Source organism: Amblyraja radiata, chromosome 2 (genome assembly GCF_010909765.2).
Source record: "Amblyraja radiata isolate CabotCenter1 chromosome 2, sAmbRad1.1.pri, whole genome shotgun sequence".
NCBI lineage: Eukaryota > Metazoa > Chordata > Chondrichthyes > Rajiformes > Rajidae > Amblyraja > Amblyraja radiata.
Window position 1 is genome coordinate 39,436,718 of NC_045957.1, and position 144,179 is coordinate 39,580,896.

The 144,179-nt window shown below is 43.3% G+C and overlaps 1 protein-coding gene across 3 annotated transcripts; it reads right to left on the bottom strand.

Annotated features, from left to right (window-relative positions):
- Positions 1-14,624: 14,624 nt before the first annotated feature.
- Positions 14,625-113,822, bottom strand: kif5b (kinesin family member 5B). 3 transcript variants are annotated; one of them, XM_033045376.1, is made up of 28 exons: positions 113,355-113,762; positions 77,702-77,789; positions 73,479-73,552; positions 72,182-72,286; positions 70,490-70,538; positions 66,891-66,946; positions 66,710-66,797; positions 63,487-63,611; positions 61,763-61,867; positions 60,890-61,035; positions 57,805-57,953; positions 56,834-57,006; positions 55,220-55,288; positions 54,005-54,211; positions 53,545-53,688; positions 46,000-46,185; positions 42,642-42,759; positions 40,970-41,031; positions 40,751-40,860; positions 39,678-39,779; positions 38,467-38,527; positions 38,284-38,355; positions 31,892-31,996; positions 26,167-26,383; positions 25,362-25,500; positions 21,362-21,429; positions 18,326-18,353; positions 14,625-17,316 (listed from the first exon to the last, which is right to left on the bottom strand). In XM_033045376.1, exons 1-28 carry the CDS (start codon positions 113,478-113,480, stop codon positions 17,310-17,312), a joined length of 2,979 nt encoding a protein of 992 aa, XP_032901267.1. In that variant the 5' UTR covers positions 113,481-113,762; the 3' UTR covers positions 14,625-17,309. The 3 variants fall into 3 exon arrangements, with proteins under 3 accessions (XP_032901267.1, XP_032901286.1, XP_032901277.1); XM_033045386.1 differs by lacking the exon at positions 18,326-18,353 and having other exon boundaries at positions 14,859-17,316; positions 113,355-113,822; XM_033045395.1 differs by lacking the exons at positions 18,326-18,353; positions 21,362-21,429 and having other exon boundaries at positions 14,853-17,316; positions 113,355-113,775.
- Between the last annotated feature and the right edge of the window lie 30,357 nt (positions 113,823-144,179).

Consider the following 144,179-nt stretch of genomic DNA (forward strand, 5'->3'; position numbering starts at 1 on the left):
CATTTTCACTGATATCATTATGAATTTCTAACTCCTGTAAGAACCATTCAGAAAAAACGTTGATAGTAAAATCTGGTTTACAAAGAAAGCTCTTACAAAGGAAGGCAAAAATGCTGGAGAAACTCAGTGGGCGAGGCAGCATCTACGGAGCGAAGGAATCGGTAAGGTTTCGGGTCGAAACCCTTCTTTACACTCTTACAAACACATTTTTGCAATATAAAATAAAGTATTGTATTCTAGGGAACACACCAAAAAGAATTCTGGAATTTTGGAACAGTGATGAGTAATAAATTTGCAAAATTACACTGTCATTGTAAAGCTATTTTGAATTTAAAATAAGTGATACAACCAATCGATTGTTGCAACATTTAGAACAAAATGCGCGATGGTAACAAACTTATCTGAAATTAGAATGTGTAGGTCAGAACTAAATAGCTTTAATGGAGTAAGCAAGATATAATTGAACTCTAGGAATATTGCAATTTACTGAAAGTAGAGGTAGGGGGTAATAAACTGGAGGCGAGAAAAAGCCAGAACAAATCAGAGGCGGCAACAGATGACCTCAGGAAGGGTGGGTGGATCTGCATAATGACCCACTGTTTGGCTGTGGAGGGTGTGATAACAAGAGAGATACAAGGATGCAAACAGTGGAATTGGTACGACCACTAGGGTGGGGAAGGGGGGGAGAGCGAGGAGGAGAGGAAATGCAGAAGTTACTTGAAATTAGATAAATCAACGTTCATACCACTGGATTGTAAGCTGCCCAAACAAAATATGCGTACCTCCAAATTGTGTGTGGCCTCACTCTGACCATGGAGGAGGCCCAGGACCAGAAAGGTCAATATGGGAAGGGGAGTTAGCAACTGGGAGATCACGTTGACCAAGGCACACTGTGCATAAATGATCAGCGCAACGATCGCCAAGTCTACGCTTGGTCTCGCCGATATACAGGAGCAAGCCCGCACCGGGAACACTGGATACAGTAGATAAGGTGGGAGGAGGTGCAAATAAACCTCTGCCTCACCTGAAAGGGCTGACGGGGCTGTCCTTGTATGGAATCGACGAAGAAGGTATGTGTTGCATCTCCTGCTGTAGCAGGGGAAAGTCCGTGGGGAGAGGGTGGTTTGGGTGGGAAAGGATAACTGAACTAGGGAGTTGCGGAGGAAACGGGAGCAGGGTATATGTATTCATGAAGCAGATAGATTTATTGCAGTCAAATCATACTGCACATGAGTACAATCAAGCTATACACAAGCACAACCGGTAGTGCAAAAAGGAAAATAGCAGAGGGCAGAATATAGTGTTACAGCATTGTAGACTTACAATTACAGAGAAGTTGTCAATTAAATAAAAGCAGCGCAAAGTCTGCAATGAGGTTGGTTGGAGGCATATGGGAGGACCATTCATTTGTCTGATAATGGCAGGGAAGAAGCTGATCCTGACTCTGGTGGTACTGTTGTAAAGCTGTAAAGCTTTTGTGTCTTCTGCCCAACAGGAGAGAGGAGAAGAGAAATGACCCGGGATGAAAATGCTCCTTATTTGGCTGCTTTCCCGAGGCAGTGAAGTGTAGAGTGAGTTGATGGGGTGGGGCTGCCGATCTGTGTGATGGATTGGGCTGCATGCACAACTCTGCAATTTCTTGCGGTCCTGTGCAGAGCTGTTGCCAAACCAAGCTGCAATGGGATGCTTTCAACGGCGCATCTGTAGAAGTTGTTCATCGACGAAGACGTCATCGGGTGGCAGCCTCGCCAGCAATCTGTTCGTCCTTTCACCCTTTTTGTTATTTTTAGTCTGTTTAAAAGTATGTTCCTGGAGGTTTCTTAGTCTTTTTTATGTGGGGGAGGTGGGGAGGGGAAGGGGGAAACCGTTTCCCAGTCACTTCCTGGTCGGGATGCGTCTATTCTCTGAGTCGCATCTCCGCCCCCTCCTCGCGGCCTACCATCTGGATTGGCGCGGCCTTTCCTGCCGGTGACCGGCCAGAGCTCCAGCGGCGGCGCAGCACTGAATTACCACCGCAGTGTGGGCGATGCCTTACCGACGATTGGCGTGTTGAGGCTCCGGAGTGTTGGGCCAGCCGACTTGAACATCGTGGAGCTGTGGTTTGCGGGGCATCCAGCCGCGGGTGGCGCTGACTTTTAACATCGCGGAGACTGGGATCTTTGCCGAGGATCGCCAGTGCTGGAGCTCCGTCCAGTTCGGCCTGTGGACTTCGGAAGTGGTCGATTGGGAAACTCCAAGCCGCTGAAAGTGTTCTTCCGTTCCGACGCCGGAGCTTCGATCAACCCGGCGAGAGGGCCTGAAACATCAGGCCGCCCGTAGCCACGTCTGCTGAATGCCCTTAGGCCCCGACCACGGGTGAACAAAGAGGAAGAGGACTGAACTTTATTGCCTTCCCTCACAGTGGGAAACGTTGATTCTGCTGTGTGGGGATGTTCATGTTAAATTCTATCGTGTATTGTGTTATTTTTATTCGTATGGCTGTATGGTAACTCAAATCTCACTGTACCGATTGGTGCATGTGACAATAAATGTCTCTTGAACTCTTGAGGTTAAGAGTCGTTGGAGTCATGCCAAACTTCCTTCTATAGTCTGCTGAGAAAGTAGAGGCGTTGGTGGGCTTTCTTGGCCGTAGCTTCAAAGTAGTTGGTCCAGGGCAAATTGTTGGTGATATTTACGCCTAGGAACTTGAAGCTCTCAACCATCTCCACTTTGCCACTTTCTATTGGTGCTGAGTGGGGTGTGTAAACCAATAACTACCTCCTTTGTCTTGCTGATATTGAGGGAGAGGTTGTTGTCTTAACATCATGTTACTAAGCTCTCTACCTCCTTCCTGTATACCATTTGTCATTATTTGTTACACAGCCGATTACAGTGGTGGCATCTGCAAACTTGGAACTGGAGTTAGAGTAAAATTTAGCCGCATAGTTATGAGTCTATAGTGTGTATAGTAAGGGACTGACAATAGACAATAGGCCCTTCGAGCCAGCACCGCCATTCACTGTGATCATGGCTGATCATCCACAATCAGTACCCCGTTCCTGCCTTCTCCCCATATCCCTGAGAACCCATCCTTGCAGAGCTTGCATCCTTGCAGATAACATCCTTGTTAGCAAGACAGCTACTAGAAGACACAGGATTAAATTTACTGTATTTCCTCAATTTAACATGTTTGTACAACAAGGTGCGCTTATTATAGAAATATAATATAAATATCTTTGCAGTTCCTTTGCAAGGGCTGCACCTAACTTTCATTTGTTAATCATCTCTTGCTGGAAAATCACCTCTATATATTTGTTCAAAGTACAGTTTTGCATAAGAAAGGGTGTGTCGGGCATTCTTCAAATGCTGCAGTGCTATATTACAAAGAAATGTTTACAATGAAGGTGTGTGGTTGGATATAGACTACACAATGCTTAATAGGAGAGAGTATAGCACAGCTTCAGTGTTACACATGTGTGCCACATTGAAATACTTAATACTAACTAGCAATGGAGATTATAGAGACTGCAGAGTTTACAGCACAAAAAAATGTACTTTAGCCCAATTTGTCCAGTTTGACCATGTTGCCGAACTTATCTAATCTCATTTGCCTGTGCTTGGCCCAAATCCCTCCTAATCTTTCCTTTCTGTGTACTTGTCCAAGTGTCATTTACATGTCATAATTGTACGCACCTTTACCACTTCCTCTGGCAGCCTATTCCATATGCATTTTGAATTTGGTAATGTATTGTACCAGGTAAGTAATCCTTATGAATCTATAAATTCATTATCATGCATTAATCTTATTACATGGCATATTATCTCCTGCTTTATACTTTCTCCAGAATGGTTACCTTTGGGGCCGATACACTACTCTTATCACTGTTTTTTCCTCCCTAGTTGTTTCTTACCTATGCTCAGTGAAATGACTTTCGGGTCTCAGGAAATGGGACTCAGGAAATGAGGCACTTGCCGTAGGGAATCTAGCCTCTGACCACCTCTTGTAGCCACAGTATTTATGTGGCTGGTCCAGCTGAGTGTTTGGTCAATGGTGACCATAGCATATTGATGGTGGGAGGCTCGGCAATGACAATGGCATTGTATGGCAGGGATATGTGACGAGACTCTCTCTTGTTGGAGATGGACAGAACCTGGTACTTCTGCACTACTTGTCGACCCATACTAAATGTTATCTAGGCCTTGCTGCATGCAGATATGAACTGGTTCATATCCTGACGAATTGCATACAAAATAGTATGTTACACAATCGTCAGGAAACATCCCCCTTCTGACCTCAGAGGAGTAAACGAGTCATTGATGAAGATGTTTAAGAAGGAACTGCAGATGCTGGAAAATCAAAGGTAGACAAAAGTGCTGGAGAAACTCAGCGGGTGCGGCAGCATCTATGGAGCGAAGGAAATAGGCAATGTTTTGGGCCGAAACCCTTCATGAAGGAAATAGGCAACGTTTCCGGCCGAAGCCCTTGATGAAGATGATAGGTTGGTCCGGGAGACTGCCAAGGGGAACTCCTATTGTAAAATCCTGGATAGTGATGATTGATCTTCAATGATGCCAAACATCTTCAAGGTTAATTCCAACCTTCCCTTTGTACTTCCCTTTGACTCCTGTTTTGTCATTTCGGTTTGACTCCTTGCTCCGTAGTCCAGGTGTTTAGATGACATCTTCATTAACATCACCAGAGTACTTTGTCTGTTCTTAATATTGCTCTTCTATACGCACTTATCCAAACAGTCGATGCCACTCGGTCAAATGTTGCCTTTATGTCAACTGCAGTAATCCAGCTAAAATTTTATATTTCTGCTGAAAACTCTTCTCTTTTATTGGAGACCCAAAAGACTACAGATAATGGAATTTGGAGCAAAAAAAAAAAAACCCAAACTACTGGAGAAACAATGCGTCAAGCTAGAGTCAGTTATTAAAGATGGGATAGCAGCACATTTGGAAAGTGGTGAAATCATTGGACAAAGTCAGCATGGATTTACAAAAGGTAAATCATGTCTGACGAATCTTATAGAATTTTTCGAGGATGTAACTAGTAGCGTGGATAGGGGAGAACCAGTGGATGTGGTGTATCTGGACTTCCAGAAGGCTTTCGACAAGGTCCCACATAAGAGATTAGTTTACAAACTTAAAGCACACGGCATTGGGGGTTCAGTATTGATGTGGATAGAGAACTGGCTGGCAAACAGGAAGCAAAGAGTAGGAGTAAACGGGTCCTTTTCACAATGGCAGGCAGTGACTAGTGGGGTACCGCAAGGCTCAGTGCTGGGACCCCAGCTATTTACAATATATATTAATGATCTGGATGAGGGAATTGAAGGCAATATCTCCAAGTTTGCGGATGACACTAAGCTGGGGGGCAGTGTTAGCTGTGAGGAGGATGCTAGGAGACTGCAAGGTGACTTGGGCTGGGTGAGTGGGCAAATGTTTGGCAGATGCAGTATAATGTGGATAAATGTGAGGTTATCCATTTTGGTGGCAAAAACAGGAAAGCAGACTATTATCTAAATGGTGGCCGACTAGGAAAAGGGGAGATGCAGCGAGACCTGGGTGTCATGGTACACCAGTCATTGAAAGTGGGCATGCAGGTGCAGCAGGCAGTGAAGAAAGCGAATGGTATGTTAGCTTTCATAGCAAAAGGATTTGAGTATAGGAGCAGGGAGGTTCTACTGCAGTTGTACAGGGTCTTGGTGAGACCACACCTGGAGTATTGCGTACAGTTTTGGTCTCCAAATCTGAGGAAGGACATTATTGCCATAGGAGTGCAGAGAAGGTTCACCAGACTGATTCCTGGGATGTCAGGACTGTCTTATGAAGAAAGACTGGATAGACTTGGTTTATACTCTCTAGAATTTAGGAGATTGAGAGGGGATCTTATAGAAACTTACAAAATTCTTAAGGGGTTGGACAGGCTAGATGCAGGAAGATTGCTCCCGATGTTGGGGAAGTCCAGGACAAGGGGTCACAGCTTAAGGATAAGGGGGAAATCCTTTAAAACCGAGATGAGAAGAACTTTTTTCACACAGAGAGTGGTGAATCTCTGGAACTCCCTGCCACAGAGGGTAGTCGAGGCCAGTTCATTGGCTATATTTAAGAGGGAGTTAGATGTGGCCCTTGTGGCTAAGGGGATCAGAGGGTATGGAGAGAAGGCAGGTACGGGATACTGAGTTGGATGATCAGCCATGATCATATTGAATGGCGGTGCAGGCTCGAAGGGCCGAATGGCCTACTCCTGCACCTAATTTCTATGTTTCTATCTGTGGAGGGAAATGGACAGATGATGTTTCGGGCCAAGATTGATTCCGGGGAAGGGTCTTACCCAAAACCTCAACTGTCCATTTTCCTCCACACATGTTTGTTGGACCCACTGAGTTCCTACTGCAGTTTGCTTTTTACTTTCTCCCTTTTATTATCTGGTTTGCTTGTTAAGCCTTTTTAATTGTTTGTTTCTGCCTCCCCTTCCATTCCACCCAGCGCAATCATTACTCTATTTAAGTTTTGTGATCTCTCTCTTTTGCTGCAATACACATATGCCAGGTGAAGAGTTCAACATGACTCCCTTTGTGGGTGCGAGTTGTATAAATATTTGCTTTGCTTGTCTTGCTATTTCTCTGGTTTTAATAGCAGTAATGGTTTATATCAGAGAATGATGAAAGCGGAATGGGATAATTACCACCATGGCAGTAAACCAAATCTTTGAAGATATCTTGCAGCCGTAAATAAGTCGCCGTTCAATTTCAATACATTACAATTTTTAACCTGAATATTTAACATAGTGCAAGTGTCTCCTTGCCTTAATGAATGTTCCTCAAAATAATTGAACACAAAATCGTAGTAATTTATGGTACAGAGGAAAGCCATTGACCATTCATGTTCATAAGCAGCAGAAATGGAAATGATATAGTCATTTGTTTAGTCATCGGATAACAGCCCTGATTATAGTGAAGATATAGTGTATATTGTGGGGTGTCAACAAACTTGTACATGTGTATTGAAAGTAGTAATGTGCAGAACATACTTGCTTTTATTATTAGAAATGTTTTATTTTTATTTTTATTTATTAGTAGTGTACATTACAGTGATATAAGCCAAAAAATAACATAATACATTTCCTGTACCACTTCGTATTTTAAACTTTAAAAAGAAGAAAGTAAAGAGAGTTAGATAGAATAGTGAGTGCGTGAAAGAGTGATCAAGAGAGACGCCTAGAAACGTAAAACTCGAAAAAGAGGTAAGGAGAATGCCAAAGAAAAAGAAAGGAAGAAAAAGAGAGCTAAAGATATATAAAAGTGAAAGAAAGAAAGAACAAAGATAAAAGGGATGTACCTACTTCTTATTTTTACTCCCCCTTCACCAGGTCCTGAAACCATTTATTTTCAAAGTTATGTTGCACCTTATACTTGTAGTAAGTCGACAAATGGAGACCAAATCATTTGGAAATGGTCTGGTTTACCTGCTAGGAGGAGTCTCATATTTTCCAGGTGTAACATTTCGGACATATTTGAAATCCTATTATTAGAAATGTTAAACAACATTGCAAAATTTTACATTAGCTCAGAAATGGTGCAGGATAAAAATTGAAAATAGCAGTTTTCAAGCTTCATTTCATTTATTGGATCTATAAAGTCGCTTTCACATTTGACTACTCGGAGAAGTGTTTATGGAACAGCAATGTCAGGAACAGACTAAAAGTACACTGGTTATGTTACTGAATATGTGCTCTCGAGACCTGGACGGTGTTGAGCATGAAACGACCTCATAAACTCTTCCTCATTAAATTCATTGTTTACCTCTGCATTGTTTTATGTCATCTACAAATATATAAATGCTCAATTAATGAAATAGTTGAATTGCATTGTTGCCAGCAATTGAATTCACTCCCTTTAATGCTCTTCACTGGTCATGAAAATGTAATGTATCCAACATGATGCAAACGTTATGGTTCCATGTGATCTCATTTTACAGTTCACTAGCATTCTTAATGTTTGCTTTCTTGTTAGAACAGATTTTTAATAAAACGGATAACATCATGAGAATTGCCATCCAGGAAATGAACAACTCAGTCTTTTTGTGATTGCCAAGAACAACAACTTGCATAGTGCCTTTAATTTGGTAAACAGTTCTACTAGACAATTATCAAACAGAATCATGACAGATAATATAAAGCCCCATGATCTAAAACTCTATAGGTTTATAGGAGAATAACGGAAGAGAATAAGGAAGCAAAAGGACTTTAAGAAAGATTTGATTTTGAAGCAGGCTGCGATTGCCACAGAAGGCTGCAGAGGACGTCAATGGATATTTTAAGGCAGAGATAGACAGATTCTTGATTAGTACAGGTGTCAGAGGTTATGGGGAGGGCAGGAGAATGGGGTTAAGCGGAACAGATAGATCAGCCATGATTGAATGGTGGAGTAGACTTGATGGGCCAAATGGCTTAATTCTTCTATCATTATGAACACAATTACTTGAAGGTTTAAAAAAAAGGATAGAAACAGGAGAATATGGAGACCTACAAATCCGTAACTATCACAAGACATGTCGAGCTAGTTCAGAAGCCCTCACAACTCCTCCATGCCAAAGAATAGCCCACACTTTATTCAGTCAAGTGTGCCAGATGCATGGCCTGGTAATGTATATAAAACCCCCGAAACAGTGGCCAATAACGCAAACCTACAATGGTTCATTAGCCAACTTGGATTTAATATGTAAAACATAAATATCTTCTTCAATAATAACTGGTCCTTTGCCCCACTGCCTGCAAAAATCTGTGATATGCTCTTCCCAGAGCTAGGATGGCATGGAACCACCAACATCATCTCCACAAACTCATTCACAGTCATTCATGGACAAGCAAAGTTATGACCGTGTCCTCTTCCAAATCAACATCCCTCACACTGAGTGTGTCGGCAGGAACTGCAGATGCTAGTTTATACTAAAGATAGACACAAAGTGCTGGAGTAACTCAGCAGGTCAGGCAGCATCTATGGAGAAAGGGATCAATATCTTCATCATCGCCCCAATGTCATCAAACTGAATTTCATCATCATCACCACTCACCAGGCCCAAAGGTATTAGTCTCATTGATTTTGGGTCGGAACCTTACTTAAGACTGAAAGGTAGAGAAGCCCAGAACAATACAGGGCCGGCAACAGATAACCTCAGGAAGGGTGGAGTCCTTAATGGCCCATTGTTGGCTGGGGAAGATGCACTAACGGCAGGGATATAAGGATGCGAGTCTAACTAGTAGGACGACTAGGGTGAGGGAGGGGAGGTTAGGAATGCAGTTGTTACTTGAAATTAGAGAAATCAATGTTCATAGTGCTGTGTTGTAGGCTGCCCAAGCAAAATATACAGTGCTTTTCTGCCAATTTGTGTTTGGCCTCACTCTGACAATGCAGGAGGCCCAGGACAGAAAGGTCAGTGTGAAGGGAAGAATGGGAAGAAGAGTTAAAGCGCCTGACAACCAGGAAATCGTGTAGGGCAGGGTGGAAGTTAGTGAAATACTAATACTGAGGCCTGGATTACACACAGTAGCCGATGCTGTTCAAGCCACATCGCTCACATGCCCGACAACGCTCAGGAAACACAAACCTATCACTCACCGGGCTTTGCCCCACACCCACCACTCTTTTCCAGCTTTCTTAGACTTAGACTTAGATCCTTTATTTGTCATTCAGACCTTTCGGTCAGAACGAAATGTAGTTGCCTGCAGCCATACATGTAATAATAAACAACAAAACACACAATAAACACAAATTAACATCTACCACAGTGAATTCACCAGGCACCTCCTCACTGTGATGGAGGCAAAAATCTTAGGGTAACTGTCTCTTCCCTCCTCTTCTCCCTCTGCGATGAGGCGATACCCCACCGGGCGATGGTAAGTCAGTCCCGCGGCTCACCGAGCTCCGCGAACGGGCCGGTTCAAGCTCCGCGGCCCGGGGTGGTCGAAGGTGCCACCCTCCAGTCCAGCGGACGCAGCTGTTGCCGCGGGAGCTCCGGAAATCAGGCACCAGCCTGTGACCTGCGAGCTCCCGACGACATCGTCCACTGGCCCGCGGCCGAGCACCCGGATTCAGGTCGCCGCCGCCAGAACGCCGCCTCAGCTACCGGAGCACCGTCTCAGCCCCGCGCCGGGCCGCCTCAGCTACCGGAGCACCGTCTCAGCCCCGCGCCTTCGCCACAGCTACCGGAGCACCGCCTCAGCCCCGCGCCGTCCCAGCCCCAAGCCGGGCCGCCCTCACGGGAGCGCCGTCCCAGCCTCGAGTCGTACCGCTGCCACCGGAGCGTCTCAGCCCCGCGCCGGGCCGCCCTCACCAGAGCGCCGAGTCATGCCGCTGCCACCGGAGCGTCTCAGCCAGCACCGTCCCAGCCCCGCGCTGGGCCACCGTCACCGGAGCGCCGAGTCGTGCCGCTGCCACTGGAGCGCCCGAACACCGCCTCAGCTCGAAGACGGCCAGCCTCGCGTTGGTGAGTCCTGGCTGGCTCTACCTCCGGAGCCTCGAGGTCGGTCGCAGGTTGGAGGCCACCAGCTCCGCCATTAGGCCTCAGCGCAGACGGAGGCAGAGAAGGGGGATACGACAAGAAAAAGTCGCATTCCCCCGAAGGGAGAGACAGAAGGCCCTGTTTCAGCCTCTCCACCCCCCCCCGACACATAACACAACCTAATAACCAAAAATTTAACTAAACAAGACAAAAAAATACACAAAAAAGTAAAAACAGACGGACTGCAGGCGAGCCGCAGCCATTCAACTCCCTCCTATTACAAACAGTGTGAAGATGGTTCCTGACACAAAACATCATCTGTCCATTCCCTCCACAGATTCTACCTGACCTGCTGAGTTTCTCCAGCAATTTGTGTTTTGAAGAGGAAATTATATTATTGGCTTCTGTTTTTCCTTGGAAATGGGGGGAAAAAAGGGCAGGGGGAGGAGGCATAAAAAGTGGTGTAGGGTATAAGTGGCAATGGGAGAACAAATTCAAGTGGTTATTTGGCCTACGTCTGCTTCTATTTATGTTACCAATCATGGCAATTGTTGCCAATGGCAACAAGCGCTTCAGACATATTTGGATTGTGGATAGATCTAACCTGAAGATTCTGGCAATCTGTAATCCCCATTTGACGTTATCAATGCACATTGCACGACTTTTATCCTGTAACCAAATTTATCTTTTAATGAATTTGCACGAACTTTAATCTGCAGGACCAAATCATACTGAAATGTCATGGCTCATTTTCATTGATCAATCCAGGTTGAGGTAATAAACAAATTGTCTGATATCCAAATTTTTTCAGTTACAGGCACTCCAGGATTCCTTCACTTCACTTACCAGTTAAAAGACGGGCGTTTTAACTGATACTAGTCTGGGCATGTACAGTGCCCTCCATTATGTTTGGGACAAAGACCCATCATTTATTTATTTGCATCTGTAAACCACATGTGATGTTTTCTTTTACAAATCTCAAATTGTGGAGTACAGAGGCAAATAAATAAATGATGGGTCTGTCTCAAAATGTACAGAGGGCACTGTATATTCCAGTTGTGCCTCTGATCAAAGTCAATTTCTTGTGTAATCCACGATGTACATATTCTAGTTAGCAAAATGGGTTTGCTGATATAATGTTGAATATCAGTGCATATGTTGCTTTGAATGCAATAACTCTATAGACTGAATGGGGGAAATTATAGACCCAAAAGCAGAAATAATGGATAAGTTGGAGAAAGAATTGACTTTGTGCTTCCAGTTTCAAAATTTATAGGCAAGAAAAATTTCCTTCATGCATGCCATTGCCCTCATCTGACACCACCGTTGTTGGATGAATTACAGATGGTGATGAGTCAGAGTATAGAAGTGAGATCGATCGATTGACCAAATGGTCCCAGCCCAACAACCTGACTCTCAAGAAGGGTCTGAAGAAGGGTCTCGACCCGAAACGTCGCCTTTTCCTTCTCGCTATAGATCCTTCTCTCTATCGATACAGTCCATCATCGGCTCTGACCTTACTTCCATCAAGGGGATTTATCGCAGTCGCTGCCTCAAAAAGGCTGGCAGAATCATCAAAGACCCACACCATCCTGGCCACACACTCATCTACCTGCTACCTTCAGGTAGAAGGTACAGGAGCCTGAAGATTGCAACAACCAGGTTCAGGAATAGCTACTTCCCCACAGCCATCAGGCTATTAAGCCTGGCTTGGACAAAATTTTGATTATTAATAACCCATTATCTGTTATTTGCACTTTATCATTTTATTTATTCATGTGTATATATATTTATATTATGGTATATGGACACACTGATCTGTTTTGTAGTAAATGCCTATGTGCTGAAACAAAGCAAGAATTTCATTGTCCTATCAGAGACACATGACAATAAACTCACTTGAACTTGAACTTGAACCGCTGAGTTCCTCCAGCATTTTTGTCAACCTGGCTCTCAATATCAGTAAGACCAATGAACTGATTGGGAACATTGGAAGAGGAAGGATGAGGACCCACAATCCTGTTTGTATGGTGGAGTCAAAAACTTCAAATTCCTGGGCATGCATATTTCCGAAGATCTTTCACACCGGTGCAATTATAAAGAAACCGCATCACTGCCTTTACTTCCCAAGAAGAATACAGAGATTCGGTATGTCACGGAGGATTCTCTTGAGCTTCTACAGGTGTACAGTAGAGAGCATATTGACTGGTTACATCACGGCCTGGTTCAGCCACTTGAACGCCCAGGAGCGAAGAAGACTGCAAAAAGTTGTGACCACTGCCCAGTCCATCACGGGCTCTGACCTCCCGACAATCGAAGAGATTTACCGGAGTCGTTGCCTCAAAAAGGCAGCCAGCATCATCAGAGACCCACACCACCCTGGCCACACTCTTATTTCACCACTGCCATTGGGAAGAAGGCACAGGAGCCTGAAAACTGTAACGTCCAGGTTCAGGAACAGCTACTTCCCTTCGGCTATTAAACACCACAACCTCAAATAAGCTTTGAACTACATAGATTATTATTGCATTATTATTAATATTTGTTTTTTTGTGTGTACATATGGGTGCAGGTGTATGTTTATATATTTATATGATCTATATATATTTACATACATATATATACACACACACATATATATATATGTGTATATACATTTGTGTGTATATATGTGTGTGTGTGTATATATATATATATATATATATATATATATATACATGTGTGTGTGTGTGTGTATATATGTGTACATGTGTGTGTGTGTGTGTATTTGTATGTATATATACACACAATGAACGTTTTTTTTCTCTCGTTATTATGTTGTTTACAGCGTATTATGTTTACATATTCTGTTGTGCTGCTGCAAGTAAGAATTTTATTGTTCTATCTGGGACATCTGACAATAAAACACTATTGCCTCTTGATGGAGGTGAGAGATTGCAACCTTCCCGTGGTCCACCCCGTTTCAACGAATGCAATCAACCTGGCGTGCACAAATAGAAGATCAAACAGACAAGTTGTCTTACAACTTTAGGCTGTGCATGCCTTACGAAAGAAGAAGAAGAAGCCTCTTGATGTATACGCAACTATTAAAAGTGCTACCAACAAATAAGCTGTGGATGTACATTTTTTGGGAACTGTGGGCCAGGCAAAAGGTGGAAAATGAACAAGGGGAGAGTTCATAAGTGATAGGAGCAGAGTTAGGCCATTTGGCCCATTAAGTCTACTCTGTCATTCAATCACAGCTGACCTATCTCTCCCTCCTAACCACATTCTTCTGCATTGTCCCCATAACCCCCCACCCAAGTACTAATCAAGAATCTGTCTATCTCTGCCTTTAAAATGTCTATTGATGGCCTCCACAGCCTTCTGTGACAATGAATTCCACAGATTCACCACCCTCTGACTAAAGAAATTCCTCGTCTCCTTCCTAAAGGAACGTCTTTTTATTCCGAGGCTAGACTGTCTCACTAGTGGAAACATCCTCTCCACATCCACTCTATCCAGGCCTTTCACTATTCGTAAGTTTTAATGAGGTCGCCCCTCATCCTTATAAACTCAAGAGGGTGGGGGGTGCTAAATTCAATTCTATTCAAAAGCCAGATCGAAAACCTCTCGCACAACATTGAATAGCGCTACCATCAAGTATGCTGTGGATGTTCATTTTTTGGGCGCTGTGGGCCAGGCAGAGGTGATGGAAAATGAAGGAGGGGAGAGGGTGGGGGAAGCCAAAATACAATTCTATTCAAAAGCCCAGATTGAAAACCTCTCGCACAGCATGCTGAATAAATTCTATGCTTTTTTACAACCATTTGTTATGCTAAATTTGTTTTAAGTGGAGGACATGTTCATACTCTAAATATAAATTGCATCGTGCTATCAGTGTTATCACAAGGGCACCAGCTACTGTTGGTATTTTAATTTGCAAACAGCTGAGCTCCACTCTGGTTGGAATTTTCATTACCTGACCTTACCATTTCCTATATACCTTCAATTCTCTTCACACGGTTGGCCAAAATTATGTTGTTTGCATCAGTCTTGCGGTACTTGATCAACAATTAGCTTTGCATTTTATATCTAAAGTAGGGAAAGGTTGAATTGAAGAAAATATTTAAAATAAAAATCACTGGTTCATTGAATTCCCAGACAAAAGTCATATTTATTTAAACACAAATACATTTACAGCATGCAGTCAGTCAAAACTAAATGATGGCTTAACCAAAACAGAATTTTATGTGCCTTCTGCTGTCCGACTTATTCTGCACCATATTCCACAGGCGGATACCTTAGTGTCATCTCATGTCAAATTTAGAACTATTACAGTAATTTCTTCAGCATTGTTTAAATAATGCAAATAATTTAGTTGATCACCATGAATAAATAGTAGGTTTTTATTCAAATGGTTTGAAAGCATAAACTCGATTATTTCTACAAGATGTGAGGAACAAGCTTACAATAAGCACTTGAAGAGTACGCTGCAATGCAACCAGGACAGCAAGGCATTTACTATTCAACAAATAATACATTTGTTTTCAAGACACAACTCACAGGCCTGTCCAGATGACTTGCAATGGCAATTTTGATACATATGTCACAAATTAGAACTGCACAAAGATTGCAATATCAAAAAAAAAAATTGGTCCTTAAACTAGTATTATCCCTCATGCAGTGACTGCACCTACCGTTAAGTGAGAGCACAGATTTCCCCTCCTGAACCGAAAGCCATACATATAAATCTCCAAAATCAAGATGGTTATTGCATTAATGAGAAACTTACAAAAACAGTATTACATTTTGTCTTGGACAACTAGCTTAGTTTTTATTAAGGTTTAAATACCTTAATACCCCCCAAAAAAAGAGAAAGCCACAAGGTGAAAAAAAAATCGTAACATTTGAGGATGTTTATTTCAGTCCTATGAATGAATACAGCATTTGTAGAGAATTTTGTCCAGATACACTGACTGGCTGATCAGCATTTAAAATGTCAGGAACCTTTGGTTTAATCTTGAAACATAAAGGCCCTAGATACAAACTGACCTTCACTGGTACCTGAAACATGGTTGTACTATGTTTATCTCACGGTTGCTTTACCGACTGATTTGTTGGTCAGCTTCCAGCAACTGCAAAGTTTAATACAATAAGGAGCTGGAAAATTGAGACAGAAATACTGTAATCAAATTAATAAATGTGATTTTATAAATTTAGTGTCTAGGTTTAGTTATTTAAGCTGTACTATCTGCCAAACATCCATTTACCTGAAGAGTGCATTTTTCTTTGCATACCAATTAATTTATTCAAAAATCCAATAAACAAAGCCATTAACAGTGACACAACGCGTAATATATTGAGCTCAGGACAAATAGCTTTCTGCCTTTAGTTACATGCAATGTGACACATCCCAATTGAATTGGCAACAAAGACCAATGTATTAATGAAGCTCCAAATATCATCTTTTGAAGGTACATAACAACAACGCTTATACCCATTTGAGAAGTCCTGGAGTACACTTCAGTAAGGCTGTGTTCAACAGCTTGTATTGCTTTCTCATTTATTCCAAGAATTGATTCTCAGTTATCCAATTTCATACATTAAATTGTTCCTTCCCTTTAGACTTGGGTTAATAACCAGCATTTTATTCCGCATATTTGTAGAATCTATATTACTTATGGATACCATTTTATTTTTTAAGGACCGAGATAGTTTAAACACAAGCATTTAATGTATTAATTTACCTATAAAGAACCAATGATGATAAAATGGTACTGCAAATTTGCACAGATTTCCCATTTGTGACTCCTTTCCACAGGCTGCACTAAACAGAGTCTAGTGATCCAGAGCACGAACCAAGTATTGAAAAAAATTAATAGATGACAGCAAAATGTTCAAGGCTTGAAAAGAAATTAACATTTCAAATTTAAAAAATATTATTTGCACTTCAACTAAAACCAATTGTACAACCAGAACAAGTGCAATTTCTTAACTCAAATGCTCTTTTTAATGTTGTTTCATTATACGGTAAGCCCAATAGTGAAACACTGACCCTTAGTCAAGCATTCAAAAATAAATCCCAAAGAATCTGGACAGGACATGCAGCTGCACATTCTTCCATCTTCAGATAAAATGCCTTTTAACTTTCTTTGTTCATTTATGGTCAGCAATATGCTTTCAGCATAGTTTAATCTGCTCTTCCCAAACTTTAGTCAGACAATGCGATATTTTCATGTTAAACAATCTCATCAAAACATTCCAGTATTTTATTAGCAGCTTTTTCTGAACTACCCTAGCTCTCTGCTCTAACCACAGTCATAAATGCACCTTCAGTATGCAAATTGTACTACTCTTCATCTTAAACCAAGATAAAAATCCCATTTCAAGAAAACTTCAAGTACTATCTTAGTTTACACAAGGGCTATAGCTGGGTTCCTCCAAATCATTTTACCCCCATTGTAAAACAAGCTTATCAAATCTACTTGGCGACATTGTTTCACAAATCCTAAAACAATGAAATATACACAAATTAGGCTTCAATTTTCTGCTAAGGTTTTCCTGCAACAACGTACATTCAACTTGGCACAGTGCAGACTAAATTTAAGACATGAATGACAATGTACTGTGCAATGAAGCTACACATTAAATCACATGTAGTATTTGCAAGATGCCGACATTGCACTTTTATTTTGCAAGGATGTAGCTGTACAGGCCAGTTTTTTTGTTTTATTCTTCCAAAAATATTCCTGTGAAAAGTCTAAGTTGTAGAGTTCACACTGCCTTGGAATGATGGGGTTGTTGGATGATATCTGTTGCGCTTTGATTATGTTGTTTCTTTAGCAGCTGCAAAACAAAATTAAATAGTCAAATAGTAAACACTTATTAAAGGCTTATTAAAAACAATTTCTTGAGAGATATCTGTACAGGGCGGCAATGCTTTTATTAATATCGCCTATAACATATACAACACTTTGTAGTAAATAGACAAGAGCAGCACATGAGAAAAGCAGAAATCACCATTAAAATGGAACCAGCAGTTCTTCCTTTAAGATGGAGTAATTTAACACTGCTAAAATAGATTATATGGACATTATTGTGTTGACATTGTGAATGAAGCTGTGACCAAATTGGTTGCTGTGTTTCCCAAATTCGAAAAGTGTTCCCCTTTCATAGAAAATGTTCTTATCTTTTTCCCCCATGTAGATCATGAAAGCAAAACTTTCTCCCCAGCAAAAATGAAAATAGGGCAGTATATCCGGAGACATCCGTTTAACCCTGGCCTTAATAGTTAAGATCAATTCTACTTCAGTGTTGCACCACAAAAAATGTGTGTGAAGTAAGTATTGATTAAGTTTAAGCCCAGTCAGAACACTCAATTAAAAAAAATGTAACACTCATTACTACGATGATGGTTTTCTATGAAAAATTCACATAATTAGAGATGTGAACCATGCCTGTCTTTCCCAAAGGTTATTATCCAGCACATTGCTGCGGTTTCTTATGCAGATATAAAAGGTACTTGTACCAAAATAGTAACAGTACAAATGTTACGATGGTGCATGCTGGAATCAAACATAGCAAGAAAAATCATAACTAGATTTCTAGAGAAATTACAAAGCTCAGACTTGTTGCAAACTACCTGAAGGATGACAAATGGGATAAGAAAGGGATGACTCATACGTACAACTATGCAGTTCCATAGAGCTACTGAATGCATAACAAGTCACAGGAAAAGTCAGAGGGATTTCTGCTTAAATTAATTCCAATCTACAAAGGTTCAATGGGGAAGTATAGGAGTGGGAAAAGCATGGGAAGGGAATTAACTACCAACACAAATCAAAAAAATATTCACCTATTATCATTTATATCTCGCGGGTCATCTGCATGAGCCATGAATACACAGAAAAGAGAAATGCAACAGCAATGTCAATGATGTGCACATCTTTTGGAATATTTTACTGAGTAAGTAGTAAGAAAAAGCTTTATGACCACCTTTCAAAAAATGCATTTGCTACAGGAGTGCCGCTAAGAAATCCTGTTCATAGCTGTTGATAGGGATACCAAGGTGAAGCAGATAGAGAAGCATTATTCCCCTCTAAAGTACGGGTCAATAATTAACAATACTAGTATATACCTAAACCCATGTTTTCATCTAGGATTTTAATTAAAATAATGTATTAAGATGTCTGATATAATAGCCAAATGTTTGTACTTGGGCAAAATCAAGTAGTTCAGTATTTGATCTAAAAATCTTTTAGAAAGCTTGAACTTGTTACACAGTTGTGCCGGGACACTCCGGGAGGGCAAAGGGGCCCGAGGCACTCCTGGAGGACAGGCCCCAGTTGCCCACCGCGATCAGATGACGGAGGAAGACTCTCCCCATGGGGCACCGCGGCCTACGGAGAAACCTGCGGTCCAGCGAGTGGTTGAGACAAGATGGTCGGGCCGGAGCCCTGAGGACGAGGGTGGGAGCGACGGTGGAGCCTGGTCGGGCCGAGGTGGATGGGCCACGTCGCCAAGTACCAAGGGGGGGACGAAGAAGGGATGAGTACTTTTTGCTACTTTGTCGGCATCTCATTTGTGTACTTTGTATGCAAAAACAAAGAACTTCACTGGACCCAGCTAGGTACGAGTGACAATAAAATATCATCATATCATCATCAGCTAACATGCAACACAGCAATGTTTACCTATAGACGCAAACACATCCTCAAATTGTATGCAGAAATGTTAAATCTTTGTTCACTGCAACAATTAATCCACAAGTTTATCTGCAGATGCCAGGTAAATAAAGATGGTGTGGGAAAAATTATAATTCTCAAACTATATGAAACTCCAAACCATTTCGAAAAGCAATGAAAACTGTTCTGAATGGTCGGCCATGTGCATTAACATTTATTTCCAGAGATGCTGCTTGACACATGTTGAGTGCTTCCAGTATCTTCGGTTTTCATTCCAAATACAATCTGTATAATCGTTCTGAACTCTACCTTCTGCAGGTACATATTTTAAATCCCCAATCTCTCCTTAACATATTGCTCTGCACTCGGATGACCTACCTTTAACAGGCATACTGTTCGAGGCATACCGTGGCCCTATCCCCAAACTCTACCTCCGCTACATCGCCGACTGCATTGGTGCAACCTCCTGCACCCATACAGAACTCACTGACTTCATCCATTTCACCACTAACTTCCATCCAGCACTGGACCATTTCCGACATCTCCCTACCGGTTCTAGACCTCACCATCTCCATCGCAGGTAACAGACTATTAATAATAATAATAATACATTTTATTTATTGGGCGCCTTTCAGACATCTCAAGGACACCTTACATAGATTAACAGGAAATATAAACATATAATCAGAATAAAATAAATAATAAAGACATCACAGAAACACAAATTAAAAACAGAATTCAGTCCAAAAACAAAAAATCAAAAACACAATGTCAAAAGAGAGCAGCGGCAGCTAAAGCGCGCCAGCGTCCACTCTCTCTTCACGGCAGCCATCTTGGACAAAGACTAACAGGATTACGTACAGACAAAAAAATCATCCCCCCACAATGGATACCACTGTGGGGGAAGGCACAATGTCCAGTCCCCAATCCTAAGTTCACCCCAAAGTCAGGCCTATTGAGGCCACCGCAATTGCCTCTACGGAGGCCCGATGTTCCTGGCCGTTCTCACCGGGTGGTCTTGCCCCGGCGTCGGGAGAGTCCTCTCAGCGGCTGGGCCACCTGGAACGGCCGCTTCCCAGCAGGAGACCGCGGCTTCCGAAGCCGACAAGGCCGCGCCGGTTTGGAGCTCCCAGGCTCCCGATGTTGAAGTCGGCGCCGCCCGCTCCGCTCCGCAGACCCGCAGCCCGGAGGTGCTGAACACGGCGGTCACAGCTCACCGGAGCTCCAGCGCGTCGATCCAGCGCGGCGACCCAGGCAAGGCATTGTCCGCTCCGCTCCGCGATAGCGCTCCAGCGCTGTGCCGCCACCGAGGCCGAGGTTGACTATTGACCGACATCTACTACAAACCCACTGACTCCCATGGCTATCTGGACTACTCTTCTTCCAACCCTGTTTCCTGTAAGGACTCTATCCCCTACTCCCAATTCCTCCGTCTACGCCGTATCTGCATCCAGGATGAGGTGTTCCAAACCAGGGCATCGGAGATGTCCTCATTCTTTAGGGAACGGGGGTTTTCCTCTTCGACTATAGATGAGGCTCTCACCAGGGCCTCTTCTATATCCCGTAACTCCGCTCTCACTCCCCATCCCCCCCACTCATAAAAAGGGCAGAGTCCCCCTTGTCCTCACCTTCCACCCTACCAGCCTTCACATACAACAGTCTGAAGAAGGGTCTCGACCTGAAACGTCGCCTACTTCCTTCGCTCCATAGATGCTGCCTCACCTGCTGAGTTTCTCCAGCATTTTTGTCTACCTTCGATTTTCGTAGGCTTGGCGATCGCTTCGCACAACACCTCCACGCAGTTCGCAATAACCAACCTGATCTGTCGGTGACTCAGCACTTCAACTCCCCCTCCCATTCCGAATCCGACCTTTCTGTCCTGGGCCTCCTCCATGGCCAGAGTGAGACCCACCGCAAATTGGAGGAGCAGCACCTCACAATTTGCGTGGGTAGTTTATACCCCAGAGGTATGAACATCGACTTCTCCAATTTCAGGTAGTCCTTGCTTTCTCCCTCTTTCCCCTCCCCTTACCAGCTCCCCCACAACTTCTGCCTCTTCCTTTCTTCTTCTCGCCGCCCCCCGCCTCCCCCTCCGCCCACCTCCACATCAGTCTGAAGAAGGGTCTCGACCCGAAACGTCACCTATTCCTCCCCTCCATCGATGCTGCCTCACCCGCTGAGTTTCTCCAGCAGTTTTGTCTACCTACCTTTAACAGACGTAGGCAAGAACCCAATATCTCCAATTTCAGCATTATTAGGCACCCCTCCAGGGACACTAAAACAAAGCAAGTTCTCGTTTAGTATAATTCCAGACCTCAAACAAATTCTGCAGGATTACGTTTTGGATGAAGGGTCTAACACTACAATATTAAGTTTCCATTTAGCTACCCAAGTTTTGTAATTAGAAATGGACACAATTTACAAGCATATTGCCAAGTTAGAAGAGATTCCAAGCCGCGCAGACTGAAGTGACTTCAAGCACATTCCTACTCTCTGGACTTATTCCCATCTCTGCTCAAGTGGATACAGTTAGGCATCATTCTACACCACTTCCCCTTTGACGACCTCAATGTTCTTCCTGAGGTAACCACAAGTTTCCCAAAATGGACCTCATTTTGCAATGTGATCAGAATATATTACATCTGAAACGGCAGCTACCCCTGCAATACTAATATTTAACATTTTCTGCTCTTTAACGTTCATAAAGATGATTTTGTAATGGAATCCAAATAGGAAAATTACCATCCCTAAAGCATCTGGAAATACATTTTAGACATGCATGACAGAATAACATTATACTTGTAATTGTTAGATCCGACATCCATCCAGTCAAAGCTAGCTGTAGTTTACTTAGAGCAGCCTCTCTAGACTATTTTGCCACTGCATACCATCCAGGGAACTCAACAGAAAATACTTCTCATCTTAGAACAGAGAACAGCACAGCACAGGATTGGACCCTTTGCCCACAATGTTTGTGCTGAACATGATGCCTGAACTGGTCTTATCTGCCTGCACGTGATCCATATCTCTCTATGTTCCTTGAACTTCCATGTGCTGATCTAAATGCCCCTTAAAAGCCACTATCACATCTGCCTCCACCACCATCCCTGGCAATGCATTCCAGGTCCTCACTATCCTCTGTGCAATAAACTTGCCCCGCGCATCTCCGTTAAATTCCCCTCCCCTCTCCCCTTACAGCTATGCCATCTTGTGTGGGACATTTGCACATTGTGAAAAAGGTTCTGACTGTCTACCCTATCTATGCCTCTCAATTTTATATACTTCTATTCAGCCTCCCCTCAATCCCTGACGTTCCAGACAAAACAATCCAAGTCTATCCAACCTCTCCCTGTAGCTGAAACTCTCTAATCCAGGCAGCATTTTGGTAAACTTCCTCGGCACCCTCTCCAAAGCATCTACATTTTTCCTGTAATGGAGTGATCAGAATTGCATGCAAAATTTCAAATGCGGCTTCACCAAAGTCCTATAGAGCTACATTAAGACATCCCGACTCTTGTATTCAATCCCCCTAGCAATGAAGGCAAGCATACCATATATATTCTTTACCACCCAATCTACATGTGTTACCATCTTTAGTGAGCTGTGAACTTGGTATCCAAGATCCTTCTGCACATCAATGCTGTTAACGGTCTTGCTATTAACTGTATTCTCTCTGCATTGTAGATCTACATCGGTGGGACCAAGCGTAGGCTTGGCGATCGCTTCGCCGAACACCTCCACTCGGTCCGCATTAACCAACCTGATCTCCCGGTGGCTCAGCACTTCAACTCCCCCTGCCATTCCGAATCTGACCTTTCTGTCCTGGGCCTCCTCCATTGCCACAGTGAGCACCACCGGTAATTGGAGGAGCAGCACCTCATATTCCACTTGGGCAGTCTGCATCCTGGTGGCCTGAACATTGACTTCTCCAATTTCCAGTGGCCTTTGCTGTCTCCCCCCTTTCTCAGCTCTCCCTCAGCCCTCTGGCTCCTCCTCTTCCTTTCTTCTTCCTGCCCCCCCCCCACCCTGCATCAGTTTGAAGAAGGGTTTCGGTCAGAAACGTTGCCTATTTCCTTCGCTCCATTGATGCTGCCGTGCCCGCTGAGTTCCTCCAGCAATTTTGTCTACCTTCGATTTTCCAGCACCTGCAGTTCCTTCATGATCAAAACTGTATTCTCTCTCCTTACATTCAACTTCCGGTAGCATCCTCAATATCTGAGGACCTTCTCTATAGCCTAGATATCTCTTTGAACTATTTGAAACAGTCCACAATAATTCAGTTGAGGACTGAACAAGCAGATTCAGTCAATGGACCGCAGAATACCCATCCTCTGTCCATTGCACAATGAAATGTTGCCATCCTTCCTTTCAATTTTACAGTGCCCTCCATAATGTTTGGGACAAAGACCCATCATTTATTTATTTGCTTCTGTACCCCACAATTTGAGATTTGTAATAGAAAAAAAATCACATGTGGTTAAAGTGGACATTGTCAGATTTTACTAAAGGCCATTTTTATACATTTTGGTTTCACCATGTGGAAATTACAGCAGTGTTTATACATAGTCCCCCCAGTTCAGGGCACCACAATGTTTGGGACACAGCACTGTCATGTAAATTAAAGTGAAACCAAAATGTATAAAAATGGCCTTTAATAAAATCTGCACTTTATGTGCACTTTAACCACGTGATTTTTACTATTACAAATCTCAAATTGTGGAGTACAGAGGCAAATAAATAAATGATGGATCTTTGTCCCACACATTATGGAGGGCATTGTGCATGGGCCTTTGCTATGCCTGCCTTATTGTTGGTTACATCAACCAGTTGTTGTTCCAAATATACACTAGCATCATCCCCCAACTTTTTCTCCGCCACATTGACGACTGCATTAGGGCTGCCTCCTGCACCCGTGCAGAACTCATTGATTTCATTAACTTTACCACTAATTTTCCACCCTGCCCTCAAATTCACTTGGACTATCTCTGGCACCTCTCTCCATTTCTTGATCTCTCTGTTTCCATCATAGGAGACAGACTATCGACTGACGTCCATTACAAACCTACCGACCCCAGTTATCTGGACTACACTTCCTCCCACCCAGCCCATTACAAAGGCACTATCCACTACTCTCAATGCCTCCATCTCCACCGCATCTGCTCCCTTGGTCTTTTAATAAACGTGATTCCCCCCCTGCTGTCATAGATGGATCCCTCACCTCGATTCTCCTACTATGGGCAAGAGGCTCTGTGTACCTACCTGATCTGTTCCTCTCGTGATTTTGTACACCTCCAAGATCACCTCACATCCTCCTGCACTCCAAGGAATATTGTCCTAGCCTGCTCAACCTCTTCCTATAGATCAGGCCCTTGAGCCCTGGCACCATTCACAGGAGATACAACTGTCCCTGTACCTCCTTCCCTCAGAGCCATCAGGAACCATAGCAGTCCTTCCAGATGAGACAGCAGTTCACATACACCTCCTTTAATCTCATCTACTGTATCAGGTATTGCCAATAACATCAGTGAGACCAAGTGTAGACTTGGTGACCGTTTCACCGGACACTTATGGTGAAGGCCTACTAAGGACCGCTGACCATTCTAGCTCCTCCCATTCCCACACTGACCTTGTTGTCCTCGCCTCCTCCATTGCCAAATTGAGGCCACACGCAAACTGGATGAAGACCACCTCATATTTCGCTTGGGCAGCTTGCAGCCCAACGGTATGAAGACTGAATTCTCCAATTTCAGGTAACGACATAACCCTCCCCATCTCCTTTCATCCCCCATATAAACTCCTCCCCCCATGCCCCACCTGGACAGCTATTTCTGCACTCTCCTTCCACCTACATTCCTTCCTAGAGCTTCATAAATTTGCATCTCATCAATCCTTTTGTCTCCACACACACACACACACTGAAGTGGCCCAACCTCGAACATCATCTCCTAAGATTCTGTCTGGCCTGCTGAGTTACTCCAGCACTCTGCGTCTTACTCAAGCAATATTTCCACAATATACATACATTGAAGTCAGTTTATATAATCAGTTACTCCAGATTGTTGTCTCTCTCTTTGGAATGAACCAGCATCTGCAGTTCATTTTTACTTTATGATCAGTTTTGCCTTCAATAGCACTGAAACATATTGGATTCTGTCAAATCAGTTACCTCATCAGAACCCACGCACAAGTTTTTCATGAGATACGTACAACTTATCTGATTTTACACCTCCACCACCTCCACGTACAGCGACCGCTTGACTGTTCTGGAAGAATCCACCGCCCCCACGAATTGCACTTGGATGAGTTGGTGATGCCATTGGGGGTTGACCAGGACGAATGGGCTTAGCTAAATTAAAAAAAACAAAGTATTAACTACTTAAATCTTAGTTCATAAATGATAGTAGAATAAGGCGATTCGGCCGATCGAGTCTACTCCGCCATTTAATCATGGTTGATCTATCTCTCCCTCCTAACCGTATTCTCCTGCCATCTCCCCATAACCTCTGACACCCGTTGACGACCAAAATATAATTTTGTACTTAACTTGCTATAAACTCTCTTCCCAATCCAGTCGGCCCGCTGTCTGCTCCCATCCCTCTCCTTTCATTCCTGTAGCCCTGCAACTTGTTCTCTCTCCCATGCCAGTCAACCACCCTTTGATTATTTTGCTGCTTACCTAACTAAGGGATATATTACAGCGGCTAATTTATCTAACAAAAAAGCCTTTGGACTGTGGAGGAAACTAGTAGTTACTGCCTTACAGCACCAGACACCTGGGTTCGATCCCGACTACAGGTGCCGTCTGTACGGATACTCGCATATATAGATCATATGTACACATACATAAAAAACAAACACTAATAGTGCAATAATAGTCTATGTAGTGCAGAGCTTATTTGAGGTTGTAGTGTTCACTAGCCTAATGGCAGTTGGGAAGAAGCTGTTCCTGAACATTACAGTTTTCAGGCACCTGGAATGGCACTTCTACACGAGTGTAATATATCTAACGTACCAATCTGTGCGGAGTGCACTCTCCTTGCCATGTTCTTTGCTCGCACAGCTTCCTTGATGCGATCCACTTCCTGCTGGTAGCGTTTACGATCTCGAGCTGCATTCTCCTTCGCTTCCTTCAATGCGGACTCCAAAGCCTTGACCCTTTCAGCTGTAGCTCGGAGGCGTTTCTCCAGTTTTGGAAGCTCACACCGAAGGTCTGCATTGTCTCGTACCAACTAAAGTTAAATATAACAACTTAATATTACAAATGAAAAAACATGATCAGACTGCATCAAGACCGCAGCAAATTGCAATGTAAATGCAATGAATTGCACAATACCAACCTTCATCAAAAAGGTCGCAACAAATAACAAATTGACTGAAGTCATCGGATATGGGGAGAAGGCAGGAACGGGGTACTGATTGGGGATGATCAGCCATGATCACATTGAATGGCGGTGCTGGCTCAAAGGGCCGAATGGCCTACTCCTGCTCTTATTGTCTATTGAATTTAGACTTTCAATTAATGTATAAACAATTTAGAACTGCAAGAACCCTTTGAGTCTGTAGAAGATATTTAATGGCAAATTCCAGTGTCAATAGCATTCCACAAGATTATTCCTTGACTAAGTTGTTTCATTAATCACAAATAATAGAAAATTAATCGGACTTGAGGGCCTTTTCCCTAGTAGCAATCTACATAGAAACATAGAAAATAGGTGCAGGAGTAGGCCATTCGGCCCTTCGAGCCAGCACCGCCATTCAATATGATCATGGCTGATCATCCAACTCAGTGTCCTGTACCTGCCTTCTCTCCATACCCCCCGATCCCTTTAGCCACAAGGGCCACATCTAACTCCCTCTTAAATATAGCCAATGAACTGGCCTCAACTACATTCTGTGGCAGAGAATTCCAGAGATTCACCACTCTCTGTAAAAAATGTTTTTCTCATCTCAGTCCTAAAAGGTTTCCCCTTTATCCTTAAACTGTGACCCCTTGTTCTGGACTTCCCCAACATCGGGAACAATCTTCCTGCATCTAGCCTGTCCAACCCCTTAAGAATTTTGTAAGTTTCTATAAGATTCCCCCTCAATCTTCTAAATTCTAGCGAGTACAAGCCGAGTCTATCCAGTCTCTTGCGATCCAGCGCCAACAATATTTTCCCAGTCTACCTGCAAATTGAAATCCACCATGTAACATTTGCCTTGCTTACATGTCATTTCTATTTCCCGATGTCAATTGTGGTCTACATGCTGACTACTATTTGGAGGCCTGTATATAACTCCCATCAGGGTCTATTTACCCTTGCATTTTCTAAACTCTACCTACAAGGATTCCGCATCTTCTCATCCTATGTTGTTTTTTTTTACTAAGGATTGGATTTCATCCTTTACCAACAAAGCCACCCCACCCCTCCGCCCATCTGTCTTCTTTTTCGATAGGATATGTATCTTTTTGTGTTCAGCTCCCAGCTCGGACCCTCTTTTAGCCACGACGCTGGTGCCCACAACGTCATATCTGCCAGTTTCTCACTGTGCTATAAAGTCATCCACCTTGTTTTGTATACTGTGTGCATTAGGATACAACACCTTCAGTTCTGTATTCACCACCCCTGTTTTCAAATTGGCCCCAATGGTGCCAGATGTTAGCTCTTATCCCTTTCATGTCCTATTTCTTATTCTGGCACTAAAGTAGGTAAAGTGACACTTGGTGGTATCGTAGATGGAGAAACTGGTTATCAAAAATTACAGCAGGATCTTGATCAGTTGGGCATGTGGGATGAGGAAGGAATAATTATTGCCATTTAGTGCGAGGTGTTTTTTGGGAAGCCATCTTCACAGTGACACGGTGGGCCAAAGGGCCTGTTTCCACGGGTTCTCTCTCAACTGGACACTGCTGGAAAATGATGCTGGATAATGATGCTGGATAAGTAGAAATGGGAAAAAAATATAATGGATGAACGGTATATGTTATTGCGTCGGTCTTCACAGAGGAAGACACCAGCAGCATGCCAGAAATTGAAGAGAGTCAGGGGGCAAAAAAGTAGCTGTAGAGTTTGTGGAGGTATTGGTACTATCTTTCAAGAATCACTAGATTCAGGGATGGTTCCAGAGGACTGGAAAATCACAAGTGTAACTCAACTATTTAAGAAGGGGGTGAGGCAAAAGACAGGGAATTATAGGCCTGTTATGCTGACTTCAGGGGTTCGTAGATTTTTAGTCTATTATTATCAAGGATGAGGCTTCGGGGACTTGGAAGCGCCTGATAAAATAGGCTTATCAGCATGAATTTGTTAAAGGGAAATCTTGCTGACAAATAAGTTGTAACTGTGAGGAAGTAACAAGCAGGATAGACAAAGAAGTATGTAGGAAGGAACTGCACATGCTGGTTCTGCAGTTGCTTCCTGCACAAAGACAAAGAAGAGTCAGTGCATGTTTACTTAGATTTTCAGAAGGCCTTTGATAAGATGCCACATGTGAGGCTGCGAAACAAGATAGGAGCCATGACAATAGAGGCAAGGTACTAGCATGGATAGACAATTGGCTGACTGGCAAAAATCAAAGATTGGGAATAGAAAGGGGCTTTTCTGGTTGGCTGCCGATGACTAGTGGTGTTCTGCCGGGTCGAAGTTGTGTCCGATACTTTTCATGTTCTATGTCAATGATCTGGATGATGGAATTGATGGGCTGTTGCCATATTTGCGGATGATTCAAATGTAAAGTTGGAAAGTTACTAGAGTATTCTGAGGGATAGGTTATACGGGCATTTGGATTGGCAAGGGCTGATTAGGGATAATCAGCATGGTTTTGTACATGGGAGGTCGAGTCTCACAAATCTGATTGATTTTTTTGAAGACCTGACCAAAAAGGTCGATGAGGGTAGAGCTGTAGATGTTGTGCACAAGGTTTTCAGTAAGGCGTTCGACAAGGTTCCCCATGGTAGGCTGCTCTGGAAGGATAGATCGTATGGGAATCAAGGAGAAATAGCTGAATGGATAGTAAATTGGCTCCATGGAAGGAAGCAGAAGGTGATGGTGGAAGGTTGCTTCTCAGACTGGAAGCCTGTGACTAGTGGTGTGCCTCAGGGTTCGGTACTGGGCCCGTTACTATTTGTCATCTACATCAATTATTTGAATGAGAACATACAGGGCAAGATTATCAAGTTTGCTGATGATACAAAAGTGAGTGGTTTTGCAGATAGTGAAGATGGTTGTGAAAGATTGCAGAAGGATCTGGATCGATTGGCCAGGTGGGCGGAGGAATGGTTGATGGAATTTAATACAGAGAAGTGTGAGGTGTTGCATTTTGGGACGTCGAACAAGGGCAGGACCTACACAGTAAATGGTAGGCATCTGGGGAATGTTGTAGAGCAGAGGGATCTAGAAGTGCAGGTGCATGGTTCCTTGAAGGTCAAGTTGCAGGTAGATAAAGTGGTCAAAAAGGCTTTTGGCATTTTGGCCTTCATCAGTCAAAATCATGAGAGGAGTAAATCGGGTAGGTGCACAGAGTCTCTTGCCCAGAGTAGGGGAATCGAGGACCAGGTGACATAGGTTCAAGGTGAAGGGGAAAAGATTTAATAGGAATCCGAGGGGTAGCTTTTTCATACAAAGGGTGGTGGATGTATGGAACAGGTTGACAGAGGAAGTAGTTGAGGCTTGGACTATCCCAACGTTTAAGAAACATGGATAGGACAGGTTTGGAGGGATATGGACCAAGCTCAGGAAAGTGGGACTAGTGTAGCTGGGACATTGTTGGCTGGTGTGTGCAAGTTGGGCCGAAGGGCATGTTTCCACACTGGATCACTCTATGACTCTTAATCCTCAGAATACTCTCCAGTAAATTGCCTACCAGATGTTTTAAGCTCACTGGTCTTTAGTTCCTAGGCTTGTCCTTGCAGCTCTTCTTAAATCAAGGCACAAAATTTGCTACACTCCAGTCTTCCAGCACCTCACCCATGTCTAATGATGATTCTTATCTCTCTGTCAGGTTGCCTAGAATTTCTCCTCCCTGGCTTCTCACAGTGTCCTAGGATATATCTGATAATGCTCTGGAGATCTATCTACCTTCATTTGCCTTGGGATGTCCAGAATTTTCTCGATCGTAATACAGACTGTCCTGAAACTATTTCCATTAACTGTCCCGGGTACCCCAGTTTTCATCTCTTTCTCCATGTTAAAAACAGGAGAAATACTCATCGAGAACCTTGCCCACCTGTTGCAGTTCCACACAGAGATTACTGCTTTGGTTTCAGGGGGCCCTTTTCCTTTCTCTTAATGTACTCATAAAATGTCTTTCAAAGGTATCAAAGGTATTTTATTAGTCACATTCACATACACCTGGGTGTTGTGAAGTGAAATGCTTTTTGCCATTTTGCAGCACATAAAAAAAGAATACAGACATAACATCAATGAGAGTCTTAAACACATACATCCCCCCACAATGGCTCCCACCATGAGGGAAGGCACAAAGTCCAGTCCCCAACCCCAGTTCACCCATAGTCGGGCCCATTGAGGCCTCCACAGTTGCCTCTACAGAGGCCCGATGTTCCTGGCCGTCCCAGAGTCCTCCCAGCGGCCTGGGAACCCTTTGGATTCACCTTCATCTTATCTATCAGAACTATATCCTACCCCCATTTTTACCCACCTGATCTCTTTCCTATGAGCCTCAGTCCTCCAAACATGCCTTGAGGGGGGATACCCTTGATCCAAGCTAACTAAACCAGGCCTTACCTTTTACTGTCCTGACCAGAGCCTCAATTTCACATCATCCAGGCTACCATACACCCACCTGCCTTGCCCTTCACTCTAACAGAACCATCCATGCCCTGAACTCTCACCATCATCCTTTTGTAACATTAACCCCCTCCCCCTTCTTGCTCTCCTGAGTGTGCTCCTCAGTGGCTGAAACTGCTCCAGGGATTCCTGCTGCCTCTACCTGCCTCCTCCTTTTTCCTGATAAAAGCCTCAATTTCTCTCATCATTCAGGCTTCCTTCAGGCATCATTCAGGCTTCTACCTGCCTTGACCTTCATTAACATGGACCACGCATGACCTGAACACGTCATCACATTAAAAAAAAAAAAAAATCCCACTTTCTGGATGTTCCTTTGACCACAAATAACCTACTCCAATCAACTTTAGTAAGCTCCTGCCTAATACCATCAAAGTTGGCCTTGCCTAAATTCAGATTCTTAACTTGTGGGCCCACCTCGTCTTTATCCATAACTATTTTAAAGCTAATGGAACAGTCATCACTGGTCCCAAAACTTTCCTGTACACATTTGACATTGTCTAAACCCTTGGCACTATGACAGTCCCAGTCTATATTGGGAACGTTAAGATCATCCTGCAATGACAACCTTTTCAGTCTCACTGCTGCCTACAATCTCCTGGCATATTTGTTATTCTAATTTCCATTTACTATTTGGGTGCCTATAGTGCACTCCCAACAAGGTGATCATGCCCTTTCTATTTCTCAGCTTCACCCATATAGCCTCACTGGACGAACCATAGGGCTACATACACTCAAGAAAACTTTGGGAACAATATTTAAATCCTTTTTTAAATGGGCATTTCACGTTGACAACAGATCTTGGGAGTTCTCACTTCATCCATCATTGCAGCCTGAGTTTTAAAAGATAATCCTTTATAAACCTCCAATTTGGCACAGCCCAAATGGAACTGATCACCAAATTAATTACAAAAGTAGATAGGTGGATGAGGAACTTTAATGCTTTTGACGCACCTGTTTGTGAACCTTGGTGAGCTGTTCAAGGTTGTTTTCAAGAAAGGAGATCTTTTGCTTCTGTGCAGCGCTCCCACCAGTATCGTCAGAATCCATTTCAGCACTCTGGAGATTCAAAATATTTTAAAACAATAATATAATGATTTACAACATCAGGTAATTAAAACATTTTGCACACAAAAACTTTTATCACAGGAAAATAGTTTCAATGAATTATACCACAAAACACGATCAACAAACTCAACATAACTGAAGCTGAATTAGCATTAATCATTAAGCCAACTATGAAACTATTATAATGGGATTAGCCTCAGAGGCTTGTTGGGTCACATTAGAATTGAACCTCAGTAACCAATGGTGTAGATAGCAGATCGAATGGAACTACAATGGGCACAACTTTCCATGACTGTGCAGTGAATGCATCTCACTTCATCAGCAATTACTTCCATCAGCATTATATAACTACGTGGAGCATTGCACAAAGCCCCATGGTTCAAACATTATACACCCCATAGGGCCCTGTTCACTTATCATTTTCTCCCAGAATATTATTCTAATTTCCACCCTCCCCCGTACCCCCAAACGCCTCTGCCCTAATGTGCTCATCTAGATTATCCATGCCAACTACTATTTGAGTTTCACAACTTCAACACTCCTTTGGATAAAGGCGTTATTTCATTCTCAAATAAAAAAATCTTTCATAAGCTCCTGCATTAAGTTCTCTTATCAAACTATTAATTTTAAGTCCTGTATTTGGTCATACCTCAATCTTCTTGCTTCAAATAAAAGAGCCTAATCTTTTCACAAAGGGTGGCGACTTTCTGGAAATCCCCTGGGTGGCAAGATCATTGGGGGGTATTTAAAGAGGAATTTGATAATTTTTTGAAAGACCAGGGAATTAAGTGGCACAGAAGATGAGAAAAGGCCTGGAAGCAGTTCAGTCATGATAATATTGAACGCAGAAGAGCAAGCTTGGAGAGCCAAATTGCCCGCTTCTACAATCATTTTATGTTCCTTCGGTCAATCTGGTACTTTAATTCTATGATAGTTCTACATTGGGTTTTAAGTGCCCCTAAAACTGAATCAAATAGTGACTAACTGGTCAGAATGTACCATAAGTGTAAGTGTAAATTGTTCCTAGTGTGTGTAGGATAGTGTTAATGTGCGGGGATCGCTGGAGTAGGTGGGCCGAAGGCCCTGTTTCCGCGCTGTATCTCTAAACTAAACCACTTTTGGGGGTGAAAAACAAGTCATTAATACTGTTCTTAATACATCCAGTGAAAGTATTTCAATTCCTGTAAACAAAGTGAGCATGGATTACTTGTAAAATTGCATGGCCCCAACAAAGACTGACAAAATGTACAGTTAATCCACGTGCCAATGCTGAAAACCCCCATCAACAATAAATGAATACATCCAAACCAAAATTAACTGCAGGTCAAATTACATAGATTAATATCCCTATATATAGTAATAGCCCTGTCCCACTGTACGAGTTCATTCAAGAGCTCTCCCGAGTTTAAAAAAAATCAAACTCGTGGAAGCACGTAGAATGTACGTAGCGGGTACGTCGGAACTCGGGAACGTCTCTTAGCTACTCGTAACGCTAACGGCAGGGACTCGGGAAATGCGATAAGCCCGGGAAGACTCGTGAAGATTTTTCAACGAGAGCCCAGAGTGCCTACGAGCGGCCATTACCGTAAATCTCAGAGTTCAAATCAGGGGAAACTCGGGAGAATGCTTGAATGAACTCGTACAGTGGGACAGGGCTTTAACCCTCCTCAGTTATAAACCAGATTGTAAACAAAATGAAGTAGGTTTACATTGAGCAAAAATAAAGCACATATCTCACTCATAAACCAAAAAAGTACAATTTTGGCAATTGTACAAAAAGGGTAATGTTTTATTTTTCCCAAGTAATAGATTACATGTGACCTCTAGTGGTATCAAATAATTACTGCAGCAACAGTTGGGCTGTGTGCGCGCAATACTTCAAGTACAACAATGACAGCCGCATCAGTGGTCCTTGGATGCTGTACGGGAGAAACAAGCTGTGTGAGTAAGCAAAGCTTCCAACAAAGGCAAAACACCAACTACAAGAGGAAAGGTGCTTCCTGGCTCCCTCGAGGGCCTCGTGTTGGGTTCTCTGGTGAATCTCTGCTCTGCCTGTGCCAGCACAGTTTTCTCCAGTGGCTGTGGGTAAGATTCTTCCAGTTCAGTGGGTGTTGATTTTGTTTTGAAAATTGACTATTTTGGAATCGGGTCATTAGTAGCAAGGACAGCATTTATTACCCATCCAAAACTGCCCCCATAAAGTTGGTGGTAAGCCACCTTGGATCACTACTTTTGACGTATTTGGTGTATTGCAGATTTGTAGTCACCCCAATACAGGAAGGATGTGGAGGGTTTGGAAAGAGCACAAAAGTGCCTAAATTCGAGTTGTTTTCTCTGGAATGCCAGAGGTTGATGGAAGATCTGATGGAATTATATAACATTCTGAGAGGCATAGATAAGGTAGACAATCAAAACCTTTTTTCTATGACAGAAAGATCAAAACACTAGAGGGAATAGCTTTAAGGTGAAGGGGCAAAGTTTAAAAGGAATAGAAACATAGAAAATAGGTGCAGGAGTAGGCCATCCGGCCCTTCGAGCCTGCACCGCCATTCAATATGATCATGGCTGATCATCCAACTCAGTATCCTGTACCTGCCTTCTCTCCATACCCCCTGATCCCTTTAGCCACAAGGGCCACATCTAAGTCCCTCTTAAATATAGCCAATGAACTGGCCTCAACTACCTTCTGTAGCAGAGAATTCCAGAGATTCACCACTCTCTGTGTGAAAAATGTTTTTCTCATCTCGGTCCTAAAAGATTTCCTCCTTATCCTTAAACTGTGACCCCTTGTTCTGGACTTCCCCAACATCGGGAACAATCTTCCTGCATCTAGCCTGTCCAGCCCCTTAAGAATTTTGTAAGTTTCTATAAGATCCCCCCTCAATCTTCTAAATTCTAGCGAGTACAAGCCGAGTCTATCCAGTCTTTCTTCATATGAAAGTCCTGAATGTGCCATGCTACTAGGGATGGTGATGGAGGCAGTTACGATAGTGGTGTTTAAGAGGCTTTTGAATAGGCACATAGATGTGCAGTAAATGGAGGGATACTTAAAGCACACGGCATTGGGGGTTCAGTATTGATGTGGATAGAGAACTGGCTGGCAAACAGGAAGCAAAGAGTAGGAGTAAACTGGTCCTTTTCATAATGGCAGGCAGTGACTAGTGGGGTACCGCAAGGCTCAGTGCTGGGACCCCAGCTATTTACAATATATATTAATGATCTGGATGAGGGAATTGAAGGCAATATCTCCAAGTTTGCGGATGACACTAAGCTGGGGGGCAGTGTTAGCTGTGAGGAGGATGCTAGGAGACTGCAAGGTGACTTGGATAGGCTGGGTGAGTGGGCAAATGTTTGGCAGATGCAGTATAATGTGGATAAATGTGAGGTTATCCATTTTGGTGGCAAAAACAGGAAAGCAGACTATTATCTAAATGGTGGCCGACTAGGAAAAGGGGAGATGCAGCGAGACCTGGGTGTCATGGTACACCAGTCATTGAAAGTGGGCATGCAGGTGCAGCAGGCAGTGAAGAAAGCGAATGGTATGTTAGCTTTCATAGCAAAAGGATTTGAGTATAGGAGCAGGGAGGTTCTACTGCAGTTGTACAGGGTCTTGGTGAGACCACACCTGGAGTATTGCGTACAGTTTTGGTCTCCAAATCTGAGGAAGGACATTCTTGCCTTAGAGGGAGTACAGAGAAGGTTCACCAGACTGATTCCTGGGATGTCAGGACTTTCATATGAAGAAAGACTGGATAGACTTGGTTTATACTCTCTAGAATTTAGGAGATTGAGAGGGGATCTTATAGAAACTTATAAAATTCTTAAGGGGTTGGACAGGCTAGATGCAGGAAGATTGCTCCCGATGTTGGGGAAGTCCAGGACAAGGGGTCACAGCTTAAGGATAAGGGGGAAATCCTTTAAAACCGAGATGAGAAGAACTTTTTTCACACAGAGAGTGGTGAATCTCTGGAACTCTCTGCCACAGAGGGTAGTCGAGGCCAGTTCATTGGCTATATTTAAGAGGGAGTTAGATGTGGCCCTTGTGGCTAAGGGGATCAGAGGGTATGGAGAGAAGGCAGGTACGGGATACTGAGTTGGATGATCAGCCATGATCATATTGAATGGCGGTGCAGGCTCGAAGGGCCGAATGGCCTACTCCTGCACCTATTTTCTATGTTTCTATGTGCAGGCAAATGAGTAGTTTACCTTTTAATCTCTAATACATACCTGGTAAAGAATAACATTGCACGCACCAGATCTGGTATGAATGGAATGTGTTAGAGATGAGAGTTGGCAAACAAGTCATTGGGGCATGTGTTTTTTTTTTAAGCAACATTGGATAAAGCACCACAAAGAGTTTTTTATTTTACAGTTTTTAATTGCAGGGCGGCTCCCTAATTTTACTGTTTTTATGGAGTTCAGGTTTTTGGTTGCTGCTGGAAAGATATGGATACCAGAAGCCATTCACGTCCAGGAGAACCAAGAGGGCTGCTAGTATTAATATTTCAGTTTGAGAAGTTGGCAAGATACCATCAGCTCAAGCAAGGCAACGTTGAGCTGTGAGCTTCTAGGGTAAGATCCCAAAGGTTGGTTCAGTCATAAGCTTCTTGTGATCACTAACTTTAAACTTTGCACTGCACACGTTTCAAGAGGCGCATATAGGAAGTTGATACTTTTAGATTTCTTACTAACATTTTGAATGTGCTGCTGGTTTTATTACCATTCCTACATAGTGAAACCTTGCTGTGTACAAACTGGTTTCTGCATTCGCCCGCATAATTGTACTATAACGAGACAAATATATTAAATCTAAAGCATTTACGATATTCTGAATTTGGAATAAAGCAACTTACAAATACAAGCACAGAAAATGCTGGTAGACTACTTCTCACCCTGCTTCCTGTAAGGACTCTATCCCCTACTCCCAATTCCTCCGTCTACACCGCATCTGCACCCAGGATGGGTGCTGGAGTCCAGGGCATCGGAGATGTCCTCATTCTTTAGGGAACGGGGGTTCCCCTCTTCTATTATAGATGAGGCTCTCACCAGGGTCTCCTCTATATCCCGCAGCTCCGCTCTTAGTCCCCATCCCCCCACTCGTAACAAGGGCAGAGTCCCCCTTGTCCTCACCTTCAGTTGTCACATACAACATATAATCCTCTGACATTTTCGCCACCTCCAACGGGATCCCACCACTGGTAACATCTTCCCATCTCCTCCTCTTTCTGCTTTCCGCAGAGACCGTTTCCTCCGTAACTCCCAGGCAATTCGTCCCTTCCCACCCAAACCAACCCCTCCCCGGGTACTTTCCCTTGCAACCGCAGGAAATGCTACACTTGTTGCTTTGCCTTCCCCCTTGACTCCATCCAAGGACTCAAGCAGTCTTTCTAGGTGAGACAGAAGTTCACCCGCACCTCCTCCAACCTCATCTACTGTATCCGCTGTTCCAGGTGTCAACTTCTTTAAATCGGCGAGACCAAGCGCGGGTTCGGCGATCGCTTCGCCCAACACCTCCGCTCAGTTCACACTAACCAACCTGATCTCCCGGTGGCTCAGCACTTCAACTCCCCCTTCCGTTCCGAATCTGACCTTTCTGTCCCGGGCCTCCTCCATTGCCAGAGTGAGGCCTAGCGCAAATTGGAGGAACAGCACCTCATATTTCGCTTGGGTAGTTTACACCCCAGCGGTATGAATGTTGACTTTCCTAATTTCAGATTGTCCTTGCTTTCTCCCTCCTTCCCAGCTCTCCCACAAGCCTACTATCTCCACCTCTTCCTTTCTTTTTCCCCACCCCCCTGACATCAGTCTGTAGAAGGGTCTCGACCCGAAACGTCGCCAATTCCTTCTCTGCATTGATGCTGCCTCACCCGCTGAGTTCCTCCAGCATTTTTTTCTACCTTTGATTTTTTTTCCAGCATCTGCAGTTCTTTCTTGAACAGAAAATGCCTGAATAGCTGAACAGGTCAAGGAGCAAATGTGGGAAGAGACACCAAGTGATTATTTCAGATAAAAATCTGACAGACTGTGCATTACCAGAATTTTCTGTTTTTGCTTTGATTCGCCAGTATCTGCAGCTTTTTGGTCTAAACATGGATACCATTCCATAAAATTTCTGATAAACATGCTTCTGTAAGTTCATTTAAATGACTGAAGAGCCAAAGTCTAAACTTTAATGGACAAATAAAACAAATGCCTCCAGTTTGAACACCAAAATGGATTCCCATCATGTTTCAAACGTGTACAGACAGTGCCTGGAGATAAGATAGTCATTTGCATACCTTTTTGACTCTCGTGGCCAAGTCTTGAACAAAAAGCTTCCTAAGATTATGGAGTGTCTGGAGCTCTTTTGCCTAAAGAGATAAACATTAGAACGCGTCAATGAATTTGTGCACAATAACTTGATTGGACAAATGCATACTTTAAAAAATAATTGCAAGAAGTAGATCTCTAAGTTCACTTACCACAGTCTCTTCAAGTCCTTTGAGGTCCTGCCTTGCTTGCTCTCGCCGATCCTGCATAATACTAAAAGCAGTACAATGTTTTATTTAGAACACACATGATCACATGAGTGATGACATAGATACATAGAAAATAGGTGCTTCGAGCCTGCACCGCCATTCAATATGATCATGGCTGATCATCCAACTCAGTATCCCATCCCTGCCTTCTCTCCATACCCCCTGATCCCTTTAGCCACAAGGGCCACATCTAACTCCCTCTTAAACATAGCCAATGAACTGGCCTCAACTACCTTCTACGGGAGAGAATTCCAGAGATTCACCACTCTCTGTGTGAAAAACGTTTTCCTCATCTCGGTCCTAAAAGATTTCCCCCTTATCCTTAAACAGTGACCCCTTGTTCTGGACTTCCCCAACATCGGGAACAATCTTCCTGCATCTAGCCTGTCCAACCCCTTAAGAGTCCATGTTACATGGACTTTCAATGCCCAAATCTAATGGTTTTTAAAAATAAATAGAGATGCAACTGAATTTTTGGTACATTACAATCTATTAGCAGTGGCGGAGGACACCAATACTATGCTTGGCCAGGCCGACCCTGCAACGCCACCAGGACAACTGACCCTAATGGTCAGATCAAGATCCCTGCACTTACAACAACTGGGACTTGAAAATGACGCCAATCCGGCGACTCTGTACACTGCCTCAGTGTACTACTGCCATACACTTGTACGGTATCTTGAGATGCTTATCTAATATTTATCCAACTGCTTATGTATAGTAGGTAGCCACAGAATGCTGGAGTAACTCAGCTGGACAGGCAGCATCTCTGGAGAGAAGAAATGGGTGACGTTTCGTGTCGAGACCCGTTTTCAGACTCAAAGTTTGAAGAAGGGTCTCGACCCGAAACGTCACCCATTCCTTCTCTCCAGAAATGCTGCCTGTCCCGCTGAGTTACTCCAGCATTTTGTGTCTACCTTCGATTTAAACCAGCATCTGCAGTCCTTTCCTACACACGCTTATGTATAGTGATACTTGCACTGAACTGTATACAAAAATGAATTTCAATGTACCTCGGTACATATGATGAAGTACCGTACTACAAGAAATATGTGTACTATAAATTATGATAATTTACAACAAAGAGTCACGACTTAAGAAATAATTTTCAGCATGCATTGAGTTTAGATATATTACTCCACTCCACTACTTACGTTAATTCATGTAATTTACGACTTTTCTCCTGATCCACACTTTTTAGCTTTTCATGCTCTACTTGTAGCCGTTCCTGCTCCAGCATCATTTTCTGATTTTGACTGTATCAGTTTGGAAAGGAACATACATTCAATTCACATTAAAGTAGTAAATATTGCTATTTAAGTTCAAATCATAGCTAATATACCAGTTATATATAGTTATTCTGATCATAGTTCAGATGACAGGATATTTAAAATCTCGGCTCCTGTAGTGTCTGGCAGGTGAATCAATCAACTTCTTGCACTACTAGATTATTTTTTTCATTAAAACAAAGATAAGAACTGTAAGATTCGTTCAGCAAGGCCTGTGAAGTTTCAATGCTATTGGCTGGCATTAATCCAACTGTAAAAGACCACTGTAAAGATTTAGAAATTGTCCTGCTTGCTTTCCCAAAACAATATTTAGCTCTCATTGGTGATAAATTTACCACATGGATTGGGAAAATTACTGAAGGAAATGCATGTACAGAATAACTTTATACATGCAAAAATCTTCCACATCAAGTACAGTCACCTCTCATTGTTTGTGGGGGCTACTTTCTTGAAAAGCAGCATGTATTTCAAAAAATGGGTAAATTAAACATATTGTTATTTTAAGAATATATCTAAATGGTACAGGTTAGGGGGGGAAGTCATATAACTATCCACATTGCACAATAAATAGTTCATTTATGACTGCCATCATTCACACTACGGATGCGTGAAATAGAGCAACTCGAAATGAACACTAGAGCAATGAAGACACACAAAGCAAAGACGGTGCGGACAAAAACTAAGAAAGCGTTAGCAGTAGTTCACTACATGCCATCACTGCTGTATTGCACCGTACCTTGACAGGCATCGCGTGTAACTACGCTGCCAGGAGCAAATTTGTATGCATTATTTTAAAAATAAGAGCTTTGGTAATAATCAAACAAGTGCATTATTCCAAAATTCATACATCAAACACACATGAAAGGAGAGGTGGCTGGCTGTATGTGTCTAGAAATTTTATGTGCATTAAAAAATAGTTATTAAGTTCTGAAACATACTCTTGAAGATCAGTGATGAGTTTCTCCTTCTTTTCAATCTCATCCCGTAAACTGCTGATCTGTTTTTGGTGAGTCTCACGGTGGCTCTGCATTTGCTGCTCTACAGCTTGCTATAAAACATAGATGGAAAGATAAAAATGTTATTTTCCATCTAAATCTGAATAACCATAGGTAAATGTTTCAAAAGCAAGAGTTAATTTGCAGTTTCAGTGGTATTACCTTCACTTCATTTGCAGTCTGTACTTTGTTCAAGTGCTCCTTTTCCATTTCATGTACTTTTTCTATCAATTTATAATAAACAGCAATAAACATATTTCCATAATCTCAACACTTACTTTGATTATAACCTTAATTTAACAAGCTATTTAAAAGTGCTTAACTACACAAATTGTATGCATACCATCAAATTTCAAGATAAACTTATCCGAAACCAAAAATCTGAACTTAGGGGAGGTTTCTGGCCCCTATTTCACTCTGCAATTAAGTAAACTTAACTTCTTAACAAACTTGGTCAGCTTGCTACCAACTTAATGACATGACATTTAGCAAATCGATAGGGGCAAATGGTAGGGCACTAAAGAACGTTGATTGTAAGACCAAGATATTTAAGCCCATAGTTCACTGGAAGTGGCATAGGGTGATGAAGACGGAATCATGTTTGTTTGCCTACATAGGCCAGGGCATTGCAAATAAGAATGGGGGTGTTTTTCTACAACTTTACAAAATCACCTACAATATTGTGTCGAGTTTAGGTTGCAAAATTATAAGAAGGTTGCAATTGCACTGGAGTGTGAACAAGGTTGCCTGGATTTGAGGATTTAGGTTATAGGGAGACACTGGGCTTGTTTTCCCTGCAGCGAAGGAGGCAGAGTACTAACCCAATAGAAGCATAAAAGTTTGAGAGATGCCTAGAAAGGGTAGCTGGTCAAAATAATTTCCCTATGGTAGTGGTATAAAAATCAAGAGGACACAGGGTTGCTAGAGGAAGGAGTTTTTAAAGGAAGGTTGCTAGAGGAAGGATTAGTTTTTCTTTTCTTTTACACAGATTGCCTCTGGTTGATATCCAGAACATGTTGCCTATGTTGGAATTAGATATAATTACTACAAATGTGGTCATACCAACATCCTCGTTGCACTGTAACATTCCAACTCCTATACTCATGTGTGCAAACCCCTTCATCATCATCTTGCTACCTGCGACGCCACTTCCATGAAACTACGTACCTTTATCCCTAGGTTTCCCCTTAAAGTTGGGATTCCTCTCATCATTGCCATTCCCATTATTCATTCATATACCTCCCCCATGCCATATTGTCCCATATATTCCTCAGGCATTTAGCTTTATTCAAAGCCTCAATGTGTGGTGAATTTCAATAATCTTCTCTAACTAATGCCAGATCTCTGCATTGCCGGACAGATTGCTCTGTTCTCCCCTGGAGTGAAGGAACTATGGATGGAGGTGATGAGTGCAAGTTAAGAGACATAATGACATTATTTTTTTTTAAATTTATAACACGTCAGGCCTCAGTTGAGGATATAGTTCTTCTGAAATCTTTGGAATTTTCTACCCCATAGGGGTCTGGAGATTTAGTTATTGAGCTCATTCAAAAACATGATTGCAAGACTAATGGATATACAGGTATCGAGGGACGTAGGAAAATGGCACAGCGTTGAAGATTACCCATGACTTGATGAATGATGGCTTGCTCCTATTCCTAACCCACAAATTCTAGCATATTACTAATTTCTGACAAGGCAAATATTTTATTTGTAGATATAACAGTTAGAACATTCATTCTGTAGATAAACTTAAAATCTTGAATGAATTTTGTATCTGGAAAAAATATTAAGTAAACCAGGAAGATCAGAGGGCTGTGAACCTTGCACATACCTTGCGCTTGAAGCTTCACCAAATCTTCATTCAATGAATCAACAGACTCTTCCAGATACCTCTTTTTGTGCTCAACATTTTGCAAGTATTCAGTGAGCGACTTGATCTTTGCCTCGTGCTAGGATCATTGATAAAAAAAAGTTTGGTTTAACTTGAAGGTAAATCTAATATTGCCATACTGCAAGGAAAAATAATGCTACACAGTCAGATGTATTTCCTTTCTAGGATATTTCTACCAAATGAAAAAAATGTTATCATTTAATTTATTAACAATTAACTTTTAAAACAAAAATAGTATTTTTTCCTCCCAGGGTGTGGTATTCCAGATCTAGATGATACATGTTTAGAGTGAAGGGGGAAAAATGTAACGGAAATCCAGGAGGTTAGTTTTTCCACAAGGAGAATCGTATCATCTGTAATGAGCTGCCAGAGGAGGTGATAGACACAGATACAATTGCAATGTACAAAGCCATTTGGACAGGTAATTAGATAGGAAAGGGGTAGAGGGATAATATAGGCAAATATTACTCGCATAGATAAGACATCACGATAGGCAAGAACGAGGTGAGCCAATAATGCCCAGTTCCGTCCTTTGATTCTATATAAAATAACTTTTGTGGACAACAGAGAGACGGATTACAGCAATAAATAGATAGTAGCCATGCAAATGGTTGAAGGGTAATAGGAATCACTTCTAAAAATGCCCACTTCCTCAAATTTTGTACATAGATTTTTAAAAGCTTGTTCAATGACATGGAACATTGAACAGTACAGCACAAGATACAGACCTTTGGCCCATGATGTCGATGCCAACCATGCTACCAAATTAAACAAATCAATCTGTCTGCACATGGTTTATTTCCCTTCATCCCTTGTCCTGTTCATGTATCTACAAAATGCCACCTAGATATTACTGTCGCATTTGCTTCCACATTCTCTCCTGGCAGTGAATTCTTGGCTTCTTCTTGCATAAATAAACCTGCTTTGTTAACCGTTAAACTTTCTCACTTCATGCTGTGTGTGCCCTCTGGTATTTGACTATTCCACAATGAAGAGAGAGTGTATATTGTTGTGTATTAATGTCAGAATAGCATTTACTGACGTTTCCCAAAATGGTGGGATAAAACCCATTTTCTTCATAGTTGTGGCATCATGCAGATAACAGGCATTTAAAATACAACCCAAGAAATGAACAATGGAAAAAATGCACACATGATTTATATGGGAATTAGGAAGGAAGACCCTGGGACACAAGATATTACGAGTTCCATTGAGGCCTATACAGCACTCCAACTCTACTGAAAGAAAATGTCACAATTCGAAAGTTTACTTTAGTTGATGCTTTCTTTTAATCTATATTCTCAATTTGCAAATGTCTTTTCAAATAAAACTGTTGCAGTTCTCCAGTAATTGGGTAAGCCATTGTCAGTTTTTAAAAACCAAATGTAAGAGCAGATCAATATGCAAGTTTCCCTCCAGCCCCTCCTTGGGTGGACGGTCGGTTGGTCTGGGCCTTATGTCAGGGGACAGCGGCTGGCCTGGGCGGTGGGCAGCCGACAACGGGGGGGAGGCAGTATGATGGCACAGAGGTAGAGTTGCTGCTTTACAGCAGCAGAGACCAGGATCCGATCCTGACTATGGATGCTATCTGTATGTAGTTTGTATGTTCTTCCTGTGTACGTGTGGGCTTCCTCCCACACTCCAAAGACGGACAGGTTTGTTGGTAAATTTGGCTGCGGTAACAATTGTAAACTGTCCCTAGGCTGTATGAATACACTGGTGTACGGGGATCGCTGGTGGGCATGGTCTCGGTGAGCCGAAGAGACCGTTTCTACGCTGTATCTGTAAACTAAACTAATCAGAAACATAGAGTGTAAGATTCCTGAAGAAAATAAAAATCATACCGATGAACATTTCCCAGGAGTTTTAATCCACCTTGCTTCATAGAGTAATCCCATGGTCCTCAAATAACTGGGGAACTTGACAATTCACCTTCTTCAGTAAGACACGGTTTTTGAAGATCAAGACCTCACAGCTGTTATAAAATGCAAGGTCTGCCAGAAAGCAGTAATTCCTGCTTTTCTGCATTTTTCTAAAACAACGAACATCAATAGCAAATGCATCACAGCACTGGGGAGTTACCAATAATGTTGCCTCCATAAAATATTACAAATCTATTGGCAGGATAGGAGAAAAGGCTAGGAGTCCTTTCCAAAACCAATATTCTCAGCAGTGTGGCCATAATTACCCACTCAGCTTGACTGGGCAACTGAATCAGACACGCATTCCAAGCTCAGCCATGGCAAATGATTACCAGTGGACAAAGGGGGGAAAAAAAAAGAATGAAGGACATTCTCAATGCCTCCTTCATAAGAACTCCTAGTGCACAAGGAACTTCGGTATGCTTATCAGATTATCGAAGGATCAGAATAAATGGCAGAAGCAGTAAACCATCTCCCAAATTACCCACACAATCAGTCAGGCACCATGGCAGTGTGTACACATTGACCTCATCAACCACCTCAGAACACAAAGAACGGGCGTGTAAGCTAGTCATCCCTGATCCTGAGGGACTGTACAACAAGAATAGAAAAATGGAGTACGAAAGCAGAAGCAGTACGAGTTTGCCCTGAAGCATGTCTCTAAATTGATAAATGGCTTAACCGAAAAAAGAATGACAAAGAAAGGATTGGGAGGTCTGACTAAATGTATATAGGTTTCAACCTGGCATTAAAGCAAAACAGGATGAGGAACTCTATAAACAAATGTTTTTTCATAATTTCCCCTCACTAACATCAAGCTTCAATGCAAACATTTGAGTGGCATTTTCACTGTCGACTGGGACCAAAGGCAAGAGAGCGGAAAATGTAAAACAAAAATCACGAACCAACTTGAACTTATTTGAATCAAGGCATCAACTGAACATGAAAATTGATCGTGACATTTGCCCGTGCCATAATTCTGCTGTATGATGGATTATTACAGTTCAGAAGTGACATGTTTGTGCCAATCAATGGATTTAAATAAATGCTGGCATTATCAAAGGTAGAAACAGAACATTTTGACAGGAGCGACACTGAATGCGTTAATTATAATCATTTTGTTGAACTACTTTGCCATCAAAATGCCTCATGTATTTTGACAATACTTACTGACAGAGTAATATCTTTCTAACCTAAAATGATTTCCGGCCATGATATAAACAAAGTGAACAGATCCGTTGCTCACACTGATTAAAACAGAGGGTTTGATAAAGTTCTGTAAGAAATGCTTTGTCTTAACTTTCCTTTGGAACAAAATTATTGCTCGTAATATGCATAAAATTAACCAGCCATCCATTAATTATGCCATCAATTACCTGGGAGATACGAAGTTGACAAGCTGCCAGTTCCTTTTCATTCTCTTCTAATTTCTGGTTACTCTCGACCTGCGTACCCTCCAACTGCTTGCAGCGTTTTACCATGGTCTTCACTTCAGATTTCATTTTACTAATGTACAGCCGTGCCACTGTAAATTCTTCATCCAGGAGGCCACTTCCTTCAGGCTGTGGAGATATGAATTTACATTCACGGAACGTGTCACAATGTCATCACTGATCCCAGATAAACAGATTGCATTCATTAATAACTATAGTAAATTACTGTAGTAAAAAAATAACAAATAGTAGCTAATATAAATAATTCATTTTATTGAGTCCAGAGACTACACACAACTTGGTTTATCTTCTATCTCAATAAACGATCAAACACCATTTGAATGAGTCACATGTTGGAAGATATGACAAAGAAGTTACACTTTAAAGAATATCTTGCGGTTGAAGAAGGGCACGGAGGGGTGAACGACAGGAGGAAAGGCAGAAGAAGAGGAGAAGCAAAGAGAAGATAACTGAGGGAATTCCAGCACTCAAGATATAGGCCATCATTGGTGGATGATTGAAAAAGCAATACACACAAGAGAGCAGAAATGGACAGATCTGGGAGGATCGAAGATTTTGGAGTGATACAATTATTTATTGAGACTCGAGGATATTATTCAATTGCAAACCTCATTCTGGAGATTTCCAGTGATGTGCTGTGCTTTGAACCCAATTTGACATCTCATCACCAAGATAAATCAAATTTGCAAGGCACCTATTCCTCTGAAGATTAGCCAATTCAGCTTCTCTGTCTTCCTTTAGTTAAGTCAAAACTGATCTGCACTTCAATTGCAGTTTCTCAACTTTGTCCTTTTTCCCTGGTAACTTTATCCAACATAAATCAAGGAGCACTAACATTTGAAAAACATTGCCTTCATCCAAATCTTCCTTGCAAAAATTGTTTCTTAACCTCACTGTGGTAACCGACTCAAATGTTCTACCCCACCCTCAGGCACAAATAAGCATTGCCATCTTACATACTGAATCTTCAGACGTCCTGCAAATTCTTCAAATTTAGCCCTTTGTGGTATTTTGGAGAATATGCACAATACACCTGTGGGAATATGGTGGAGTGCGTGTTCATACCTGGTATGAATCATCTCTTTGTTTGTACAACGACTTCAATAAAGAATCAATTAAACTGGAAATAACGACCAGGTGATCCGTTTTTTTAATTGTTCCAGGTTTTCACAAGCTCCAGTTTCACTCATAGAGACAAGTTCTTACTTTAATGTAAGGCAATATCAAACTTTTCCATTGTCCAACTTTCCGTTGCCATGACTACACAAGCAGGTAGGGGTGAACTTACACAGAGGATAAAAAACGGAGTCTCCAGTCGTTATTTCCAGTTTAATTGATTCTTTATTGAAGTAGTTGTACAAACAAAGAGATGATTCATAGCAGGTATTCCTTATTCTCATACAAGCTGTATTTTCCGTTCTCTCTCATTAAAGTAAGAACTTGTCTCTATGAGTGAAACTAGAGCTTGTGAAAACCTGGAACAAAGGATCTGCCTGACGCCGTCAACTGGACCGGCATTTATCAGACTAACGGAGATTGGAAGCTTCGAAAGCCAACGCGCAGGGAGGGCGAGTACCTACAGCATTATGCTTTATTGGAACAGCTACTATAAGAGAAGCTGTATTGGAACGGTTGCTATAAAAGAAGCTGTATTGGAAAATGGCTGCTACAATGGAGAATTGAAAAGTGACCTTGAGAATTATAGTGATATCTGATGTTTTGAATTCCCGCTCAGTTGTTTTGAATTAAGCATACGGCTGTAAGCATACGGCTTTACATCAATACGCCTTAAAGGGATAGTGAGCCAGTATGTCTAAAGCACAGCCAAAAGAGGGAGATGTGGAACAGGATTCTGGAAAAGAAAGAAGAACCATTAAACTCACCGACAAGGGCCAGATATTGTTCATGGAAAGGTATCAGGTCAAGAAACATGATATGTAAACAAACTAACAAGTTAATTGAAAAACTGAAGGAGCTCATGAAATCAGATGAGAATGTGAATGAAGTACAATCTAATCTGGTTCAATTAATCAAGCTCTGCAATGAAGTCAGAGAAAACCACGAGTCATTGGTGAAAGTACCACTGCCTGAAAGGGAGCTTGAAAGGCAAAATCCATGGTTTCAAGAAAGAATGGACTCTTTTAATGGTTTTAAACAAGATGTAGAAAGGTGGTTATCTGAAGTTGGACAGCAAACTACACACACTATAGTTGAAAGTGCCATACAACAAAGTGTTGTGGAATCAGAAGAAATTGGACCCGAAGACAGTATTTCAAATGTCTCATAACGAAGATCGTCACAAATCTGGTTCTGCATCATGTGCATCTTCAAGGGTCTCTGCGCGTATTGAAGTTCAGGCAGGTGTTCCAAGTTATCTTGGAACGGGCTGTCGCCATGAGGAAAAAGCACAAGCTTGAGGCACAAAAGGAGCAATGGAAAAGAGAGACTGCGCTGGCATCAACCAATGCCAGACTCGAGCTTGAGGCACAAGAGAAATATTTTAAAAGTGACATGGAACTGTTGGAACTAGAGACGGAGCTGGCGACAACCGATGCAAGGTTCAATGCACTTGATGCCAAGGGGTCTAGAAGCAGCTCTGGAGTATAGAAACATAGAAAATAGGTGCAGGAGGAGGCCATTCTGCTCTTCGAGCCAGCACCGCCATTCACTGTGATCATGGCTGATCGTCCCCTATCAATAACCCGTGCCTGCCTTCTCCCCATATCCCTTGACTCCACTAGCCCCTAGAGCTCTATCTAACTCTCTCTTAAATCCATCCAGTGACTTGGCCTCTACTGCCCTCTGTGGCAGGGAATTCCATAAATTCACTACTCTCTGGGTGAAAACGTTTTTTCTCACCTCAGTCTTAAATGACCTCCCCTTTATTCTAAGACTGTGGCCCCTGGTTCTGGACTCGCCCAACGTTGGGAACATTTTTCCTGCATCTAGCTTGTCCAGTCCTTTTATAATTTTATATGTATCTCACGGGAGGAGTTTGTATGTGAGAGAAGGGGCTGCTCAAAAGGAAACATCAGCGAAATTAAATCTACAGGCAGATGAATATTTGCGTGATCATGTGCAACAGGTTGTTCGACCAAAACAAACAGCTCTCAGACCACCTGTTAGAGCTCATATGAGCAGGGTTATGCAGGGGCATGATAGTACTACCCCCCCTGCACGAAATGATGGAAACCAATGTGATATCTGGAAATTAATGAAGAAGCAGAATGAGATTACTACTCTTCTGGTTCAAAAAAATCTCTCTTCTACTTTACCATCAAGAGACATTCCTGTTTATGATGATGATCCTTTGCAGTATGAAGTTTTCATTACGGCATTTGAGAAAGCAGTGGAAAGAAAAGGTAATGATAAGAGTGATTGCGCGCATTTTCTGGAGCAACACACAAGAGGGTATCCAAAAGACTTAGTCTACAGTTGCCAACATTTCCCTCCAGACGAGGGCTATCAAATGGCAAAATATTTCCTCAAATAATATTTTGGTAACGAACATAAGATTGCCAATGCACATGTGGTCAAGGCCTTTGCTTGGTCAATGATCAAGCAAGAGGATGTGAAGGTAGTGCATGTGTTCTCGCTGTTTCTTAGAAGTTGTTGTAAAGCTATGGAACATTTCACCAATATGGAGGAAATGAATGTTGCTTCCAATATGAAGACTATCCTTCTGAAACCGCCTTACAAGCTCAGAGACAAGTGAAGGGATAGGGCATGTCAGCTACAGGAAGAGCCTGGACGTCAAGCTAAATTTTCTGACCTGGTAGACATCATGGAGAGGCAAGTAAAGATACTGCCAGATCCACTTTATGGAAACATTCAGGATGTTAGACCAATTGCAGCTGTCAAGAGCTCTACTTTTGCTAAAGCAAGAGAAAGATCGGGGCCAAAGGGAAGCAGTTTTGCAACAGCTGTAATACCTGAAGAAACAGCAGTGCAAGTAAATCCGACAACAGGTGGAACGAGAAGAAATGTATCAACCACTAATACTCAAGGTTCTTGTTTGTTCTGTAATAAAAGTGGTCACACATTAGGGCGGTGTCTACTGATCAGGAAGAAGAGGCACAAAGAATAGATGGACATCTTAAGGGAGAAGTGAGTCTGCTTTGGATGTTTGAAGAAAGGGCACATGAGCAGAGACTGCAAGAGTCGTATGACTTGTGACATGTACAACCAAGATCATCTTGAAATACTTCATGTTAAACAAAAGAACACAGAAGAAGATGGAGCATACAGAACAGAATGAGAAGCCAACTGTGAGTGATGCCGTTTCCTCATCCAAGATGTGTGGGCATATTGGGGCCGGTGATGAAACCTGCATCTTGTCCATCAAACAAGAAAGCATCAGTTTGCCGAATAACCGTTGCATTGCAGAGCAGCGCATCCAGAGACTGAAACGCAGGTTTGGCAAGAATGAGAAATTTCATGATGAATATACATCTTTCCTCACAGAAATGATTGATAATGGTTATGCTTAAATGGTACCAGTGGACCAGCTGAATCGAAGTGATGGAGAGCTCTGGTACATACCACACCATGGGGTGCATCACTCAAGAAAAGGTACCTTGAGGGTGGTCTTTGACTGTGGTGCAGTCTTCAAAGGAACATCACTTAACTGCCAACTGCTGCAGGGTCCAGACCATACCAACTCACTCATCAGATTCAGACAAGAATCAGTTGCTTTGATGATTGATATCAATGCAATGTTTCATCAGGTCAAGGTATCAGAAAAGCATATTGACTATTTGCGATTCTGTGGTGGCCTGAGGGTGATGCACCGCAAGGTCTTGTTGAAAACCGGATGAAGGTACATCTTTTTTGGAGTAGTGTCATCATCAAGTTGTGCCAACGTTACATTAAGGAAGACTGCTGAAGACAACGGAGATGACAAACACAGTAAATAACAACTTCTATGTAGATGATTGTTTAAAGTCCATGTCTTCAGAACAGGAAGCAGTTAGAATGGCAGCACACCTTACTTCCCACAGCCAAATGGGAGGATTCATGCTGTCAAAGTGGATCAGCAACAGCCGTGCTGTATTGGCATCCATTCCACTAGAAAACAGAGCCAAGGAGACCAGGGAGATGGACTTGGACAAAGACAATCTGCCTATGGAAAGGGCCCTGGGATTGCACTGGTGCATTGAAGCAGATGTGTTCATGTTCAGAATTGCGGCACAGGAACCACCATACACATCTTGTCCGTGGTTGGCTCTGTATACAATCCTTTAGGATTTCTAGCACCCTTTACTCTGCTAGCCAAGCTGATTATGCAGGAGCTCTGTAAGGAAAACCTCCGATGGGATGAGAACATATCCCAAATCTTCTCTCAGTGATGGACAGGATGGTTAGCAGATATCAATAAGATGTCGGAATTTAAAGTGGACCGGCGCATGAAGCCCGCAAACTTTAGTCAAATCAGATATGCACAGCTGCACCACTTTTCAGACACAAGCGAAAGTGGCTACGGTACCGTTTCATATCTAAGACTGGAAAATGATAACCCCCCCCTTGACTCCATCCAAGGACCCAAGCAGTCTTTCCAGGTGTGGCAGAGGTTCACCTGCACCTCCTCCAACCTCATCTATTGCATCCGCTGCTCTAGGTGTCAGCTGCTCTACATCGGTGAGACCAAGCATAGGCTTGGTGATCGCTTCGCCCAACACCTCCACTCGGTTCGCAATAACCAACCTGATCTCCCGGTGGCTCAGCACTTCAACTCCCCCTCCCATTCTGAATCCAACCTTTCTGTCCTGGGCCTCCTCCACTTCCAGAGTGAGGCCCATCATAAATTGGAGGAGCAGCACCTCATATTTTGCTTGGGTAGTTTACACCCCAGCAGTATAAACATTGACTTCTCCAATTTCAGGTAGTTCCTGCTTTCTCCCTCTTTCCCCTCCCCTTCCCAGCTCTCCCACAGCCCACTGTCTCCACCTCTTACTTTCTTCTTCCCAACCCCCCTCACCCCCACATCAGTCTGAAGAAGGGTCTCGACGCGAAGCGTCACCCATTTCCTTCGCTCCATAGATGCTGCCTCACCCGCTGAGTTTCTCCAGCACTTTTGTCTACCTACAAAGAGATGCACGTTGCACTCATAATGGGAAAAGACAGATTGGCACCATTGAAATAAATGATGATTCACAGAATGGAGCTTACCGCTGCAGTCCTTGCTGTCAGAGTGGACATAATGCTGCGAAAGGAATTACAGATACCACTGGATCAATCCATCTTCTAGACTGATAGCACAACCGTGCTGAAGTACATCAACAACGAAACCAAACGCCTCCGAACATTTGTGGTAAACAGGATCTCTTTTGTGAGGGATGCTACTAAATGATCACAATGGAGATATATTGGCATGAAAGAAAATCCTGCAGATCAACCCTCTAAAGGACTAACAGCAGACCGCTTCTTAAGCAATACGAGATGGATCAAGGGACCAGAGTTTCTCTGTAACCCAGACAGAGTAGCCAAAACTTAACTTGGAATCTGCAATCTCTGCTAATGATCCAGAAATCAAGCAAGATATCACAGTGAACGTCATTGTCAAGGATATATTGAACCCAACAAACTCTCTAATCACCCATTTCTCATCATTGAGGAAGCTGAAGACTGCGGTATCTTGGCTTCTTAAAGTAAGGATAATGCTTTTGCAGTTGACTCGAAAAATAACCAGATCTGGGAGCAGATGCAGCGGAGGCAGAGGAATTGAGTAGAGGATATTGTCTTTGCAAGAGGCAGGGTGGGAGGAAGTGTAGTCCAGATAACTGTAGGAGTTGGTAGTTTTGAGGTAGACAGCAGTCAATAGTCTGTCGCCTGTGATGGAGACATGTGATTAAGAAAGATGGAGAAGATTCAGAGATAGTCCAGGTGAATTGAGGGTAGGGTGGAAGCTGGTGAAGTAAATGAAATCAACAAGTAATCGCAGGGGATGTAATACCTGTCCCTATACCTCCTCCTTCGCCTCCTGGACTACTTCAGCACTGGGACTTTTTTAGTACAGTAACAAACCGTTTCAGAAGCTTTGAGCCTGAATGGCAATACAACAGCAAGGTTTCATTCTCAATACCAAGTCAAGTCAAGTTTTATTCGTCACTTGCACATAAAGTGCAAGCAAAATGAATTTGCCAGCAGCGGTACAATTAAAAAAGAACACACAATACACAATACACAATAAAAAATTAAGGTAAATGTGGAAAAATTATATTCCAGATAACCACAATGAACTCACTGGTTGACAGTGACTGCTTGAAAACCAACATTCAGATTTTACGACTCAAAAAGCTGGAGTAACTCAGTGAGTCAGACAGCACGTCTGGAGAAAAGGAATAGGTGACGTATCGGGTCGAGACCCTTCGTCAGACTAAGAGTCCCGCTGAGTTGCTCAGCTTTGTGTCTATCTTTAGTTTAAACACATCTGCAGCTCCCTCCTACACATTCAGATTGATTGCCTACCTTAACATCATTGTTTCCAACTGCAATTCCAATTTCTGCAAGATCCTTTAACAATGAAGTCATCATTTCAGTCACTCGTTTCTTTTGGTGATTGGTCATTTCCTTCAGTTTTTGCAACTCTGCATCAATTGATGTCAACGTAGCCTGCAACGGCACAATCAGATCAACATATAAAAACAATAGATGGAAAATACAACATGAAAAAAACTAGTCTAAAAATTAGAATCAGAAATCCCAGCCGAGAATAAACAAAAGTCGCTTTGATGTGGGAATGATTTCTGTGTGGGCTACTAAAACCGGGAGAAATACCCCTGCCATCGCATAGATATTCGATGACAATTAACACAGAATGTTCATCTTTATACCAAGCACAGTACCGAACATTTACTAAGAAAAATAGGCCCAGGCATTTCAGCACATGTATTATTTCAGAAATCTTGCAACAAGAGCAAATTCTTACCGATTTTTGACCCAGTTCATCACTTAATAACTCAAAATCTCTCGTCTTGTCCTCAACTTCTTGTGATTTCTGGTCGTAGTTCACTGCAAGTTCTTCCAAAGCTTGCAACACCTCCTTCACTTCCTCTTTGGAGGCATCATTCTCAGCCTGCAGGCGATTCAGCTCTGATTGCATGTTATCTTGATCTCGTCTGGTGGATGTCAGAAGCTGTAAAACAGACAAAGTAAGACCACGTAAACTAAATAATGTTTTATCTTCATATGGCCTGCTCTAATCTAAGTTACAATTGAAAAAAATTCAAAATATTGAAAACCATTGCAACCTCAATATTTAAGCCAGTTTATCCCAAAAGAATAAGTTTACTGCAGTGCATTAGTTTCTCATGATAGGAACAATTAACATTTCTTAATACCCCAATGTGCTTATGTGCCATTATATGACTCAGCTTGTACATGCTAGAATTTAGAAGATTGAGGGGGGAATCTTATAGAAACTTACAAAATTCTTAAGGGGTTGGACAGGCTAGATGCAGGAAGATTATTCCTGATGTTGGGGAAGTCCAGAACTAGGGGTCACAGTTTAAGGATAAGAGGGAAGTCTTTTAAGACCGAGATGGGAAAATCATTTTTTGCACAGAGAGTGGTGAATCTGTGGAATTCTCTGCCACAGAAGGTAGTTGAGGCCAGTTCATTGGCTATATTTAAGAGGGAGTTAGATGTGGCCCTTGTGGCTAAAGGGATCAGGGGGTATGGAGAGAAGGCAGGTACAGGATACTGAGTTGGATGATCAGCCATGATCATATTGAATGGCGGTGCAGGCACGAAGGGCCGAATGGCCTACAACCACCTATTTTCTATGTTTCTATGTATATGGTAGCAGTCCCAGGTATAATCTCCAATCTGATTTTGCCTGTGCTATAGGGGAAAGAGAGTAAAAGCAGTGGCAACATTAGTACAAATGGCCCAGACAATGCCAAGGTAAGCAGCAGAGGGGAACAAGAACAGAATTTTCAGAATGACCATTTTCATGCAAGGGCTTGTTTAAAAGATGTATGTGGGACCAAATAGGAATCAGCTGTGATGCTTTCCATGATTGAATATCTCAGCAACAGATAACAGCCTATACTGATTTTGAAGAGAAGGACATTTATCAGTAAAGATATCTGCCCAAGAATCAAGCAATGTCCATACAATACTCATGTCTCATCAAACTTACTTCTTCCTGGTCCAACATTTGATTTTTAAGTTTTTCCACCAACTGGCTCTGCTGGTTGATCTCCTCATCCTATAATCATAATCAAAAATATTCTACAGTCAGCAATACCACAAATATATTCTTGTACAGTCCAAAATAATGCGATGTTTTCAAGAGAGAGTTAGATTTAGCTCTTAGGGATAAGGGAATCAAGGGATATGGGTGCAGGTTGAACATCGATTTTCCAGCAACTGATGGTCCATCCACCCCTGTAATCTGGACAAAGTTACAAGAGCTCAGTTGAAATTCCCTGAGCGGCCACAGGTGGCATTGCGAGTGGCGAGCGCTCTTTCTGGTCTTGCCCCTCCGTCGTGAACGAATGAACTCAATCTTTTCTCCTAACTGTTTCGCAGAGACAATACAGTAAACCCCCGTGTTAACGACCCGCTTGTAACAGAAGATAGACACAAAATGCTGGAGTCTCAGCGGGTCAGGCAGCATCTCCGGAGAAATGGAATAAGTAACGACCCGAAACTTCACCTATTCCTTTTCTCAAGAGATGCTGCCCGACCTCCGAGTTGCTCCATTTTGTGTTTATCTTAGGTGTAAACCTGCATCTGCAGTTCTTCCTACGCAGTTATAACAGATGTTGGGTCGCTGCCGCCTCCTCCCCCAACCCCTTCTCCCCCTACCACCGCTGCCTCCTCCTTCTCCCCTGGAGTCACCGACATACTACATCTTGGAAGCAACAGCAGGTGAAGAGGGGAGGGAGCCCCACGGTCACCGAGCACGTACTCCAGTTTCTGTAGACAAAGTGCTGGAGTAACTTAGCCGAATGAACAAGTCTCATGAAGGGTCCCGATGTCACCTATCCGTGTTCTCCAGAGATCATGAGCCGCAGAATTACTCAAGCACTGTGTCCTTTCAGTGGGTGAAGTAGAGCTCGCTGGTGTGCCTTGTGAGTTAGGTATGGCGTTAGAACAGGGCGTCTAAACAGCCGGGGAGACGGTACGAGCCGTGGATGGGTTGGCAGATCATTCCACTCACATTCATTTTACATTTCATATATGTTTTATTTAAGTTTCTGGCCCTCCATGGTGCTTTAGAGACATGACAGGGGCGTCATTAACGGGCCAGGGGTGCATTGGCCTTTCATTATCACGTGACCTCTGTTGCCCCGGAAAACAGGTAATCCAGAAAGGCTCTGGAACCGAGGGTGCCGGAAAATCGGTGTTCAACCTGTACTTCTTACAAAAACCTCCACATAAACTTACTTTAATATATTTCTAACAAGAAATATCATCCAGTTTTACAATTACGTTTCTTAAACACCTCAAAATGATTCATCCCCTCAAACTGCTTAATACTGAATGGATGGTTGAAAACAGTTGAGATACCGGCTTTAAAATTGGACCTTTTAACATCGATAGTGAGAAGACCAATTCAATATTAAACGTGATCATTAACAGATATTAAAGCAGTATGATATTTCCAATGATATTTCTGAGCATGGGAAGCAGAAAGAATAATTCAATAATGAAAGCATAACATTTCAGCAGTAAAAATCCCACTCTTAAATGGATCCCTCAGTGCAGCTAATAAGGGAAACAGACTGTGAATTAGCACATCATATACCTTATCATCAAGCTGCTTGAACAGTTTGGAAATATCTGAATCCATCTTCAGTTTTTCTGCATCAGTGAGTTTGACAGTGGGAGTTTCATCTATTTTGTCATTTGTGAGAACAATCTCAAGTGCTTCTTTGTTTTTCTCTTTGTCATACTGTTCTTCCAGAGGTACAGTCTCACCTTTGGTAAATAACATCACGCATATAAAAGCAAATCCTGGTTAAACATTTCCACTGCATTTCATTAAATTTAATTATATCCGGAATACAAATGAACAGCAATGACAACACTAGAGGCACGTTAGACAACTGTTTTTGCTATGTCAAGTTGTCTCTGAATTATTAGCTTCCTGGAGGCAAATTATTATTTGTTTAGATTGCGATGAATCCCAAATAATAATGAACACATTGCTTGCTAGGCTGATGAAATCAGGACTTTCTTTGATAATGGCCTCTGGATTTTCACCTATGCCACGAGCAAATAATTAATACGGTCACAGAGTCAAGTGGACGAGGCAAGCTCTGAGCACAAAGCATTTTCATGAATTGATCCTAAATCCTAAATAGTCATTGAATTGATCACTTTTTTCTTAAAATACAACACCTCTCAAAAGTTGTTCATTTAAATCATGTTTCGACAACTTTGACTATGAGAGCAAGTTTCCATAACAAATGTAGTGGTTTCTTGTATTAGAATGCCTTAACATTATAATCGTTGGTGCAGAATAGTTTCTCTCTGGTCAAAACATTAAGATTTCATAATCTACAGCAAAACAATTAGAAAGCTTGTGTGGTGCATAAACATGGCGAAATGGTGCATTTAATGCTGTAAGCACATTCAGATTTTGATACGTTTATTACATATCCTGTATCTTCTCCCAGAAGATAGAAGTTAGAAAAGGGAATGGCCAGGGTGCAGGCATTACATTCATGGAATAATTTGAAGGTGCAGAGCAATTTGACAGAAAAGCTTGGATACCTTTGCGCCACCTATTGAGCTCATTTTCAAGCCACTGTATAGTATTTCTCAAGGTTTTGTTCCTGTCTTTTTCTCTCTCGTATTTTTTCTTCCATTGTTCTGCTGTTAGCTCAACATTAACTGTCACGGTGTTCTTAATGGTCTTGGCTCTATAAGAAAAAAAACAATTAAGCTGCTAAACTTTTTAATGTATTAACACACACACACACACACACACACACACTAGTGTTTTGAATGCCACGGACACAAAATACTCTAAACATCACACTTTTTATACTTGGGATAAAATACCATCACGCATACATATTCGGCATGATTTTGAGAATGTACTACATTTTGCTCACTGATAGTTAAGTCCCCATGGTAGACACAAAATGCTGGAATAACTCAGTGGGACAGGCAGTATCTATGGAGAGAAGGAATGGGTGATGTTTCAGGTTGAGACCCTTCCTCTCAGACTGATGTCCATAATGATGTTAAGACCCCATAGCTTTTCGTTCTGCAATTACATGCATGAACAGAGAACAATCACTCGCTACCTTCATCTTAGAACCCGGAAAGGCTCACAACAGTGTTAAGAAATTTACACCTAAACTGATCATTTGGCTCTCAAAACATTCCCCAAACTGTCCCTGTTTCAACTGTATTTATGCCGAAACCCTGATCCATGTCCTAATTATCTCCAAACTCCATAATTCTAATAGACGAATGGTCAGCCTCGCTCCTTCTAATCTCAAACTGCATGACGAACTTCCTAAAATTCACTTATCCATTCTAACTCGATTTCAAAATTCCCACCTTTATTTTCAAATATCTCCATGACTTCATCCCTCTCCATCTCAAACCTCCTCCAAATCTATCATTCTCAGATCTCTGGGCTCCTCTAATTCTGAACACTTGATCATTTGTGAATAAAAGCATCTCAACATTTTTCAGGATCTTCAGTTACCAAGGCCCTCTACCAAGATTCTCCTCAAAACCTAATTTTGACCATGTTAGCAACATTACTTCCACCTGGTTCAGTACCAAACTTGGTTTGCCAAGATTCCAATGAAGCAATTTGTAACCTTTTGCTAGAGCAAAAATACATTTGCGTTCATGTTTTCTCATTGAAATTTAGGAACATATACACCGACCAGTTCCCTCATCCAATGCATTTCCAGCACTTTTGGCAGATGTTACCCTCTTGTGATTTTCATATAGAGTGCATGTCGCAAGTATCTGCTCAAGTCGCAATATGATTAACATGCCATCTCTTGTACTACATTCAGCCTTCGATCACCTTGTCTTCAACATCTAATACCAAATAAACTAATCGGTAAACTTCTGGAACTGGCCTTGGGGCCTCCACCTGCAACTGGCTTTTGGGCTTCTTGACTGGCAGACCACAGCGGGGTAGAACTCAGTGTGCTGCCATCGGAAAGGCTGGAAGTAAATTCATACATGCCTGCACCCTGGCCATTCCCTTTTCTAACTTCTATCTTCTGGGAGAAGATACAGGATATGTAATAAACGTATCAAAATCTGAATGTGCTTACAGCATTAAATGCACCATTTCGCCATGTTTATGCACCACACAAGCTTCCTTTCTTCCACCTCTTCTCATCTGCTACTTTTCCATTACTTGCTGTCATGTGCACTTAACTATCTTTCCCCTTATGTTTTTATCTCAACTACACAAATTCCACTTCTTATGACATGCTGAGCAAAATACAAAACACTCATTTGTAAATCTAATATTTATCGTTTCTGATCTGACGGTGTATATGGCTGCCTTTGCTTATCAAGCAATGCAGCATGAAATCCTGCAGGAGATGTCTGTGGCCTCATTGAGGGCTTAGCACTAAAATAAAGTTGGATAGCTGGATTTTCATTTACACTTTTCAACATATCCAGATTCAAGCCATAGTTCTTGAAAATATTGTAAGTGATCCAAATCTATTCAGAAGACTTTACAATACAATAATCCTATGGCTTCTAAATTTGACACCATCATTTTAGCCCTGGACTAAATAATAGCCATTTTTCAGCTGCAAATTTGTTGCTTTTGAAACAGCGACATCAACATGTGAGTTTAGAATTCATGGTCACCGAATTAGTTTTCATTCAAATTAATAAGCACTTACAGAATAACCTGCAGATTATTGTAAAAGCTAAAAGCATTTAGGTTTTAAAGTAAAACATTCAATGAAGTCGTTGAGTCACAAACCCGAACTTCCCCAATCATCATCTCATGGATTAGAATGTAACTAGTTAAACATACTCCATGGATACACAAGTTTAGAAAATATAACTTCAGCACATTTCTATTATTCATACAAAACAGAAAATGCTCATTAGGCCAATCAATATCTTCCCATTATATCATCATCTGCAATCCCTTCTGGAAATAACCATGGACAATACAGAACATATAAGCCAGGATGATGCCCACACAGGGAATCAATTGATTTAGAAGCCTCTGGATTTGTGGATTAGTCACCTAAAATTGGAGTTTTCAATGTCCATACTAAAGGGTTGTAAGCTACCCAAGCGGAATGGTAGGTACTGTTCCTCCAGTTTACATGTGGCCTCACTCTGGCAATAGGGAATTTCAGTATTGGAATAGGGATGAGAGTTAAAATCCTTGTTCCGTTGGGGGGAGCGAGGGGGAGCAAGAGCAGAATTGAGGGACGCAGAGGAGAAGCAGGTAAGGGATCCATCTAAAAAAGGAATACACATATCCCTGAATGGAAAGCCGTATCTTGGGAGCAGAGCATAAATTATACGTCATCGAACATTTCCAAATGACTGCAAAAAAAACCCCATGTTATCAGTATAAAACACAATTAGAAAAAAAAATGTCTATGGTAGTGGAAGAAGTGGTCCATAATATTCAACTGTTGGGGTAGGATCAAGGCTATGCAGGTTCTGACCATAAAAGATAGGCACAACTGAATACATTTGTTCAAGTACAAATTCCCTATGGCTTTGAAAACTAAATGTCATTGGAAACAACCTCACATGAATAACCGATTGCAGTTTCCACTATTCTACCTTCCATCACAACACAAAGGAATAATTTCTTAAATCAAAACATGCTTACCTTTGACCAAACATCAATGTGCTTTTCGTCTCAGCTTCATTATAGATTGATGGAGAGCAGCAAATAACTATTGTAGTTCGACAGTTACCACCCAGTGAATCCTGCAAAATCCTTGTCATTTTGCTGTCACGGTACGGTACATATCCCTACAGCAGAGATTTGAAAAGCATAATTAATGCACATACATTTATTTCTTTAAACCAATTAACCGCGGCTTTTCCAATTTAACTTGCCAAGCAACTTGCATTGAAACAGTAATCTTGACATAGAAGTCACTCCATTTTATGCAAGAGTGGAAACAGAAAGCAACAAAACGCAAGTATTTGAGGTACAGCTGGAAAAGGTGGTAGCCAAAATTCTAGTTGATGGGATGGTTTTCATGAGAACAGTTAAGGGTATAGAAATAGACAAAGGCTTTGGAAGAGATTGGGCTGAATTGTGAGAGAAAAGGAATGAAAGGATGGAAAAAAAAAAACAGGGAATAGAACATAGAAAACATACATTTTAAAACACGAGGCTGACAGACAGAAGTTGGGGTGAAAATTGATTTACCACGCAATGACTGGGTGTAAATTTATTTATTAATTTATTTCAAAAATTAGAAAGGTTGCCAGTTCTATAATTTCTAGTTTATTTACGTCACAAGTAAAAAGAAAACCAATTAACAACATTTAAAAAAAAACATATTTTAATATGGTTTGTTAATTTTCCTTGTATATTTAGTGTTCTGCTCAATTCCCTTGAGGATTTCCAGGCCCATAAAAATGAACTGCACTATAATTTTGAAATCTTATACTGGTAGATTAAATCTGCAATGTCTTAGCTACTTTTCAAAGCACATACAAGAAAACAGAGCATAGTTTTAATACTCACACTTGAATCTGCTAGAGAAGCAATGACATTCCCCAATGCTGACAAAGACTTGTTGATATTCTTGGCTTCATCTAAAACTGCACCTTCTGCTCCTGTTTTACTAACCTAAATTGGGAAATGTATGAACATACTATTAGAACTTTTACAATGATTTTCAATTTTAAAAAAATAAGTTCCTCATTCTTTCATATTATTTACGGTCACATCCGATTCAATACCACAATAATGCAAACCAGTTCAGGTACAAGTCTTCGATAAATAATTTTGCTAATGAACACGTAAATATTGGTGTCGAGCAAATCTCATTTATGCCCCATACTTCAAACAAGACAGGCAGGTTTAAGTGAAAGGCATTTGAAACTGATACAATGGCGGCATGGTGGCACCGCGGTAGACCTTACAGCACCGGGGACCCCGGTTCAATCCCGACTATGCGTACTGTTTGTATGGAATTTGTATGTTCTCTCCTTGACCGCGCGGGTTTATCTCTGAGATCTTTGGTTTCCTCCCACACTCCAAAGACGTACAGGTTTGTAGGTCAATTGTCTTGGTGTAAATGTAAATTGTTCCGAGTGTGTGTAGGGTAGTGTTAATGAGCGGGGATCGCTGGTCGGTGCGGACTCGGTGGGCCGTAGGGCCTGCTCACGTGCTGTATCTCCTAAACTAAAAAACACTAGTTTTTAAAAAATATTCTTGGTATGCAGACAATGTTGGCAAATTCATGTTTATTTCCGAATATTGATATCCTAAGAAGTTGATGATGTGTCGTCTTGTACATGAAGGTGCATCCACGGTATATTTACCAATGTACTGTAACTAAATAGCTGTCCTCTGAATTGGCCAAGCAAGCCAAGACTCACTCTGTTTGGGGTTGGAGTCATAAGTGGGTCTGTACAAGTTAACACAGCAGAGTTCCTTGCACAAAGGCAATTTTGTGAAACAATTTGCTTTTGAAATGGGAATCTGATAGCTTTGCAACTATTTACAAAGATAGTTGCTCTATATTGGGTACGCTAAAATTCCTTACTATGACAATCTTATTAGACATGTTGCTGACTGAAATCGCCTGGCATACACCTCTAATTCATTGACTATTTAGGGGCCTACAGATCAATGTAACCATCCTCTTTTTATTTCTTAGTTCCATCCATTAGCCTCACTGGACAATCTCTCAGTAATGTCATCTCAGACTACTGCCACAAGCGATGTTCTCCATAATCAATCACCAAACCATCCTCCTCTCTTATACCCACCTGAAAATTGCTTGTAGTACCTGTACCCTGGACCTGACCAACCCGACTTAAAGGTTTAAACAAATGGGTTTTCTCATCCCGTTCTGGTACATCCCCACTTGTGCAAAGCTAATTTTGCATTGTACTGCTCTTCATTTCTCAACATCTTCTCCAACTTGCACCTCCACAAATTCACCAAGTGAAGTTGATAAAAGCCTCTTTTCTGAATAGGAAAAAATCTTCAATTGAATTGCTACTATTTATTTCTCAGATGCATGAGACTGCCATCAGAGTTTTCAATGTGGAATTGATACATTACAGAAATAACCTAAACTTTTAACCAAAAGTTAATATACGGAATAAAAATTGAAACCATCTTTGGGTGTCATCTTATCGCCTCATACTATCGAATCTACAAATAACAGAAATGGCCTCAGAGGCTAGATGATATAATCTTCTTTTAAAGGAAAAGCATTGTTAAAAAAAACATACCTTCTCACTACCTGCCAAGTCAACCAGGTAAAGCTTGCCACTTAGCTTCTGTTCTGTTGCAGTGTTTTCTTGTTTGACATTAATTTGAAAGATACTGTGGCTACGCGAGCTGTGTTCATTCATATCTGTAAAAGACAAATACTCCTAATCAATGGCTAGACAGACTGCATGCCTTTACTATGAAAATTAAAGTTGTAACAAAAAAATGATGCAAAATCCGAACAATTCAAGTAAGAGAGAGAAACATAACATTTCAAACCAGGATCTGAAATGGTAAATGTTTGAAAACTGTGTATTTCTATAGCACCCCCTCAGGATCTTGTCTGTAGAATTCTCTGCCTCAGAGGGCGGTGGAGGCAGGTTCTCTGGATGCTTTCAAGAGAGAGCTAGATAGGGCTCTTAAAAATAGCGGAGTCAGGGGATTAGGGGAGAAGGCAGGAACGCGGTACTGATTGGGGATGATCAGCCATGATCACATAGAATGGCGGTGCTGGCTCGAAAAGCCGAATGGCCTATTCCTATCTCCCAAGGAAGCAGTGGACGACGCTGAATAGATTCAGGACTGGACATGGCCCCTGCTTGGCCAGCCTTCACAAATGGGGCAGCAGCCCAACCCCACGGTGTGCTTGTGGAGAGCAGCAAACAATGCAACACATCATTGAAGCATGCCCTCAACAAAGACTCAAAGGAGGACTTGTCACCCTTCATACAGCAGATCAAGAGGCAACTGCTTGGCTAAAGGACTTTGCATTCGCTAAATAAATAAACAAAGCACTTTACAACCAATGAACTGTTTTAAGAATTGTTGCTAATACAGTAGTAAATTTAGAAAGCAGGAGCACCAGTGGCTTGCTGGTCCTCTTTCAATAGGATTATAGCTAATTCATCAATTTCCCAATTCCCTGAAAAAAATAAATCACTTTTACCTCTTTTCAACTGAGCTTTTATGGCATACTTTTACAGAAGTCATGACCAGTGTTCAGGAGTAATGAATACAGCCTTCCAATCTTAAATGCTTGACTTTTCTCTCCCCCCCCCAAAAGACCCTAACCATTATTTCTTAATATTGCAGATAGAAGAACATCACCACATTTACCATAACAAGACTTCAAATATTGTATACATTTCAATGTGATAACCCTTTCATCACAACCAGAGTACAGTCCTTGTGTATGTTTTTCAATTTCACATGGGTGAGTTCTTGCAACAAGAATCAAAGCATTGAACCCCGGTGGTAGGTGCACAGGTAAACATACCCTCCCTTGGTGGAGACCAAAACTGAATGAAGCACATCAAGCTTGCTTTCACCAAAGCCCTACACAACTCCAACAGGACTTGCAAGAAGCCATTTTGAATTGCTTGCTACATTTGCATTTTAACCTTCTCTGATGTGTACAAGAACGCACAAACCCTGCGTGAAGGATCAGTGACCATGTTCAACATAGATCAATAGACTTTTGCATATCACGGAATGATGGGCTAGTGCAGGAACATAAGACTGAGATAAAAGATCAACCATGATCTTATTGAGTGTGTGTGTGTGTGTGTGTGTGTGTGTGTGTGTGTGTGTGTGTGTGTGTGTGTGTGCGGCGGGTGGGCGGTGCGACTCATGTCACAGCGGCCTCTGCAGTCCTTCTGGCGTTTTTTTTTTTTTTGTCTCGTTTATATGTAGTATTTATTTATTTTTTTAAACTGGGTATGTGTTTGGGGGGCGGGGGGTGGGGAAACTTTTTAAAATCTTTCCCCTGCACGGAGAACCCGACCGTTTCTCTGTCGGGTCTCTGTTGTCATTGGGGCCTAGCTCCGTGGAGCGGCTTCCAACCGGAACGACCTGGGGCTCCAGTCGCGGAGCTGCGGACTTACCCACCATCGTGGAGCTGGCCGGCTTCGGAGCGGGAGGAGCCCGGGGATTCGGGGGCTCCAACCGCAGGTCTGGTGGACGGTGACACCGGGAGCCCGCGGGTCTCTGCTGGGAGACCGCTTTTCGGGGCTTCCGCAATGGCGACTTCTCCCGCCCGAGTTGCGGGGTTGAGGATGACCTGGAGCGGGGCCTTACATCGCCCGGCGCTGCTTTAAATGGCCGCGGGACTTGTTAGAGTACGCCGGGGGCTCCAACACCAAGACCCGGAGCAGGGCCTTGCATCACCCGGCGCGGCTTTATAATTGCCACGGGACTTATTTACCATCGCCCGCCGGGGGCTTTGACTCTGACATCGGGAGGAGAACGAGGAGTGCAGGGGAGCGATGACTTTGCCTTCCATCACAGGGAGGAGATTCACTGTGATGGATGTTCGTGTAAATTCTGTTGTGTCTTGGTTCTTCTTCTTGTTTGTATGACTGCAGAAACCAAATTTCGTTTGAACCTCTGGGTTCAAATGACAACAAATAAATTGTATTGTGTGTGTGTGTCTGTGTGTGTGTGTGTGTGTGTGTGTGTGTGTGTGTGTGTGTGTGTGTGTCTGTGTGTGTGTCTGTGTGTGTGTCTGTGTGTGTGTCTGTGTGTGTGTGTCTGTGTGTGTGTCTGTGTGTGTGTGTCTGTGTGTGTGTGTCTGTGTGTGTGTGCGCAGTTTAAATGTCTTATTTACAACTGCTTCTATTTTACATACATTTATAGAGAGTGCAACACACAGTATCTTGACTGAAATGTTGCTTGAGCAAAGGCAGGAGTAATACTGAACATTCGTAAAAAAATTAATTAAAGCTACATCCACTTTGTCGGGCATGTGGAAGATTATGGGATCAGAAGACATCTCATCTGTAGTACTGAAGATCTGCACACCAAAATCTGGCACATCTCCAGTTAGCTGCGTTTATCAATCCAGATATTAAATTTTCTTGAGTCATGTTTTAAGATAAGTTGAAGTAATACACTGCAAGGCAAATGACTTCAAATACATCTCTAAAACTGTTAACGAAAAGGCCAATTAAGTTAAAAATTGAGGGGAGAAAATGTATCATTTACTATCGATAAGTATTTTTTCCAAAGGGATGTCTCATCTAATTTATTCCCACATTACTGACAAAGTCCTGACCAGCAGACGCAGGGTCTGTATAAATGAATAAAACAGTACTTTATTAAAATATAATTTACTCAAGTCAAATCCATAAGAGCTGCAAATTTATATGGCTTTGGTGATACAAAATTTGAAGCTCAATCACTATTACATTCTCAATATTGCCAATATTGTACTTGGGTGACAAATATAATGGAGACCATGCTTACTTGTAACTGCTACATGTCTGTTGGATTTTCCTTCATCAATTGTATCCATGACCTCTTCGGGACTGCAAACAAAACGTTCGGTGCAACCCTGCATTACAGGGGAAGCAATAATATAGCCAATTTTATTCACAAAATAGTTTTAGAATATCAGGGGAAAAATACAATTATGGATTTTACTCACCTTCACATAAGGTACTCTATTTTTATCTTCATGGACAGAGAGATTGGTCTTGGATACTGAAAAGAAAAATATTCTTTTATTATCCAACATTTACTAAGATATTTATACAAATAGTACAAGTATATTTAATGTTTAGTTTTAGCTTAGTTTAGAGAAACAGGCCCTTCGGCCCACCGAGTCCATGCCGACCAGTGATCCCCATACACTAACACTGTCCCACACACACACACTAAGGATAATTTACAATTTTACCAAGCCAATTAGCCTACAAACCTGTTATGTCTTTGGAGTGTGGGAGGAAACCGGAGATCCCAAAGAAACCACACGCAGGTCACAATGAGAACGTACACTTTCATATTTGGTATTCTTTTTCTTAGTGCAAAATTATTATAAAGCGTCCAGATTTTTAAAATCTCAAAGAATAGTTAATGGCCTAGAATTGGTATACGACAATAATGGAAATGATTGCATCTTAAGAATTAAATTCATGGGCAGCTAAACAAATGTTCAGAGGTTGCTACCCATGCTGCTTTCTTTAACGCATTTTGCAGAAATCAATGAACTGAAGAGAATTTTGAACATTTACAACCTTTCCCGCCATGAAACAAAAATGGCTGAAATACTCAACCATGTTGAATAAGGTATAACAGAGTCTCTAAAGTGTACTAAGCCATAATAACATGTTCCCAACCCATCTGGCTCTTAGAAAATAATTGGGAGGAATTAAATATTGTCAGGGTACAAAAGGCCAAAATCATTTTTTGGCCCGTTTCAAGAAATGCAATCCTATCAGCTCCGTCGCTGTGGAATCTAGAGTTCTGCAAGTTATTTTCTTGAGTGGTATTCTTTTTCTTTTAAAGCCCTGTTTGATTTCTTTTCCATCGAACCTACAGTGAGGAAGATCCATATTCCAACCTCTTTTGAGTTTGTCTAATCAGGCATTTCAGAATTTGTCTGTTACAATATTTTTAAGCTACTGGTTTTTCAACCCTCTAAATCTTAATAACATTTATATCCAATCTTTATTTTGCTTTCCAAAAATGTATCCAAATTAGTAAGTCAGAACAAAAACAGTAAATACTGGAATGACTGTGCAGTTTGTACGTTCTCTGTGACCGTGTGGGTTTCCTCCCACATTCCAAAGTCGTGTAGGTTGGTAGGTTAATTGGCCCCTCATGTGTAGGATAACAGAACTAGTGTACGGATGATCGATGGTCGGTGCGGACTCAATGGGCTGAAAGGTCTGTTTCCACATTGCATCTCTAAACTTAACTAAGACTCTGCAGGTCAGGCAGCCTCAACAGAACAGGTAACAGAATGGTGAGAAAAACAAAGTGGGAAAAACAACAATCGGCCTCTTAGACCCCCTCGCTTGAGTTCATCTGTTGCCAGCCCTGATATGACCTGCTTTATTTTTTCGCTCCCAGTTTTCTCCCCCCGCTCTCCCTACTATAATCAGTCTGAAGAAAGGTCCTGACCCAAAATGTCACTTATCCATTTTCTCCAGAGATCATGCCCGACCCGTTGTAACTCCAGCATTTTGTCTCGTTTTGATAAAAACAATTGACGTTTTGAGGGAAGAACTCAAACCATTGGGCACCATTTGGGGAAATGTAGGACAATTTTAGAGAAGTTAGAGTACAACTGGATCAGAGAATTAAAGTAGATGACTGGTAAATCAGGATCACTTTTTTTTTTTAAAGACAGTATGGAACTGACAAATCAAACGTCGGCTTAACAATGGAGGCATTGTCCTCTGGTTTACCGACTTTTGTACAAATAGACTGAACAGATAACGGAAGCTTAAAGGAAGAAGATGGGCATAATTTATTTATAATGTTTCTACAAGGAACGGTAAATTACTTTAGATGAAGAAATATATTCAACTTTCACTTGTATAAAAGTCTGGGGAAATAGAGCAGGGTGAGAAATTGAAGTGGTTCAGAATTTTACTGGGCAAACTGACTTTAAAACAAGCTAGTTTTCAAAAGGCCTTGCTGGCTGGTCCTGATTTTGGAGAATTCCTGGTGTTTCATGACAGTTTTAATGAAATCCAAAGCAAGCAGAATTACCACATTTCACCTTCAACTGGGCATGTTACAGCTCTCAGGATAGCAATTAATTCAAGAAATAAACAGTCTTTGCTGTACATGTCAGAATTTGCCAAGCTTGATGTAACAATAATTCAGTTTCGTTCTCCACAGATACTGCCTCACATGCTGGGTACATTCAGTTTTATTTTAGTTCAGATTTACAGAAATTATGGCTCGTATCTCAGTTCCAGTATTTATTTTCCTCTTCCCCATTGTTATACATCTGCTCCCATTTCTACCTTTCTTCAGACCCAAGAGCGGCACTTTTAATAAGCTTCGCCATCCTCTATCACATTACACCAACACCGTCTGCAGTCAGTCAGCCTCTTTTGGTCCATCCTATCCCCGCAGTTTAATTTGTGCTTGTCACCCTCCTCCCTTCACCGTTATATCAAAACTTAATTTTCCAGCATTTCTAATCCTAATGGAAGGTCACTCTCTCAACCTACATTGCCTGATCTGCTGAATGTTTTTAGCATCTGCAGATTGTAGATTTTACATTCTACTGTCAGCAAGTGTGGGTTAAAAAACTTCCAATTAACACGAAACCAATACAAAATAATATATTTCGCTTATCCACATTGCTCTGTGACAGCAATTGTCTAAAACAATAAAATACTGCATACTGGAGCAAGATCAATCTTCAATAGTAAGAAGCTAACTCACTACAAAAGCACAAAATGCCGACTAAAAACCAAATATTAAAAATAAACAAAATCTAATCACTCAAATGATAAGCAACAAATGATAAGTACAATCACGTTTTTAAAAAAAAGTTTTTTCCAAGTTTCCCAATGTTCCTCAAACCCCATCAGTGGTTATCAAATTTAATGCTTACATTTCAGTATGTTAAGAAATGCACAAAATCTTTTCTATCGTCAACAATGCAAAAATATAATATAGAAACATAGAAACATAGAAATTAGGTGCAGGAGTAGGCCATTCGGCCCTTCGAGCCTGCACCGCCATTCAATATGATCATGGCTGATCATCCACTCAGTAATATCAGACAAGATATTTTTTTATCAAGCCTCTTTATAGCAGACAAACAATAAGTAAAGAATTGATGGCAAGTGATTAGTTATGTAGACATTTGGAACTCAATGGGTAGTCCAACATAAGAGACTACAGAAAGATGTAAACTAACAAAAGATTAGTTTGTTTTTGACAATTCTTTGAAGGGATTAAAAGAATGGTGCTAGTAGCAAATCTCAAGTGACATGGCTTCACTATTACATGTTTTCAGATTAATATAAACAGAAACTGGTGAGATGTGGTTGGAATGATGAGAAATTCCATGCTGAGGAGCATGTGGAGAGTTATAAGGATGTTTAACTGCTCATAACTTTCAGATTTTATAACCTACAGAAATGTCTACACGCCAATTTCTTTGATTCTGCCCAAGATTCAAATGGTAGCTTTTGTCATCAATCCCAATAAATGCACACAATTTCGGCACAAAAGAAAATGACTAATTAGTGATGAAAACGTAATATTTCATCTTACCATCCAAAAGATCCCTAATCTTGTCCAAATAAATTTCAAAATATGAAACCTGAAAGACAATTAAAATAATTAATCACAGAGAAAGAGTGATAATTTAAGTACATTAAAAAAAAAAAGCAGAGAACAAAAATAGAAAGGAATACTCGACAGATCAACATTTGTGGAAGGGGGAAATAAAATCAACCTTTCAGGTCATGAGAAACCTAACCTGCAGAACATTTCCAACAGCAATCAAATGACAGCACAGATCATGGCCTGGTCTAACTGGAGCCATTAAAAAAAAATTCAAACTTCAATTCATCGACTTTTAGTTATTAAAATTCAGGCTATCTTCAACAAAATGTGTTGCATTTTCTGCCTTCACCGTGGTTTTTATAGGAAATATGTTCAATTCCTTTTTACTTTAAAGTAATTACTTTAAATCTGTACTAACTCTTGAAATATATTGTTTCACATGATACAATAGTGGAATCTCTGCTTAGCTTTCTGTCCTTCCCCCTTCTTCAAGGATTACAAAATTATCAGGGGCCAATCTCTCATCAAAACTCTGAAGATGTTTGAAGAGTCTGAAGAGGTGTCTCGACATGAAACATTATCGATTCCTTTTCTCCAGAGATGCCGTCTGACCCGCTGAGTTACTCCAGCTTTTTGAGTCTATCTGCCGTTTAAACCAGCATCTGCAGTTCCTCCCTACAAAACTAAAATTCAGCTCTGGTAGCATCCTCAAATCCCAGACGAACCCTTTGCAATATTGCAATATCTGTCTTAAATACAGGGACCAGAACAAAACAAAATTCTCAAAAAGCTTAGAGTTCTTTATGAAGGAATGCTTTCTTACTTGGTCCCATTCATAGGTGACTCAACTGCTCTTTGAAATTTCAGCAAAAAAATGTATATGCTGGAAACCCAAAACACAACAGAAAAAGTTGGATATGCGCCCGAAGGGGAGATAAACAATCATTGGTTTGAGTCAATGAACTTCCATCGGAACCGGGAAAAATGAAACAAGCGTGTTTTAATTTTAGAAATCAGCCTGGAGAGAAGTAGGAATGTCTATGATAGGGTGCAGACACAAGTTGTCAAAGTAACAACTGTTGCACAAAAAGTAATTGGGGAGACAAAAAACAAAAAATAATTAGGTACAGCTACATGTGATAAGAGGGAAAATGGTTCCTGAAATTGTTAAATTCAATCTGGAGGTAACGTAATGAGATGAAAGAGAAGGTATTATCCACCAGTTCATGTTGGACATCACTAGAGCTATGCAGGATGAAGACAGTGGTCATGAGGGAGCGGACCAGAAAAAGGTAACTGCTCAAAGCTTTCCAAATGTTCTCCACACTAATGCCTTGTTTGTTTTGGACCATTTCTTTTAGAAATCACGTGGGTAATTTATGTTTAATTTATGTTTTCTGTCTTTGATGCTGCTGCAAGCAAGATTCTTTGTACCGATATCTTGTTGTCCTTGTGCATGATACAATAAACTTGACCCAAAACATCAACTTTGCTTTGCTCTCTACTGATGCTAATACTGATACTGGTTCCAACATTTTCTGTTTTGTTTGAAATCTTATAACACATTTTCAACTTTTAAGGAAACGCTCAACATTACTTCAAGCAATGGGTTATTCTACGTAGAGTAGGTGACAAATACCAGCCATAACATTGATATTTTCAAAAGTAAATTTTTACCTTGATGTGGAATTCCAAATTTTCATCCATGGAGTAAATATAATTAAAAATATCTTGGGCTATTCTGGGAATTATTCCCATACAATCAGAATCATGAAGTGTTCCCTATATTTAGAAATGGAAAAGTGATACTGTTAATGAGATCCAACAGCAATTATTTTTTTAAAGCATATGAATTAGATTACATTTATATCAGTTCAATATCACCCATATGGATATGCCTATCCCACTGGGTGGCTCCGTCAGCGATGGCAGCCTCTCCAACGGTCTGCCTGTCTTTTTGTCTTTTTTGTTATTTTTAGTGTGTTTTAAAAGTATGTATTAATGTGGTCTGGTTTGTTTTATGTGGAGGTGGGTGAGGGGGTCGGGGGAAACCTTTTTCATTCACTTACCTTGCCGGAGATGCGATTGTTTTCTGGATCGTATCTCCGGTCGCTCTGTGGCCTAACATTATGGAGCTAGAGGCCTTGCTCGAGACTGTCTTTGAGCCCCATTGCAGGGCCGTGGACTTACCATCGAAGCCTGCAGTCCCTTGCCTGGGATCGATGCTCCAACATCTGCGGCTTGCAGATTCCAACATCGAGGAGCTCGCAGTCTCGGGTAGAGACCATAGATGTCGGGAAGCTCCAAAGTCGCAGGAGCCCCGACCCAGGGTCCGATCGGCCAGCGGGGGAATCGGAGATCCCCCCCCCCCCCCCCCCGATGCAGGAGCTCGATCGCCCCGACGCGGAGGGCCCGACCGCCAGCTACTGGAGCCAAGATCATTCCGTCAATGGAAGGCTCGAGGCTCCCGACCGCAGGAGAACAAAGAACGGGAGATTGAACAGTTTTTTCGCCTTCTATCACAGTGAGGAATGTGGAGGAGTCACTGTGGTGGATGTTTATGTTAAAATGTATTTTGTGTCTGGTTGCTTTTTATTCGTATGACTGTATGGCAAATCAAATTCCTCGTATGTTGCAAAACATATTTGGCTAATAAAGTATTATTATGATTTCTAAGATCAACAGCAATCTGTGCCTCGCTTTTGAAATAATACTTTAGTCTTGAGACAAAGACTACATCGGGATAAAAAATGTTAAACTCTTAAATATCTTTTAGTATTGTTAGAGATAATTCCAAAACCCAATGTATTATTTGCTCTGAATAAGAGTTTCGATTATGAAAAACTTTTTGTTGCTGTTGATCGTAAATTAATCAAGGATTACCAAACCCAGAGCAAAACGATTAATTAGCGAAATAATGGATGAAGATCAGAGATGCTCTGTGCTGATCTCTTGTGTACAAGGAATCACTTACCTCCATTGTGTGAGTTTTACCGGAGGCCGTTTGCCCATAGGCAAATATTGTACCATTATATCCATCAAGTACATCTGGAAGATCAAAAGGTAAAATCATAAACTGGTCAAAACAAATACTTAGTGATTCCTGTAAGCACTTTAGCAAGCAACAAAATCGAAACAGGCTCTGAGCAAGGAATTGCCATTATCTTCCAAATGTATAGTCATCACAATGTAGGACTGAGCTTGCATTTTATGTCACACATAACAATCCCATTAATGCAAATGAGATTCTCCTGCCAGCTACAGAAGTCTGCAACTTCATTCCTAACTACATTTGCTTCCAGTCTTTACAAATCAAACAATAACTGGTCGGCATAAATCGATAAAAGTACACAGAAAAATTTAATGGTTCATATCATATACCAAAGCGCCTGTGCGAAATTAGAAAGAGTGAGAAACACTAAATATTGAATTTAAAATTATGAAGAGACATGAGGTAGGTGCATGTTGAAAGGAGTTGGTAGGGATTGTGTTCAAATTCGGACTATTTCTAATCTTGATTGCTAATTTATATTCAGCTATTCAAAATATTTATTTTTGTAAATGTTAACAATACCGGGGAAATCAGCTACATAGTTTAGATTAGTTTAGTTTAGAGATACAGCGCATAAACAGGCCCTTCAGCCCACTGAGTCTGCACCGACCAGCGATCCTCTCACATTAACACTAATCCAACACACACAAGGGAGAATTTCAATTTTTACCACGACAATCACCTACAAACCTGTACGTCTTTGGAGTGTGGGAGGAAACCCAAGACCTCGGGGGAAACTCACGCGGTCACACGGAGAATGTACAAACTGCGTACAGGCAGCACCCGTGGTCAGGATCAAACCCGGGTTTCTGGCCCTTGATCTTGAGATAAAGCCCAGAACAATACAAGGAATCCAAATATTGACCTTTAAATGTGTTCCATAATTCAATAACATAGGCAATCTGATCTTAGTCTAAACATCAGTTTCCTAACTGATTCCCATAATTCGGAAACCCTTAAAGTCCAGATATTTATTTCATCATCCACAGGTCTCTGAGAATTCCAAATATTCACAATCACAGCTCTCACACTTTTAGATGTAGTAAAACCAACACGCAACTGGATGAATGCTGTAACTTTCAATACCAATGTGTAATGTGTGAACACAACCCAAATAGCTATTGGGAATGGAATATATAGTGGTCCTTTTCAAATGTGTTTAAGGGCGGCACAGTGGCGCAGCTGGAAATGCTGCTACCTCAGTGCCAGAGAGCTAGGTAGCTCCTGACCTCATGCAGTCTGCATGGAGTTGCACATTCTCCCTGTAATCACATGGGTTTGCCAGCTCCCAAAGACATGCAACTTTGCAGCCTAATTGGTCCCTAGTATGTAGGGAGGGGATGTGAAAATGGGATAATAGAACCAGGGTGGGTAGACACAAAATGCTGGAGTAACTTTGCGTGACAGGCAGCATCTCTGGAGAGAAGGGATGGGTGACGTTTCAGGTCGAGACCCTTCTTCAGACTGATGTCAGGGGAGTGGGCGGGACAGAGATAGAATGTAGTCGGAGACAGTAAGACTGGTGGGAGAACTGGGAAAGGGGGAGGGGATGGAGAGAGAGGGAAAGCAAGGGCTATTTGAAGTTAGAGAAGTCAATGTTCATACGTAAGCTGCCCTAGCGAAATATGAGGTGCTGTTCCTCCAATTTGAGCTGGGCCTCACTCTGACGATGGAGGCGGCCCAGGACAGAAAGGTCAGATTGGGAATGGAGGGGGAGTTAAAGTGCTGAGCAACCGGGAGATCAGGTAGGTTAAGGCGGACTGAGCGGAGGTGTTCAGTGAAACAATCGCCGAGCCTGCGCTTGGTTGACACCTGGAACTGCGGATACAGTAGATGAGGTTGGAGGAGTTGCAAGTTAAACTCTGCCTCACCTGAAAAGACTGTCAGGGTCCTTGGATGGAGTTGAGTGGGGGAGGTAAAGGGACAGGTGATGCATCTCCTGCGGTTGCAGGGGAACGTACCTGGGGAGGGGGTGGTTTGGGTGGGAAGGGATGAGTTGACCAGGGAGTTGTGGAGGGAACGTTCTCTGCAGAAAGAGATGGAGATGGAAAGATGTGGCCAGTAGTGGGATTCCGTTGGAGGTGACGATAAGTGTTGGAGGATTATATGCTGTATGCGACGGCTGATGGGGTGGAAAGCGAGGACAAGGGGGACTCTGTACTTGTTGCAAGTGGGGGGGGGGGGGGGAAACAAGAGCGGAGCTGCAGGATATGGAGGAGATCCTAGTGAGAGCCTCATCTATAATGGAAGAGGGGAACCCCTGTTTCCTAAAGAATGAGGACATCTACGATGATCTAGTATGGAAAACCTTGTCGCAGATGCGGCGTAGACGGAGGATTTGGGAGTAGGGGGGGTAGAGTCTTGAAAGGAAGCAGGGTGAGTAATGAACTAGGGTGAACAGGTGGTCAATGCTCGGCACGGATTAGGTGGCAGAGTGTTTGTTTCCATGCTTTATCATTCAATCATATAATTAGAACACGAAATTAGACAGGAAAAATAGTGAGACTCAAGTCATGCTCAAACTACTGTGTACTATGGTCAGACCACATCTTCTTTCCCCCAGCCCCTGCAATCAGTCTGAAGAAGAGTCCCAACCTGAGACTTCACCTATTAATGTTCTCTGACCCACAGAGCTTCTATAGCGCTTTATATCTTTCCAGGAAACCAGCAATTGCAGTTCATTGTTTCTACATTGAAAATGCACCACCCAGTTCCAGTTTGGGGCATGGAATCCTTTCAAACCTGAGGTGGCTCAGAAAAGTGGCAAGGCATTGAATCTTGCATCTGTTGTTAAATATGTTGAAAGATTAGTAAACAAACCTGAGCATTTTGCTCATGTATGGAAATATTTAAGAGTACAAATGATATTTATTTAATTCTGCATCTTTAAATTGTGCAACAGTGTGCCAACAAGATGCAAACTGGTAATTGGAAAACTTTGGCAATTCTAATAATTTCAGCACCAAAAAGTCCCATTTATATAAAAGCCTATTTTGACTGAACCAAAAGAGTGATATTAGGAGAGCTGAATAGCAACCTTGTTATAGGTTGGAGGATCTTTAAATGGAACAAGGAGACATTTGAGTAAAGTTGAGAAGGGGGAATTTCAGTGCTCTGAACAAAATATGACAAGTTCAAGTGAGTTTATTGTCATGTGTCCCTGTATAGGACAATGAAATTCTTGCTTTGCTTCAGCACACAGAACATAGTAGGCATTACTACAAAACAGATAAGTGTGTCCATATACCATAATATAAATATATACACACATGAATAAATAAACTGATAAAGTGCAAATAACAGATAATGGGTTATTAATAATCAGAGTTTTGTCCGAGCCAGGTTTAATAGCCTGATGGCTGTGGGGAAGTAGCTATTCCTGAACCTGGTTGTTGCAGTCTTCAGGCTCCTGTACCTTCTACCTGAAGGTAGCAGGGAGATGAGTGTGTGGCCAGGATGGTGTGGGTCTTTGATGATACTGCCAGCCTTTTTGAGGCAGCGACTGCGATAAATCCCCTCGATGGAAGGAAGGTCAGAGTCGATGATGGACTGGGCAGTGTTTACTACTTTTTGTAGTCTTTTCCTCTCCAGGGCGCTCGAATTGCTGAAACAAGCCACGATGCAACCGGTCAGCATGCTCTCTACTGTGCACCTGTAGAAGTTAGAGAGAGTCCTCCTTGACAAACCGACTCTCCGTAATCTTCTCAGGAAGTAGAGGCGCTGATGAGCTTTCTTGATAATTGCATTAGTGTTCTCGGACAAGAAATACAATGGATTCTCTATTGATTGATGGAAGAGTATACCACAACATAATTTAACATGAAACAATAAGCAAATCACTTGATTTTGCCATAATGGGTGCAATCATCCGACACTTCTCTACTTTTTAATTAAAGTTGGTTTAATGGTAGAACTACTTGGACCAACATCTGCGTTTATGAGTGTTCTGAATTTCTCACCAGTTCGGCATTGATATGCAAAATAAATTTGAACCTCCTGAAGTGAGACAATCAATCAACTTATAACCCCAAAACCTTCATCACTTATAGTACATTATAATATACACAATGTAATTTTATAAATTCTTTAGTACTCGAATTTCTGAAACAAATTCAGCACAGCTCCTTTTCATGAACATAACCTACCTTTGACAATATTTTTTGCACAGGCATTGTATACTTGCTCTTGCGTTGAATTTGATTGAAAAACATGGTCATACATGTAGGATTTGCCCTGTAAAGAAAGTATTGAATCAATTAAAACTGCACATTCAAAATGTTTTACATAACAATTCCCTGTAGCAATATACTGCATCGAAAATAACGCATCCATATTTTGTAATTTATACAGTATATTTTGAATAAGCAAGATGTACCTAATAATGTTTCTTATTTGTATCAGCAAGAATATTGCTGAAACGATATGTGGTTTTAAAAAGTAATAATAACAATGCCCATTCAAGAACCACATTTGATGACCTCCAAAGACATAGCAATAATGGTATTTTGGGACAAGACCCTTCTTCAGACGGGTACAAATTTATACTTTTGCAAATAACCAATACAAAGGTTGTTTGAAGATATGCATAAACAAGAAACAGCTTATGAGGAAAGATCCCAACCAGAAATGTAATCTGTCCACTCCCACCACAGATGCTGTCTGACCCATTTAGTCCCTCGAGCACTGTTTTTTCCCCTCAAGATTCCAGCATCTGCAGTCTCTAGCTTCACCACGAAGATGTACATGAATATCGGTGACACAGAAAATGCTAATGCTGGAAGGAATGGCATCCTGGCAAGAGGAAAAGTGGAAGAAGGTGTAGTCAAGGTAACTTTGGGTTTTTATGGGTTTGTAATAGACATCCCATGTGATAGAGACAGGGAGATTGAGAAAGAGCAGAGGTATCAGAGATAGTCCAAGTGAATTTAAGGGTAAAGTAGAAGTTCGTACAGGTGTGGTATTCAGTCTGAAGAAGGGTTTCGACCCGAAATATCACCCATTCCTTCTCTCCAGAGATGGTGCCAGTTACTCCAGCATTTTAGGTCTACTTTGGAAATTAGTACAGGTTCACCACCAATTTTAATAATGATACAACAATACACCTTTGACCCACTAATTATACCCCTTCCATATCTCTAAAGCACCATGGACTGCTAAAAGTTTAAATGAAACAAATATTAAATGTAAATTAAATGTGCTTATGCTTGACATGACAACTCACTTGGACCTTGCTTAGAAGCCATTGTTAAGATTAAATGTAAGCAAAATAAACTAACAATTGCACAAAACTGAGGGATCACCAGCAACAACTGTTGATGTAAACAAATAACTCTTTCGGGATGTAGGGACACGCCTGAAAAAGCGCACGCCACACGCAATGCCATCTGTGGCAGCCCAGTGAATTTCAAGTGCACTCTTGTAATTTAGTCTGGATTAGAAGTGCCTGATCAACAGTTGCTGGAAAAATCAGTGGTGGACCTGTAGTAAAGTTGTTGAGGTCAACAGGAGCTAGAGACATCCCGCTGAAGTTGAAATCAAAACAAACCTATACTAAAAATATATTTTAGTGAAAGGTTACATTTTTGGTACCTTTAACCTTGCCCTTTTCAGGTTGTCAGAACCGCAACCAACATTTTACAGTTTTCCAGCCTAAATCAAGTCCCTCTACTGGTCATTTAAACTGGAAAATAATTCTGCAACTCTCTGATATAAAAGCTTACATTGAAAACATCCATGTCATTTTTAAATGTCAAAGGCATTAATGAGACACTGGTTTGCCCTGAAAGATACATTACTGAGTACAGAATTCCAAAGATGAATTCTAGACGAAGATATTTTTATTCATCTCAGCCCATTATGCTGACCCTTTATTCAGAGAACACGAGCCCTAGTTCTCAACACATCTAATAATAATAATAATAAATTTTATTTATGGGCGCCTTTCAAGAGTCTCAAGGACACCTTACAAAAATTGAGCATGAAGAGGAAAAACATGTAAGGAGAATGAAATAAATAGTAGAGACATGACTAGTACACAAAGTAAAGACAGAATTCAATACAAAACACAGTATGAGGCAATTAATGCACAGATGAAAAGGGACGGGGACGTGGGGCTAAGGATAGGCAGAGGTGAAGAGATGGGTCTTGAGGCGGGACTGGAAGATGGTGAGGGACACGGAATTGCGGATCAGTTGGGGGAGGGAGTTCCAGAGCCTGGGAGCTGCCCTGGAGAAGGCTCTGTCCCCAAAACTGCGGAGGTTGGACTTGTGGATGGAGAGGAGACCGGCTGATGTGGATCAGAGGGACCGTGAGGGTTGGTAGGGGGAGAGGAGGTCAGGGAGATATGGGGGGGCCAGATGGTGGAGGGCTTTGTAGGTGAGGACCAGGATTTTGTAGGCGACCCGGTGGGAGATGGGAAGCCAGTGAAGTTTTTTGAGGACTGGAGTGATGTGATGCCAGGATTTGGTGTGGGTGATGAGTCGGGCGGCTGCGTTCTGGACCAGTTGGAGTCGGTTGATGTAGGTGGAGCTGATGCCAAGGAGAAGTGAGTTGCAATAGTCCAGTCGGGAGGAGATGAAGGCATGGATGAGTCTTTCAGCAGCAGGCGGTGTGAGAGAGGGTCTGAGTTTGGCGATGTTGCGGAGATGAAAGAAGGAGGTTTTAATGACATGGCGGATGTGAGGCTCAAGGGAGAGGGTGGAATCAAAGATCACGCCAAGGTTGCGGGCCTGGGGAGATGGGGAGACAGTGGTGCCGTCGATGGTGAGAGTGGGGTTATTGATTTTGCTGAGTGTGGCTTTGGAGCCTATGAGGAGGAATTCTGTCTTATCGCTGTTGAGTTTGAGGAAATTATGTTGCATCCAGGTTTTTATAGCTGACAAACAGGAGTTGATATGGGAGAGGGGGGTGTTGTGGGGGGATTTGGTGCCAAGGTAAATCTGGGTGTCATCAGCGTAACAGTGGAAGTCCAGATTGAAGTGGCGGAGTATCTGACCAAGGGGGAGGATGTAGATGATGAAGAGGAGGGGGCCGAGTACGGAGCCTTGGGGAACGCCTTGAGTGACTGCGGCTGTAGCAGAGGTGTGGTTGTGGAGAGAGATGAAGTGGGATCTGTTGGAAAGGTAGGAACGGAGCCAGCTGAGTGCAGAGCCTTCAATGCCGAGGTCTTTGAGTCTGGTGAGCAGGATGTTATGGTTCACTGTATCGAAGGCTGCGCTCAGGTCGAGGAGGATGAGGATGTTGAGGGAACCAGTGTCAGCAGAGGTGAGGAGGTCGTTGAGGACTTTGAGGAGAGCAGTTTCTGTGCTATGGAGGGGGCGAAAGCCAGATTGGAGCGGTTCAAGTAGGTTATACGCAAGGAGGTGGGAATGAAGTTGCGACGCAACGATACGCTCCAGGGTTTTTGAAAGAAAGGGGAGGTTTGAGATTGGGCGGTAGTTAATGAGAGAGGAGGGATCAAGACCAGGTTTCTTTAAGATTGGTGTAACGGCAGCAGTTTTGAAAGCGGAGGGGACAATTCCTTGGAACAATGAGGAGTTGAAGAGATTAGTGAGGTAGGGGCAGAGAACGGGGAGGCAGGACTTCAACAGGGGAGTGGGGAGAGGGTCGAGGGAGCAGGTAGTGGGTTTGGAAGAGCTGATGAGTTTGGAGATTTCAATAGGGGTGACCAGGTCAAACTGGGAGAGGAAGCAGTGTGGAGGAGGGGTAAGGAGGTCAGTGGAGATGTTGAAAGGAGGGGCCTTGGTAGGTGGTGGAGTAGATGCTGGGGAGTCGGGTACAGGGGATAAAGATTGATAGATGGTGCTGATTTTATCAGCGAAAAAGTGGAGGAATGAGTTGCAGAGATCCGGAGTAGAGGTAGGGAGAGTGTTGGCTCGAGGCTTGAGGAGGTTGCCCACTGTGGAGAAGAGGGTTCTGTGGTTTAGGCAGGGATCGGTGAATATGGAGGAGAGGTAGGCAGATTTTGCAGCAATGAGGGCATCTTTGTAGTCAGTGAGGTGGAGTTTGTAAGCTTCAAGGTGGACTGTGAGAGATGATTTCTTTATAAGTCGTTCGAGTTGGCGACCAGTCTGTTTCAGTTTACGAAGTGCAGGTGTGTACCAGGGTGAGGATGTGTTGAAAGTTACGGTTCTTGTTTTGAGGGGGGCCAGAGTGTTGAGGGAGGTAGACAAGGTGGAGTTGAGATGGTTTGTGAGATCATCAGGTGAGATGGGGGTTGAGTCCAGGGGGAGAGTGGTGGAGAGCAGGTCAGAGAGATGTGGGAATCAATGGATTTTAGATTACGGAAGGTGATTTCTCGGAGGAAGCGGGGGCGAGGTGTCGGAGAAGGGATGGTGAACCGTATAAGCTTATGATCAGAGAGGGGGAAGAGGCAAGGATGGAGGTCGAGTACCGGTTGATTTGTGGAGCAGACCAGGTCAAGGATGTGACCTTTGTCATGGGTGGGAAAGGTGACGTGCTGAGTGAGAGAGAAGTTGTCCAGTAAAAAGGCGAATTCAGATGCAAGCTTGCAGGTGGGGGAGTCCATGTGAATATTTAAGTCACCAAGTAGCAGCAGACGTGAGGAGAGGGATGAGGCAAGTGTGAGGAGTTCAGTGAAGTCAGATAGGAAGGAGGGGTTTGGTTTAGGTGGCCGGTAAATGAGGATGACTGTCATGGAGGAAAGGGCTTTGAAGGCGAGGAATTCAAATGATGCTACTGGGGGGAAGGTGAGTTCAGTGATACGAAAATTCTGGTTAAAAATAACAGCGAGGCCACCTCCATGGCGGGAGGGGCGGGGCTTGGAAATGTAATTAAATCCAGGTGGGGATGTTTGATTCATCTACTGAGGAATTAACATCCCTGCATTTATCCTGTCAAATTCTACAATTCTACAGGTCTCATTCTTCTCACTACAAAACCAGCCTTTTTCATTTCTCCTTCTGGGACAATCTCCCCATCCTAAGAATCCATCTTAAATTTTTCCACTGTACTCCCTTGATCAAGCCTATCTTTTGGATAAGAAGGATATCAATACCAGGTGCCGTATCAGTAGGCCCTGCATGTTTGAAGTATATTGTTTGCCTTGATATTGCTTCTTGTACCTGCATATTCATTTTCCGTGATGTAAAAAGAGAAGCACAACACAATAAACCCACACTTTTCATATGTCTCACTATTTTTATCTACCAATGTAGCTGACATGATGACATGTACAAGGCATGATTAGCAAGTTTGCAGATGACATTAAAGTGAGAGGATGTTGTCAGGACTCGAGGGCCTGAGCTATAGGGAAAGGTTGGGCAGGCTAGCACTTTATTCCTTGGAGTGCAAGAAGTTGAGGGGTGATCTTATCGATCATGAGAGAAATAGATAGGGTAAACACACAGAGTCTTTTACCCAGAGAAGAGGAATCATGAACCACAGGTTTAAGGTGAGGGGGAAAGATTTATTAGGAACCTGGAGGGGCAACTTTTTTTTTAAACACATAGGTATATGGAACAAGCTGCTGAAGAAGGTAGTTGAGGCAGGTCCTATAACGTTTAAAAAACATCTGGACAGGAACGTCGAAAGGATAGGTTTATAGGAATATTGGCTGAGGGCAGGCAAGTGGGACTAATGTGGATGGGGCATGTGTGGTGGGTGTAGTGTTTCCACTTTGAAGGAAATTACCTGAAATTCGGAAAATTCTGGTTGTCTTCGGGTAATTTTAGGGAAATGGAATAATTTCGGGAAATTTCCGCATCCGACCCGCGAAGGGGTGTAAAGGTAATACACACAGCACTGCCGCTTTGGCGCTCAAAGGTTTAAGTAGAGCACTGTCAGTTTAACGCGTGGGGATTTAAACAAAGAGCTGTCGGCTGCAGCGCTATGGGTTCTAAATATAGCGCTACTGGCTACAGCGCTATGGGCTTTAAACATAGCGCTATGGCCACAGCGCTATGGATCACAGGCTGTTCGTGAAAATTCTCGTATAATAATGAGTCTTTGGAATTCTCTTTCTCAATGGAAGTTGAGCCTTTGATTATTATTCAGGCAGTGGTAGAATTCTGGATAAGCCTCGTGGTGAAAAATTACTAGTGGGCGATTGCATACATTGGGATTGGCCTTGATCTTACAGAACGGTGGGTGGGCTCAAGAGGCCGAGAGGGGGGGGGGGGGGGGGAGAGAGGGAGAGAGGGAGAGAGGGAGAGGGTGGGAGAGAGGGAGGGAGAGAAAGGGAGGGGGAGCGAGAGAGGGAGGGAATAAGAGAGGAAGGGAGGGAGAGAAAAAAGGAAGGGGGATGAGAGAGGGAGGAAGAGAAGGAGGGAGGGAGGGAAGTCGAGGGGGAGGGGGAGGGAGAGAGAGGGACGAAGAGAGGGAGAGGGAGAGAGGGAGGGAGAGAGAGCAGAGACAGGGACACATAAGATGAGGTTGAAAAAATGAAGACAACGAAAGCTGTTGGAGGCAACGGAAGCTGCTGTGCATAACACTGTACAATTGAGAAACAGAAGCAGGCAGATATGGTGTAGTTACATAGTTCTGTTTTGCCTTGTTCTTCTTTGTGTTGTTAACGTGTGCCCACGAAAAAAAACAACAAATAGCACGCAGGAAGCATTTTTGAAAATTTCAGGAAATACCAAATTCAAGTCAAGTCAAGTCAAGTTTATTTGTCACATACACATACGAGATGTGCAGTGAAATGAAAGTGGCAATGCTCGCGGACTTTTGTGCAAAAGACAAACAACCAAACAAACTATAAACACAATCATAACACACATATTCTTTTACATAATAAATAATGGAAGGAAAAACGTTCAGTAGAGTTAGTCCCTGGTGAGATAGGCGTTTACAGTCCGAATGGCCTCTGGGAAGAAACTCCTTCTCAACCTCTCCGTTCTCACTGCATGGCAACGGAGGCGTTTGCCTGACCGTAGCAGCTGGAACAGTCCGTTGCAGGGGTGGAAGGGGTCTCTCATGATATTGTTGGCTCTGGAGTTGCACCTCCTGATGTATAGTTCCTGCAGGGGGGCAAGTGAAGTTCCCATAGTGCGTTCGGCCGAACGCACTACTCTCTGCAGAGCCTTCTTGTCCTTGGCAGAGCAATTCCCAAACCAGATGGTAATGTTCCCAGACAAGATGCTTTCCACCGCCGCTGCGTAGAAGCACTGGAGGATCCTCGGAGACACTCTGAATTTCCTCAATTGCCTGAGGTGGTAAAGGCGCTGCCTTGCCTTACTCACGAGTGCTGAGGCGTGTGATGCCCATGTCATATCCTCGGAGATGTGGACTCCCAGATATTTAAAACAGTTCACCCTATCCACAGGATCCCCATTTATCCTCAATGGAGTGTACGTCCTCGGATGATGTGCCCTCCTAAAGTCCATGATCAGCTCCTTCGTTTTTTTGATGTTCAAGAGGAGGCTGTTATCCTGGCACCAGAGTGCTAGACCAGCCACCTCCTCCCGGTAGGCCTTCTCGTCGTTGTCTGAGATCAGGCCCACTACCACAGTGTCATCAGCAAACTTAATTATTGAGTTGGAGCTGAACCTAGCCACACAGTCATGTGTGTACAGGGAGTACAATAGGGGGCTGAGGACACAACCCTGGGGCGATCCTGTGCTCAGGGTGAGGGACTTCGATGTATTCCCTCCCATCTTGACTACCTGGGGCCTGGCGGTGAGAAAGTCCAGGACCCAGGCACACAGGGAGGTGTTGAGCCCCAATTCCATTAGCTTCCCGGCCAGTCTGATGGGGACTATCGAGTTGAAGGCTGAACTGTAGTCTATGAACAGCATCCTCACGTAGCCCCCCTTCTGGCTGTCCAGATGGGAGAGAGCGGTGTGCAAGACCTGGGAGACCGCATCGTCCGTGGATCTGTTCGGACGGTATGCGAACTGCAACGGGTCCATGTTCCGAGGGAGGAAGGCGCAGATGTGTTTCTTCACCAGCCTCTCAAAGCATTTCATGACTACCGAGGTAAGGGCCACCGGACGGTAGTCATTCAGACAGGCTGGGGAGGCATTTTTTTGTACCTGTACAATTATGGATTTTTTGAAGCAGGCAGGGACCACGGAATTGTCCAGGGAGAGGTTGAATAATGTAGTGAGCACTGGAGCTAGCTGCGTAGCACAGGACTTGAGTACTCGCCCCGAGATGCCATCGGGGCCTGCAGCTTTTCTCGTGTTCACCCGTCTCAGAGCCCTCCTCACGTCGTGCTCGGACAGCGAGAATGTGTGCACATTCCTCCCTTCAGCTTCGGTAGCCAGCCCGCTGGCGGTATTGTCGATAGTCGGCAGACCTGGAGTGGTGTTGCCCCTCTCGAAACGAGCGTAAAAGGAGTTCAGGTCATCAGCTAGGGAGGTGCCGGCACTTGCGGATGAGGGAGGGGTGCTCCGGTAGTTGGTTACAATCCATAGCCCCTGCCACAGGCTTCTGGTGTCCTGCTGCTCCATCTGTAACTCCATCTTGTCTCTGTACCTTCTCTTTGCGTCCTTCACCACCCTTCGCAGTCGGTAGGACTCTGCCTTGTAGACGTCCATGTTTCCTGATGCCAGGCCCGAGTTGTAGGCAGCAGTGTGAGCATTCAGGGCCACACGAACAGACCTGTCTACCCAAGGTTTTTGGTTCGGAAAGGTGCTTACCCTTACCGTGGGGACGATGTTGTCGGTTACTGTTGTGATGAAGTCCGTGACTGCTTCCGCGAACGCACTGACGTCCCTGGAACTTGCTTCGAACATATTCCAGTCGACATCACTCAGTGCATCTTGCAGCATGGCCTCTGACTGGTCGGACCACCGCTTTACGTCCCTCGTCTCTACCGCTTCCCGAACTATCCTCTGTTTATACTCCGGCAACAGGAAAATGGCAGCATGGTCAGATTTTCCTAGGGGAGGGAGTGAAACGGCCTTGAAGTCTTTCCTGAACGGTGTGTAGCAATTCCAGGAGGTTTAGGATTCTATTTAAGGAAATAATTTTTTGAGGTGTGGAAGCACTGGGTGGGTGAACAAGGACTCTCTAGTGCACATTGTGAGCCAGGGGTAGCGTTGGAAGCTGGAGCTGGGGAGGCTATGCAAGCCAGGATGCCATTGGGCAGGTCTATCCACTATAACCAAAATCCGTTATAAAGGGATCAGTTAAACCAAGAGTTTACTGTACACTGATCCTCAAGGGAATCTAATACTCTTTTGTTCTTAACATACATCCAGAATCTTTTGCAATTCTGCAAATCTCCTCTCAATCAATTTTGAAAGTTACTATCGGATGGTATTGAAATTTGCTTTCCCCTAATTTAGGACTAACCTGTGCACCAATTTCCATAACTATCTTGTAACTAGTAGAATTACGGATCCTGGTTCCAAAGTGCCCCTTCATTATGCTCCAAATAACTTTCCTAGATACACTTAATGCTTTCCCATCTAGTCCCTTAGCAATTTAGTTTAGTTTAGAGATAGTGCTGAAACAGGCTGTTTGGCTCACCGAGTCCACGCCTACCAGCAATCCCTGCACATTAACACTATCCTACACACACTAGGGACAATTTACACTTATAACAAGCCAATTAAGCCATGGATGAATGGCGCTGTAACTGGTCTGCTGAAGGTCCGGGATGCAGCTTTCCACTCAGGTGATGCAGAGGCCTACAGAACAGCAAGGTCCAGTCTGAGGAAGGGCATCAGGGAAGCAAAGCACCGCTACACGAAGCGTATCGAGGAGCATTTTAACAGCTCAGACTCTCGACGCGTGTGGCAGGGCATCAGAACCATCACCGGCTACAACAGCTCCACACACGCACAAAGCTCATCCCTCCCTGACGACCTGAACTGTTTCTTTGCCAGGTTTGATTGCGCCGACAGCAGTGACAACACACGGGCACAGCAGGGACCCTCACCACCAGTGCTGACTCTGAGCCCCCACGACGCGAGACGGACCCTGCAGCACATCAACCCCAACAAGGCCACCGGACCTGACGGAGTACCAGGGCGGGTTCTGAAGCACTGCGCAGGGGAGCTGACTGCGGTGCTCACGGACCTGTTTAACACATCCCTGCTGCAGGCCTCCGTCCCCACATGCCTCAAGACAGCCACAATCATCCCTGTGCCAAAACAATCAGCCATCAGGTCCCTCAATGACTATCGGCCAGTGGCGCTGACACCGGTGGTGATGAAGTGCTTCGAACGTCTGGTATTGGGACACTTGAAGACCAGCATCCCCCCCTCCTTAGACCACCACCAATTTGCCTATAGGGCAAACAGGTCGACGGAGGACGCAGTGTCACTGGCCCTCCACTCCACCCTGACACACCTTGACCAGCGGGACAGTTATGTGCGGATGCTATTCATAGATTATAGCTCCGCCTTTAACACCATCCACCCCCATAAACTAGTCACTAAGCTGGACCACCTGGGCCTCAACACACACCTGAGCAGCTGGGTCCTGGACTTTCTCACCGGCCGACCACAGACTGTGCGCATGGGGAGGCAGGTCTCCTCCAGCATCACCTTGAACATCGGTGCACCACAGGGCTGTGTGTTGAGCCCCTTCCTCTTCTCCCTCTACACTCTTGACTGCAAACCTACCCACGAGGCCAACACCATATTTAAGTTTGCAGATGACACCATCGTGGTAGGCAGGATCACGAGTAACAACGAGGCCGCCTACATGACAGAGGTAGAGAACCTGGTGAGCTGGAGCCGTGAGAACAACCTGATCCTCAACGGAAAAAAAACAAAGGAGATGATCCTGGACTTCAGGAGGAGACCGAAGACCTTCGTCCATCAGCCCATCACCATTAACGGCGAGACAGTGGATGCTGTGCAGAACATCAGGTACCTCGGGGTCAACATCAGCCACGACCTGACCTGGACCGTCAACACCACGGCGACGGCCAAGAAAGGACAACAAAGGCTTCACTTCCTGAGGTGCTTGAAGAGGGCACGTCTCCCACAACAGCCGCTGGTGAGCTTCTACAGGTCAGCCATTGAGTCAGTTCTTACATACTGCATCACAGTATGGTACTCTGGCTGTACCGCAGAGAACAGGAAAGCTCTCCAACGCGTCATCAAGACTGCTGAGAGGATCACTGGCACCCAGCTCCCCAGTCTGGAGGACATCTACCGGACCCGCTGCATCCGGAGGGTCGAGGGCATCCTTAGAGACAGCACTCACCCTGGACACTGTCTCTTCACCCTTCTGCCCTCAGGAAGACGATACAGGATACTGAGCGCCCGCACGACAAGACTGAAAAACAGCTTCTACCATAGAGCTGTGACACTACTGAACTCTATCCCCCTCCCACACTGATCCCCCCCCTCTCTCTCACACACCCGCCAATACTCCTGTATGTTTATGGTTATAGTTAAATTTTTTAATAGTTCTTTTTTTTAAATTGTATTTTTATACTTATATTCCTGTGCAGCTGGAGGACTGCTCCAACAGAATTTCGTTGTCTTGTACAATGACAATAAAGATTATCTCTATCTCTAACCTATATACCTGTGTGGGAGTGTGGGAGGAAACTGAAGATCTCGGAGAAAACCCACACAGGTCACGGGGAGAACGTACAAACTCCGTACAGACGGCACCATAGTCGGGATAGAACCCGGGTCTCTGGCTCTGCATTCGCTGTAAGGTAGCAACTCTACCACTGCGCCACAGTGCCCACAAGAATCCACAATAAATCTTGATGAATGTCTTCACGGTCATCTGCAAACTTATTAAATTGTACATTTTTATTCAAATTGTTGAGATATATATGAAAACAGCAATGGGTCCTGTACCAATCCTCGAGTCAGGCTAGTCACGGACCTCTAACAATCTTCGAGCATGGCCCGAGCTAACCTGAAGAGAGGCATCAGAGAGGCCAAATCAGACTACAGGAGGAAGATAGAGGACCACCTGGACAGCAACAACAGCAGGCAGGTGTGGCAGGGGATCCAGTACCTCACCAACTACAAGACCAACCTTGGAGCTGCTGAAGGTGACGCCTCGTTGGCAGAGGAGCTGAACCTCTTCTTTGCTCGCTTTGAAGTGGAGCCACCCGAGACAGCCACATCACACCACATGGTCCACAGCAGCCTAACCCTCAAGATAGAGGAGCATGAGGTGAGGCGCACGCTGCGGGCCATCAATCCAAGGAAGGCTACTGGACCCGACGGCGTCTCTGGACGCGTGCTGAAGGACTGCGCTGACCAGCTGGCTGGAGTCTGTACGAGGATTTTCAACCAGTCTCTGGCCCAGTCCACTGTTCCACCCTGTCTGAAGTCCGCAACCATAGTCCCCTTGCCCAAAAAACCCCACATTTCCAGCCTCAACGACTACCGGCCAGTCGCACTCACACCAGTGGTGATGAAGTGTTTTGAAAAACTGGTCCGGGGTCACATCACATCACTCCTGCCCCGAAGCTTTGACCCCCACCAGTTTGCGTACAGAGCGAATAGATCTACAGAGGACGCTGTAGCCACAGCTCTCCATGCTGCACTGTCCCACCTGGAGCAGCGGGGGAGCTACGTGCGGATGCTCTTTGTGGACTACAGCTCTGCCTTTAATACCATCCTTCCCCACAAACTGGTGGACAAACTGGGGGACTTGGGACTTCCACACTCCACCTGCATGTGGATAAATAGCTTCCTGTCGGGTCGCAGCCAGAGAGTCAGAGTGGGCCATCACACATCCACGGCCCTCAGCCTCAGTACCGGCTCTCCACAGGGCTGCGTGCTGAGCCCCCTGCTCTACACCATCTACACACATGACTGCATCCCCGCCCACCACAGAAACACCATTGTCAAATTTGCGGATGACACTACGGTGGTGGGACTCATCTCCGGGGGGGACGAGTACGCCTACCGGGATGAGGTGGAGCAGCTGACAGTGTGGTGTGGAGAAAATAACCTGCTCCTTAACACCTTAAAGACCAAGGAGGTAATAATAGACTTCAGGAAGAATAAAACGGACATGGTACCATTAATTATCAGAGGGGACTGTGTGGAGAGGGTGGCGGATTTCCGCTTCCTGGGAATCCATATTGAGGAGGACCTGACGTGGAGCGTGAACACCTCTGCGCTGCTGAAAAAGGTCCAGCAGAGACTGCACTTCCTGAGGGTGCTCAGGAAGAATAACATCACTCAGAGACTGCTGCTGTCCTTTTATCGGTGCTCCATTGAGAGCCTCCTAACATACTGTGTATGCGTATGGTACACCAGCTGCACAGCGGCTCAGAGGAAAGCGCTCCAGAGGGCCATTGACAACGCCCAGAGGATTGTCGGATGCCCTCTCCTTACCTTGGAGGACTTACACAGTTCCCGCTGCATCAAAAAATCCCAGAGTATTATAAAGGACATTTCCCACCCCGGTCACTCCCTGTTTGAACTGTTACCGTCAGGCAGACGGTACAGATCTACAAGGACAAGGACAAACAGACTTAAAAACAGTTTTTACCCCACTGCTATAAAGGCACTAAATGTAGCCGCCAAGGAACGCAGGGGCGATACATACATACATGAAATCGACAGAAGGATGTAGGGCTGGGTGTTTATGCGTGCTATTTTTATGATATTTATTTTAGTTGTTTATCTTTTTAAATATTTTACTTTGTATGTATCGTTAGCTTTTAGAAATGTTTGAATGGTGCACTGACTGGCTGACATTTTACAATTTCGTTGTACATGGTTCATGTTACAATGACAATAAAGAAACTATTCTATTCTATTCTTCCACCATCACCCTCTGCTTCCCACCATCAAGCCAATGATGTACCTTGCTCTGGATCCCTTCATCTAGCCTTCCAGAGTAACTTACCACTCAGAATCTTATCAAAGGCCTTGCTGAATTCTGTATAGACTGTGTCTCTGGGTCTGCCCTCAAACTTTTTGGATACTTCAAAAGTAACCTCACATTTGTGAGGCATGACCTCCCACACACAAAGCCATGCTGACTATCCCCAATCAACTCTTATCTTTCCAAATGCATTGATCTCTTATCCATCAGCATCCCCTCCAACTTACCAACCTCAGATGTTAAGCACACTGGTCTATTGATCACAGATTTTCCTTTTAACCTTTCTTAAATAAAGGCACAACATTAGCCACCATCTAGTCTTGCCAGACCTCTCGTTGGAAAGGATGATGCATATATTTCAGCCAAGGCTCCTGTAATTTCTTCTCTAGCTTCCTAGTGTTCTTTCATATTTCTGATCTACAACCTTGAAAGCACTCCAATGTCTCTACTTCCCCATAAGACTGAGGAAATTCAGCGTGTCTCCAATGACTCTTACCAATTTCTACAGATGCACCTTAGAACACATCAGTCTGAAGAAGGATCTCGACCTGAAACGTCACCCATTCTTTCTCTCCAGAGATGCTGCCTGTCCCGCTGAGTTACTCCAGCAGTTTGTGTCTATCTTAGAACACATCACATCGGGGTGCGTCACAACTTGGTTTGATAACTGCTCTGCCCAAGATTGTCAGAAATTGCATAGAGTTGCGGACGCATCCCAGTCCATCACATAAATTAACCCCTAGACGGATTCCATTTATGCTTCACACGACCTCAGGAAAGCAGCTTACAGAATAAAGGTCACTTAAACCCAGGACATGTCCTCTTTTCCCCTCCCAGGTCAGGCTGAAAATACAAAAGCTTAAAAGCACATATCACCAGACACAGGTACACCTACTTCCCCACTTATTAGATTACTGAGCAGACCTCCCATAAGCTAATGATGCCGTCATGATCTCCCAATTTACCTTGTTGGCAGCACTTACTTTTTTATCTGTACTTTCTCTGTAAACGCAACACTATCTTCTGCACTCCTTTATTTTTTTTTATCATAGCACTACATGTACTTGATTGTACTCATTAACAATATGGTTTGACTGGATGGCATGCAAAACAATTTTGCACCATCTGAGGAGGTGACATGAATAAACCAATGCCAACTTAATACCAATATCCAACTTTGTACATTAAGATGTCCTGCACTTCCTCTCCTGTAAGGCAGACAGTCCCAAAGACATTTTGACTGGCAGACAGTTATTGAAAAAAAGTTAAAACATTAACTTAGTTTAGGGCAGAAAACAGCATAAATAATCCACAGTATAAGACATAATTGAGGAATCTGTGTGCTTTACTGGAAAATAGGGTCCAAGAATGCAGCTTCAGAAGTGGAACAAATTACAGGATATAATAATCAGTTTGTACAAAGTGCTGGTCCATCTTGAGTACCATACTAATATGGAGATATCCTACCTTTGAAAGAACCTAAAAATGAAACTAAACGGATCAACAGTCAGAGTGGATTTGGCAGAGGGTTGGAGAGGCGGTTCCAGTGGTTACATTAGGAAAAGTCCAAGTAGAGGTTATGGTGAAGGCAGCACACATTAGTCAGGGCATTGATCGTACCAGTGCGCAAGAAGAGCATGGGGACCTGCCTCAAAGACCAACATACATAACACCTACATCCATTATAATCACTATATTAAAGTGCTTCAAGAGGACCATTATGTTGTGAATCAACTCTTGCCTCAGAAATGACCTGAACCCACATCAATTTACCCTTCACCACAACAGGTTAACAGCAGGTGCTATATCACTGGCTCTCCATTCTGGATAACAGAAACATATACCTCAAGCTGCTGTTCATAAACTACACCTTGGCATTTAACATATCATCCCCTCCTAACTCATTACCAAAGTTCAAGACCTGACCGTCTGTACTCTCTTTTGCAACTTGTTCCTTGGCTTCATCATTGGGAGATCACGAACAGTGCGGATCAGTAACAATATCTCCTCCTCACTGACCATCAACAAGGCTACACATCAAGACTGTGCAATTAGCTCCCCTGCTCTACAGCCAGGACTATGTGGCTAAGCACAGCTCCAATACCATCTAAATTGTGGCAATAGCAATGCTGCAGTTACGAGAATCACGGTTGGTGATGACAGTCTACGGGAGAGAGATTTAACACCCAATTGAATGGTGCTGAAACAACAATGGCAACAATACATTAATGGGTTAAGGGTGGAGAGTTAGCAACGTCAAATTTCTGGAGGTTGACATAGCACATGCCCAGCACATTGATGCAATAGCGAATTTAAGGATAAGCTGAGACAACTAAAAAAAAGTACAGGGAAGTCAAATGTATTTCTATTTCTTTTAAACAAAGTGGGCAGCAGGCTGGGTCTGCATTTATTTTGGAAAAAGACAAAATGCTGGACTAACTCAGCGGGTCATGTGGTACAACATGAATAGGTAATGTTTCAGCTCAGGAAGGGCTATCCTCAATAACCCAAAACATTTACGGTACACGTGACAATAAACTAAACTAGAATTCACAATATCAGGGCAAGATGATGTTTGTATGGATTGAAGATACGCTTCTATGCAATAACCAGTGAGGAAATTGATCTTGTTACGATTGGAAGTACATAACCAGATGGGTATCCCAAGGATTAATTATTTACAATTTGCATCAATCGTCAGGAGGGAGTAGAGTTCACGGCATACAGGTAAGCTGATGCCATGAAAATAGACAAGGATATAGGAACATTGCACTAGGATACAGGTAGGTTAAGTGGACGAGCCGAGTGCATAACTAGGCATTCTTTTGCATAAATTGCCAAATATTAGTAGGCAGGTGCAAGTAAATGGTAGAAACAAGGAACTATAGATCCAAGATAAATAGAACATTGGCACTTGTTGCAAAAGGATTGGTAGTTAGAAATAGGGAAGCACTGTTCAGACCACACCAGAGTACAGAGTAGAGTTTTGGTCCTCCTTGTTAATAAAGTGTTACAGGTATAAAAAGGTAAGTCAAGAGAGATTCACTCGGCTAATTTCTGGGATTAAAAGGTTCAGATTCAGATTAGTTTATTATCAATTATCTACACCATGGTGCAATGAAATGAAACTCAGAGTAAATAATGCACATGATAAATACAAGAGTAAATACAATGACGTGAAAAACAGTCGAATTTTGCAAGATTGTTGTGCAATCCAAATTATGACATCTTATCACGAGCAGCTGAAGTAGGTAGGTCTATATTCTTCTTAAATCTAAAGAAGGGTCTCAATTGGAAATGACAACTATTCCTTTTCTCCAGAGATGCTGTCTGATCTGCTGAGTTATTCCAGCTTTTTGTGACTATATTCCTTGGAGTTCAGTTGAATGAGGTGTGATATTATTGAAGCATCAATGATCATAAAGAGACATAACATTGCAGGGGTGAAAGATTGCAACCTTCACGTGTTTCGACGAATGCAATCAACCTGGCGTGCACAGACAAATAAGATCAAATAGAACAAGTTGTCCTACAACATTAGGCTGTGCAGGCCATACGCAAGAAGAAGATAACATTGCAGATGGTAGGATGTTTCTACAAGTGGGAGAAACTTGAATGAGAGGACATAGTTAAAAGATTAGAGGGGCAGACTTTAAAAACATGCAGCGTGGGAACTTCTCGCTGTGTCGATCTCTGGAATTCTCTGCCCTGAAGCAATTTGGAAATTAGATCTTTGGCAGTATTCAGAGGAAGTAGATTTTTTTTAAAGATCAAGGAATCGTGGGCAATGGGGAATTAACACATAATTGGAGAGAAGATCTGGCATGATCATATCGAACGGCAGGGCAGGCATGTTGACTAAATGGCCTATTTTGTGTTCTTTTTAATTTCATTTACAATATTGCTGTATTCCAGCTGGCTTCTTTCATTGCTTACGTTACAGCAACAATATTTAATAAGGAATGGAATTTCTCAAGCATTCTAGCATACATTGACCAGTTTACCAGTTCCACGCATTGTTTCTCTATTGAGATCCTACCTTCCCTAGCCAACAATGAACCTACCAATGACCCTGCTCAAGATCATTTGTCATCACCCATCCTTTTCCCCCCAGAGATGCTGTCTGACCCCTTGAGTTGCTCCAGCATTTTGTGTCTATCTTTAAAATAACACCCATGCCCACACCTCCAACCCAGGAGCCAAACAAGCTTTCCAGGTGAGAGAGATTCACTTCCAGCAACCTCATCTATTGCATATGGGGTTCTCAATGTGTCCTCCTCTACATCAGAAAGGTCAAATGCATACTAGGCCTCTCTTTATCTAGCACCTGTACTCCTTCCGCAATGGCTAACTGGAGCTTATAGCTTAGAAATTCACAAAGCAAAATTAGGCCATTCGGCCCATCGCATCTACACTGTCATTCAATCATGGCTAAACTATCTTTCCTTGTCTACCCCCATTCTCCTGCCTTCTCCCCATAACCCTCGACACCCTTACTGATCAAGAATCTTTCAATCTCCACTTTAAAAATACCCAATGACTTGGCCTCCACAGTCGTCTGTGACAATGAATTCCACCGATTCACCACCATCTGGCAAAATAAATTCTTCCTCATTGCCTTTCTAAAGGTACGTCCGTTTATTCTGAGATTGTGTCCTCTGGTCCTCGACTGTCCCAATAGCGGAAACATCCTCGCCACATCCACTCTATCCAAGCCAATTCCTCCCAATTCCGTACTCAACATACGTTAACCCAAACATCCCCGGGATCATTCTTGTAACCCTCCTCTGGACCCTCTCCTATGCCTGCAGATCCCTCCTCGGATATGGGGCTAAAGACTGCTCACAATGCACTAAATGTGGTCTGACCAGTACCTTATAAAGCCTCAGGATTATATCTCTGTTTCCAGATGCAGGCCATTTTAATTCAATTTTCCAATCCCATGCCAACATGTCTGCCTCCTCTGCTGTCTTGATGAGGCAGAGTGCAAACTATTAGAACAACAACTCATATTCTGCCCTACAACCCAAATGAATAAACACAATATTATCTGATTTCAAGTAACTTACTCGTCCTCTGTTCCCTTTTCTATCTTTCTGATTTCCCAAGGTCCTTCCACACACCCCTTTCCAAACCACCACTCTAGCTATGATCACAATGAATGGCGGTGCTCGCTCGAAGGGCCGAATGGCCTCCTCCTTCAAGTATTTTCTATGTTTCATGCACCCCCCCCACTCAGAAGCTGACTATATCCTCTACCCTCCCCCACCGACACCATCACCCACACTCCTCCCACTGGATCTCCTATCCCCTCCTCCCTACTGTTTCCATCATCCCTCCTCTATTTGGTCCCACTCTGGCTTTCTTTCCGAATCCATAACCTGCAGCCCTTTGTCATCGCTACTCACCTCTGAGCGTCCAATGCTATCTCTACCTATCTACCAATCTGCCCCTCCTCACCGAGAGCTACCTATTGCTTGCAAGCTTTTGCTTCAACTCTCCCCCTCACCTCTTTATGTGGCCATAATCTCTCTAGTCCAAGCCCAGATGAAGGGTCTTCTTCCTATTTCCTTTAACTGACACAGATGCTGGCAATTAGGGATGACGCCTGACCCGCTCAGTTTCTGCAGCAGTTTGTAGTTTTGCTGCCAAAATATTAATTTGACTACTTCGGTCAAATGCTAGCTTAGCCAATCTCATCCTTTTTCCAGAAAGGAACTATAAACTAGATCACCAAGACTGCAACAATTCAGGGTATTGGGAATCTATGGAACTCTTCTACAAAAGGACTGTGCAAGCAGTCTTTTGAATACATTTAAGGCAGAGCTAGATTGCAAGGGGTGAAGAATTACTAGTGATCAGCCAGAAATGTAAATTTAAGTTTGTAATTAGACCAGCCACGATCTAATTGAACAGCAGAGCAGGTTTGAGGGGGCTGTGTGGATCCTACTCCTTTTTCTGGAAACACAAGAGAAGCAGAGTCTGGAATCTCGAACAAATTGCTGAAGGAATAGGATGGGCTAGACAGCATCTGTGATCATCATCTGTGATTTCACAGATGCTGCCTGACCCACTGCATTCCTCCAGCACTTTGTTTTCTGCTATTTCTAATTTGTATGTTCGTTGAATTCCTATGTTACAAAAACCATCAATCAATCTTAATGGGTTTTTTTAATGTTAGATTCATCAAATGTTTAATCTGAAACCAAAATGCTGTAGGAATATTGAAGATATATTTTGTTCTATGCAGAACATTGGGGTTTGCATACCTTAGGTGAACTGTAACTGAAAGGGTTCCAACTGTTTCCGATCAAGTTCCAGTGCACAGGAGTAGACATCGTAAAAAGTACAAATATTTTGGTATAACAACATGCTTATGATTGCTAGACAAAGTAGAAAACATCAAATGGCATAAGGAGATATATCACTGAAGTCAATACATATCAATTGAGAATGCTCTTTTTAGCCCATGCTTAGCCTGACCTCAAAATGCCAGTGGAAACACTGGGTGCCAAACGCAAGTGTTCCATTTCTGGGCACTGACATCACTGACCTTGATAAATGTAAAAATAAAGTCAGAAGCACTTGCAACTACGCATCCAATCCACAGACTGAATGAATTAACTCCTGGAGTCAATATTCTCAATCTCATCCCATTTAGGTCTGTGGCTTTTGTTGTCAATGACATTGGTATAATAAATAGCAGAGCAAGAATATCCAAAAGGAATAAAAACAAAAAAATACAGTTTTCCAACACTTCACATAATGAAACCTGTTGAGTTGATACTTATTATAAAAATACAATAATGTATAGCAGTGTAACTGGAAAGAGGTTAGGGTCAACTGAAAAAGGACAAAGTGCTGGAGTAACTCTGAGTCAGGCAGCATCTCTGGAGATCATGGATAGATGATGTTTTGGCCAGAATCATTGTTCTGTTGAGTTTTGTTTTGATTTGAGTTGAGGAGCAAGGAGGTCCTACTGCAGTTGTACAGGGCTTCTGCCTCATAAGGCAGTGGAGGCCAATTCTCTGGAGGCTTACAAGAGAATTAGATAGATCTCTTAAAGATAGAGAAGTGAAGGGATATGGGGAGAACACAGGAAAGGGGTACTGATTGTGAATAAACAGCCATGATCAGAGTGAATGGCGGTGCTGGGTCGAAGGGGCGAATGGCCTATTGTATATTGTCGAGACCACACTGGAATAGTGTGTGCAATTTTGGTCTCATAATTTGAGGAAGGACATTATTGCTATTGAGGGAGTGCAGCGTAGGCTCACCAGGTTAATTCCTGGGATGGCGGGACTGACATATGATGAAAGAATGGGTCGACTGGGCTTGTATTCGCTTGAATTTAGAAGGATGACAGAGGATCTTATAGAAACATATAAAATTCTTAAGTGATTGGACTGGGTAGATGCAGGAAAAATGATCCTGATGTTGGGGGAGTCCAGAAGAAGGGGTCACAGTTTAAGAATAAGGGTTAGGCCATTTAGGTCTGAGATGAGGGGAAAAAAATTCACCCAGAGAGTTGTGAATTTGTGGAATTCTCTGCCAGAGAAGGCAGTGGAGGCCAATTCACTGGATGTTTTCAAGAGACTTAGATTTAGCTCTTAAGGGCCTGTCCCACGACGTCATTTGAACGTCATTTGTGCGACATCATTTACAGGCAGATGTTTGGTACAAAGACAAGAGATAACAGCAAGAGGTGGGAGACAGACAGATTGAAGAGTTGCAACTTGTGAAGCCAGGGGATTGAATGTGGGGAGGAGTGGGGGGTTGGGGAAGAAGTAGGTGAGAATCGTTGGACAACAGGGAAGGGGGGAGGTGTTAGAGATTACCTAAAATTGGAAAATTCAATGTTCATACAAATGGGTTGTAAGCTGCCAAAGCGGAATATTGTCCATGTCGTTGGGGTATAAGCAAAACCAAAGAGTAAACCATGCGGTCAACTTAATTAATTTGATTGAGCGTGTAACCAATTATTTACAGATTGTAGGTACAATGCAACTAAAGAGCAGTGAAAATTAAGTGCAGTTGATTGGTATATCGTTGTCACATACCAAGATGTATGCCAACTGGTGTACATTTTAATTTACTTCTTTGGTATGCAGTCCAAACTACTATTTACGTCTGAGACAGCAATGGCGTTTCCGTTTAGGTTTGCAACTGGACCAATCTCCTGAACCAAAACAGTCAAGTTGGAGCTTGTCAGTTTCCTCAGACCAGCAATGTATAACTTTCTGTATTGGATCCTTGCTTCAGTTTCTACATTCAAGCAGGAAATGGGAAGCACAGCCTGATGGCTCTTACTTCCTAAAATGTGTTGAGGGAACAACTGACTATGGTCTTGTAATTTTCTAGTGGTCATTTTTTAGTTTAGTTTAGAGATACAGTGTGGAAACAGTCCCTTCGGCCCACCAAGTCCACGCTGACCAGCGATCTCTGCACACTAACACTATCCTACACACAGTAGGGACAATTTGCCAAGCCAATTAGCCTACAAAACTGTGTGACTTGAGTGTGGGAGGAATCTGGAACACCCGGCGAAAACCCACGTAGGTCACGAGGAGAACGTAGAAAATCTGTACAGAGAGCACCCGTAGTCAGGATGGAATCCGGGTCTCTGGCGCTGTAAGGCAGCAATTTCACCGCTGCGCCACCGTGCTGCACTTTTCATAATTTAGTGATTTTTACTAAGCAAATTTAGTAATTTTTATTCTTGCTCCCCAAAGCATATCAAACAATATGAATATCAAATGATTGACAATATAGCCATAAGTGGTAGAAATAAGTTGAAGGTACTGTTTTACTAATCAACTGCAAATCAGACACTGATAATAGCAATCACATGAAAGCTACAATAGTCGTCTGATTTTTCCTTAATCACAATACTGTAGTTTACATCATAGGGTTAATCATTCAGACCACACCAACATTGCACTCATCTATACTAATCTATATTAATCCCATTTAACAACAATGGGTCATAGAAACATAGAAAATAGGTGCAGGAGTAGGCCATTCGGCCCTTCAAGACATTCAATATGATCATGGCTGATCATCCAAAATCAGTACCCTGTTCCGGTTTCCCCCCCATATCCCTCCATTCTTGAAATCATCCAGTGAATTGGCCTCCACTGTCTTCTGTGACAGAGAATTCCACAGATTCACAATTCTCTGGCGGAAAACGTTTTTCAACTCAGTCCTAAATGGCCTACCCCTTAATCTTAAACTGTGACCCCTGGTTCTGGACTCCCCCAACATCGGGAATATTTTTCCCAGTTGACCCATTCTTTCATATGTCAGTCCCGCCATCCCGGGAATTAATCTGGTGAACCTACGCTGCACTCCCTCAATAGCACCAATGTCCTTCCTCAAATTAGGAGACCAAAATTGCACACAACACTCCACCAGGGCCCTGTACAACTGCAGTAGGACCTCCTTGCTCAAATCCTCTCGCAATGAAGGCCAAGCATTAGCTTTCTTCACTGCCTGCTTTACCTGCATGCTTACTTTCAGTGACTGATGTACAAGCACACCCAGGTCTTGTTGCACCTCCCCTTCTCCTAATCTGACAATTCAGATAATAATCTGCCTTCATATTCTTGCCACCAAAGTGGATAGCCTCACATTGATAATAAAACAAATAAATAAATGATGAGTAAATGAATAGGTTTGACCAAGTACTCACATACAAGGAATTTGCCTTGGTACTCTGCCCGCAAGTGACAACATGCACATTATACTGCATCTGCTATGCTTCTGTCCACTCACCCAACCTATCAAAGTCACCCTGCAGCCTTACAGCATCCTCCTCGCAGCTCACACTGCCACCCAGCTTTGTGTCATCCGCAAACTTAGAGATGTTACATTTAATTCCCTCATCTAAATCGTTAATATATATTGTAAACCACTGGGATCCCAGCACCAGGCGTCGTGGCACCCCACCCATTGGGTCATTGGAATAAAAACTGGTTAAAGCAGAAATACCAGTTATGATACGCAGTCACTGCAAAACTGCAATTAAAATAAAGAGACTGTTAAAAGTCACAAAAATTATGTTGGTAATAAACATATAATATATACACTCTGGTTAGACTACGAAGGACAATGAGGGAGATTGATCAACTGATTGAATGGTGCCTAAAGGGCCTGTCCCACTTGGCTGTCATTCGCGCGCCATTTACGCGACCGGCTAGCGTGTGGGTAGCGCGGGAGGTGTGCATGGAGTGGTGTGGAGGAGTGTGGACTTCGTCCTGCACAAAATCTTCACGCACCACCGGCCTGTAGCGTAACTGACAGCCAAAGTGGGACAGGCCCAAGACCCTGGCACGGTGCAACGTCTCACCTCCAACAGCAGCAGAAACAGGCAAACGATCGCCGAGCTCGGCCTAGGGCTCACAGCCGTTGCGGATCCGGATCCGCCCCCACTCCTACTCCCAGAGCGGGGCCAAGACGATTGGATTCAGACTGAAGAAGAGTCTCGATCCGAAACATCATCCATTCCTTCTCTCCAAAGATGCTGCCGGCCCCGCTGAGTTACTCCTGCATTTTGTGTCTATCTTCAAATGACTTCACGTGCTCCAGAAGGCTGTGCGGACGCATGATGACGCACGCGACCATCGCGCGTCAGTCACTACCGGCCTGTCGCGTAAATGACTGCCAAGTGGGACAGGCCCTTTACTCTCAACGCTAGTGAAACCAAGAAACTAATTGGTGGCTTTAGAAGAGGAAGGCCAAGGATCCACAAACCTGCCTTCATCAACGTCGGTGGTGGAGAGAATCAAAAGCTTCAAATTCCTGGGCATGCATATCTCTGCAGATCTGTCCTGGACATACACATTGTTGCAATCATAAAGAAACCCATCAATGCCTCTACTCCTTGAGAAGATTTGGTATGTTGACAAATACTGCCTTGAACTTCTACAGGTAGAGAGCATCACTGCATGGCTCGGCAACTCAAACACTCAGGAACAAAGGAAATTACAAAAAATAGTAAACACTGCCCGGTCCATCACAGGTAATGGCCTCCCGACCGAAGAGATCTATAAGAGGAACTGTCTAAAAAAGGCAAATAGCATCATCAACGAACCACACCACCCTGCCAATGCTCTCATTGCACTCCTGCGATCAGGAAGGACAGGAGCCTGAAAACTTTCATGTCCAGGGACAGCTTCTTCCCTACAACCATCAGGCTATCGAACACTGCAAACTCCAACTAAACGCCAAGCTATGAATTCAGATTCAGATTCAGATTCAGATTCAATTTTAATTGTCATTGTCAGTGTACAGTACAGAGACAACGAAATGCATTTAGCATCTCCCTGGAAGAGCGACATAGCAAATGATTTAAATAAATAATAATAAGTGATAATAAGTGTCCGGGGGGTGGGGGGGTGATTGGCAGTCACCGAGGTACGTTGTTGAGTAGAGTGACAGCCGCCGGGAAGAAGCTGTTCCTGGACCTGCTGGTTCGGCAACGGAGAGACCTGTAGCGCCTCCCGGATGGTAGGAGGGTAAACAGTCCATGGTTGGGGTGAGAGCAGTCCTTGGCGATGCTGAGCGCCCTCCGCAGATAACGCTTGCTTTGGACAGACTCAATGGAGGGGAGCGAGGAACCGGTGATGCGTTGGGTGATGCCTGGGTTGCCTGTTTTTTTGCATTATGCTGGTATATTTTTACTTTATTGAACTTTGTTTGTTTATTACATCTCAGTTACAGAGGCCAATGTCAGAAGATCCAGAGGCTGAAGCCTCTAACCATCTGTACCTGTTGGCATACCTGGTCTTGTTCTTAAAACCCATGCAGACCAACTGGCTCGAGATTTTGCGAACATCTTCACCCTCTCATTACTGAGGTCCGAGATTCCCCTCTGATTTAAAGGGCATCAATAATATCAGTGCCCAAGGTGACGTGGTGAAGTGCTTTGAGAGGTTGGTTATGGCGCATATCAACACCTACCTCAACAAAAACCTGTACCCGCCACAACAGGTCAGAGGATGCACTCTCTCTCACTGGCTCTCCACTCTTCACTTGGACAATAAAAACACATACGTCAGGCTGTTGTTCATAGACAGTGTTTATCCCCTCCAAGCTGGTTACCAAAGTGCCTATCAAACTCTGCTTTGCAGGCCCAGAGCTAGTGCATTCCAGGTCACAATTAACCTTTGTAAAAATGTTACCAGCTGTATCACCCTTGCATCTTTTGTCCAACATTTAAGCTGACCTCTGTTTGTTCTCAGTACAAGAAATATTACAAGTGTCAACACAGATTTCTTCTCAAATTCCTAATGCAAGAAATATTATGAGAAACACTTGTCACAATCAAGGTCAAAGTTATAACGAAAAGTCAACCTTATTTTTAACGTACACACATTTAGGGAAATTGCTTGGTAAATCTCTTATAATTCTAGCCATCTTTCCATGGCTAGTAAACTGAAGTCATACATAATCCTAAAATAAATTAAGTAGATTAAATTAATGGTTATCAATGGAAGAGTTATATGCAAACAAATATTCTAATATTCACTGCACCTTTTGGAACAAAGATCTAATAAGTAAATAATGATCCTTGCCGTTTCATTGTAGGTTTATACCATGCCCTTATTATAGAACGATCCTGATGGAAAACTATAGCTTCTCCCATCAGTTGTTGGAAACAAAATTGTTTCTCATCTCGCTTGCTCCGTCTCGTTTGTCAATATCTAGTGGGCTCATATTCTGCCAGTTTACCTGTTTTGGCTTCTTAGGATGCCATAATTATTAAAAAAACGTAATTTTTTCTTTTTTAATGTAACAGACATTCTGATTGCTTTATTTGTTTGGCCTTAAAACTTGTTCGAATCTACACCAGTTATTTTTTCAAATATCCCTGCCTCCCATAAAGCCTAACCAATTGCAGCATTTCCCACTTGGAATATAGCACTGTCTTACACTAGCTGATGTCATTCGATTTCCACTTCATTAGGTCGGGAACAATACAAAGATTCTCTGAATGAATACTGAGTCTAAATGAATATACCAACATCGTCACCTCCTGGGAAGTCCGCCATGTCCCCAAAAACTCTTACCAACTTCTACAGGGGTGCCGTAGAAAGCATTTTATCGGGATGTATCGCAGCTTGGTTTGGGAACAGCTACACCCAAGACCGCAAGAAATTGCAGAGATTGTGGACGCAGCCCAGACCATCACACAAACCAACCTCCCTTCCATCGACTCCATTTACACCTCACGCTGCCTCGGTAAGGCCACCAGCATAATAAAGGACGTGTAGCACCCCGGCCACTCTCCCTTCTCTACTCTACTCTCCCATCAGGCAGGAGGCACAGAAGTGTGAAAACAAACACCTATTTCACTGCACTTTATGTGCACGTGATGAATAAATCTGACTTGACTTGACTTGACCTCCAGATTCAGGGACAGTTTCTTCCCAACTGTTATCAGGCAACTGAACCTTTCTACTAACAACTAGAGAGCAGTCCTAAACTACGAAGTACCACATTGGAGACCCTGGAATATCTTTGATTGGACTGTACTGGAATTTTGAACTAAACATTATTCACGTAATTCCCATTATCATGCGTCTGTACACTGTAGATGGCTTGATTGTAATCATGCATTGTATTTCCGCTGACTGGTTAGCACACAAACGTTTTTCACTGTACCTCGATATACATGATAATAAACTAAACTCAAGTAAAACAGCAGCAATAAAAATAATTACACTAGAATGACAAGTCATCTGCGATAGATGCTTTCATCCAAGGATTTTAAAAGTATTTGGAAACATTCATACACTATAGTTAGGGCATCAGCATAAAGATCTTCATTCATAAACAGTTATCCTTTATAATGAAAGGTCTACACAGCATGTGAGCAGTTTGATAAGACTAAGATCTGTAGCTAATTTTCTAATGCTAAAGAGGGAATCTTACTTTATTCAATTATTTTCCAGAATCTGAGCATCACTGGCACAGCCAGCATTGTTATTCAGTTGTTAATTGCCCTTGAAAAAGCAAAGTCATCTTCTTGAACCACGGCAGTTGGTTAAGGTAATCCCAAAACATTATTAGGCAGTCAGTTCCAAGCATTAGTCACAACAATAATAAATGAATGGTGACTATCCAAATTCAGTTGTTATGCAACTGTTTCTCTGCATCTGAAGCTCTTGTCCTCCTCATTGGTAGATGACAACTTTGGGATGTACTCTTGGATTAGCCAAAGTGATTGAAAGCAGAGCGTTTTATGGATAACACACATTGCACCCATTGTGCCTGGGTGGTGATAGAATTAATATTCAGAGTGCTGGTGTGGTATCAATCTTGCAAGGAGATAAGTGCTAAATGGTGTAAAGTTCGTGGTCTGTTGCTTGAGTTGTATTTATCCAAAAGGTCAAATACTACAGAGACTAGATTTGTGCTTTGTGGCTGGTGGGACAGCGTTAGGATGTCGGGAAGCAAGTTATTCATCGTAGGATACTCAGCCATTGACCTTGTTCTGGTAGATGCAGTATTATTTGGTTCATCCTGTTGCATCAATGGCAAGTCCGATGATGCTGATGTCAGGAGACTCTCTGATGATAATGTTGCTAAATGTCAAGGCTACCTCTAGATGAAGATGGCCAATAACTGGCATTTATCAAGGTCTTCTTCAAGAACTCATTTTTCACTATGCAGGTAGTCACACAGCTTTGAGACAGTTTCAAAAGTGCCATTAAAAAAAATTATAGCAACTGCTGCTGTGTACATCAAGAAGGTTATGGCATGATGGATGATGTTGTGTACTGAGTGTGTTGGAGCTGTAATCACAGAACAGTGTAGCGCAGGAACACTGTGCCCCTTCAACCCACCTGGTCCATTTCAACATGATGCCAAAGTAGCTAATACCACCTGCCTGCATGTGGTCTGTATCCCTTTATTCATTATCTGTTCATGTGACTGTTCAGATGCCTCATAAATGCAACTTCCATATCTGCTTCTATCACCTCCCATGACAACACATTCCAGGGACCTACCACTTTCTGTAGGGAAAACACCTGCCCCGCACATCTCCTTTAAACATTTCCCCTCACAAAATAAATCTATGTCCTCTGGGAACAGACGCCTCTTTCAACTTCCAACACTTCAGTGGAAACCTAGCCAAGGTTGTCTAATCTCTCCACGTAACTAATATCATGCAGCACATTGTGCAGTGGTAGAGTTGCTGTCTTACAGTGCCAGAGACCAGGGTTCGATCTACGGATGCTGTCTGTATGGAGTTTGTACGTTCTCCCTGTGACCATGTGGGTTTTCTCCAGCTGCTCCGGTTTCCTCCCACATTCCAAAGACGTGCAAGTTTTTAGGTTAATTGGTTTCTGAAAATTGCCCCTCATGTGTAGGATGCAAAACTAGGATACCATAGAAGGTGACTGAAGAAGTCTTGCCCCAAAACATCACCCATCCATGTTCTCCAGAGATGCTGCCTGACCCGCCGAGTTACTCCATAACTTTAGGTCGTTTAGTGTACAGTTGATGATTGGTAGACACGGATTCAGTGGGCTGAAGGACAAGTTTCCACTCCGTAACTCTATACTAAACTACTTTCCATTCCTCCAATAAAATGTTAAATATTCCAATATGCTCCTGACTTGCACTACGTGGATGCGGAAATGCTTCACAGCAGTATATGAGTCACGTACCACAGGAGACTCTGCACCCATATCCAATTCTTACAGACAACACTCAAAGTGAGGCCAATAGGAACAGTCCCAACTCAGAGGAGGATGTTGGGGATTCAATAATGGTAATATCAAAGGAGAACAATTAAACTCTTGATGGAAGTGATCAACGCCTTGTGATATTTACCGGCTTAAAAATTCCAAAACTGAATGTCAATCGTGCCATGCCATGGGCACAGACTACCTCCTTACCTCAGAAGAGGAGAATGGGGTTAGACCAAGAAAAACAAATGAAAACTGAGATTAAATACTGAGCTGCTAAGGCATTGCATGAATTTTCCCCCATTTGATTTTGTGGTTTGTACACATTGATAAACAATTCTATAACCGGTTGAACTATTATGCAGTACTTTCCATATATAATTGAAATTCACAAAAACAATCAATGCAAATTGATCTCATTAAAACCATTGAAACTTCATAAAATTTTAGGCAGTTAATTCATTAATCCATTCATTAATCCATTTAATTGGTGGTTGTGCAAAAATAACAATGCCCAGCTTTACAAGCATGCACATGGAAGTCTCTTCTGGACAATATTGTAATGCCAATGGAAATGCATTTGAAATGTTAAATAGCTTATTTTCATGTATTTGGTAGAACAAAATCCAGTTGAAAATAACCAGTGTTGCTTAACTATGTTTTAGTGAAGCGAAAAATTATTTGCACAGGCAAGTTAAAGCATTACAAATATGAATAATAGATTACACTAGGAAGTGTCAATCAGAACATGTGGAGAGTGAGACTTAGCCCAAGTGAACCGTCTGAAGAAGGGTCTTGGCCCTAGACGTCACCTATTCCTTTTCTCCAGAGATGCCGTCTGACCCAGCTTTTTGTGTCTATCTCTAAAACAGATCTCTCTCCTTCTGAGTCACTGAATTGAAAAATGACTTGGAGACACCAGTCATGTAAAGAAGGATAAGTAGTGCTGGATAGGGTGCTCCTTTATCACGCTTCGTAGAGGAGACATAGGATCGGTTTGGGGAGAAACCAAAGGAGAGAAAAAAGAACCCGATCCTAGCAACAGGTGAAATGAATTTATCTTTTTTGGGTGACAGATAATAAGGACCGAGAGTCGAATCACAATAATAAACATAGGATAGGAGGATGAATAGGATTAGCAGGAGCAGGAAAGGAACAGTAATACAGTAGTTGAATAAAATTCCATTATATAGATACAGTATCCTGCATAGTGAAGGGTGCAATATACATGCTGTCTAACTTAGGCAAAGGTCTCTCAAGAGTGAAGGTAAAACATTATCAATGGAAGATGATGTTGTTGCGATCTACATTGGAATGAACAAATTAAGAAAGAGTTAGGAAGATATTTTGTTTCGAGTATAACTGTTTCTGGCAGCCAAAACAAGATAAGGAACATAAAGGGTTATATTTTTTAATGAACTGTACTTCATGCAAAAGGAACAGGAATAAACAAATTAGGAATGCTATAAAACAGATAGGTTTCATTTTGTGGTTAACTGGTATCAGTGTTGTAGGGGAACAGACCAACTCCATCTAGGTGCTTTATGCTGTATCTAGCTTCATAAAGGGGGAACAGTGGTTAGATTCCTGTGGAATACAATGTAGAGTAATTATCAGGTTTCGGGAGGGCGGGTTTTCAGTAGGAAAAGGTAGATTCCGCAATAGGTGGAAAGAAAGACAGCAGGCTATTTGTCACATCCAGCCACTCCTATAACAAAAAATACAGAAATACATAAAGCAATCATACAAGGAGAAAGGTAAAATCCCAGAAAGGTGGGGCAGAAAAAAACTATTCTTGCACATGCATGGAGTACAAGACAAAGTAAATGAATTACAGTCAAAATTCAACTTGGAGAGTATAACATAGTATAGCCATTTCCAAATCATGGCTTCAAAATGACCAGGACTGATAACTAAATATACTGTTACAAGGGTTGAAGGTTAATTTGCATGTAGTTATGGACAAGCAGACTGTTCATATCTGAAAGCTGAGTGGCAAGTCTCTGAAATGTAAGCAAAGGTTTTTTTGCAACATTACATTCAAGACCAAACAAGAGGCTCTTTAAAAAAAATCTTAGAAGGCTTAACAACTCCTAACAAACTGGAAAAGTAATTGCAGAACTGAGATATCTAAAAGTAATTATTATTATGTTGCAGAATCAGAATGATCATGCAAAAAACAAGAAATCTAAATTCCTAATTTAAAAAACAAACATTAATGAAAACTAAGAATATTTATAAATATGTTAAAAAAAGTAAATACCGAAAGAGGAAATATACAAATTCTAAAACAGATTAGAAGTAAAAAAAGTGAAAATGAAACTTGTAAGGGTACAAAAAAACAAGCAATGGTACAATTATATTAGTAAAAATGGGGTGGTTGACAGAAATGTCGTCTTTTTAAATTGATAATATTGGTAAACAACACAAAAATAGCTGCATTGATAGATCATGTTTTGTCAGGGGACACAGAAAAGGTCAGTACCCTAATATCAAGAAAGTAAAAGGTAGTATCTCTGGAGAACATGGACAGGTAATGTCTTGGGTTGGGACTGTCTGAAGAAGGGTCCCGACCTGAAACATCACCTATCCATGTTCTACAGAGATGCTGCTTGACCTGCTGAGTTACTCCAACACTGTGTGTCTTTTTTTGTAAACGAACATCTGCAGTTTTTTGTTTCTATCAAGAAAGCAAAAACTGAATGAGAAATATACATGGCCAAAATTAATATAACCTACAATATTATAAAAGAAAATAAACTCAAAAATGGATTACAATAGGTCTAGTTTGCTTCCATTCCAAGAGTTCAAAGCTAAGAACATTGCAGATGCTCTTTATAATTTTCCAATCTTCGATCTATTTGGAAAATCTTACCATATAAATGTTTAAGACAGGATCAATATAAACTATAAGGAACTATAGATCAGTTAGCCAATTCAGTAATTATCAAGAAATTATTGAGGACTGATGGCTGTACATCTTACATTTTCAGTCAATCATAAAGTCAGGATGAATTTGTCAAAGACAGATCATGCTGTTTGAACCCAATTGACAAACTGATAAAAGATTATTGAAGTACGAAACAGGGAATGTTAATGGAAGTAACTTACAAGGATGCCCAGAAAGCATTTGGAAAAGTCCTTCATAAGAGATAGCTGAAGTTAAAGTTCATGCAATTTATCATGCTGACTAGGAAATAGTGAGACAAATTCAAGTTGAAAACACGTAACTGTTGGTTCCTAATAAGATCCTCCCTGGGATCCAGCAAGGATGTGTCTTGGGCTTGCAAATAATGAGCCCACTTTTAAAATGACACAGATTATGAGATGGAAAGCCACGCGTACGTTTGTCGATAGCACAAAATAAGCAGATGCACCAAATTACAAAAATATAAATAAATTGAATGGATAAGTGTGTGGCAAGTAAATTTAAGCATGAATCAAAAATGTTCACTTGAGACACTTGCCTAAAAGGAATTAAGGAATCAGCTGAAAACCTACAAGCAGTGAAGGACCAACGAGAACTATGCACCCAGAGCGATTATGGACGAATACAAACAAACAATAATTCTAATGACCTTAATATTTTCAGACTGAAACTTATACGGCCAAAATTATTGCAGTTTTGGACAACAAAAATTAAAAACAATGTTATTGCCTTAGAGGGAGGACAAAGTAGATTAACAGAAAGATATTATTCCACAACACTGAAATTGTGGCTCCCGGAATTTAAATTGTGATTGATTGAACTTCTTCAGAGAAGCACGGCTGTTTCTGCATATTGGTAATTCTGAGGGCACAGCATTAGAAATTGGAGCCAGGTCTTTCAGAAATGAAGATGCAAATCAGTCCTACATGTTAAGATGGTAGAAATTCAGTCACCTTCATCTGCAAAGACAATTAAAGATTAGGCCAATTGTCAATTCTCAAAGATTGAAAAATTATCATTAACCAAAGAAATTAACGGGTCTGGGGCAAAGGTGAAACTAGTTAAACTAAAGATCATTCTTATCATTTAGTAGGACGTATTTCTAGAATGCAACTCCAATGCTCTTTATAACCCTTAGTGTTAATTTTTGATTAATAGTGTCATTGGGAAGCATTGTGGAACATTTTGCAATATTTACTACAACCAGTGTGAACTGTGAGGAGGATACTATGAGAATGCAGGGTGACTTGGACAAGTTGGGGGAGAGGGCAGATTAAGTTTAATGCGGATAAATGTGAGGTTATCCACTTTGGTAGCAAAAACAGGAAGGCAGAGTACTATCTAAATGGAGCCAAGTTGGGAAAAGGGGAGGTCCTTGTACATCAGTCTATGAAAGTAAGCATGCAGGTACAGCAGACAGTGAAGAAAGCGAATGGCATGTTGGCCTTTATAACAAGAGGAATCAAATATAGGAGCAAAGAGGTCCTCTGCAGTTGTACAGAGCCCTAGTGAGACCACACCTAGAGTATTGTGTACAGTTTTGGTCCTGTAATTTGAGGAAGGACATTCTTGCTATTGAGGGAGTGCAGGGTAGGTTTACAAGGTTAATTCCCGGGATGGCAGGACTGTCCTATGCTGAGAGAATGGAGCAGCTGGGCTTGTACACTCTGGAGTTTAGAAGGATGAGAGGGTATCTCATTGAAACATATATGATTGTTAAGGGTTTGGACACGCTAGAGGCAGGAAACATGTTCCCGATGTTGGGGGAGTCCAGAACCAGGGGCCACCGTTTAAGAATAAGGAGTAAGCCATTTAGAACAGAGAAAAGGAAACATCTTTTCTCACAGAGAGTGGTGAGTCTGTGGAATTCTCTGCCTCAGAGGGCGGTGGAGGCAGGTTCTCTGGATGCTTTCAAAAGAGAGCTAGATAGGGTTCTTAAAAATAATGGAGTCGGGGGATACGGGGAGAAGGCAGGAACGGGTTACTGATTGGGGATGATCAGCCATGATCCTGCACCTATTGTCTATCAGAAAAGCAGTCTTAACACTTCAAATGATTTGGTGTAGTGAACTGACACCGTTCAAGATAGACAGTGATATGATAAAGTTAATCACTGCTAGCTGTAATGTGGAAAGTGTAACAGGGATCCATACAAAGCAGGAAACAGGTAAATAAGAATTACAAAAGTAGACACAAAATGCTGGAGTAACTCAGCGGGACAGGCAGCATCTCTGGAGAGAAGGTTGACGTTTCGAGTCGAGACCCTTCTACAGACTTCAACCAGCACCTCACACTTTAACTCCCCTTCCCATTCCCAATCTGACCTTTCTGTCCTGGGCCTCCTCCATTATCAGAGTGAGGCCCAGCACAAATTGGAGAAACAGCACCTCATATTTTTCTTGGGTACCTTGCACCCCAGCGGTATGAACATTGATTTCTCTAACTTCAAGTAACCCTTGCTTTCCCTCTCTCCATCCCCTCCCCAGTTCTCCCACCAGTCTTACTGTCTCCGAAAACATTTTATCTCTGTACCATCCACTCCCCTGACATCAGTCTGAAGAATGGTCTCGACCTGAAACATCACCCATTCCTTCTCTCCAGAGATGCTGCCTGTCCCGTTGTGTCTACCTTTGATTTGAACCAGCATCTGCAGTTCTTTCCTACATAAATAAGAATTACTGTTGGAGGCAAAATATAGATTATTGCATGCACTAGAGGCAAAGGGATTCATAAATATTGAGCACATCTGTTAAATACTTTTCCAAAACTTCCTTCATGGCCAGTCATCTTTCAGGATGGAAATTCTTCAAGTCTGGCCAGTATCAAATCTAAACTGGCTGTATCTTCCTACATCTTCAATCACTTAAGATAATCTGAACTAATATATTATTCAAATGCACAAAAGAAAGTTTGTCTTTTAGAAATCTCGATTCATTTCTGGGGATCGCCTAATAAGCAGAAGAGATCATTCCAACGCCTCCTCCCAAAATAAATATACAAAAAAGATGATCGACACCAATGTCAACTTAAGGTCCAGCCTATTCGCCACGAGCTCTAAGAATTGCACCCAGACCAAGATTTACAGGGTGTTTTTCCTGTACATTTTAAAACACCCACACCCAACTCCAAAATAAAACGTGGCATTATGCAGTATTCCAGGTGCGAATTAATCTTCGATTCTACTCTAAAAATAAAATTCAACCAGTAACAGACTTGGGAGAAGTTTTTTTAAACAGCACACACTTCGACGTGACGCCTTGACAGATGAATGCATTGGGTTTTACAGCTCCAACTCACTTTCGGGCACCTCCTGCCACCGGTTTCAGCAACAGATTCACTCACAGATCAAACTTGAGCTTGTCTATTATGCAAAATAATTTACAAGGTTACTTTACAGAATACCGGGCGGATGACAGCAAGCAGAAAATCAACACTCACCCCGACCACCACCGTTTCTTCCCCATGAAATTTGCAGATACATTTATCACCGCGTTGGACTTCCGAACCATTCAGCGGCCTGAATCGGCACATCACTTTTATGCTGCACTCCGCCGGATCCGCCATTGTCCCTTTTATATTGTATTGGGGGGGGAAATGTTAAACCATCCGAAATATCGAAACTTTCCCCCCCCAACGCCGCTTCTTTCCCCCTCGTTATCGATGGCTGGTCCTTCTCTCCCAACTATGGGAAAGCGGTTTCCGTTCCTGGCGGCCGGTTACTGTAATTTTTCCTTCAGCTCTCGCTTCTCTCCTTCACTTCACTTCCGATCCGACATGGCCGCCATGAAACCGGCGAGCTCCCGTTTCCCAGCCGTCACCTCGCCCTCAACCAGCGCCGGGGAGGTGACGTAACCGCGCCCTCCGCCAGCGCCGGGGAGGTGACGTAACCGCGCCCTCAGCCAGCGCTGGGGAGGTGACGTCACCTCGCCCTGTCAGTTCGGGGCAAAGGGGCCAGGGCTGGTGACGTCATCTCGCCCTCAGCCAGCGCAGGGGGGCGGGGCCCGTGAAGATGACGTCCCCACCACTGCATGACGCGTCGGCGCGGCTGCGGCGCACGGTCGAGAAACCGTTCGTCATTTTTGAGGCCGGCGCTGCTGTTGAGCGTCACGGCGTGGAAGGAAATGTATGTGTTTTTGTACAAATGAAACAAGGGGTTTAATGGCGGTTGTTGAGCGAGTGAAAGGCGGATGTTGCCGGTTGCCGCTGCAGAAGGAGGAGCCGCCAGGTCCCGGCCCTCCATTGATTCTACGTCACGTCCTTGGGTCCCGGTCACGTGACGGCGGGGCTCTGTGTGACGTCATCCGCAATATCGCGAGATCGATGGACTCATCACACATTCATTCTTAGCCCACTTGTTTACACACCAGTTGTATCCAAACCTCCAAACAGCAGTAGGGAGGTTGGGGATAGCATCAAGCAGGAAATTAGGGATGCGTGTAGCAAAGGTACAGTGGTTATCAAGGGTGACTTTAATCTACATATAGATTGGGCCAACCAAATTGGTAACAGTGTTGAGGAGGAAGATTTATTGGAATGTATACGGGATGGGTTTTTAAACCAATATGTTGAGGAACCGACTAGAGGGCCGGCCATCCTAGACTGGGTGATGTGTAATGAGGAAGGATTAGTTAGCGATCTTGTTGTGCAAAGCCCCTTGGCAATAGTGACCATAATATGGTGGAATTCTGCATTAGGATAGAGAATGACACGGTTAATTCAGAGACTAGGGTCCTGAACTTAAATAAAGGAGACTTTGAAGGCATGAGACGGGAATTGGCTAGGATAGACTGGCAAATTATACTCAAAGGGTTGACAGTGGAGATGCAATGGCAAAGATTTAAAGACGGCATGGATGAACTCCAGAAATTATTCATCCCAGTTTAGCGAAAAAATAAACCTGGGAAGGCGGCTCAACCGTGGCTGACGAGGGAAGTCAAGGATAGTGTTAAATCCAAGGCAGAGGCATATAAATTGGTCAGAAGAAGCGGCAAACCAGACCACGGAGAAATTTGGAACTCAACAGAGGAGGACAAAGGGGTTAATTAAGAGAGAAAAAAAGAGCACGAAAAAAAGCTTGCAGGGGAATATAAAAACTGACTAAAAGTTTCTTCTGGTATGTAAAAAGGAAATGGTCAGTGAAGACGAATGCAGGTCCCTTACAGTCAGAGACGGGAATTTATAATGGGAAACAAGGAAATGGCAGAACAGTTAAACAAGTACTTTGTTTCTGCCTTCACTAAGGAAGACACAAACAATCTCCTGAAATACTAGGGGATCGAGGATCTAGTGGGAGGGAGGAACTGAAGGGAATCCACATCAGTCAGGAAATGGTGTTAGGTAAACTGTTGGGACTGAAGGCAGATAGATCCCCAGGGCCTGATGGTCTGCATCCCAGTGTACTCAAGGAGGTTGCCCTTGAAATCGTGGATGCATTGGTGATCATTTTCCAATGTTCTCTCGACTCTGGATCAGTGACTGTGGACTGGAATGTAGCCAATGTAACTCCACTTTTTAAGAAAGGAGGGAGAGAGAAAACTGAATTATAGACCAGTTAGCCTTACATCGATAATGGGGAAGATGCTGTAGTCGATTATTAAAGATGTTACAGCAGCGCAATTGGAAAGCAGTGAATGGATCGGTCAAAGTCAGCATGGCTTTATGAAGGGGAAATCATTGGTGATTTTTTGAGGATGTAACAAATAGAATGGATAAGGGAGAACAAGAACGTGACCCCACCACTCGCCACATCTTCCCATCTCCCCCCATGTCTGCCTTCCGCAAAGACCGCTCCCTCCGCAACTCCCTCGTCAATTCTTCCCTTCCCTCCCGCACTACCCCCTCCCCGGGCACTTTCCGTTGCAACCGCAAGAAATGCAACACCTGTCCCTTCACCTCCCCCCTCGACTCCATTCAAGGTCCCAAGCAGTCGTTCCAGGTGCGACAAAGGTTCACCTGTATCTCCTCCAACCTCATCTACTGCATCCGCTGCTCTAGATGTCAGCTAATTTACATCGGTGAGACCAAGCGTAGGTTGGGCGACCGTTTCGCCGAACACCTCCGCTCAGTCCGCAATAACCTACCTGACCTCCCGGTGGCTCAGCACTTCAACTCCCCCTCCCATTCCCAATCCGACCTCTCTGTCCTGGGTCTCCTCCATTGCCAGAGTGAGCAACAGCGGAAATTGGAGGAACAGCACCTCATATTCCGTCTGGGGTCCTTGCGCCCTTATGGCATCAACATTGAATTCCCCCAATTTGGCTAGCCTGTGCTGTCTCCTCCCCTTCCTTCACCCTCTAGCTGTCTCCTCCCACCCTCCCATCCGCCCGCCCTCGGGCTCCTCCTCCTCCTCCCTTTTTCCTTCTTTCTTTCCCCACCCCCCATCAGTCTGAAGAAGGGTTTCGGCCCGAAACGTCGCCTATTTCCTTCGCTCCATAGATGCTGCTGCACCCGCTGAGTTCCTCCAGCAATTTTGTGTACCCCAGAAGAATGTGAGGAATCAGTTTGTATTATGCTGCAGTATAAAAAAAAGATTTACCTTTAACTTTTATTGCTGGCAACCAAAATATAACCCAGATTAATGCAATCCATTTGAGCATTTATGTGCTGCAATATGTGCAGTGGGTTTGTACTGAAAGGTTCTTTTTTTTACCAGCATGAATACACTGATCTACATTTTCACAGTAGTTTACTTTTCAATAGCACTTTAATTTTTATAGCTTAGTTATACATTAGTTTTCCCTGATTGCCAACGTTTCCACTTAAGTGAATTTCTCTAGTTTTAAATTTCTGACACTTCTCAAAATATACTGAAGTAATGTTGGCCCACAGATGTATTGATTGCTTTTCAAAGGAGAATGCTGCCATGGATTAAAAATGTTTTTCTTAAAATAGAAGGAAGTGTCTGTTTTACACTCTTATAACTGAATATTTTGGCAGCTAAAAATAATAATATGAAGTATTACAGTTAAGATCCTGAAGAAGAGTCCCGATCTAAAACATCACCTATCCATGTTCTCTAGAGATGTTGCCTGAGTTACTCCAGCACTCCAGTCCTTCGCAGGTACAACCTTCCACACCATCGAAAACATCCACGCGAGGCACTGCTTCAAGGAGGCTGCATGGAATATAAAAACATAGAAAATAGGTGCAGGAGTAGGCCATTCGGCCCTTCGAGCCTGCACCGCCATTCAATATGATCATGGCTGATCATCCAACTCAGTATCCTGTACCTGCCTTCTCTCCATACCCCCTGATCCCTTTAGCCACAAGGGCCACATCTAACTCCCTCTTAAATATAGCTAATGAACTGACCTCAACTACCTTCTGTGGCAGAGAGTTCCAGAGACTTACCACTCTCTGTGTGAAAAATGTTTTTCTCATCTCGGTCCTAAAGGATTTCCCCTTTATCCTTAAACTGTGACCCCTTGTCCTGGACTTCCCCAACATCGGGAACAATCTTCCTGCATCTAGCCTGTCCAACCCCCTAAGAATTTTGTAAGTTTCTATAAGATCCCCCCTCAATCTTCTAAATTCTAGCGAGTACAAGCCGAGTCTATCCAGTCTTTCTTCATATGAAAGTCCTGACATCCCAGGAATCAGTCTGGTGAACCTTCTCTGTACTCCCTCTAAGGCAAGAATGTCTTTCCTCAGATTTGGAGACCAAAACTGTACATAATACTCCAGGTGTGGTCTCACCAATACCCTGTACAACTGCAGTAGAACCTCCCTGCTCCTATACTCAAATCCTTTTGCTATGAATGCTAACACACCATTCGCTTTTTTCACTGCTTGCTGCACCTGCATGCCTACTTTCAATGACTGGTGTACCATGACACCCAGGTCTCGTTGCATCTCCCCTTTTCTTAATCCTATCAAGGATCCCCACCATCCGGGCCATTCGCTCTTCTCACTGCTACTATTGGGCAGGTGGTATAGAAGCCTGAAGTCTCATACCACCAGGTTCACGAACAGCTACTTCCCTACAACCATCAGGTTCTAGAACCTACCTGCGCATCCCTAATCCTAACCTCATCAATAGTACACTGGGCAGGGTAGGTGTACGGTACTATCACTTCCTACAAGGCAAAACAAAATGGCAGCACTAGCAACTGCAAAGCATCACGTCTGGCCATGCCCAATTCGTCCTACACTCACCTTGAAAGGGAGAACACCAATATGCCTATAATACACCAATAAAACGCAGCAGAAGATTCTTCATGAGGGTAAACCCTCTGAAAGCGTCCAGACCTGATGGTGTATCAGGCCACATTCTTAAAACCAGCGTGGACCATCTAGAATTTTTCGAAATATATTCAACCTCTCATTATTATGGTCCAAGATTCCCACCCGCTTTAAAAGGGCAACAAAAATACTGGTGCCCAAGAAAAGAATGGTGACATATGTCAATGACTACCAAATAGTGGCACTAACGTTCATGGTAATGAAGTGCTTTGAGAGGTTGGTTATGGTGCATAACAACCCCTTCCTCAACAAGAACCTGCAATCACATCAATTTTCCTACTGCCGCAATAGATCAATGGGGGATGCGATCTTGCTGGCTCTCCAATCTGCACTAGGCCGCTTGGACACATTGCTCAGACTGTTGTTCATAAACTACAGCTCGGCTTTCAAAACAGTCATCCCCTCCGAACATGTTATCAAACTCAGGAAACTGAATCTCTGCTCATCTCGATGCAACTGGATCTTCAAATTCCTCATTGGCAGACCACAATCAGTACAAATTGGCAACAATACTTCTTCCTCGATAACCATCAGCACAAGAACACCTCAGGGCTGTGTGCTCAGTCCTCTGTTGTACTCACTCTCTCGCTATGACTGTGTAGATAAACACAGTTCCAGTGCCATCTTTAGATTCGCCGACGACACCACTCTTGTACGAATAACAGGTAATGATGAGTCAAAGTTTAGGAGGAAGATTGAACATCTGATTGAATGATGCAAGAACTACAAGCTTGCTCTCAATGTCAGGTCAAAGTCAAAGTCAAATTTATTAATCACATGCACCAACTAAGGTGCAGTGAAATGAATTTGCCAGCAGCGATACAGTTAAAAAATAACCCAAACAATACACAATAGAATTTAACATAAACATCCACCACAGCATTCTTCACTGTGGTGGAAGGCAACAAAGTTCAGTCAGTCCTCCTCCTTTGTTCATCATGGTAGACCATGGAGCTGTTTATTGACTTTAAAGGATGAAACCCAAGGATCCGCAAACCTGTCTTCATCGACGGCTTTGTGGTGCAGACAGTCAACAATTTCAAGTTCCTGGGTGTGCAGATCTTTGAAGAACTGCCCTGGGCCCAGCACATTGAAACAATCATAGAGAAAGCCCAACAATGCCTCGACTTCCTTAGAAGATTGAGGAGATTCAGTATGTTGATGAATATTCTCATGAACCTCTACAGGTGTCCGGTAGAGAGCATATTGACTGGTTGCATCATGGCCAGGTTCGCAAACCCGAACGCCCAAGAATGAAGAAGATTACAAAAAGTGGTAGACACCGCCCAGTCTGGGCTGTGTCCGCAATTCGCTACAATTTCTTGCAGTCTTGAATGGAGCTGTTCCCAAACCATTGAGATCTATAGGAGGCGTGCCTCAGAAAGGCAGCCAGATCTTCAAATACCCACACCATTCTGACCACACGCTCATTTCATTTGGAAGAGTGTATAGGAGCCTGAATAGCCTCGTCCCAACAACCATCAGGTTCTTGAAAACTACACAAACTAACCAATGAACTACACACTATCTAGGGTTGTACTAAGGAGTTCAGGCCTTACTTTGCACTAGTATCAGGGTTATTAATTTATCAGATTTTCTGTTTATTATATATTATCTATGTGGTATTGTGTTACAAGCCTGTTATGCTGTTGCAAGTAAAGCCCCTGTCCCACTTACGTGTCCTTGGCAAGCTAATTACGCGACCTCGCGGTCGTGTTGAGGCGCGACGGTCCCGCGTAGGTCGCGCTTGACTTCATGCATCCGCACAGCCGTCTGGAGCGCGTGACGTCATTTGAAGATGGACAGAAAATCCAGGAGTAACTCAGCGAGACCGGCAGCATCTCTGGAGAGAAGGAATGGGTAATTTTTCGGGTCGAGACTCTTCTTCAGTCTGAAAGAAGGGTCTTGTCCCAAAACGTTACCCATTGCTTCTCTCCAAAGAAGTTGCCGGTCCCGCTGAGTTACTCCAGCATTTTGTGTCTATCTTCAATTTTCTTGGCCCCGCTCTGGGAGTAGAAGTGGGGACGGATCCGGACCGCAACGGCTGTGAGCCCCAGGCCGAGTTCGACGATTGTTTGCCTGCTTCTGCTGCTGTTGGAGGTGAGACGTTGCGCGCACCAGAGTCTTGGGCCTGTCCCACTTTGGCCGTCAGTTATGCGACAGGCCGGGGCGCGCGAAGATTTCGTTCGCTACAAAATTTCGGAGCGCCGTGCTATACCGCGCACAACTCCATACCCCTCCGCGCTTCTCAGTGGGACCGGCCCCGCGCGGCCATACGAAGCCCGTGCGCCTCAACGCGACGATGAGGTTGTGTAATTTGCGTGCCAAGGACACGTAAGTGGGACAGGGCCTTAAGAATTTCATTGTTCTGTTCTGTTGACTCATGACGACATGGATGGTAAATGTTTGGAGGGGTATGGGCCAAGCATAGGCCAGTGGAAATAGCTTGGTTAGACAACTTGGTTGGCATGGAAAAGTTGGACCAAAGACCTGTATCAGTGCTGTATAGCTCTATGACAGTGCTATATAGCTCTATGGTAGTTTTCATGTACGGTTTTGCTAATGTTAAGGATGTCGGACATTGCAAGCAGACTAGACTGTAGAAAGAAGAGAAAAAGGAAAACGCTGAGCCATGATGATAATAGGCAACACCAGGCCTCAATATCACACAAAAAACAGGCCTTAACATCACACAAAAAAACTGCCGGCAGGACATCAACCATCTCAACTTTTCCACTCCCCTTACCTACTCTAACCTCGCCCCCCCTGAACGTACAGCCCTCCATTCACACTGTTATGTTAATAAAACCCAGACAAGTTAATCAAACCCGCCGATAAGGGAGGTGCCGCAGTAGTCTGGTAGTGGTAGTCTCTACTCAGGCCTGGCGCCATCTCTCAGACACCTCCTCCTACTTATCCTTGGACCACGACCCCACAGACGAGCACCAGGCCTTAATATCACACAAACATTTTGTGTCTACCTTTGATTTAAACCAGCATCTGCAGTTCGTTCCGACATGATAATAGGCAAAATGGCCAGTACCATACAAATCGGAAAGAAGAGAGTTATCTAAAGATGGGGATTTGATATTAAGTTTGCAGGCTGAAACTTTTGGGAAATGTGTTGTTCCTCAAGCTCAAATTGGGCATCGCTGTAACAGTGCAGCAGTCCGCAGTCAGATTGGGATGGGAATGGAAGTAGCAAGCAACCTAATGGTCAGGTTGCTCTGCAAGCTGAAAAGCCAATCTGCATTAAGTTTCTCCAAGGTAGAGGAGGTCACATCATGAAGCACACAAGATTGGACCAGGTACAAGTGACCACTGATTCACTTGGAAGGACTGTTTGGATCTGGCATAGAAAGCATTTTATCAGGGTGCATCACAGCATGGTTTGGGAACAGCTCCATTCAAGACATCCAATAAATTGTAGCGAATTGCGGACACAGCCCAGACCATCACACAAACCAACCTCCCTTCTATTGACTCGATTTATACCTCACTCTATCGTGGCAAGGCCAGCAGCATAATCAAGGACCCCCCCCTTCCTATCAGGCAAAAGATATATAAGTGTGAAAACGCACACCTCCAGATTCAGGTACAGTTTTTTCCCAGCTGTTATCAGGCAACCGAATCATCCTACCACAACTAAAGAGCAGTGCTGAACTATTATCTATACACCGTAAATGGCTTGATTGTAATCATGCTTTGCTTTTCCGCTGACTGGATAGCATACAACAAAAGCTTCCCACTATACCTCAGTACACGTGATAATAAACTAAACTGTAAGTAATAGGTGTGGCCAAAAGAGGGACCAGGGAAGTACAAAGAGAGTAAATGAAAGGGGAGGGGGATTTGTGGCTGGTGGTATCATCTTTATTGAGATTTTGATTCATTTCCTGCAGAAGTCAGCCAGCCAGTGCTCAGATGATCTCATTGCAGTGAACAAAAAAAAAAGAACTATAAGCTAATCAGATCTCTGCATAGAGTTCCATCAGAAACACTCATCACTAAAAATAATATGCAAGATGTGCTACTTTGATGTCTAGTGAGCTCCACACCCTTGGGGGGGATTAAAGAAGTCTTCATCAATTCGGAGCACCCAACATATTTGGCAACAACCTAGAACATCTAGGTGAATTGAGAAGGCAATTGCCTACAGCGGCCACTTAAACAAGTAGGGACTGATGAAGCTATTTCCTGTCAGTGGTGCCAAATTTTCTGAATTTTTACAAGAACAAAAGAACTGTGACTACAGCAACTTTAGGATGTTATCCAGATAAAACATAACTTATTGAACCAATGTTCTGAGGCCTTGATATGAATGGCCTTGTGGCATGAATTACTCAAACCTCACGTCAAAAATCTTGGCGTGATATTTGACTCGGCATTGAAATTTGACAAACAAGTTAATGCCGTGGTAAAAGCTAGCTTCTTCCAGCTTCGGACAAAAGCTAAAAAAACACAATTCCTCCAGTTTGATGACCTCGAAAAGATCATCCACACATTTATCTCCTCCCGCCTCGATTACTGCAACTCCCCCTACACTGGCATCAGCCAATCTCCCTGTCCCGCCTGCAACTGGTCCAAAACGCCGCAGCAAGACTCCTGACGGGCACCCGAAAAAGGCACCACATCACCCCAATACTGGCCTCTCTCCACTCGCTCCCTGTGAGGTTCCGTATACATTTCAACATCCTCCTTTATGTCTACGAAGCCCTTAACGGGCTTGCCCCCACCTACTTCAAAAGTCTGCTTACCCACCACACCACCTCCAGGTCCCTCAGATCGGCCAACTTGGGGTTACTGACCATCCCGCGGTCTGGGCATAAGCTCAGGGGCGACCGCGCCTTTGCGGTTGCAGCTCCTAGACTGTGGAACAGCATCCCTCTTCCCATCAGAACTGCCCCCTCCATCGACTCCTTTAAGTCGAGACTAAAAACTCATCTTTACTCTCAAGCCTTTCTTGACGTCCTGTGAGTGAGGGATATATGTATGTATTTATGTAATTAATCTATGAACCATTGTTATATAACGTTAGTACCTCCACCAATGTAAAGCACTTTGGCCAATGAGAATAGTTTTGTAAATGTGCTATAGAAATAAAAGTGACTTGACTTGACATGAATTGAGGTCTCTCCATGATAGGTGGCGAATTTAATTTGTGCATTTAATTACATGGAGAATAGTACAAGGATTTGGCAAAACTGAGGAAGGAGACCTGACATTTGGACTAATGGCATGCTGATAACCATTTTGAATCTTACATGTGGAAGGTCTGTGCTGTATTTCTCTTCGACTCTATGACTCTAATAATGATAGGACATATACCATGATGGTAGAGCCCGAGAAAGTATTGACGAACAGAGAGCCCTAGGTGTACAAACCCTCAAATCCCAGAAAGTGGCTGCCTATGGGTTCTGAACATCATTGCAGAATAACTTTGTGACATTCTGTTATGTGGACAAGAAGGTCTCCTCTGATCTCTGCTTAAAAAATGTGTCTATTATCACAGCACCAAATTACCTCAGGAGTATCTTGATTTGGATGAGGGAATTAAATGTAATATTGCCAAGTATGTGAATGGTACAAAGATGAGTAGGAGGGCGAGACTTGGGGAGGATGAAGAAAAATTCCAGGTTGATTTAGATACATTGAAGTAGTGGACAGATACTGGTACAGTAGAATATGGCCAAAGATGAAGGTATCCACATTGATGTCAATAACAAGAAGGAAGATTATTACAAGATTTAAATGGAAATAGATTGGGAAAGGAGGATGGGAAACAAGATCAGGATATCTTTGTACAGCAATCGCTGAAGGTAAACATGCAATTAAGAAAGCAAATAGATTGCTTAAGTCCTTTTTCTCTGCAGCCTCTTACATTCCTGTGCATTGGATTCACCATATCTAACCATGATACAACCAGAGAGGATACTGTCTGCAGTATATGTGTACGTTTGTTAGAGTATTCAGTGATATGTCAAATCTCTTTGAGCTTTGAAGGAAGTAGGGGTTCTGGGGCGGCTTCCTAATGAGCGGAGCCAGGACAGGTCATCCGAGACGATAACGACCAGGAACCTGAGGCTGGCAACTCTCTCCACTGCTGACCCACCAATGAACCCTGCCACATGGTCTCCCAACTTACCCCTTCTGAAGTCGACAATTATTTTCCTTAGTTTTGCTGAAGTTGACTGAGACTTTGTTGTTGTGGCAGCACTCAACCAGCCCTTCCATCTCTCTCCTGTTTGCTAATTCAATGTAAAGATGGCATTGGAGCTGTACGTGTAAATAGCTCATTCTAAGCTCCCCCTAGTCTAGTTTCAGTCAATCAAATACTGAATCAAGCACTTGAGCAACTAAACTTTATTTTGGATAACACAACACAAATTCCCCTGTACGATACCTAACCACCGCGGGTTCGATCCTTGTATATGCTTGGCCAAGCCCTTCTAGCCTCGTGCAAGCAGAGACACTCCAAAAGGTCACGCAGTCCCAAGCGCTCTTCCAGAAGATCGACAAAGGACCTCGTGGGGGCTGCCTTTTATAGGTCCCCGAATCTTGAGGGGCCGAACCACATGGGGGTGGTCTCTTCATAATCCAATTAAACACATTAATTATAACAGTACATAATTGACAGTTCTCCAACCCAATAATACAATCTTGAATACATTGTATTTGAAAGAAGCTTCTAGATGGAAGCAAGCAACATGTGCCCTGGGATTCAAACAGATCCTTGAAGGCTCAAAATTTCAAACAATCAACAATTAACAGGACACCCATCTCGCAGCATTATTTATACTATTTACGATGCCCTTGCAGCGATCCAATCGAAATGATGCATTTAAGGTTTGTTTGCAAAACAGCTATACATTTTATCAGGTTAGGAGAAACAAGGAAAACACCTGGATCCTTCACCATCCTGCATACCAGTCTGAGCCTAGACTGGCTGGTGCCATCCAAAGCCTGTAAATTTAAGCTGACACAGGTTAAGCAATTCTGATAAGTGCAGGGATCCTCCATTTTATGATGTCTTTAATTTGGTCAGTATTAACATACATAGTCAGAATAGAGTGGGGGGGGGAGGGGGGGAGGGGGGAGTGGGAGGGGGGGGGGGGGGAGGTTAAGCATTCTGCCTTGAAGTGCACCTGTGTTGATGAACAATGAGGAGGAGATGTTGTTACCAATCTACACTGTTCGAGGTTTCCCAATGAAGCTGTCAGGGAACCAGTTGCAAGGGACACACTGATTGGGGACTGCCAGTAAGGAAGTCAAGCATCGAGTTGTAAAATGTGGTAGAGACACAGATCTTGGAACTTGGTGAAGAGTTTGGGGAAGATGATTATGTTGAACAGTAGCCTGACATATGTGTTCCTGTCATTAAGACGGTTCATAGGTTCATTACTCATAGGAGCAGAATTAGGCCATTCAATCACAGGACATGGCTATCTTTCCCATTCAAACACATTCTGTCACCTTATCCCCAAAACCTTTGACACCCTTACTAACCAGGTACCTGTCAATCACTTTAAAAATAGCCAAAGACCGCCTCCACAGCTGTCTGTATAAATAAATTGCACAGATTCACCGCCACTTGGCTAAATAAATTCCTCCTCATCTCCTTTTTAAAGGTATGTTCTTTATTTCGGAGGGTGGGACCTTTTGATCTCAACTCGCCCACCAATAGAAACATCCTCTCCACAAAGGAGAGGACCAGAGCAGAGTGTAGAGCCATTGAGATAGCATCTGCTGTTGATTTTTTGTGGAGAAAGGCAAATTGAAGTGGATCCACGTTATCACTGAGGCAGGGGTTGATTTGCATCATAACCAACCACTCAAAACACTCCACTACAGTAAATATATGATACCGGGCAGTAGCCATTGAGGCAGGTCTCCTTGCTCTTCTTGGGCACCAGCATGAGAGATGTCCTTTTCAAGCAGGTGAGACCCCTCAGAATGCAGAAGCAAGAGATTGAAGATGTTGACGAATACTCCATAGTGAGTGCCACCGACAACGTAGGAGGGACCCCAGAGGAGGGACCGCTTGCGGCCGGGTGCGGCGACAGGCCTTGTTCGCCACTGTGAGAAGATACGACTGTACGATGAACATGTGTAACTTTGTCGGCACCAGAAACGTGGCGACTCCTTGTGTACATCCATAGGTGAGGTTTGTTGTATGATTTTACTGGGTTCCATGCAAAAAACAAATACGTTCACTGGACCTAGGTGCATGTGACCAATAAAGTATCATTGAATCATTGAATATAGGAGCAGGGTTGATTTTCTGCAGGGCCGATGAAGCTGTACCTTTTCATCTGTGCAGTTTTGGTCTCTGTGTCTGAGCAAGGATGTTCTTGCTGAGGAGAGAGTCCAGCAAAGGTTCACCAGACCTAGAAGAATCTTAGAATAGAGTCAAAAAGCATGGAAACGGAGTCTTCAAACCATCTCATCCATGCCAATTAAGATGCCCTTTTGCCCAAGTTCTATCCATATCCCTCAAAAACTTTTCTATCCATGTATCTGTCCAAATTTGTTTTTAAATGTTGCTAAAGTATTGGCCTCAACAACTTCCTCTCGCAGTTCATTTCATATATGTGTGGAAAAAGTTTCCCCTTCGGTTACTATTTTTTGATGGTCGTGCAGTCGAGAACCGTGGGCCTCAATCTAAGGATAAGGGGTAAACTATTTAAGACTGAGATTAGGAGAAATGTTGGCTCCCAAAGAGCAGTGGATCTATGAAATTCTCTACCACAGAAATCGGTCAATGCCAAATCAAAATATATTCAAGCAAAATTCGATATTGTTGACAGGGCTAGAGACATCAGGGAATGTATGGAGAAAGATAGAACAGGGTTCTGAATTTGGACAATTAGCTGATTTTATTTAATGGCAGAGCAGGCTCAAAGGGCGGTTTGCCTTATTCTTTTTTATAACTTTTTGATAACATTTTTATAACACTTTGATAATATATTTCGCTTTTCACCTGCTTAAACCTTTCACTAGTTTAGAAATTAACTTGCTCAATCCCAGTTATTTTACAGCGTATACTATGCATGTATAAAGAATGGAGAAAAATATACAAATCGATCCATAATATTCTCAGTCTGAAGAAGGGTCCTGACCCCAAATGTCACCTGTCCATTCCCTCCTTAGATGCTGCCTGACTTGCTGAGTTCCTCCTCCATTTTGTGTTCTTCTCATGATTCCATCATCTGCAGTTTCTTGTATATCAACCTGTAAGTTCATTTCAGTGTTGGACCTGCAGCGGGGGAATTGAAAAGCAAGCCCGTGGATTGATTGTGTGATCGAAATATGGTCAATTGAGCGTTTGTCGGCACTGGGACTGTACTCGCTGGAGTTTAGAAGAATGAGGGGAGACCTCATTGAAACTTACAGAATAATGAAAGGCTTGGATAGAGTGGATGTGGAGAGGATGTTTCCACTAGTGGGAGAGTCTAGGAGTAGAGGTCACAGCCTCAGAATTAAAGGACGTTCTTTTAGGAAGGAGATGAGGGGAAATTTGTTTAGTCAGAGTGTGGTGAATCTGTGGAATTATTTGCCACGGAAGGCTGTGGAGGCCAAGTCAGTGGATATTGTTAAGGCAGAGATAGGGGGAAGGTTAATTATTCTGCCTTGAAGTGCACCTGTGTTGATGAACAATGAGGAGGAGATGTTGTTACCAATCCACACTGTTCGAGGTTTCCCAATGAAGCTGTCAGGGAACCAGTTGCAAAGGACACACTGATTGGGGACTGCCAGTAAGGAAGTCAAGCATTGAGTTGTAAAATGTGGTAGAGACACCAGGTCTTGGACCCTGGTGAAGAGTTTGGGGAAGATGATTATGTTGAACAGTAGCCTGACATATGTGTTCCTGTCATGCCATCGTGGTAGGAGATTCACTCGTTAGGGGAGTGGACCAGAGATTCTGTGGCAACAGTCGAGACTCCCTGCCTTCCTGGTGCCAAGGTCCACGATGTCTTGGAGCAGCTGCGTAACACAAAGTTGCGCGTGAGCAGCCAGAGGTTGTTGTGCATGTTGGCTCCAATGACAAATGAAGGAAAAAGAAGTCAGTCCTGCAAAATAATTGTAGGGAGTTAGACAAAAGGCTAAAAGGCAGGACCTCTCACATTGTGATCTCCAGATTATTGCTGATGCAACATGCTAGTGTAGGTAGGAACAGGTAGATAGGACAGATGGATGTATGGCTGAGAAGTTGGTGCAGGGGGGAGGGGTTCACATTTTTGGACCATTGGGATCTCTTCTGGGGTAGAGGAGACTTAGGAGGACTGGGTTATACCTGAACTGGAGGGGAACCAATATCCTGGCAGGCAGGTTTGTTAGTGCTACACAGGTGGGCTTTAACTAAATTGGCAGGGATTCAATGCAGGACGAAGCAGGTGAGAGCCTGGAAATGGGAAGTCAGTTTGAAGAAAGGTCTCGACCCGAAACGTCACCCATTCCTTCTCTCCAGAGATGCTGTCTGTCCCGCTGAGTTACTCCAGCATTGTGTGTGTGCCTGGAAGTGGGTATGGATGAAGGCGATGAAAGAAAGTTCAGTGGACGGAATAGACACGAGTACGGCAAGGAGTGAGGAAGGACTGTTGGATTGAATTGCACTTATTTCAATGCAAGAGGCCTGACAGGTAAGGCAGATTAACTCAGGGCATGGATAGGTATGTGCAACTGGGATGAATGAATGAATGTTGCCATTACGGCTAAGAGAGATACAGAACTGGCAGCTTAATGTTCCAGGCTATAGGTACAATCGGGGAGATATAGTTGCGGGTAAAAGTGGAGAGAGTGTTGCCTTATTAATTAAAGAGAATGTCTCAACAGTCGTCCGAGAGGACATTACTAATGTTTCAGCCAGTGAAGTTATATGGGTGGAGCTGAGAAATAAAAAGGGGATGATCACCTTGTTGGGAGTGTACTGCAAGACTGATAAGTAGGATGTTTGCGGACAAAGGAATGTCTGGAAAGAGGGATGATTTTAAAGGTGTGAAGCGAAGAGTCCAAGGCATGTATGCTCCTGTTAGTGAAGAAATCGTGGGTGCCCTGACTGAGATACATGAATAAGCATTAGTCACTCACGGCTGAGGAGCCAGTAAACTGGAGCGTGGTCTAATGTTGTGCCTCTATTTAAGAAAGGCTGCAAGGAAAAACTTGGGATTAATACACCAATGAACCTAACATCTGAACAGACCAGTTACAGTCTATATATACTTTAACAGGACATTTGATCAGGTTCCACATGGTTGGCTCTAGAAGGTTAGATTGCAATAGACAATTGACAATAGGTGCAGGAGTAGGTCATTCGGCCCTTCAATGTGATCATGGCTGATCATCCACAATCAGTACCCCGTTCCTGCCTTCTCTCCATATCCCTCAACTCCACTATCCCTAAGAGCTCTATCTAACTCTCTCTTGAAAGCATCCAGAGAACCAGCCTCCACTGCCCTCTGAGGCAGAGAATTCCACACACTCACAACTCTGTGTGTGAAAAAGTTTGTTCTCATCTCCGTTCTAAATGGCTTACCGCTTATTCTTAAACTATGGCCCCTGGTTCTGGACTCCCCCAGCAATGAGAACATATTTCCTGCCTCGATCGTGTCCAAACCCTTAATAATCTTATATGTTTCAATAAGATTGCCTCTCATCCTTCTCAATTCCAGAGCCTAGCCGCTCCGATCTATCAACAGATGTGAGTCCCGCCTGAGATCCAGGGTGAGCTAGCTGACTGGATAGAACATTTGTTTTCATGACAGGAAACAGAGGGTGATGGTGGAAGGTTGATTTTCAGACTGGAGGTCTGTGACAAGCAGTGTGCCTCAGGGATTGGTGCTGTTTTTGGTTTATATCAATGATTTGGATGAGAATGTGCAAGGCATCAGTAGTACGTTTGCCAGTGACACTAAAGTGGGTGGTGTTTTCGATGGAAATTTTTCAAAAATTACAACAGGATCTTGATCTGTTGGGCAAGTGGACCGAGGAATGGTTAATGTAGTTTAATGCAAATAAATGCAAACTGTTGCATTTTGGAAAGTTAAACAAGGGCAGGATCTTCACGGTGAATGGCAGTGCTCTGGGGAGTGTTGTAGAGCAGAGGGATCTAGGAGGGTAGGTACATGGTTCCTTGAAAGTGGCATCACAGGTAGATAGGGTGGTCACGAAAGGCTTCCAGCACATTGGCCTTCATCGGTCAGGGTACTGCGCACCGACAAGACTAAGGAGTTGGTGGTGGACTTTAGGAGGAGAGGAACACCCCTGTCTCATGTCTCAATCAATGGTGTGGATGTGCAGTTTACCAGGGAGTACAAATACCTTGGAGTGTACCTGGACAGTAAACTGGACTGGTCCAGGAAACGCTGAGGCCCTGGACAAGGAGGGATTCAGCCGGCTCTACTTTTTGAGAAGGCTCCGCTCCTTCAACGTCTGCAGTAAGATGCTGCAGATGTTCTACCAATCGGTGGTAGCCAGTGCCATCTTCTTTGCTGCCGTGTGCTGGGGCAGCAGCACGAAGGCAGTGGACGCCAATAGGATCAACAAACTCATCAGGAAGGCTGGCTCTGTCCTGGGGGAAAATTTGGATTCTTGGGAGGTGGTCTTGGAGGGGAGGATGCACCTCAAACGGCAGAGCATCCAGGACAATACAACTCACCCCCTCCATGACACACTGGACAACCTGAGGATCACCTTCATCAACAGACTGGTTCCATCAAGATGCAGGACAGAACGCCACAGGAGATCCTTCTTCCCTATGGCTATCAAATGCACAACTCCTCCCCTTTCTGTCATGGGGTAGACTAAGACTGACTCCCCTCAACCCCCCCCCCCTCCCCAATTTTTGCTCATCACCCAAGCCTTTCCACTCGTCACTTTAAATTCATGTTTTGTGTATTTTGTGTTTTGATGACTGTTGGCCGATCAATTTCCTTCCTGGGATAAATAAAGTTTGATCGTATCGTATCGTATAGAAATGAGGAAGTTACAGTTGTACAAGACATTGGTGAGGTCACATTTGGAGTACATTTTGGTTACGCTGCACAGGAAAGATATTGTTAAGCTGGAAAGTGTGCAGATAAGATTTATGAGGATGGTGCCAGGTCTTGGGGAGGTCTGGGGTATGAGGAGGAGATGGATGTTAGCACTTTATTCCTTGGAGCGCAGGTGGCTGAGGGGCATTTGATAAAGGTATATAAGATCAAGAGGGGAATCTTCTTCTTGCGTATGGCGTGCACAGCCTAAAGTTGTAGGTCAACTTGTCCTATTTGATCTTGTTTGTGCACGCCGGGTTGATTGCATTAGCCAAAACAGGGTGGACCTCGTGAAGGTTGCAATCTTCCACCCCATGAGTGGACTATATAGGGTGGATGCACAGAGTCTTTTACCCAGTGTAGGGGAAGCAGAGGATGTTGGTTTAAGGTGAGAGAGGAAAGATTTCATAGGAACCTGAGGGGCAACCTTTTCCACACAGTGGATGGTGGGTATATGAAACGAGCTGCCAGATGGAGAGGTCAAGGAAGGCACTACAACAACATTTAAAAGATATTTGGACAGTTACATTGATAGGAACGGTTCAGATGATACTAGACCAACTAGGACCTGAGAGGGGGAAAGAGGGGGGGGGGGGAGAGGGGGGGAGGCCCAGGCCGAGCCGAGAGGGGGAGGGAGAGGCCCGGGCTGTGGGGGAGAGGGAGAGGCCGGGAGGCCCAGGCCGAGGGGGAGAGGGGAGGAGAGAGAGAGAGAGAGATGGGGGGAGAGAGGGGAGGGGGAGAGAGGGGAGGGAGGGGAGAGTCCTGGGCCGAGCCGAGGGGGCGAGAAGGGAGGAGAGAGAGAGGGGAAGAGAGAGAGAGAGGGAGGGGGGCGGACATATGGGAGGGGGAGAGACACGAGTCGAGGCGCAAGCCGAGGCACGAGCTGGCGAGCTGTGGGCGTGCTCTCGGCAGCTCTCGGGTGCTCTCGGGAAACCCAAACCAAGGCGCAAGCGTGGAAAACAGTGCGCAGCGGCCCGCGAGGAGCAGAGCCATTGTGACGTCATCAGCTCGTTAACTTTAAAAAAGATTTCAGATTTGTGAACAATTTTAATGAATAACTCAAGAAATAACAAATCAAATTTTCAGATAAGGCGATTTTTTTGACATCATGGCGTAAATCTCTATCGGAATATATAAAAAGTTCACCGTTAGCGCGCCGTGTTTTTGAGGAGATGTGAATCACAGATTAACAAACAAATACACAAATAATTAAATACACATCCAAGATCGGTTTTATAATTATAGAAATGGGCCAAACGCGAGCAGGTGGGACTCGTTTAGATGGGACATCTTGGTCAGCATGAGAAGTTGGGCCGAAACGCCTGTTTCCTTGCTGCAAAGCTGACTCTATCATTAAGCACTGTGCACCAAACATCAATTGATTGTTATGCCCCTGTCCCTAAGGAAACCTGAACGGAAACCTCTGGAGACTTTGTGCCCCACCCAAGGTTTCCGTGCAGTTCCCGGAGGTTCCCGGAGGTTTTTGTCAGTCTCCCTACCTGCTTCCACTACCTGCAACCTCCGGCAACCACCTGCAACCTCCGGGAACCGCACGGAAACCTTGGGTGGGGCGCAAAGTCTCCAGAGGTTTCCGTTCAGGTTTCCTAAGTGGGACAGGGGCATAACTCTACTGCATCAAAACAGGCATATAAATTGTTAGAAATTATTTTCCCATGGGTACATGCGATCTAGTCATCAGCAGCATTGCACCAGGTAACCAATGGTTACCTATTTATATGCCTGCTCTTTGCGATGAGTTCACCACAAATGTGAAACTCAGTAAGTTGTGAACGTATGTCGTATTGAGCACTAGATTAGGTGAAAATTAAAATGCTTTACGAGGTAGGTTTTGATGCGCATAACTCTTGCTTCAGAAACAGGACCCTGCCGAGACCCACCACAATTGTCTACTGCCACCACAAATCAACAGCGGTTGTGATCTTACCAGCTCTCCACTCCGCACTAGACAACGTGGACAACAAAAATATGTATGCCAATCTGTGTCAGTCAGTGACTGCAGCTCAGCATACAACAGTATCATCCCTTCTAAACCAGGACACTCCTGATTTCTGGTGGTGTCTGTGTGTAGTCCGCATGCTCTCTGCATGGATTTCCTCCAGATAATGTTTTCCTCCCTCACTGCAAAGACATGAAGGTTGATAGATTATTGCACACTGGATATTGTCGCTAATGTGCAGAGGAATGAAGTGGCAGAGGTACACTTCATGGGAATAAAGGGAGAATAAAAACAAGATTCATGTAGAATTAGTGTGAATGAATGCTTGATGACTCTTGAAGAACATGAAGGCAGATAATTCGTAGGAAGGAATTGCAGATGCTGATTTACACCGAAGATAGACTCAAAATGCTGGAGTGACCCAGCGGGACAGGTAGCACCTCTGGAATGGGTGACGTTTCAGGTCGACATTTTCAACCTCAAGGCGGATAATTCCCCAGGGATATATCGCAGGTTATTGAGGGAGGTAAGAGCAAAGATTGTGGGATTGTAAGAGCAAAGATCTTTGCTTCTTCTCTAGCCACAGGCAAGGGCCCAGAGGACTGGAGAGTGGCTAATGTTCCTTTAAGAAAGAAAATAGCGAGAATCCAGGGAACTATAAATTGGTGAACCTCAAGTCAATGGTAGGGAAACTATTAGAGAAAATGTTGAGATAGAAACATAGCAAATAGGTGCATGAGTAGGCCCTTCGAGCCAGCACTGGCATTCAATATGATTAAAAAGTGGGATAACATTAGCTACCCTCCAATCCACAGGAACTGATCCTGAACCTATAGAACATTGGAAAATGATCACCAATGCATCCACGATTTCTAGAGCCACTTTCTTAAGTACCCAGGGATGCAGACCATCAGGCCCTGGGGATTTATCAGTCTTCAGTCCCATCAGTCTACCCAACACTATTTCCTGCCTAATGTGGATTTCCTTCAGTTCCTCCGTCACCCCAGAACCTCTGGTCACTGGTACATCAGGAAGATTGTTTGTGTCCTCTTTAGTGAAGTCATGAGCTACATCTAACTCTCTCTTGAATGCATCCAGTGAACAGGCCTCCGCTGCCTTCAGTGGCAGGGAATTCTACAGATTCACAACTCCGAGGGGGAAAAGGATTTTCCTTTTTAGAGATGGGATTTACTCCCATTTGGAAGAGAATGGGCTAATTAGGGATAGCCAACATAACTTTGTAATTTGTACATTTCCCTTTCCCCTGACTCAGTCTGAAGAAGGGTCACCTGGTCCTTTTCTCCAGAGATGCTGTCTGACCCGCTGAGGTCAGGTCGAGTCTCACCAACCTATTTCAGTTTTTTGAAGAGGTGACAAAGGAGATTGATGAAGGTAGAGGAGTGGATGTTGTATACATGGATTTTAGTAAGGCTTTTGATAATGGCCCTCATGGTAGACTGATCCAGAAGATTAGGATTTGCAGGATTCATGATGACTTAGTCATATGAATTCGGAACCGTCATAGAAGGTTTCTTTGAACAATTTCTTTGCACGTTTTGATGCAGCTAACACCACACCCAAGGAGAGATCCAGCCCTTGCTCACAAACCGACCAGCCAGTCCTGATCATAGACTCAATGGACACACGGAGAACCCTGTCCAAGGTCAACCCGTGGAAAGCAGTTGGACCCGACAACATCCCAGGACGTGTGCTCAAGGAATGTGCTGATGAGTTAGCAGATGTGCTAACAGACATCGTCAACATTTCCCTTAGTCAAGCCATTGTCCCCACATGCCTCAAAACCTCCACAATAATCCCAATAGCAAAGAAATCAGTTGTGGCCTGCCTAAATGATTACTGCCCTGTCGCCCTGACCCCCATAGTAATGAAGTGCTTTGAACGCCTGGTTAAACCTCACATTACTGCCAGCCTCCCCTCATCGTTAGACCCCCTCCAGTTCACCTATCGCCCCAACCGTTCTACAGAGGATGCCATCTCTACCACGCTGCACACAGTACTCACGCATCTGAAAAACAAAAACACCTACGCCAGAATCCTGTACATTGACTTCAGCTCAGCCTTTAACACCATCATCCCACAGAGACTTGTGGAGAAACTAACCCTGCTGGGCCTCAACACCACCCTGTGTCACTGGATCTTGGACTTTCTGACAGAGAGATCGCAGTCAGTCCGTGTTGGCAAGAACACCTCGGGCTCGATCACGCTGAGCACCGGCTCCCCTCAAGGCTGTGTGCTCAGCCCGCTGTTGTTCACACTGCTCACACATGACTGTGCTGCCAGATTCAGGGACAATAAGATCATAAAATTCGCAGATGACACAACAGTGGTGGGACTCATCAGCGGAGTTGATGAATCAATGTACAGGGAGGAAGTGAAAAAACTAGTGGACTGGTGCGGCAAAAATAATCTAGAATTAAATGTCGACAAAACGAAGGAGATGATTGTCGACTTCAGGAGGTACCAGCCAAAACACACACTCCTAAACATCAGTGGCACTACAGTGGAGGGAGTGGAGAGCATAAAGTTCCTCGGAGTGCAAATTACAGACAGTCTCACCTGGTCCAGGAACAACACTGGGATTGTCAAATGGGCACATTAGCGACTGCACTACCTGAGGAAACTCAAACAGGCCTCACTCCCCACCAACATCCTCATGACTTTCTACAGGGGCACGGTGGAGTCTGTACTCACGTACAGCATGAACACGTGGTACTCCAACTGTAACTGCTCGGACAGGAAGGCTCTGCAGAAGGTAGTGAGGGGAGCAGAGAGGATCATAGGCGTCTCCCTACCCTCGGTACAAGAACTGTTCCAGAGCCGCTGTCTGAAAAAAGCTCTGAGAATAGCTAAGGGCAAACTGCACCCCCTCCACACACATCTGGATCTCCTGCCATCAGGCAAGAGATATCGCAGCATCAAAGCCCGGACTACCAGACTGCTAAACAGCTTCCTGCCACAGGCTGTGAGGCTGCTAAACAGTCACTCCACCTGATTCTGCGGCTTTGCACTGACAATTTAATAACTCTGGCACTGGCCACTCAAATCAGCTGCCCTGGACATTTTAATGACTGTTTTTACTGTATTTTAATGTTGCTGTTTTACCTGCTTTTAACTATTTATACTGTTTCATCAGGGACTGGATTGTTTTTAGTGTTATTATGTGTGAAATGTTTAAGTTTTATGTGCGATGCTCCGGTATTCCCTGGGAAACGTCTTCTCATTTTGCACTGTACAACTGTTGCTTTGCAAGATGACAATAAAGGTTGAATGATTGATTGATTGATTGATTGATTGATTGATTGATTGATTGATTGATTGATTGATTGATTGATTGATTGATTGATTGATTGATTGATTGATTGATTGATTGATTGATTGACAGAGGGTTGTGGCGGAAGGTAGATATTCAGGCTGGAGGTCTGTGACCAGTGGAGTTCCGCAGGGATCTGTGCTGGGACCTCTGCTGTTTGTGACATATAGAAATGACCTGAATGTAAATGTAGATGGGTTGGTGAGTAAGGCTGCTGACGACACCAACATTGGAGGAGTTGCAGAGAGTGAGGAAGGCTGTCAGAAGATACAGCGGGAAATAGATCAGCTGCAGAAATGGGTGGAGAAATGGCAGATGGAGTTTAACCCGAGCACGTTTGAGGTGTTACACTTTGGGAGCATGAATGCGAGGAGAGAGGACACAGTTAATGGCAAGAACATGATCAGCATTAATGTTCGGAGGAATCCAAATTCACTTTTACTCAAGGTGGTGAGGGCCTGGAACACATTGCCAGAGGTGGTGGTGCAGGCAGATAAATGAGTGATGTTTGCGGCTTATGGATAAGCACATGGAAATGCAGGGAATAAAGGGATATGGATCATGTGCAGACAGATGAGATCAGTTCAGCTAGGCATTATGTTTGGCACTAACATTGTGGGCCGAAGGGCCGGTTCCTGTGCTGTACTCTTCTATGTTCCATGATGGTGGGAGCAGATTAGATGGTTTGAAGGGTCTGCTTCTAGGCTGTGTGACTCCATGACACTGTTGTGACTTTAGCGGCATTGGAAGGAGTTTTAAAGCTTAGAGCGGAATTTAATTTTTCACGGGGAATGGATTACCGGAGCCCACTGCAGATGAGTGGTGAAGTCAGATTCAATCACCGAGTTTAAGAGATATTTAGACAGGCATTTTTCTGAGTCTGAAGAAGGGTCTCGACCCAAAACGTCACCGGTCCCTTCTATCCAGAGATGCTGCCTGTCCCGCTGAGTTACTTCAGCATTTTGTGTCTATCTACAGTCATTTGAATAGGGACGGTATAAAGGAAACAGACCAAATGTAGGCAAATGGGATTAATACATGAGGACATAAATGTTGGCAGGGACATTGTGGCCCATGGTTCCATTTCTGTGCTAATTCCATGACTATATTAACTTCCATTAAGGGTATTGGTGCGACAAGAAACTGCAGATGCTGGAATCTTGGGCAAAGCACAAGGTGCTGGTGTATAACAGCAGGCTAGGCAGCATCTGTGGAGGGAATGGACAGGTGATGTTTTGGGTCAGGACCCTTCTTCAGACTGGTCAATTTCCATCAAGATTCTTAAGCCCTTGTCCAATGATGCGAGTTCACCCAAGAGCTCTCCCGAGTTAAAAAAAAGAATCGTACTCATGGTATGTACGTAGCGGGTACGTCGGAGCTCGTGGATGTCCCTTAGCGGCTCGTAATGCTAACTGCAGGTACTCGGGAAACACGGAAACTAGTGATGTTTTTTCAACACTGTGGAAAATGTCCAAGAGTTATCGCGTTTCCCGAGTACCTGCCATTCGCATTACGAGCCGCTACGGGACATCCACGAGGTCCTACGTACATTCTACGTACTTACCACGAGTTTGATTCTTTTTTTAAACTCGGGAGAGCTCTTGGGTGAACTTGCATCGTGGGACAAGCCCTTTAGTAAGCTGAATAAGACAGCGATGTATGACCGTATGGGCATCAAGTAGAAAGATTTAGTTTACAGAGAAAAGTCCAGGAGTGACTCAGTCTGCAGCATTTGGTGTAAAACTAACCAACTTATGAAGGTGTGCTTCTTCAAGGGGAAGAACTCAGAGGAAAGAAATTGAGGAACAAAACAGAGGGGGGCGATGAGGAAAATGAGATGATGATTTTCCTTTGGATATATTTGTTTCTTTCTTTTACGAAGAAATAACAGTTTGGTTTAGCGATACAGCATGGACACAGGCCCTTCGGCCCATCGTCCACGCTGACCAGCGATCCCCGCGCACTTGCACTATCATACACACAAGAGATAATGTACAATCTTTACCAAAGCAAATTAACCTACAAACCTGTACATCTTTGGAGTGTGGGACGAAACCAGAGCTCCCAGAGAAAACCCACACAGTCACGGGGAGAAGGTACAAACTCTGTACAGACAACACCCGTAGTCAGCATCGAACCCGGGACTCTGGCGCTGTAAGGCAGCAACTCAAACACTGCGGTACCATGCCGCCCAGTCATAACTTTAGTGGCCGTTTGCTGCCTATTCACAGGATACAAGTCACTGATGGGAGGACCACTTTTAAGGATGTATAGATTAATACACCGGTTAGGTACTCAATGCATTAATATACTAGTGCCAGTGTAGCACAAATCATAAACTGATAAGGCAACCACATTATAAATGTAGTGAGCAATCCCATCCCTGCTGCATTGAGCTGCCTGTTGTCTTTGAGCCTTATGCCCCTGTCCCACTTAGGAAACCTGAACGGAAACCTCTGGAGACTTTGCGCCCCACCCAAGGTTTCCGTGCTGTTCCCGGAGGTTTTTGTCAGTCTCCCTAATGGTCGAAAGTGGTTTCCGCTTCTTCTATGTTCCAGCGATTATTTCAATAAATTCAAAACCGGCCGCGACTAAAAATAGGTTGCCGTTTTAAAAATCGGTAATTTTTTAGTCGAAGCCGATTGCGATGCTAGTTGAAGGTGGTTGCCGGAGGTTGCAGGTGGTTGCCGGAGGTTGCAGGTAGTGGAAGGTCAGGCCTCCCTGGTGGAATAAAACTGGGTGAAAAAAAGGTCTTACCTTCCACCACCTGCAACCTCCGGCAACCACCTTCAACTAGCATCGCAACCGGCTTTGACTAAAAAATTACCGATTTTTAAAACGGCAACCTATTTTTAGTCGCGGCTGGTTTTTAATTTATTGAAATAAATGCTGGAACATAGAAGAAGCGGAAACCACTTTCGACCATTAGGGAGACTGACAAAAACCTCCGGGAACCTCCAGGAACCTCCGGGAACCGCAAGGAAACCTTGGGTGAGGCGCAAAGTCTCCAGAGGTTTCCTAAGTGGGACAGGGGCATTAGATAGACACAAAATGCTGGAGTAAGTAACTCAGGGGGACGGGCAGCATCTCTGGAGAGAAGGAATGGATGACGTTTCAGGTCGAGACCCTTCTTCTAACCTTTACTTCCAACACATTCCCTCAAGGTACAGCTCAAAGATGAGAGGTTGGATTTATTACATCTATCCTTTTACAACCCAGCAGAAGTGGCGGCGCTGCCTTAGCAGCTGCGGCTCGCCTGCAGTCCGTCTGTTCTTTCTTTTCTTGTCCTGTTTTAGCTAGTTAATTTGAGTTGTTAGGTTGTGTATGTGTGTGTGTGTGTGTGTGGGGGGGGGGGGGGGGTGGGAGAAACTTGTTTTAGTCTCTTCCTTCGGGGGGATGCGACTTTTCTTGTTGTATTACCCGTCTCCGTCTCCGTCTGCGCTGAGGCCTAATGGCGGAGCTGGCGGCCTCCAACTGGGACCGGCCTCGAGGCTCTGGAGGCAGAGCCAGCCAGGACTTACCAGCGCGAGGCTGGCCGACTTCGGGGCTGTGGTGGCGTTCCGGCGGCGGCCGACTTGGGGCTGAGGCGGCGTTCCGGCGGCGGCCGACTCGGGGCTGTGGCAACGTTCCGGCGGCGGCGGTCCTGCTCGGGGCTGTAGCGACCCGACTTCGGAGGTTCGGCTGCGGGCCAGTGGACGACATCGTCGGGAGCTCGCAGGTCACCTGTTTTTCCAGAGCTCCTACGGCAACAGCTTCGTCCGCTGGACTGGAGGGCGGCAGCTTCGACCACCCTGGGCCGCGGAGATTGAATCGGCCCGTTCGCGGAGCACGGTTGAGCCGCGGGACTTACTTACCATCACCCGGTGGGGTCACAACATCTGGATTGCCTCAGCGCAGATGGAGAACAAGGAGGGAAGAGACAAAGACTTAAGACTTTTGCCTTCCATCACAGTGAGGAGGTGCCTGGTGAACTCACAGTGGTGGATGTTAAATTTGTGTTTATTGTGTGTTTTGTTATTTTATTATATGTATGACTGCAAGGCACGAAGACAATAAAGGATACTTTGACTTTTTTTTTTGAATGTAAGATATTCCTGCATTTATTATCAATAATGGAATCGTTTTTACATTAAAATGTTGCCACAGCATCTAAACTTGTTCCGTTTTTAAATTTTAATTAGAGGTGCAAAATTTTGTTAAATACCACATTTCTTATTTTTAGAATTTGGAATCTGCCATTTCTTGATTTGAACAGGAAAAGGAGGAAGCGAAAATTGTAGTTTATTTCTGAAGTGTTATTTTTTTACTTTTGGGGAAAAGAGAACTATACAGTGTCTAGCCAAACATAGGTCTATTGTTTGTTTTGAATAGGGTGGGATATGAAAATAAAAGCCCTATTCAAATGAGTTATAGCCAAGTCTTAGAAATTGAAAATTCATTCTCATCACAACATACTGTAAATACAATGGCACAAAATGCTGGAGTAATTCAGCGGATCAGACAGCATCTCTGGAGAAAAGGAATAGGTGACGTTTCGGGTTGAGACCATTATTCAGACTAGAGTCTGAAGAAACATAGAAACTTGGAAAATCAGTGCAGGAGTAGGTCATTCAGCCCTTTGAGTCAGCACCGCCATTCAATATGATCATGACTGATCATCCAAAATCAGTACCCCATTTTGGCTTGTTTCCCAAATCCCTTGATTCCTTTAGCCCTAAGAGCTAAATCTAACTCTCTCTTGAAAACATCCAGTGAATTGGCCTCCACTGCCTTATGTGGCAGAGAATTCCACAAATTCACAACTCTCTGGGTTAAATGTTTTTCCTCATCTCAGTACTAAATGGCCTTCCCCTTATTCTTAAACTGTGACTCCTGGTTCTGGACTTCCCCCAACATCGAGGACATTTTTGCTGCATCTAGCCTGTCCAATCCTCTAAGAATTTTATATGTTTCATATGTTTCTTCAGGGTCTTCAGGAGCTGTCAGATGCTGTCTGACCCGCTGAGTAACTCCAGCTTTTTGTGTCTATCTACGGTTTAAACCAGCATCTACAGTTCCTTCCGACACATAAATACAATGGAATTTTTTTACTTAAATATTTAATAGAAATGTTTCTTTCATGCATGTCTCCTTCATAATTTTAACCACGTTTATCGGTTTGGTTGGTCAATTGGTTTATTATTACTTTGCGTGCTGGGATACAGTGAAATACTTTGTTTAGCGTGCTTTCCTGGAAAATCATCCATATGTGATCACAATCAAACAATATCTGATGACTACAGGTAGTGCAAAAATAAAGAGAGGAAATTGTGTGCAGAAATAGTATGTGTAGGGAGGAACTGCAGATGCTGGTTTAAATCGAAGATAGACCCAAAATGCTGGAGTAACTCTGCGGGACAGGCAGCATCTCTGGAAAGAAGGAATGAGTGAGGTTTCGGGTCGAGATCCTTCTTCAGAGTGATCTAATCAAAGTCTGCAGAAGGGTCTCAACCCAAAACATCACTCATTCCTTCTCTCCAGAAATGCTGCCTGTCCCGCTGAGTTACTCCAGCATTTTGTGTCTATCTTCTACAGCAATAGTATTACAGCTACAGAGAAAGCTTGGATGCTCAGTAGCTGTAAAGCTCAGCTTGCATTACGTTACAGCGCCAGAGACCCGGGTTGGATCCTGACTACTGGTGCTGTCTGTACGTAGTTCGTACGTTCTCCCCGCGACCTGCTTGGATTTTCTCTGGGTGCTCCTGTTTTCTCCCACACTCTAAACACGTACAGTTTGTAGGTTTATTGGCTTCAGTATTATTGTATATTGTCCCTCGTGTGTGTGAGATAGTGTAAGTGTGTGAGGATCGCTGGTTGGCGTGAACCCGATGGGCCGATGGGCCTTTTTCCGTATTGTATCTCTAAACGAAACATAAACTAAAGACCCTGCATCCTCCTATGTTCCAAGGAATAAAGTTCTAGCCTGCTCAAACTGCCCCCAGTGCTCAAACCCTCGAGTCCTGGGAACATCCTCGTAAATCTTCTCTGCACCCTTTCCAGCTCGACAACATCTTTCCTATAACATGGTGCCCAGAACTGAACACAATACTATAAATGTGGCCTCACCAATGTCTTATATAGTTGCAACGTGACCTCCCAACTTCTATACTCAATATTGTATACTCAATAAATTGAGTCTGAAGAAGGGTCTCGAAACCCAAAACATCACCCAATCCTTCTCTCCAGAGATGCTGCCTGTCCCGCTGAGTTACTCCAGCAATTTTGTGTCTACCTTCTATACTCTGATTGATGAAGGCCAATGTGCCGAAAGCCTTCTTGACCACCCTATCTATCTGTGACGCCACGTTCAAGGAACTATGTACCCGCACTACTAGATCCATCTTTTCATAGCCTTCCCTTTCACTGTGTAGGTCCTGCCCATGTTCGACTTCCCAAAATACAATACCTCACATTTCTATTAAATTCTATCAGCCATTCATCAGCCCATGTGTCCAACCGATCAAGATCCTGCTGCAATTTTTGACAACCATCTTCACCATCTCCATTACCACCCACTTTTTAGATGATCAACCATGCCGACTATCCCTAATCACCCTAATCTAAATGCATGTATATCTTATCCATCAGATGAGAGTCAAGAATCAAGAGTGTTTAATTGTCATATGTCCCAGATAGAACAATGAAATTCTTACCTACAGCAGCACAACAGAATATGTAAACATAGTACACTGTAAACAATATAATCAATGAGAAAAAAAGTTCAGAATGTGTATATATATACACACGCACACATATGTGCACATAAAACACAAACAATAATAGTGCAGTAATAGTCTATGTGGTTCAGAGCTTAATGGAGGCTGTAGTTTTTATACCCTGATGGCTGTAGGGAAGAAGCTGTTCCTGAACCTTAAGAATAAGGGGTAGGCCATTTGGAAACTGAGATGAAGAAAAACTTTTTCACCCAGAGAGTTGTTAATCTGAGCCAATATTCTGGATGTTTTCACGAGAGAGATTTAGCTCCTAGGGTTAAAGGAATCAAGGGATATGGGGGGAAAAGCAGGAACAGGGTACTGATTTTAGATGATCAACCATGATCATATTGAATGGCGGTGCTGGCTTGAAGGGCCGAATGGCCTACCCCTGCACCTGTTTTTCTATGTTCCACGTTTCTTACCTGGACGCTACAGTTTTCGGTCTCCTGTACCTTGTTCCCGATGGCAGGGGTGAAATTAATGTGTGGCCAGGGTGGTGTGGGTCTCTGATGATGCTGGCTGCCTTTTTGAGGAAGCGACTCCTGCATCTGAATGCTGGTAGTACAGAGGTGAGGCCAGATGTTAATGTACCTTTTAATAGTCCACTGATTATCACAATACACAAAGCCAGATGTGGGCAGATGTCTATTATAGTTTCTGGACTATTGATTGATTGGACCAATTTCACACAAACAACCTAACAGCAATTGTTTATTTTCTAGTAATAAATCTTGGCCATGTCCAAGCATTATTCCATTCCCCAATGGACCTTACAAGTGGAAATTACTAAAGGGCATGCTTAACATTGCAGAAATGTTCATTGCCTGAAATAGGTTTTATCTTCCCAAATGTTTGGCATCAGTCAGCAGACTCCAGGCATTTAATGGTTGACCCTAAAAAAATAACAAGAAACTGTAGGAAGTTTTCTAAGCCTCAAGCTTATAAAAA

Coding starts and splice junctions, on each gene's coding strand:
- kif5b (XM_033045376.1), bottom strand. CDS start 113,480: ATGGCGGATCCGGCGGAGTGCAGCATAAAAGTGATGTGCCGATTCAGG. Junction 66,947..70,489: donor GATTAGGGATCTTTTGGATG/GTAAGATGAAAT, acceptor TTTTCTTTTCAG/TATCCAAGACCAATCTCTCT. Junction 55,289..56,833: donor TCAAGCAGCTTGATGATAAG/GTATATGATGTG, acceptor TTATGATTATAG/GATGAGGAGATCAACCAGCA.